Source organism: Tachyglossus aculeatus, chromosome 24 (genome assembly GCF_015852505.1).
Source record: "Tachyglossus aculeatus isolate mTacAcu1 chromosome 24, mTacAcu1.pri, whole genome shotgun sequence".
NCBI classification, from domain to species: domain Eukaryota; kingdom Metazoa; phylum Chordata; class Mammalia; order Monotremata; family Tachyglossidae; genus Tachyglossus; species Tachyglossus aculeatus.
In genome coordinates this window covers 855093-999271 of record NC_052089.1, presented here as the reverse complement: position 1 = coordinate 999271, position 144179 = coordinate 855093, and the positions used below count along the sequence as shown (strand labels likewise).

The 144179-nt window shown below is 43.2% G+C and overlaps 2 protein-coding genes and 4 pseudogenes across 2 annotated transcripts; 4 read left to right on the top strand and 2 right to left on the bottom strand.

Moving 5' to 3' along the window:
• The first annotated feature begins 40213 nt into the window (after positions 1 to 40213).
• Positions 40214 to 44782, top strand: LOC119945045 (annotated as a pseudogene).
• A 1220-nt stretch (positions 44783 to 46002) lies between these two features.
• On the top strand, positions 46003 to 47211 carry LOC119945283 (olfactory receptor 5M10-like). The gene is made up of 2 exons (XM_038766394.1): positions 46003 to 46687; positions 46967 to 47211. Exons 1-2 carry the CDS (start codon positions 46003 to 46005, stop codon positions 47209 to 47211), a joined length of 930 nt encoding a protein of 309 aa, XP_038622322.1.
• A 32225-nt stretch (positions 47212 to 79436) lies between these two features.
• Positions 79437 to 81472, bottom strand: LOC119945207 (DNA repair protein REV1-like; the record flags this gene model as incomplete). Its single annotated transcript, XM_038766276.1, has 1 exon — positions 79437 to 81472. A coding segment is annotated over one exon (2016 nt), but the record flags the coding sequence as incomplete, so codon positions are not given.
• Positions 81473 to 87967: 6495 nt separating this feature from the next.
• LOC119945063 lies at positions 87968 to 90703 on the top strand (annotated as a pseudogene).
• Positions 90704 to 103718: 13015 nt separating this feature from the next.
• LOC119945064 lies at positions 103719 to 105934 on the top strand (annotated as a pseudogene).
• Positions 105935 to 131264: 25330 nt separating this feature from the next.
• Positions 131265 to 132191, bottom strand: LOC119945060 (annotated as a pseudogene).
• Between the last annotated feature and the right edge of the window lie 11988 nt (positions 132192 to 144179).

The window sequence follows — 144179 nt, the reverse complement described above, 5'->3', positions numbered from 1 at the left end:
TTATCTACCCCAGTGCTTACAGCAGTACTTGGCAATCAATCAATCAATCAGTCGTACTTATTGAGCCCTTACTGTGTGCAGAGCACTGTACTAAGCGCTTGGGAAGTACAGGTTGGCAACATATAGAGACAGTCCCTACCCAACAGTGGGCTCACAGTCTAGAACAGGGAAACAGAGAACAAAACAAAACATATTAACAAAATAAAATAAATAGGATATGTACAAGTAAAATAAATAGAGTAATAAATACGTACAAATATATATATATATATATACAGGTGCTGTGGGGAAGGGAAGGAGGTAAGGTGGGGGATGGAGAGAGGGAGGAGGGGGAGAGGAAGGAGGGGGCTCAGTCTGGGAAGGCCTCCTGGAGGAGGTGAGCTCTCAGTAGGGCCTTGAAGGGAGGAAGAGAGCTAGCTTGGCGGATGTGGGGAGGGAGGGCATTCCAGGCCAGGGGATTGACGTGGGCCAGGGGTCAATGGCGGGACAGGAGAGAACAAGGCATGGTGAGGAGATTAGTGGCAGAGGAGTGGAGGGTGCAGGCAGGGCTGTAGAAGGAGAGAAGGGAGGTGAGGTAGGAGGGGGCGAGGTGATGGAGAGCCTTGAAGCTGAGTGTGAGGAGTTTCTGCCTGATTGAGGAGTTTCTGCCTGGCACATAGTAGGCACTTGATAAATACCGTAAGAAAAGAAGAAAACAGATAAGATGAGAAGACTCCTGAGACATTTCTGAAGCTTGACCTCAGCATCAGCTATTCTCTCCCATCATCTGCCCAGAGGAGGATCTCCAGGAAAGGTCTTCAGACAGGATCGGGCCTTTTGAAAGACACGAATTAAATTCCCATTACCAAAAGGGCTTTTCAAGTACATATTAAATACTATTATCATTGTTATTATTATTATTATCATCACTCACAACACAGGTGTACCTATTATACTCTCCCAAGTGCATAGTTTCAGTCTAGAGGAGGGGGTCCTGCGGCATCACAAGCACATACAGTAAGTGCTCAATAAATACTGTGGATTGATTGATGTATTGATTGATTGACTCATAGCCTAGTGGAAAGAGCATGGGCATGAAAGGAAGAGGACCTGGGTTCTCATCCTGACTCCATCACTTGTCTGCTGGGTGACCTTGGGCAAGTCACTTCACTTCTCTGGGCCTCCATTCCTTCGTCTGTAAAATGGGGATTGAGATTGGGAGCCCCACCTGGGACAGGGACTGTGTCCAACTCGATTTGCTTGTATCCACTCCAGCACTTACTACGGTGCCGTACACATAGAAAGCACTTAACAAATGCCATCACTATTATTATTGTTATTATTATTGTTACTATACCTGCTGTGTGACCTTGAGTAAGGCACTTCACTTCTCTGTGCCTCAGTTCCCTCATCTGCACAGTGGGGATTCAATCCCTGTTCTCACTCCAACTCGGGCAGGGAGTTCCCCATGGGACCTGATGTTCGCGTATCTATCCCCAGAGCTTAGTTCAGTGGACAGTACAGTAAAAGTAACAAATAGAGAAGCAGCATGGCTCAGTGGAAAGAGCGCGGGCTTGAGAGTCAGAGGTCATGGGTTCCAATCCCGGCTCCTTCACCCTGTGTCCAACACCATACCTTTGTGCATAAAACTGTTTTTTCCAACACTGCATTGCGCTGGTTTCTGTCAGACACACATTGTCAGAAGATTGTTACCAAATTCTCCTGTCATATTCTAGCTAAAATGCGGAGTGAAAACATGTGTCAGGGAAGAACATGCAGACTGTGTCGTATCCTATGTGAATGCATCTAGGGTGGATTCATTTTCTAATTATGGCAGCTGAATCTCTATGGCAGTGATGAAACTCTTTGGTTGTATGTGAAGCTTCCTGGGTGAAGGTTAAGGCTGCAGAGTTAATGGACCTTAATCCCCACACCCAACCTATATTCCGAAACTATTCAATCAATCAATCAATTGTATTTACTGTCTTAAGCACTTGGGATAGCACAGTGTAACAGTATAACAGAGTTGGTAGACACGTTGGTCGACAGAGAGGCTGCATGGTGTAGGGGGCAGAGCACAGACCTGGGACTCAGAAGGTCATGGGTTCTAATCCCAGCTCCACCACTTCTCTGCTGTGTGACCTTTGGCAAGTCACTTCACTTCTATATGCCTCAGTTACCTCATCTATGAAGATTGAGACTGTGAGCCCCACATTAGACAGGGACTGTGACAAACTCGATTTGCTTGTATCCACCTCAGCGCTTAGTACAGTGCTTAGCACATAGTAAGTGCTTAACAAATACCACTATTATTATTATTATTATTACGTTCCCTGACTGCAAAGAGCTTGCAACCATACCCAAGTATGTATAAAAATAAAAATTCCACTTTCCTGACTGTATCTGATGCAGCAAGGACCAGAACACATTAGGAATTCACTAAGTTGGTTTGGATCAAATTGCTTATGTTGAAGCTTGGAATTTTCACCACAAATCTTGCCCAAGTAATTACTTTCTACCTGAATATGTTATGCCAACTAAGTAAACCATAAGATATATTGATTGACTCATCATTTCACCACCACCTTCTTCTCTTCCTAACCTCCCACCCTTTCCCTGAGTGAACGGACTTCTTCCCATTAGAATAAAAATCTTTCTTTTCTTACTACTACTACTACTACTACTAATAATAATAATGATGGTATTTGTTAAGCGTTTACTATGTGCCAAACACTGTTCTAAGTGCTGGTGTAGATACAAACTAATCAGGTTATCCCACTTGGGGCTCACAGTCTTAATCCACGTTTTACAGATGAGGTAACTGAGGCACAGAGAAGTTAAGTGACTTGCCCAAAGTCACACAGCTGACAAGTGGTAGAGCTGGGATTAGAACCCACAACGTCTGACTCCCAAGCCCATGATCTCTCTGTTAAGCCACACTGCTTAGTGGTCAGGGAGCATTTGCTGGTTAGAACTAGGTTGTGGAACTATGTCTGATATGATTATATTATACCTAACCCAATCCGTGGTTCATGTAATAAATACCATCATTATCATTGTCGTTATTATGATTACCCCATTAGACAAGAGAATATTTCTAAGTCCCTGGCACTGAAGAAAATTATCTGACCTCTGAGAGACCTTCTGAATAAAGGACACCTTGCAGAGTTCACTTAGTAACATTTTAATTTCCATTTTACCTTTCTTAATTTGTTGATTAATGATTTCTTTTTTACTTTCTGTAATTGGTTGATTATTATTATTAATAACAATAAAAACAATGATAATTATGGTATTTATTACATGAACCAAGCATTGGCGTAGATATAAAATAATTGTATCAGGCAGGGGAGTCATTGCCTAAGAAAGAGGGACAATAGGTATCATAACCCCCTTTAAATGTTGGAGAAACTCAGGCACAGATAAATTAATTGATTTGCCCAAGGTGATAAAGCAGGCAAGTGGTTGCATTGAGATTTAAACCTGATTTTCCTAACTCCCTGTCCCATGCTCTCTCCAATGCCTCCTCTACTGAGCCACCCTGCCTCCCAATAGGAACTGTAGCTATAGATGGGATCCCCTTTAATGAATGAACAGATTTTTGATAACTTCTGTTCTTCTACATTAGTTTGTGTGGTAGTAGTAGCAGCAGTAGTATTCATTTCAATCAATCAAATTTGTTGAGCGCTAACTGTGTACAGAGCACTATAATAACTGCTTGGGAGAGTGCAGTAAAACACTATAACAGATACATTCTCTGTCCACAATGAACTTACAGTCTAAAGGGGTTGACAAACATTAATATAAATAAATGAATTATGGGCATGTACATAAGTACTGTGGGGCTGGGAGGGGGGAGGAATAAAGGGAGCAGTTCAGGGTGATGCTGAAGATGGTGGAAGAAAAGGAAATGAAGACCTAGTCGGGGAAGGCTTCTTGGAGGAGATGTGCCTTCAATAAGGCTTTGAAGCTGGGGAGAGTAATTGTCTGTCAGATGTGAAGAGGGAGGGAGGTCCAGACCAGAGGTAGGATGTGGACGAGAGGTCGGTATTGGGATAACCAAAACTGAGGTACAGTAAGTAGGTCAGCATTAGAGGGGAGAAGTGTGTGGGCTGTGTTGTGCTAGGAGAACAGAGAGGTGACATATGTGGGGGCAAAGTGACTGAGTGCTTTAAAATTGATTTATTAAACACTTACCATGTGCAGACCACTCTCCTAAGCACTGGGATAGGATACACAGGTTATTTTAAGTATGAATACTGTAAAGTACAGCAGAAAATTAATCTGTATTCAATAAGTGCTCAAATGTGCAGAGTCCTAATACTAGGCACGATTTTATTTAATCATATTAGAGGATCTACTTGTAATGGCATATCAATCAGTACTATTAATTGAGTGCCTATTGTGTGCACAAAAAAGTTGATAGTCACATTTCCAGCCCAGAAAGAGCTTACAGTATAGAGTGTATATGATTTAGTGTGAGGCCAGTTGCTAATATTTCTCTGGGAGATCTTTCCTGAGATCAGTCTATTGCCCCGTCTAGTGGTCAAAGAGAGTACAACTTTATTTGCCTGTGTGACTGGCTTTCAAGGTTTCCTTAGAGCTAATAATAATTGTAATCGTGCTATTTATTAAGCCCTTACTCTGTTCCAAGCATTGTACTAAGCTCTAGGGCATACAGGATCACCAGAATGAACACCTTACCTGTCCTACATGGAACTCACAACAATAATAATAATAATATTAATAATGATGGCATTTATTAAGAGCTTACTATGTGCAAACACTGTTCTAAGTGCTGGGGAGGTTACAAGATGATCATGTTGTCCTGGCTGGCTCACAGTCTTAATTCTCATTTTACAGATGGGGTAACTGAGGCACAGAGAAGTTGTGACTTGCCCAAAATTACACAGCTGACAATTGTCGGAGTGGGGATTTGAATGCATGATTTCTGACTCCAAAGCCCGTGCTCTTTCACTGAGTCATGCTGGTTCTCAATCAATGGCGGAGGGAGAGAAGATATTTAATCCCCATTTTACACTTGAGGAAACTGAAAATCAGAGAAGTTAAGTGAGTTAAGTCATACTGCAGGCAAGTGGAGGTGTCAGGATAGAACCCACTTTTCAAGACTCCCAGACCTGTTTTTTCTTCTTTAACTAGCTGTAGAAGCCAAGGGTAGAGTAATGATTCAATTATTTCAGATCAGAAACCATGGTTCAATGAAAAAAGTGTTATTTTGGGTCTGCATTATCCGGATTGCCTCTCTAATGGCATTGATGAAAATTATCAGTTGCTGCTCAACTCTCTGTCAACGTTTCCAGTGTAGGGGCAGCTTGAGAGTCTCATAACTCCTCGCTCATCTGCCAATTGCATCCTGCGGCATTTTGAAGCAATTCTTTCCAATTTATGACAGACAGTGCATCAGAAAAAGATGGCAAAAATACATAAAACACCATAGTTTGTTACTACTCTTTTTACCAGGTTTGAGGAAATAGAAATCATGGATAGGCCTTAGTTATCATAAACTTACACCATACTGTTTTTATTCTCATAATCTAGAGTGAACCAAGAAGTTGCAAATAACTGGAACTTCCAGTATTAAGTTCTATCGAATACATGTTTCAGTTCAAATGAAATTTGTTTCCATGAAACAATATTTCAAGCATTAGGTTGGAAAGGCTTAGAGTAATTTACCATAATGATTCCTAAGAGAATAAGGAAGTATTTACTCATAATGAATGTGTGTCTTTATGGGATTTTCTCACTTGTTTGAATGTGAACTTGTATCATTTTAATCTTCAGAGGAAATTGAATCCTCCAGGTGCCTCAGCCTCAAGAGATAAAACCAAACACAAATATGTTCTCTGCAAAGTCAGCATCGACATGCATGACAGTAACTGAATACACTGTCTCCCCAGGCAGTGTACATTACAGATGCCTGATTTTACTAGCAATAGCAAGGGATAGTTCATCATTTGACAATTCTATAATTACCCAGAAGTCCAGTGTCAAAAGAAGAAAAAAGTGGCTTTCATTAGAGATGGCTGGGGAGGATTAGAGAGTGAATGTTAGGGTAATCAATCAATCAATCAATCAATCAATCGTATTTATTGAGCGCTTACTGTGTGCAGAGCACTGTACTAAGCGCTTGGGAAGTACAAGTTGGCAACATATAGAGACAGTCCCTACCCAACAGTGGTCTCACAGTCTAAAAGGGGGAGACAGAGAACAAAACCAAACATACTAACAAAATAAAATAAATAGAATAGATATGTACAAGTAAAATGAATAAATAGAGTAATAAATATGTACAAACATATATACATATATACAGGTACTGTGGGGAAGGGAAGGAGGTAAGATGGGGGGATGGAAAGGGGGACGAGGGGGAGAGGAAGGAAGGGGCTCAGTCTGGGAAGGCCTCCTGGAGGAGGTGAGCTCTCAGTAGGGCCTTGAAGAGAGGAAGAGAGCTAGCTTGGCGGTTGGGCAGAGGGAGGGCATTCCAGGCCCGGGGGATGACGTGGGCCGGGGGTCGATGGCGGGACAGGTGAGAACGAGGCACGGTGAGGAGATTAGCGGCAGAGGAGCGGAGGGTGCGGGGTGGGCTGTAGAAGGAGAGAAGGGAGGTGAGGTAGGAGGGGGCAAGGTGATGGAGAGCCTTGAAGCTGAGTGTGAGGAGTTTCTACCTGATGTGCAGATTGATTGGTAGCCACTGGAGAGTTTTGAGGAGGGGAAGATTTTTGAGGAAGAGAACATTGGAGAGTTGAGTGGCATTGTATGCACCACTCATATTGTTAATAGTAAAAATAATGATAATAATAAATTCATAAGCACTTATTAGGTGCCATGCACTGTATTAAGAACCAGGATAGATAGAAATATTCAGTATGACACAGTCTCTGTTCCAAGGGTCTCAAACAGTAAATAAAAAGGAATAGGATTTAATCCCTATTTTACAGATGAGGAAACTAAGGCACAGTTTAAGTGACATTTAAATGACTTATTCATGGTATATTATTCATTTATATATTCATTTTTTTATTATTATGGTATTTGTTAAGTGCTTACTATGTGCCAAACACTGTTCTGAGTATTGGAATAGATACAGTTAATCAGTTTGAACAGAGTCCTAGTCCCACATGGGGCTCGCAGTCTAAGTAGAAAGGAGAACAGCTAGTAAATCCCTAATTCACACCTGAGGAGACTGAGACACAGAGAAGCTGTCATTGCCTAAGATGACACTTCATACAACTGACAGAGCCAGAATTAAAACCCAGGGCCTTTAACTTTCAGGCTCCTGCTCTTTCTACTAGGCCACCCTCTTTCCTCTATAATTCCTTTGCACGGCTTAGTCCTGATATCTCAAAACTGAGACTTATCTGTCATTCTCAACAGGAGATTCCATCACCATTCTTCTGCACGAAATGGAGCTAGACTGCTAATTAAATCATTCTTCTAGCCTTCTGGATGAAAATCATCCATTTTCCTCAATGTATTAGCAAAAATCTTCCAAAGTATACTTTTCCATACTTCAAAATAAGAGACCTCATTTCGAACCCATTTCCCCTTCAGGAAAAACTATTGTTCTTCTCCACAACCTCCTAATGGCATCTTTGACCTCCACATTAGTAAAATTGTAGAGTAAGGGGTTTAACAGGGGTGTTAAAATGGTGTATAGTACCACCACCATTTTTTTGGATAAGGTGGCCGGTGGCCATGTGTATATGAAAATACAGGGGACAAAGAAGAAGATGACAACAGTGATATGGGCACCACAGGTGGAGAGAGCTTTGCGACTCCCTTCAGAGCTGTGAGACTTCAGGGAGCATAAGGTGACACCATAGGAGATGATCAGTACTGAAAGGTTCACGATACAAATCATCCTGCCATTGGCAATGACCAAAAGCCTTGGGATGCATGTCTCAGTGCAGGCAAGCTTCAACAGGGTATCCAAGTCACACATGAAATGGTCGATTACATTGGGGCTGCAGAAGGGTAACCGGAACATGAAGAGGAACTGAATCACCGAATGCAGAAAACCCCCGGCCCAGGCCAGCCGCAACAACTGGCCACAGGTCTGCTGGCTCATGATGGTCACATAGTGCGGGGGCTTACAGATGGCCATGTAGCAGTTGTAAGCCGTCACAGTGAGCACAAACACCTCCACCCCGGCAAAGAAATGTTCAGCAAAGAGCTGGGTCATTCAGCCTTTATAAGAGAGGGTTTTCCTCTCCTAGAGGGAGTCTAAGATCATTTATCGTATTCAAAATGACATGGGGTAATGGATGGCTGTATAGACATTAAGATGAAAGAAGGGAATTTTATAGTCTGATAAACAGTTAGAATTCAGGTTTCCACTGGGCCCATGAAAAAAAAAATAGTCATAAGGATCTGGGTTCTAAGATCAGTTCTGCTAATTTTCTGCAGTGTGAATTTGGGCAAGTCACTTTCAGTTCTCTGTGCTTCAGTTATATCTGTGAAATGGGGTTCAAGAATGTTATGCTCCACTGGAACATTGGACTCTGGAAAATTTGAATAGCTTGCATGTGATTAGTATGGTGCCTTACACTTAACAAATGCCATTTAAGAATGACTGATAAAGGGAACTGAATAAACAGTTGATCTCTAGGTGTTTCTATTTAAATGGACTGATTTTTTTTCTTTTGGAATGAGATGAGTACCCACTTTGAGCTTTGTTGAGTGCTGAAAATTTTTAGATGTCACTTCGCATATGACTTTACTTCAAAAATCAGACATGGTAATTGGATTTTAAGGCATGCCAGCATCTGTTTAAATGCAAATGAAGGTAGGGGGTGCTAGTAGCAGGAGTGGATCAAGAATCAGAGGAACTGGTCTGATGGATAAAGAATCAACCCAATATTCAGATCCCAGGAACTCCTAAAGCATACTTTTCTGATCCTTTCTCCATACTTTTTAAATAAATCAATAGAACATTTGAGTAATTAATTTTAATTAGTAGTCATTTATGTAATTTTTAAATGCTACAAAATTTTGGCCTCATGTTCTTTACACCTTAGCCCTCAATAAATGCCATTAATTGATTGAGAAAATGACCAATTTTACAGGTGTTCTGGTTTTTTCATCTCTTGCTTCTACCTTCTGATTTTGTACAGGCGTTGGCCATCTTAACTCTGAGAACTGATTTACTCTTACATGGTCTTTCAAGCCTTCAGCAAATAATAAAGATGATAATAGGCTAGGTAACAGTAAATAAGCAAAGCCACTGACTTTTTGATATCAACAAAAAAGTCACCTTTCAAAATCAGAGCTTCCCAGATCTTGGGAAAATATCTTTTTTACCCAGAATTCTCTTTAGGGCACCTTTCACCTCTTAATTCTTAAGACTGTCGATCAGGGGATTTAGCAGGGGAGTGAAGACTCTATAGGAGAGAGAAAGCAGCTTCTTGCTCTCAGGAGAGTAGGAATATTTGACTTGGAAATAGGTCAAAATTGCAGCCCTGAAGAGCAGTGAGACCACATTGAGGTGGGACAAGCAGGTGGATAAGGCTTTGCGACAGCCTTAGCAGAGGACATCTTAAGGATGGTGATGAGGATGCAGATGTAAGATACAATGGTGACTCCAAATGGGAGCATCAGGGCGATAACAGTCCCAGTTACACCAGAAACCTCAAATGTGAAGGTGTCTGTGCACAACAGCTCTAAGAGAGGAGGGCCATCACAGAAGAAATGGTTAATTACATTAGGCCCACAGAAGGGCAATATAAACATCACTGTAGTCTGTACTGTTACCACAGGAATCCCTGATAGCCAGGAAACCAGGGCCATCTCCAGACAGAGCCTCCAGTTCATAATGAGAGACTAGCAGGGAGGGTCACAGCTGGCTGCATTTCTGTCTGTCATCCAATATTCCGAGGCCCTAGAAAAGAAGAAGAAATATGTCTGAGCTGCACAGCCACCAAAGGAAATACTTTGATTCTTGGACAGGAAATTGGTGAGCATTTTGGGGATGTTGACAGTAGTGCAGCCTATATCCATTAGGGACAGACTCCTGAGGAAAAAGTACATGAGGGTTTGAAGGGCAGGATCAACCGAGGAGACCAGCACTGAGGGAGTTTCCTATCGAGGATATTAGTTATATCTCAAGGAAAATCATAAACAGGTAGACCTGAAATTCATGGAGATTTGAGAAACCCAAAAGTATAAATTCAGTCACATGTGACTGATTGCCTTCCTTCATTCATGTTGGGTTTTTTTAACAGTGTAAATACAGAAACACCTGGGCCCAAATTGCATCTTCTCTTTCAGGAAAAAAAAAAATCAATTGAAATGTTTTCAGAGTCCATGTCTTTCCTACAAGCATTTGGCATCATGAGGTTGGGTAGCTTGTTTAGTCCTGGATCAAAGACTTGACTGTGGAATATGTGGTGGTCTAAATTCTCTTTGGGTAGAAGTAAGTTCAGGAGAGTGAGTAAGTGGTGAGTAAGTGGTGAAGTTCACAAACTCTGCAAAGGAATAATAAGAAAGTGTTTCATTTTATCATCACTTGCTAAGAATGTTTATCATTATTGAACTCTCATTCTTCCCACCACACTATGTCCTATCAACTCCATAGGACAGGACAAAGCCTGGTAGGAGATTAAATATCACAGCTTGCCTGCAAGGAACAAAGCACCACAATACACAACTAACTTTCTTCAAATCCCCATCACACAACAGTACACATAAACCCACCTATACACAAACACACTTACACATATGCGTACAGGCTGGGTGCTCATGTACCTAACAATGACAGGGTGAAAGTTTCACAAGAAAAGCAAACAAAACAAAACAATGTGCTTCGTAGTAGCATAGAAGATCCCCAAATTGGTTCCTTGTTTCCTGGCTCCTCCTCTTCCCCCAGCCTCCTTTTGAGGACACAATAGACCATAAAGTAGATTTACTGACCATAAAATAGATTTGGGAGTAATATTTCCACATATTTACCCCTTTTTCATCATTCCTTTGTCCCAGAAAGAGCCCTTATCACCCAGCAACTATGTCATTTTAATAACTTTAACCTTGGTTCCCTATTGTCTTTCTGTCCCTAATCCAATGACACATTACAAAAAGCAGGAACACATTTATCTTCAACACATTGGATGGTGACACTCCATTTCTTGGAAGTCTGTAGGGACACATTACCATTAATATCAAATGAAATCTTTTGTGTATGGATATCACAGCTCTCTGCCTTCCTTCTAATTCATTCTCTCCCCTCAACGCAAGAAAGCTTGCTCACTGTCCCAACACTTTCCACTTTATTTGTCCATGAGCAACACTTTTTCCCCAAACCAGATTTCTGGCACTTCTTCAAGCTCTACAGATTCCAACCCCTGCATGATCTCTTCCCACAATACCCCTTCCAACACTGTTCACTCAACTATCTTCATATTTGGTTGCCTTCTTTCTGTGCAATTGTTAGTTTCATATGTTATTTTAAACACCTGTCTCGATCCTGCTGTTGGGTAGGGACTGTCTCTATGTGTTGCAGACTTGTACTTCCCAAGTGCTTAGTACAGTGCTCTGCACACAGTAAGCGTTCAATAAATACGATTGATTGATTGATCTTATCTTGCATTATAAGATGTTCATGCTTTTGTTCTGTACCCATCTTTCTCACAAGTTTAAAAGCTCCTGGAAGGCAAGAGCCACATTTTACCCTTCTTTCATTATACCACATAAAGTGCCTACAACAGTGCATTGAGCAAAGATGGTATTCACTAAGCACTACTGCTAATCAATCAATCGTATTGCAATAAGCACCTGTGGGAGTACAATGTAACAGATTTGGTAGGCATGTCATCTGCGCACAAGGCGCTTACAGTCTAGATGAACTTACTAGTATTGCCCCATCCATCTTCCCAACATCACTGTGAGATTCAAAAGAGCTTAAGTAGAATCATGTCCCTATTTTAAATGGGAGAGAGGAAAAAGGGGAAGTGAGAGATCTAGGATTAGAAGCCAAATCTGCCATTTCCTAGATGGTTGTCCCTTCTACACTATGTACTAACACGAGGTGACTGCTTTATTGAGAAATTTACCTGCCTTTTGAAGGAGAATTGTTCTTCCCTGGTTGCTTAGATAGGCTAATGTTCTGAAAGATAAGGCCTCTTTGAAGTATTGGGGTGACCCCTGAGAGATGGTCCCCAGGCCTTTGCTTACAATAAAGGAAGCAAAGCTTAACTTCTCTGGGCCTCAGTTCCCTCATCTGTAAAATGGGGATTTAAACTGTGAACCCCCTGTGGGACAACCTGATCACCTTGTGACCTCCCCAGCGCTTAGAACAGTGCTTTGCACATAGAAAGCACTTAAACAAATGCCATCATTATTATTATTATTATTATAAAAGCATAATATGCAAATCTCCTTTAGGATAAGTCATGCCCATGAGGTGCTTGTATATTTTACACCTAAAAGGAATTGTGAAATCATTGAGTTTTTAATCGTGCACATTGGGGATAAATAGTAAAATGTGTTTGCCTGAACTTTTAGGGATTTTGATTTTTCAAAAGCCTTGCCTCTAGAGTCTTTTTATCTGTAAGGAAAACGTCATTAAATTTTTGCCTGAATTTAAGCCATGTATATCACTGTTGGAATTCTTCATTGCATTCACGTTAGAAATACTATAGAGAATATAATTCTGAATCCTTGGTGGGATTTTAAAAAATGCTATTTATTCATTTTCTCTTCAAATATTTGGTGACTGGGTGAAAAAAACCCTGCTGAGAATTTGTTTGGGATGATTGTCCCGAGGTGACCCTCGGGTACCGGCCATCTCAAGGTCCAAAGCTATCTCGTGACCACCTGAGCCAGCAGGCGGAACTCGGAAGTGAGGGTGGGATACCGCCCCCACGACCAAATCTGCTAGATTGACAGCCCAAGCTGGGAATACAGAAGGTGTCCCTCGCCCCCGTGCCAATCAAATTAGGTATGGAGGAGGGTGGAGGGCAGAGATTGGATAGACTGAGGCCGGAAGGTGAAATGGCCTAGGGGCACAGGCAATAAATACCTGTCGCCTCTGACCTTTGGGGTCAGAACACCAGGACACGCAGCAGCAGGAGCAGCCGCTGCAGCAGCAGCAGCAGCAGCCCGAGTGTCTCTCCCTGTCCAGAAGGCCAGATGCCCGCTCTACAACCAGAACCAACACACTGAGGCAAGGGTCGCGGGATGGGTGAGTGTCTCGTGGATGGGACCCAGGTATCCCGCTGCTGATGGGAATTATGAGTGGATTCCTCCCATGTAGGGAGAGCACATTGTGAGAGCTAGCCGCCCACCACGTGTGCGGGTAATGTAATGAATTCTTCCCATGTGGGAAAGTAAGTGGATTCTTCCCGAGTGGGAAGTGCACATGGGTGAGAGTTAGGCAACTCACCCACGCGCGATTAATGGATGATTCTGTTCCTCGCGTGTAGGGAAGCTCTAATATTGCCAATTGATTATATTCCTCCCAAAAGGGAAGCTCAATCCATTGCGCCTAAACAAATACATAAATTCAATTCACCTCGCGGAATAAATTTCATATAAAACTTAGGCTTTCCGTCCCCGGCCTCTCGCTCTCTCTCGCCTCGCCGATCACTGAACGAACCCATCCCCGGACGACGGGTGACAATGATGGAAGATTTATTTATGATTGTTATATTTAATATTAGCTCTTTGTTCAGTACTGAATTTTTCTTTGGTTGATTAAGGACAGACTGACTTTCCTGTAGATTTTAAGATCCTTGTGGGATGTAATCGTGTCTCCCAATTCTGATGAATTATACTTTCCCAAATGTTTAGTACAGTGCTCTGCACACAATACAGGCTCAATAAAAACCACTGATTGATTTTTGATATTCAAATTTTTACAGAAAAAACGTAGAAATCAACGGTAATACTCAGATTACAATGGCTGCAGGAGTGAGCTCTATAGCTCAACATTTAGCATCAAAAAATTTTCAGTGTGCTCTCCTAATGTACAGTTGGTTCTCTAGGCATGAAAATGTATTCCTATCACTAGACAAAAGGTAAACAATGCTCCACACCAGCCCTGAAATCAACGTTCTTTGTTCACCTGAAATAAAGAAAACTCTCCCCTCTATGCCAGTGAGAGTAACTCTTAACTTATTCTGTTTTAGGGTATCACATATCCCTCCCATCAGATTAAATTCTGAAAGATGAAGACGTTAGTATATCTAAATATGGAATACTGTGATGATAATTACATTAACTAGTTATAATCCTTAATTCCAACGTCAATCAATGGTGTCTAACAAAATTGAACAGACCCTTACACGGATTGTACTTCTCCCATAATACTTTCAGGTTTTATTAAAGAAGTAAAGATTGGTCTACTTTCATTCATTCATTCCATTGTATTTATTGAGCGCTTACTGCGTGCAGAGCACTATACTAAGCGCTTGGGAAGTACAAGTTGGCAACATATAGAGACAGTCCCTACCCAACAGCAGGCTCACAGTCTAGAAGGGGGAGCTCACAGTCTATAAGGGGGAGACTGTAGACTACACAGTTTACTTTAGATTGAGTAGTGGCACAGGTACTTCAAAATAATTGACAATGTAAATCTGAAGGGAGGCAGCCCAGTAATAGAGAATGGAGAGTTCCTGCTTCAGATTTCTGAGGTTGCAACATGGGATTAAAGTTGAAGGAAATGTACATGTTGCAGTTCATTTGAAAACCTGCTACACCCATTCCACTTTGAATAATTGAACATTCACTAGATATTTTGTCCCTTATTAAAATTATTTGGTTATAAAGGTACTTTATGATTTTTTCATGTTATTGGTTAAGCCCTTCCTGTGTTTGAGGTACTGTACAAAGTGCTGGAGAAAATATATGATAAGTTCAACACAGTCCAAGATTGATTTCCTACCAATGTCACTTATTTTCCAAAATTTTTTTTTACCTGGTCACCAGCAAAGTCTGATTTCAGTCTCCAGAACAAGTAGTTTCTGGCTTCTTTCTTAAATTTATAATCGCTTTGATCTCTAGTCTCATTTTGGTGCCCTTCTCTTTAATCCAACTTCTTAATATTTCGCTAAACTGACCAGTTGTCAGTGTTAGGTTCTATTATACGTAAGTTGCTTTGGGATGTTTCACTTTTTTAATAATTAGTTTTAATTTGAGTGGATGTTAAATATCCATTAAAATCTTTTCAGCCTGGAATACCAGGCTTTAGGGCTACCTCGTAACTCATGGATTTTCTTAATAAATCTTTAATAACTCCTCCTTAGAGAAATCTCAAAACAGCATGGATCACCTAACATCGCCAGGGACAAAGACCAGCCCAATGATGATGAGATCTCTCCACTTGGAGGCCACAAACCAGTATGGACCATTGAACATCACTCAGGACTGATGCCTCCCTGAGCACATTGAGATTTCTCCACCAGGAGGCCACAAACTGGAGTGGACCATTGACCATTGTTTGGGACAGAGATCTGCCCGAGAATACTGAGATCTCTCTGCCCAGTGGCTACATACCTGTGCAGACAATCATTCATAGCCCAGGAAAGAGACCTGCCTGTGGGCACTGAGGGCTCTCTGTCGAGTAGCCACATTTCAATTTACCATTTGATAACCCTACTCAAAACATGATAGGAACGACCTGGTCTAATAAACTGAGTTGAGGAACAATTTAACCTAGTGGATAGCCCATGAGCCTGGAAGTCAGACGGACGTGTGTTCTATTCCCAACTCTGCCAATGGTCTGCTTTGTGTCCTTGGGCAAGGCACCTCACTTCTCTGTGCCTCTGTTTCCTCATCTGTGAAATCGTGATTAAGACTGTTAGCTCCATGTGGAATATGGACTATGCAACTTGATTAGGCTGGGTGACTTAGGGCAAGTCACTTCACTTCTCTGTGCCTCAATTACCTCATCTGTAAAATGGGATTTGAGAATTTGAACCCCACGTGGAAAATGGACCATGTCTGACCTGGTTACCTTGTATCGACCCCAGTGCTTAGAACAGTTCATGGCACATAGTAAGCACTTAACAAAACCATTTGAATGAAACAAAGACTGGTGACAGAGTTTTAATCTGATGGAAGGAGTGTGAAATTGGGCCAGATATTTCACTTTGTTGCTACATCAGGCACCCAACAAGAGTCCAGGCTCCTATATTGTTATTATCTAGTAAATTTATGTAATTATTTATAATGCATCATTTGTCTTTATAATAATAGTGGCGTTTATCAAACGCTTACTATGTGCTAAGCACTTTTTGTACCTATTGCAAAATTCTTCTTTGCCAGACTGGAATATCGTGAGTATACAGAAGCAGCGTGGCTCAGTGGAAATAGCATGGGCTTTGGAGTCAGAGGGCATGGGTTCAAATCCCGGCTCTGTCAATTGTCAGATGTGTGACTTTGGGCAAGTCACTTAAGTTCTCTGGGCCTCAGTTCCCTCATCTGTACAATGGGGATTAAGACTGTGAGCCCCCCGTGGGACAACCGGATCACCTTGTAACCTCCCCACTGCTTAGAACAGTGTTTTGCACGTAGTAATCACTTAATAAATGCCATCATTATTATTATTACTATTCCCGGTGACCATAGTGGCTATTGTATTTTCACATCCTGATTAGTTTTTCCCAAGCGATTATCATGCCTCTGAATCCCAAGACTTTTCTTTTTCCTGTATCATTATCGAAGCTTGGGAGACTGGGTTCATGGGCTACAGGAGCATCTTGAAGGAAAGACCATTAAATATGAACAAATTTGTATGAATGTAACATAAAAGGATCTTTTCCTGAGAAATAAATCATCAAGACTTACTGACTACTGTAGGCATAGCAATCATTCCATGGTATTTATTGAGCACTTACAGTGTACAGAGCATTTCACCATGTTCTTGGAAGAGTTCAGTACAGTAGAGTTGGTAGACCTGATACCTGCCCACAAGGAGCTTACAATCTATTGGGGAAACAGACATTAAAATAAATCATAGATAGGGGAAGTAACAGAGTTGTAAGGATTTGTATGTATGTAAGTGTGGTGGGTCTGGAGTGATTACCAAAGTGCTCAAAGAGCACAGACCCAAGAGCGTGGGTGATGGAGAAAGGGAAGGGAAGGAAATTAAGGTTGGAACCTGAGAGGTTAGTCATAGAAGGCTTCTTGGAGAAGATATGATTTTAGTAGGGCTTTGAAGATGAGGAGAATGGTTGCCTCAGGTATGAAGAGGGAGGGAGAACATGAGCAAGGGGTCGATGGAAAGAGAGACAAAATTGAAGTACAACAAGAAATTTGGTGTTAGAGGAGTGAGATGCAAAGGCTAGGTTTATACTGGAAGCTGACTGAGAACCTTAAAGGCAATGGTGAAGAATCTCTGTTTGATGAGGAGATGGATGGACAACCATTGGAGAGGAGAAGGGAGGAGTGCACAGAACACTTTTTTAGAAAAAATGATCCAGGTAGCAAAATGGAATTTGGATCGGGAGTTGGGAGAGTCTAGCTGACGTAGTAGTCAAGTCAGAATCAGACAAGAGGACTGTATTAAGCACCTGAGAAGCACAGTGGAATTTGTAAGCATGGCCCCTATCCTCAAGGATCTTACATCTAGCAGGAGAGACAAACAATAAAGTAATTTACAGGTAGGAAGTAAGAGAGAGGAGAGATTTGGCCTGAGTTACTACTTAGAAATAAGGAATGTAAAATATATGAAGGGAGATGGAGTTCCAGACAGATAGGGGAGGGTGTGAGCAACGATAATAATAATAATAACAGTGGTACTTGTTAAGCGCTTACTACATGCCAAGCGCTGCTCTAAGTGCTGGGGTAGATACAAGATAAACATGTTGCCCCACATGGGGCTCACAGTCTTAAGGTAACTGAGGTACAGAGAAGTTAAGTGACTTGGCCAAAGTCACATAGCAGACAGGTGGCAGAGCTGGGATTAGAACCCATGACTTCTGACTCCCAAGCCCGGGCTCTTTCCACTATGCCACACTACTTTCAAGAGGTCAAGAATGAGGCACAGTTAGTAGATTGGGTTGGGTGGAACGAAGAGTGCAAGGGTGGGTTATAGTAGGAGAAGTGAATTAATAAATTGGAAGGATGGGTTGGCTGAACGCATTGAGTACTTAACAGCAGGTCAGATGGATCTGGGGTCTAATTTTGGCTCTGCTACTTGTCTGCTGTATGGGCAAGTCACTTAACATCTGTGTGCCTCAGTTATCTCATCTATAAAATGGGGATGAAAACTGTGAGCCCCATATGGGACAGGGACTGTGTCTTACCTGATTGGCTTGTAGCTTATATCCATCTATGTCCTTAATACAGTGTCTGGCACATAGGAAATTCTCATCAAATATCATGAAAAAAATGAAATATTTTATCCCCTTTTTATAGATGAGGAAACTGAGGTGAAGAGAAATTAAATGAATTGATCAAGGTGACATAGTAGGGTGTAAGGGGGAAAGAGAAACAGAAGGGAGGGAGGGAAATTGGTGGAGAGCAATTGGAGACGATATCAGGAGACACTGTATTGGAAAAAGACTCCATACTGGTTATCCACCTTTAATCAGGGACCAATCACTAAATTCCATTAACCAGCCTGTTAATAATAGTAATTGGGCACTTACTATGAGCCAGGCACTGTACTAAGTGATGGGATGAATACAAAAAATTGGGTTGGACACAGTTCACAGTTCTTCTCAACATGCTATCTGACCTTGGCTTCACAGACTCCGTCCTCTCCTGGTTCTCCTCTTATCTCTCCGGTCGTTCTTTCTCAGTCTCTTTTGCAGGCTCCTCCTCCCCCTCCCATCCTCTTACTGTGGGGGTTCCCCAAGGTTCAGTGCTTGGTCCACTTCTGTTCTCAATCTACACTCACTCCCTTGGTGACCTCATTCGCTCCCACGGCTTCAACTATCATCTCTACGCTGATGACACCCAGATCTACATCTCTGCCCCTGCTCTCTCCCCCTCCCTCCGGGCTCGCATCTCCTCCTGCCTTCAGGACATCTCCATCTGGATGTCTGCCCGCCACCTAAAGCTCAACATGTCGAAGACTGAGCTCCTTGTCTTCCCTCCCAAACCTTGTCCTCTCCCTGACTTTCCCATCTCTGTTGACGGCACTACCATCCTTCCCGTCTCACAAGCCCGCAACCTTGGTGTCATCCTCGACTCCACTCTCTCATTCACCCCTCACATCCAAGCCGTCACCAAAACCTGCCGGTCTCAGCTCCGCAACATTGCCAAGATCCGCCCTTTCCTCTCCATCCAAACTGCTACCCTGCTCATTCAAGCTCTCATCCTATCCCATCTGGACTACTGCATCAGCCTTCTCTCTGATCTCCCATCCTCGTGTCTCTCTCCACTTCAATCCATACTTCATGCTGCTGCCCAGATTATCTTTGTCCAGAAACGCTCTGGGCATATTACTCCCCTCCTCAAAAATCTCCAGTGGCTACCAATCAATCTGCGCATCAGGCAGAAACTCCTCACCCTGGGCTTCAAGGCTCTCCATCACCTCGCCCCCTCCTACCTCACCTCCCTTCTCTCCTTCTACTGCCCAGCCCGCAACCTCCGCTCCTCCACCGCTAATCTCCTCACTGTACTTCGTTCTCGCCTGTCCCGCCATCGACCCCCGGCCCACGTCATCCCCCGGGCCTGGAATGCCCTCCCTCTGCCCCTCCGCCAAGCTAGCTCTCTTCCTCCCTTCAAGGCCCTACTGAGAGCTCACCTCCTCCAGGAGGCCTTCCCAGACTGAGCCCCTTCTTTCCTCTCCCCCTCGTCCCCCTCTCCATCCCCCCATCTTACCTCCTTCCCTTCCCCACAGCACCTGTATATATGTATATATGGTTGTACATATTTATTACTCTATTCATTTATTTATTTATTTATTTTACTTGTACATTTCTATCCTATTTATTTTATTTTGTTGGTATGTTTGGTTCTGTTCTCTGTCTCCCCCTTTTAGACTGTGAGCCCACTGTTGGGTAGGGACTGCCTCTATGTGTTGCCAATTTGTACTTCCCAAGCGCTTAGTACAGTGCTCTGCACATAGTAAGCGCTCAATAAATACGATTGATTGATTGATTGATTGATTCACAGTCTCAAATCATCATTTTACAGATGAGGTAACTGAGGTACAAAAAAGCAAAGTAACTTGCCCAAAGTAACATAGAAGACAAATGGTGGAGCCAGAATTAGAACCCATGACCTTTCAACTCCCAGTCCCGTGCTCTATCCACTAGGCTATGCTGCTTTTGATGTGGCAGATTAATCTTTCAAACCCAAATACAAATTTAATTGAATCCAACCTCACATTCTCAGAAGCAATATGCAGTTCACCTTGACTGGGACCCTGACATCCATCATGGAAAATCAATAAGGCCACTGCAGTTCTCATTTCAGTAACAAAAAGCACATTTTAAAAAATTTGGAAACCAATTTTCAATACCCCCAGCCAATGGAAACTTTAGATGGGTGTTACTTTGGTCGAGGGAGCATCTGCTTGTGATCCCTGTGACCAGATGCTCAGTTACTCCTCTCACTCGTCACTAGTGTCAGCCACGCACCCTCCAAATAAAAAAAACAGAAAATACACACACACACACACACACACACAGGTCATGTCAATCAGAGACTGGTTGGCCATCTCACGTGAGGAAAAAAAAGTACCTCCCTGTAAGACAGTTTTAGTAGTCATAAATTTCCTAGTTTACTGCAAACATTGAGCAAGGGGAAGCTGGTAGGTTCCCAGTGAGGGTAAGTCTTTGAAATCTTTCCAGGCACACTGTCAACAGTACTGCCCTCGTTTTCTGAGTACTGTGACAGCTGTTACATCATGGATTGCAAAGACAAATAATGGGAGAATTTCACTAGGCTTCATCATGTCTTTCTACTTTCCAATCAGTAACATTGTCATGAAGGAGAACACTAAGATTTTAATTAAGATAAATGGCATGGACTCTGGAAACTCCACTAGCTTTTGTCAGGTGGTGTGGAAGCCTGTTATATACACCACATTTGTTAAATCCTCTCTATATGCCAGTCTCTGTACTAAGCAATGGGGTAGATACAAGATTATCAGGTTGGACACAGTCCCTGTCCCACATAGGGCTCAGAATCTTGATCCCCAGAGAAGTGTGATCTAGAGGATAGAGCAGAGGCTTGGGAGTCAGAAGGACCAGGGTTCTCATCCCAGGTCTGCCACTTGTCTGCTGGTGACCTTGAGTAAGTCACTTCACTTCTCTGTTCCTCAGTTACCTCATCTGTAAACTGGGGATTAAGACTGTGAGTCCCGTGTGGGACATAGATTGTGTCTAACGTGATCAGCTTGTTTCTACCCCAGCACTTAATACAGTGTCTGGCACATGGTACGAACTTCACAAATATTTTTTAAAAAAGTTATAGATGAAGTGACAGAGTTACAGAGAAGTGAAGTGACTTGCCCAAGGTCACACAGAAAGACGAGTAATTGAGGTTTGGTCTTTCAGCTTAGTACCTAATGCCCTGCCATAGATGTTCATTCACTTATTAAATCATATTTATTTACTTATTTATTTTATGGCATTTATTAAGTGCTTACTATGTGCAAAGCACTGTTCTAAGATCTGGGAATGTTACAGGGTGATCAGGTTGTCACACGGGGGGCTCACAGTCTTCATCCCCATTTTACAGATGAGATATCTGAGGCACAGAGAAGTTAAGTGACTTGCCCGAAGTCACACAGCTGACAATTGGCAGAGCCAGGATTTGAACCCATGACATCTGACTCCATATCCTGTGCTCTTTCCACTGAGCCATGCTGCTTCTCTACTATGTGCAAAGCACTCTACTAAGTGTTTGGAAACCGCAATTTTTACACAGATAGAGACAATCCCTATCCAACAATGGGCTCATAGTCTAGAAGGGGGAGACAGACAACAAAACAATCAATCAATCAATCAATCATATTTATTGAGCGCTTACTATGTGCAGAGCACTGTACTAAGCGCTTGGGAAGTACAAATTGGCAACATATAGAGACAGTCCCTACCCAACATTGGGCTCACAGTCTAAAAGGGGGAGACAGAGAACAAAACCAAACATACTAACAAAATAAAATAAATAGAATAGATATGTACAAGTACAATAAATAAATAAATAAATAAATAGAGTAATAAATATGTACAAACATATATACATATATACAGGTGCTGTGAGGAAGGGAAAGAGGTAAGATGGGGGGATGGAGAGGGGGACGAGGGGGAGAGGAAGGAAGGGGCTCAGTCTGGGAAGGCCTCCTGGAGGAGGTGAGCTCTCAGCAGGGCCTTGAAGGGAGGAAGAGAGCTAGCTTGGCGGAGGGGCAGAGGGAGGGCATTCCAGGCCCGGGGGATGACGTGGGCCGGGGGTCGATGGCGGGACAGGCGAGAACGAGGTATGGTGAGGAGATTAGCGGTGGAGGAGCAGAGGGTGCGGGCTGGGCTGTAGAAGGAGAGAAGGGAGGTGAGGTAGGAGGGGGCGAGATGATGGAGAGCCTGGAAGCCCAAGGTGAGGAGTTTCTGCCTGATGAGCAGACTGATTGGTAGCCACTGGAGATTTTTGAGGAGGGGAGTAATATGCCCAGAGCGTTTCTGGACAAAGATAATCCGGGCAGCAGCATGAAGTATGGATTGAAGTGGAGAGAGACACGAGGATGGGAGATCAGAGAGAAGGCTGATGCAGTAGTCCAGATGGGATAGGATGAGAGCTTGAATGAGCAGGGTAGCGGTATGGATGGAGAGGAAAGGGCGGATCTCGGCAATGTTGTGGAGCTGAGACCGGCAGGTTTTGGTGATGGCTTGGATGTGAGGGGTGAATGAGAGAGCGGAGTCGAGGATGACACCAAGGTTGCGGGCTTTTGAGACGGGAAGGACGGTAGTGCCGTCAACAGAGATGGGAAAGTCAGGGAGAGGGCAAGGTTTGGGAGGGAAGACAAGGAGCTCAGTCTTCGACATGTTGAGCTTTAGGTGGCGGGCAGACATCCAGATGGAGATGTCCTGAAGGCAGGAGGAGATGCGAGTCTGGAGGGAGGGGGAGAGAGCAGGGGCAGAGATGTAGATCTGGGTGTCATCAGCGTAGAGATGATAGTTGAAGCCGTGGGAGCGAATGAGGTCACCAAGGGAGTGAGTGTAGATTGAGAACAGAAGGGGACCAAGTGCTGAACCTTGGGGAACCCCCACAGTAAGAGGATGGGAGGGGGAGGAGGAGCCTGCAAAAGAGACTGAGAAAGAGCGATCAGAGAGATGAGGAGAACCAGGAGAGGACGGAGTCTGTGAAGCCAAGGTCAGATAGCGTGTTGAGGAGAAGGAGATGGTCCACAGTGTCGAAGGCAGCTGTGAAGTCGAGGAGGATTAGGACAAGTAGATAGACATCAATAATATCAGAATAGACAAATAGAATTATAGATTATAGACATTGCTCTTTCTCTGCTCTAGGGTTTCATTTTCATTCTTATGCCTTTCCACATCTCTTGCTTGACCATATAATAATAATAATAATAATAATAATAATAATAGAGAAGTGGTGGAGCTGGGATTAGAACGCACGTCTTTCTCACTCCCAGGCCTGTGCTCTACCTACTATGCCATGGTGCTTCTCTATCTCAGCTGAATAAGTTGAGTCCCAGTAATGTCTGTTACTTCCTTAAACCATCACTGTGACAATTTCCCAAAACTCTAATAGTTTAATTTCCCTAGTACAAATATTCTGGACTGAGTAGGATCACTTGGTGACTTAATCTGCTCATTTTTTCCCGGATTTATTCCGATGTTGAAAGGATGTAAAGAAAAAAAAATAAGTTCCTATCATGAACAAAATTTTACAATTGAGAACATTGACAGAGGGATGGTCACCCTCGAAGGAACTGGATATCTACAATTTTTCTCCTCTTCAGTCTTATGCAAAGCTGACCCCATACTGTTAGTTCCAGATTTTTCATCCTCTAGTACTGGGTGGCTAAAATGTCATTCTTTTATGGTTTCCTAAGGTACCAGAAAATGAAATGGGCAAAAAGGCAATCACGAAATAATAAATTTTAGAAAAACCCATCACCCAAATGGGCAAGGTGATTAGAGTTTCATAGCACTCACAGGTTGATGGGTGCACATTTGCATCAATCAATCAATCAATCAATCGTATTTATTGAGCGCTTACTGTGTGCAGAGCACTATACTAAGCCCCTGGGAAGTACAAGTTGCAACATATAGAGACGGTCCCTACCCAACAGTGGGCTCACAGTCCAGAAGGGGGAGACAGAGAATGAAACAAAGCATATTAACAAAATAAAATAAATAGAATAGATATGTACAAGTAGAATAAATAAATAGAGTAATAAATACAAACAAACATATATACATATATACAGGAGCTGTGGGGAAGGGAAGAAGGTAAGGCAGAGGGGGAGGAGGGGGAGAGGAAGGAGGGGGCTCAGTCTGGGAAGACCTCCTGGAGGGGGTGAGCTCTCAGTAGGGCCTTGAAGGGGGGCTAGCTTGGCAGATGTGCGGAGGGAGGGCATTCCAGGCCAGGGGGATGACGTGGGCCAGGGGTTGACGGCGGGACAGGTGAGAACGAGGCACAGTGAGGAGATTAGCGGCAGAGGAGCCGAGAGTGCGGGCTGGGCTGTAGAAGGAGAGTAGGGAGGTGAGGTAGGAGGGGGCGAGGTGATGGAGCGCCTTGAAGCCGAGGGTGAGGAGTTTCTGCCTGATGGGCAGATTGATTGGTAGCCACTGGAGATTTTTGAGGAAGGGAGTAACATGCCCAGAGTGTTTCTGGACAAAAACAATCCGTGCAGCAGCATGAAGTATGGATTGAAGTGGGGAGAGACAAGAGGATGGGAGATCAGAGAGAAGGCTGATGCAGTAGTCCAGACGGGATAGGATGAGAGCATTGACGAGCAGGGAAGCAGTTTGGATGGAGAGGAAAGGGCGGATCTTGGCATTGTTGCGGAGCTGAGACCGGCATGTTTGGGTGACAGCTTGGATGTGAGGGGTGAACGAGAGAGCGGAGTCGAGGATGACACCAAGGTTGCGGGCTTGTGAGATGGGAAGAATGGTAGTGCCGTTAACAGTGATGGGAAATTCAGGGAGAGGGCAGGGTTTGGGAGGGAAGACAAGGAGTTCAGTCTTGGACATGTTGGGTTTTAGGTGGCGGGTAGACATCCAGATGGAGATGTCCTGAAGGCAGGAGGAGATGCGAGCCTGGAGGGAGGGAGAGAGAGCAGGGGCGGAGTTGTAGATTTAGGTGTCATCAGCATAGAGATGATAGTTGAAGCTGTGGGAGCGAATGAGGTCACCAAGGGAGTGAGGGTAGTTTGAGAACAGAAGGGGACCAAGAACTGAACCTTGAAGAACCCCCACAGTAAGGGGATGGGAGGGGGAGGAGGAGCCTGCAAAAGAGACTGAGAATGAATGACCGGAGGGATAAGAGGAGAACCAGGAGAGGACGGAATCAGTGGAGCCAAGGTTGGATAGCGTGTTGAGGAGAAGGAGGTGGTCCACAGTGTCGAAGGCAGCTGAGAGGTCGAGGAAGATTAGGATAGAGTATGAGCCGTTGGATTTGTCAAGCAGGAGGTCATTGGTGACCTTTGAGAGGGCAGTTTCCGTGGAATGTAAGCAGACGGAAGCTAGATTGGAGGGGGTCGAGGAGAGAGTTGGTGTTGAGGAATTCGGGCAGCTCATGTAGACGACTCGTTTAAGGAGTTTGGAAACGAATGGTAGGACGGATATGGGGAGATAACTAGAAGGTGATATGGGGTCAAGAGAGGGTTTTTTAGGATTGGATAGACATGGGCATGTTTGAAGGCAGAGGGGAAAGAACCAGTGGAGAGTGAGCGGTTGAAGATGGAAGTTAAGGAGGGGAGAAGGGACGGAGCGAGAGATTTCATGAGATGAGGGGGAATGGGGTCAGAAGCGCAGGTGGCCGGAGTAGCACTTGAGAGGAGGGAGGAGAGCTCCTCTGAGGATACTACTGGGAAAGATGGGAGAGTAGCGGGGAGTGTTGAGAGCCGGGGGGTTGGAGAAGGGGGGGGGGAGTGACTTTGGGGAGGTCAGACCTGATGGATTTAATTTTATTAATGAAGTAGGAGGCCATATTGTTAGGGGTGACGGAAGGAGGAGGGGGAGGAACAGGGGGCCTGAGAAGAGAGTTGAATGTACGGAAGAGCTGACGGGGATGATGGGCATGGGTGTCAATAAGGGAGGAGAAATAGTTTTGTCTGGCAGAGGAGAGCGCTGAGTTAAGGCAGGAAAGGATAAACGTGATGTGAACTAAGTTGGCATGGTGTTTAGACTTTCTCCAGCAGCGTTCAGCAGCTCGAGCATAAGAGCAAAGGAGTCGGACAATGGCGGTGACCCAGGGCTGTGGGTTAGTGTTACAAGAGTGGTGAAGGGAAAGGGGAGTGAGTGAGTCTAGCTTGTATCCTCGGCCTCTCAGCTGCCTTCGACACTATGGACCACCCCCTTCTCCTCATCACGCTGTCCAACCTTGGCTTCCAGACTCCATCCTCTCCTGCTTCTCCTCTTATCTCTCTGGCCTTTCATTCTCAGTCTCCTTTGTGGGCTTCTCCTCCCCCTCTCATCCCCTTACTGTAGGGGTTCCTCAAGGGTCAGTTCTTGGTCCCATTCTGTTCTCTACACTCACTCCCTTGGTGACCTCATTCGCTCCCACGGCTTTAACTATCATCTCTACGCTAATGACACCCAAATCCACATCTCTGCTCCTGCTCTCTCTTCCAGAGCGAGGTGATGGAGAGCCTTCACGCTGATGCCGGGATCATCTTTGTGCAGAAACGCTATGGGCATGTTACTCCCCTCCTCAAAAATCTCCAGTGGCTGCCAGTCAGCCTGTGCAACAAGCAAACACTCCTCACTCTCGTCTTCAAGGCTCTCCATCACCTTGCCCCCTCCTATATCATCTCCCTTCTCTCATTCTACAGCCCAGCCCGCACCCTCCGCTCCTCTGCCGCTAACCTCCTCAATGTGCCTCGTTCTCACCTGTCCCACCGCTGACCCCTGGCCCACGTCCTCCCCCTGACCTGGAATGTTCTCCCTCCACACATCTGTCAAGGAAGATCTCTTCCTCCCTTCAAAGCCCTACTGCGAGCTCACCTCCTTCAGAAGGCCTTTCCAGACTGAGCCCCCTTTTTCCTCTCCTGCTCCCCATCTCCGCCGCCCTACCTCCTTCCCCTCCACACAGCACCTGTATATACGTCTGTAGAGACTTATTACACTATTTTACTCGTACGTATTTACTATTCTATTTATTTTGTTAATAATGTGCATCTAGCTTTATTTCTATTTATTCTGATGACGACACCTGTCCACATGTTTTGTTTTGTTGTCTGTCCCTTCTAGATTGTGAGCCCGTTTTTGGGTAGGGAATGTCTCTATATGTTGCGAACTTGTACTTCCCAAGCGCTTAGTTCAGTGCTCTGCACATAGTAAGAGCTCAATAAATACGATTGAATGAATGAATGAATTTATGTGTCTGGTTGAAGGAAATCCCGAGAACATGTGAAAGGACACACTAAGAACTAATTAGCATGAATTATAGACCTGGGACAGTGTCCCTAAGGATCTAAAAAATTTAGCCATTGTAAATGCTCCACAATGGTTTGGGAGTTTCAGTGGGCTTTACATCTATCAGGTACAAAAGTCCTGATGCATTGGAGCCTGGTGACTTTTTTTACCTATAAAATACCAGGCAGACACATGACTCGGAGAACAGGAAATATCTACACTATTTTTCTATTGTTTTGATTGTATTTTTATTGGTATCTTTTCTTTTGTATATTGCATTTGAAGATCTTCATTTTAGTTTGTTTGCAGCTTTGGAGGGCTTGCATCCTATATGCAGACCTGGAAAGGTCAGGTAAACCATCGGCTTATTTGCATGCATCTAAATTAAGACCCAAACTGTCCAGCTACTTCTTTTCAGTAAAATGGATGTTCCTATACCTTTGTTGCCCATTTTAGTTACGGTGGAATTGCTTTGGTGTTAACTTGTTCATTTCCAGTATTTTCCATGCTTTGAAGTGTTCTGGTCCACCAAAGCCCCAGACATTCCTCAGAGTTTATATTTCCTTTTGGGTCAGTGCTACATCCCAGAAGAGTCAATTAGGGACAAGGGGGTACATGACTCAGCTTTACCGATGGAATAAGTCACGATATTCAGTATTCCAGTAAGGAAACATTTATTAGTGAACAGAAAACATCCTGCTTGTAGTAAGGTCTCAGCCCAGGTACAATGAGATCTCTGACACCATTAAGCCCTCAAACCAGGGAAGTTAAGAATTTCCTACCATGGATGATCACTGCCAAATCAGTATTCAGTCCAAGCATGGGCTTAAAACCAACACGAGGATCCCCATTTAAATGGTCTCTTTCTGCTTGGGCTGTCTGAGTCATCCTGTCGGATGAGAGTGAGCAGTCAAGTACAGACTGAGACCAGAGTGGGCATCCTTGTTTCAAAGGGATAGCCAGGGCTTTCTTGGTCATCCTTTCAGATAACAGTGAACAGCAGAGCTTGTTGACCATTACATTGATATTCTTCTGCATAATAGCTCTAATTTACCTGTTACAGTTCCAGTGTCTTCTGCTCTTAGAAGACATCTCTCCGGGACACCCTGAGGGGGTGTGTCACCCGTCGTCCGGGGACGGGTTCGTTCAGTGATCGGCGAGGCGAGAGAGAGAGAGAGGTCGGGGACGGAAAGCCTAAGTTTTATATAAAATTTATTCCGCGAGGTGAATTGAATTTATGTAATTGTTTAGACGCAATGGATTGAGCTTCCCTTTTGGGAGGAATATAATCAATTAGCAATATTAGAGCTTCCCTACACGGGAGGAACACAATCATCCGTTAATCGCACGTGGGTGAGTTGGTTAACTCTCATCCATGCGCACTTCCCACTCGGGAAGAATCCACTTACTTTTCCACATGGGAAGAATTCATTACATTACCCGCGCATGTGGTGGGCGGCTAGCTCTCACAATGTGCTCTCCCTACATGGGAGGAATCCACTCATAATTCCCATCAGCAGCGGGATACCTGGGTCCCATCCACGAGACACTCACCCATCCCGCGACCCTTGCCTCAGTGTGTTGGTTCTGGTTGTAGAGCGGGCATCTGGCCTTCTGGGCAGGGAGAGACACGTGGGCTGCTGCTGCTGCTGCTGCTGCAGCGGCTGCTGCTGCGTGTCCTGGTGTTCTGACCCGGAAGGTCAGAGGCGACAGGTATTTATTGCCTGTGCCCCTAGGCCATTCCAGCTTCCGGCCTCAGTCTATCCAATCGCTGCCCTCCCTGCCTCCTCCATACCTAATTTGATTGGCACGGGGGTGAGGGACACCTTCTGTATTCCCAGCTTGGGCTGTCAATCTAGCAGATTTGGTCGTGGGGGCGGTATCCCACCCTCACTTCCGAGTTCCGCCTGCTGGCTCAGGTGGTCACGAGATAGCTTTTGACCTTGAGATGGCCGGTACCCGAGGGTCACCTCGGGACATACCACCCCTTGGCCCTCACCATCTGTGCCCACCTGACCGCACCTCTTCCTGCATCCCCTCCAGGTCGCATAGTGGTGGGGTTGCACTGGAAGCCGTGCCTTCTGGCGCTGTCCCTCCCCTGACCGCATGGGCTGATAACCTCCCTGGCTTGCCACGGGAACCAGAAAAGCAGATCCATGGGTTGGGGCAGAGGACGTTTCCTATCCCATGGTCAGGGGTAACAGAAGGCGGCGCCCTGCCCTCAAGGCGTGCGAGTAGGAGGTATGGAGGTATGGAAGGTGGTCGGTGGCCCACCATGGTTTTGAGGCACTGCACTGAGGAAAGGGGCCAGGGATGGTTGAAGTGGCTGCTATCCACAGATAGAGCAGTGTAACACTGGGACAGATAACAACCCCTTCCCTTGCTAGCACAACGGTCTTAAGATAGCGCACAGAGGCAAGAGCTGGGGGCTACTGTGTGTTTGTTGCACCTGTGTGAAAAGGGCCAAGCAACAGCAACTTAGTAACCAACATCCTCCCACTAAGCCCACCGCCAGGAGCAAAGTAGCAGCAACCCCTGGAATAGTGAGTTTCCCTCCTCAAGTCTAAAGAGTCCATAGAACCAGTACAAAACTCCTCTGGTGGTGGGGACTCTTCATTAGCTGCATGGTACAAACTCCTCTGGTGGTGGGGACTCTTCATTAGCTGCATGGTACACTGCCAGAGATCATCGTTTCCAATTGTTCAGAGTCACTGGAGTGAGGGGGCGAGAAGCACCGGTCATGTTGAAACAGGAACAGGTCGCCTGGTAGAAATAGGTTCCCTTCCCTGATGATGTCACACCATGGCTAAGACTGAAGACAGGCTCTCTGGGAGGCAGTTCAGTGATGATTCCTTTGCTGGGCCTGTCTGGAAGTCAGGCAATCCTGACCATAGAATTGTGAGGCAGAGAAGTACCCAGGAGCATCATATAGCCAGATATGATTGATAAAGTTTGAAATAATAGCTTTTTCCTAATAACATTAAACAATTATTCTTAGCTCATTCTTAAAAACTACTAACAATTTTAACAAATTTTCCAATTATTCTTCTGTTGCTTTCCAAGTCCTTGGGATATGATGACTAAACCTTTTCAGTCCCTTAAAAGGAAACAATCACAAAGACAAAGCAGACATCCAGATCTGTACATATGTATGATACCGAATAACATACAGCTGCTTTTTGCCCATTAGCTAGGCTATAGCAGAGACAGCATGCAGAACTTGCATTGTCAACCCTGAAAAATGGAAATTTTATATTAAAGACCATCTGAACCAATTAAACAAGCAAAGACGAAGAAACCCCAGTTCTAATACATATAATTTGTAATATGCAGCAATTAAATCTGGACTTTGCGTGTTCTAATATTTAACACGTTAAGTGCCGAGCAGGCCAAGCAGTTTCACAGGGTGAGGTGTCATCATTCCCCCTCTCCCAGGCGTGATGTCTGCAAAAGAGAAGGGTCTAGGTCTTGGAGGATCTCCAAGCCTCTACCAAAGTTAGTGGGCAGCCCTCATTAGGATTAGCTGCACAGGTTTGCCCAGTCAGATTCATTTATCATTTCAAATATATCAAGATGACTTTTGTATTTGATCTGCTTTTACCGTTTACTAAGTTAGAGAAATTTAAGGCAATGACCTTTCAGATATGATTAAATCACCACCCCTCCAGTTGTTCCTAGGCTGGGAGAACGATGGCAAGTTCACTCCCAATTCATTCGTAATGACCGCCATTGTAGTTTCAATGGGGAAGTGCCTTAGGCTGAAAAAGGCAGCCATTCACTAGGAGGGAGGCAACCCTTTGCTAGAGGGAGGTGCCTTCCCTCAAAGGAATTCCCTTTTGATCTCCCATCTGATAGCTCTCGCTCTGAAGGCAAAGTGGTTATGTTCCCTACCCCCATGCTTTAGCTTGCAAATTTCTTGTAATTGATGGTTGGCCTCCTTGCCAAGCATCCTTCCTTATCATAGATACCCGGGCCCTGGTGTCTACCGGTAAGACTTTCCGACGATCATTTACTGGGACGGTCATATGACGGGGGGGGGGGGGGTCACCCGGGTTGCGAGAGGGCCGCGGCCGCCGCCCAACGGCCGGGCCCGCCGGATCCCCCTTCTAATTTCCCCGCTCCGTGGTGGTTGGGGCCGTTGGTCTACCTTCCTGAGTGAGCAGCTTCAGGATATGTGTGGGCAGCCCATCCAGCTCGTCCATAGGAAATCCCCGCTCTCTTAACTCCCTCCATATGATCACCTGTTCTCCTGGGCCCAACCTTCCTGAGCCGACCCGCTGTGGGGGTCGGTGGGTATCCCTTTTACTATTCGTTGGAACCGGCTTTGCCCTCCTGAACCCCAGGCCTTTCCTAATCATGGCTGCTACACGCCGGGTAATCGGCATTTTAGGGGACTGGAATAGGGACCAGTCACTGTTGACCACGTTGGCCAAAGTGCTCCAAGTTTGTACCTCAGTGGCCCTATCCCTCAAACCGTGGGCCAGCCCGCGCTCCGGCCCTGGGGGTGCACCCATTACTATTGCACGAAGTAGGCCCTCTTGGGCGGGGAGGGACCAGGGGCTTGGTTCCTGAGTTTTCTCCTTCTCATCCAGGAGTTGTTCAATTCCAAGCACCAGGAGATGCTGGTTTAATGTAGCTGGGTCGGTCCAGCGGAAGGTGCCGGCCCTTCCCTGTCCACTCCGGGGGACTGTCCGAGCCCAGTGTACCACGAGGGTCCAGAGGGTACGACCTTGAGTGTGAGTGTGGGTCACATCCACCCTTGGGCCCAAATCGAGGCGGCTGCTTTCATTTGGACTAAGGTCCAGCTGGGCTGCCGCTCCCTTCCATACCCTGGCCAACCAGCCTATCACCGGCTCCCCGGGGTCCCGGGAAAACTCCTTAGAGAGCTGCCTGAGTTCAGTGGCTGTGAAGTGAGTAGTTTGGGTGGTGACCTTTCCCTCAGGATTCCGCTTTTCCTTGATAATAGGATAGAGGGGCTTGGGCTGCCCCTCAGGGTTCTGCGGGGGCAGCTCCCAATCCCACGGGGAAGGGGGCGGTTCCAGTTTTGGTAAGGGATCGGGATCCCGCTTCTCTTCCCCAGAGGGATTCTTCCCACCCAGCTCCGAGTATATGACCAGCTTGATCTCCTGCTCAGTTACGGGAAGTTTCCTCTGTGCTTCTAACTCCTTAGCCACCCGGGGTGCCAATTTCTGCTCTAAAAGTATCGCCTGCTGCATTTTTACCTCGGCCGCTATCTGCAGTAAGAGGCATTTCGTCTCACTTTCCTTTACTTTTGCCTCTAGGGCGGCCCGCTCCTGCCGCCACCGCCGGCGGTCCTGGGCGGCGGCCTGCAGCGCCGTTGCTAGGAGACCGAGGAGGGCGGTCTTTCCTTTCTTTTTCCTGATTTGGGTAGCCTCCCGCCAATCACAAAATTCCCTCACCAGATTGGCCGGGTCCTCCCAATGATTCTCCACCCAGCGGCTGTCCCATCTTGGGGTTTTCCATCCCTGATCCGCGAGAAATTCAGAAAGCCCTCTCGGCTCTCTGTCGCCTATCGCCGATCCCATCCTCGTCGCCATTTATGTCACCCGTCGTCCGGGGACGGGTTCGTTCAGTGATCAGCGAGGCGAGAGAGAGAGAGAGGCCGGGGACGGAAAGCCTAAGTTTTATATAAAATTTATTCCGCGAGGTGAATTGAATTTATGTAATTGTTTAGACGCAATGGATTGAACTTCCCTTTCGGGAGGAATATAATCAATTAGCAATATTAGATCTTCCCTACACGGGAGGAACACAATCATCCGTTAATCGCACGTGGGTGAGTTGATTAACTCTCATCCATGCGCACTTCCCACTCGGGAAGAATCCACTTACTTTCCCACATGGGAAGAATTCATTACATTACCCGTGCACGTGGTGGGCGGCTAGCTCTCACAATGTGCTCTCCCTACATGGGAGGAATCCACTCATAATTCCCATCAGCAGCGGGATACCTGGGTCCCACCCACGAGACACTCACCCATCCCGCGACCCTTGCCTCAGTGTGTTGGTTCTGGTTGTAGAGCGGGCATCTGGCCTTCTGGGCAGGGAGAGACACGTGGGCTGCTGCTGCTGCTGCTGCTGCAGCGGCTGCTGCTGCGTGTCCTGGTGTTCTGACCCGGAAGGTCAGAGGCGACAGGTATTTATTGCCTGTGCCCCTAGGCCATTCCAGCTTTCGGCCTCAGTCTATCCAATCGCTGCCCTCCCCGCCTCCTCCATACCTAATTTGATTGGCACGGGGGTGAGGGACACCTTCTGTATTCCCAGCTTGGGCTGTCAATCTAGCAGATTTGGTCGTGGGGGCGGTATCCCACCCTCACTTCCGAGTTCCGCCTGCTGGCTCAGGTGGTCACGGGATAGCTTTTGACCTTGAGATGGCCGGTACCCGAGGGTCACCTCGGGACATGGTGTCAACATTTAGGTCTTCACTTGGAGCCTAGGCTTCTGGCTCACCTGTGATCACAGGAAGCAATGTGATGAAGGATATTAAGTTCAACACGTTCTTTACACAAGGTGCAAACTGCACACTTTAGTAAGTTTGATGCTATAATAATCAGGCTCCTGGTCAAATCCAATAGAAGCAGGGCTATTCTAATACGCTATAACTAGCTTTACCTCAGCTCACCATAAAATAATAATAATAATAATACTTGTGGGATTTATTAAGCATTTATTTTGTGCTTCCTATGTGCTGAGGTAAATACAAGACAATTGGGTTGGACACAGTCCCTGTCCACAGAGGGCTCACATTCTTAATTCTCATTTTACAGATGAGTGAAATGAGGCATAGAGAAGTTAAGTGACTTGCCCAAGGTCACACAGCAGACAAGTGGTAGAGCTGGGGCTGGAGCAAAGGTCCTTCTGACACCCAGGCCCATGCTCTATCCAATGGACCATGCTGCTTCTCCACTCAAGATCATTTCTCTCCAAATTGAAATATTGACACATACCCCATGACTCAGGCCACTTTTTTCTCTATTCTCAGCCTCTCAATGACATCTCTGTCTCTCATGTTATCTGAATATGTGTTCTGGATCCTAATCCCAAAATTCTGATTGTCTTCTCAATTTCTAGTGTCTCCAAAATAAATACATTCATTTACATGGCTCAATATTATGAACTACTGCAAGTACAAGATGGAGTGCTATAATAACTTACTTTTACGATTTTTTGTGGTATTTGCTAAGTGCTTACAATGTGCCAGGCACTGAGCTAAACACTGAGCTAGATAACAGTCAAGTTGTATCAAGCTAGTCAGGTTGGGGCACAGTCCATATCCCACATGGAACTCACAGTTTTAATCCCCATTTTACAGATGAGGTAACTGAGGCAGAGAGAAGTTAAGTGATTTGCCCAAGGTCACACAGCAGACAAGTGGTGGAACCAGGTTTAGAACCCAGATCTTTCTGTCTCCAAGTTCCATGTTCTATCCATTAGACCAAACAGCTTCTCACTTTTTTTACCACTAAGAATCCAGAACTGGCCAGAATCTATATCTTTGCACTTTCCTATGCTGAGTACATTGTAAGTGGGGAATAAATGTCATTAATAAACAAATGATTGTATCTACAGCTGAAGGAATAAAATGAGACATTCATCAATCAACTGGTTGCTGCCAGATTATTTTTTGCAAATGAGATAACAGTTATTGATTGGTGGAATGATTTTATCAATGGTACATTAAAAAAATCTGAAGCGAATTAAATACACAAGAATTTTTTGTGTAAAACCTAAGAGTTCATTGTGCTAAAAAAGTTAAGAAACTTAATCATTTCTGAAACGTGGAAATGTTTAAGATGACAGTACTCACATATTTTTGTGAAAAAATTGGGGTATTTGTTAAGCACATTCTATGTGCCAGGCACTGAACTAAGCACTGGGGTAAATACAAAATAATTGGGTTGGATACAGTCCCAGTCCCACACAGGGCTCACAATATTAATTCCCATTTTACATATGAGGTAATCGAAGGCAGAGAGAAGTGAAGTGACTTGCCCCAGATCACACAGCAGACAAGTGGTGGAGCTGAGATTAGAATCCAGGTCCTTTGACTACCAGGCCCATGCTCTTTCCACTAGACCACACTGCTTCTCATAATTTCTCAGAATTTCACTTTGAGAACAAGTAAGAAAGACATTTGCTGATGTAGCCTTCCAAGACATATAGAGTCCTATCAGTTGAAAGACCTCTGCAGAGGGGTAAAATCACATCTAACTCACTATGGCAAAATATGGCCCTTTCAATATTTGTGGATATTGAAGTGGATTGCTGAAGCAGCATGGTCTAGTAGATAGAACATGGGCCTGGGAGTCAGAAGGATCTAAGCTCTAAGCCCGCCTCTGCCACTTTTTTGCTTTGTGACCTTGGGCAAATCACTTAACTTCTTTGTGCCTCAGTTACCTCATCTTTGAAATGGGGATTAAGACTGTGATCCCCATGATTGACATGGATTATGTCTAATCTGATTAGTTTGTATCTATTCCAGTGCTTAGTACAGTACCTGGCACGTACTAAGAGCTTAACAAATGCCACAATAACACGAACAAGGAGCATCTTGAGGTTAGTGATTGTTTCTACCAAATCTACTGTATTGTATTCTCGAAAACACCAAGTATAATGCTCTGCCCACAGTAAGCACTCAATAAATACCATTGATTGATTGACATTGCTATGCCACCGCACAAAATAGTATTGATCAGAAATGGACTGAATGCCTCACAGGACTAGATCTAGCCTAAATGTCTTTTGGGTTATTTCAAGTCACTGGTTGCTTCCATTAACCCCTCATGATAGAAATGGAGATGTCAGCTGAGGTCAGTAACACAAGATAAAAAATGAATAATCAACACAGTCTTTCTCTTTTTCCCATGAGTTTAAGGGAGAAGATGTCCAGAAATGCCAAATTAGAGTACCTGATAATTAACAAAAACACCAGGGAAAATAGAATTATTGGCACAACAGAGAGAGTTGCCTTCTACCATCCTAAGTGGATCCATAATCCCGACTCTTCTGGAGATGCTATAAACAACTTGTGAATTATTTAGGACAATTCTAGGTACCAAACTCTATCCCCTTAATGTGAAAGGTTGAAGTTGAAAGGGAATGAAATTTTCTTCCTTTTTTGTCATGTATATCATTATTAGAATTCACTCTTTAGTTAAACTTCTTAAATAGTCATTTAATGATCTCCTTTAACATATGCAATTTTTAAGTTCTAATGGCATATCGGTCACATTCTACAGTCTAAATGAAACAGGCTAAAATAACTATCAAAAGGATGTTCAGAGACTCCTTTTGTAAGAGATTCAAAAAGGTTATAGAGATCTCTCATGTTTGGACATTTCATTTTGATTTGTATTTTCTCCCAATTGAATGTGGACTCTAGACACCAATTCCTTGTTATATAGGAACAGCATTTGTAAAAGGAGAAATAGGTCATCAGCCTATGAAGTACATAAAACATGAACGCAATTCCATCAGGAAACATAAACTCAATCCTATCAGGACTTCCCTTGAGAACCTTCTTGAGATTTTAGTGTGGCAGATGTAACTGAGTTCTGTAGTTTGTATAAAATAGCTTATTTTAGAAATTGAGAAACATTATGTTAGTGTCACATATTTTGAAAATTTAGATTTAAAGTGTTTCAAGTGTTAAGGTTGTTTCATGCATTATTCAAGCTTTTCTTCCTCTGTTTCTAAGTGTGGGAATCCCTCAAGGCTCAGTTCTGAGTCCCTTTCTATTTTCCATCTACTCACTCCCTTGGAGAACTCATCCACTCGTGTAACTTCAATTATCACCTCTTCCTGGATGATTTCCAAATATATATCTCCATCCCTGATCTCTCCTCTTCTCTGCAGCCTCACATTTCCTCTTGGTTTCAGGACACCTGGACTTGTATGTCCTGCCAACATCCCAAACTTAGCTTGTCCAAAACTGAACTCTTCTTCCCACCTAACCCCTGTCTTCCCCTGAATTTTCTGTCACTATAGACAGTACCACTTTCCTTTCTGTCTCATAGGGCCATTACCTTCGATATTGTCCTCAATTCATCTGCCTACATATTTTACCCATCACCAAATCCTGTCGATTCAACCTTCACAATACTATTAAAAATCCACCCTTCCCTCTCCAACCAAACTGCTGTTACGTTGATCCAAGCACTTATTCTATCCCACCTTGACTATTGCAATACTCTTTCTACTTCTGTCCTTACTTCACTATGCTGCTTGGATAATTTTTCTAAAGTAATTTCATGACTTCCCACTACCCAAAAACTTCCAATCCAACTCCGCAACAATTGTTTGTTTTAAAGCACTCGATCAGCTTGCCCCCTCCTATCTTACCTAAATCAAATCAGTGATATTTACTGAGCTCTCACTGTGGGCAAAACACTGTACTAATAGCCTGGGAAAGTACACTATGACAGAATTAGTAGACATGTTGTTCCCTGCCCACAAGGAGCTAATGTCTAGAGGGGGAGACGGACATTAATATAGATAAGTTACGAATATGTACAGAAGTGCTTGGGGCTGAGGGTGGGATGAATGTCAAGGGGTTAAAGGATGCAGATAAAAGTGCATAGGCCCATTGCCTTACTGATTTTCTACTACAACCCAGCCTGCGTGTTTCACTCTTCCAATACCAACCCATTCACTGTACCTCGAACTCTATCTTGCTGCCAATCACTTACCCATAACCTCCCTCTGGCCTGGAAATCCTTCCCCTTCCTATATGACTGACCACCACTTTCCCCACCTTCAAAGCCTTATTCAAATCATATCTTCTGCAGAGGTCTTTCCTGACTAAGCCCTCCATTTCCCTACTTCCTCTCCTTTCTGTGTCACTCATGTACTTGAATCGTATCCTTTAAGGACTTGATACTCTGCTCTCTGCCCCATGGTACTTACAGATGTATACATAAATTGTTTTAATGTATTTCTCCCAGGCAAGACTTTAAACTCCTTTTGGGAAAGGAGCGTGTCTACCAATCCTGTAGTATTGTACTCTACCAAGTGTTCAGTACAGTGCTCTGCACACAGTAAGCACCCAATAAATGTCATTGATCAATCTTGGCAACCTGTGAAAGAGCCTTCTCAAACTAGTTTGTAGGTTGTAGCTCCTCATGCAAAGTGAGCTGGAAAGTGAGATGATTATCTACCTATTTCAGAATGAAATGCTTTTTTTGTGTTGGATTACTTAACTAAATTCACTGTATAATTTATTCATGTACTGCTTCAATTTTCAGATGTTGTTACATTTACAGTGGGAGTGGTGTACATTTCAAAGACACATAATCCACAACTTCATAGGTTATGTGGTTATGGTTGAGATTTCTCTCTGACATGAGGGCTCAAAAGTTAAAAGTTACAGAGAACCAGAGGGATATTTTTTGTCCTTTCATGCCATTCCGTCAACCATTTAAACTCTCATGTGGATACTAATCTGTTGAGTCATCATTCAGTGATGCATTTTAATTGCTTCATTTTTTATTATGTTTCCTCATACTATTTTATTTGTTATATATTTGGCAATTAATTTCCCATTGTTTTCCCCATTGTATTTCAAGTTATTTGACTATGTCTCTTGCCTCAATGGCATATTCCCAAAATTTTATTATAGGGCTCTGCCCACAGAATGTGTTCAATAAATGCAGTTGACAATGATGATGTCAAGATAGTCATAATAATAATGAAAGTATTGGACTGAAGCTTCTGGACCACTGCTGGTGTGAATCTGTTGAGGATCCTGGACAGACAAGAATTTAGAGCTGTCAAGAACCCTCAGTGGATTTCATTCCCATTAATTCCATCAGCCTTCAGCTCTTCTCTACAATTCCCAAACCTGGTTCCTGTGGCATAGGATGTATCCAAAGTAGCTGCTGTTATGCTTTGAACTGGGCTGACAGAATGCTGAATCAGAATGCTGAATAAGCGCTTAGTCACAGTGCTCTGCACACAGTAAGCGCTCAATAAATATGATTGATGAATCAGGAAACAACCGCTTCTCTAGTTATAGGAAAAGTGGTTATAATAATGCTATTTATTGAGTTTCCATTACATGCCATGTACTGAATTAAGCATGCTTACTGTCCTGAGTGACCTCATACTCTCATGGGGGGAAACAGATATAAAGGTGTTTGTTAATAGGTTAACCCTAAATTAAATTTTTTTTTTCCTCTTCATACATGAGTTTGGGAAGAGAAGAACCACCTCTTCTAATAGGAACCCATGTATTTGCACAGATATATCTGCTGGTTATAGTATTCTTCCTTACAATATGCTTGATGCTGCATGTTCTATGTATTCAATCATGTTTGATGTTCTGTTCTTGACAGGAAAGCACTTCCCCTAAAATGGAGAAAACAAAAATAGCCCCCCCCCCTTTTTTTTTTTTTACCAAACAACCATCTTTGTTATTTGGGAGTTAGACCATAACCTTTCTGATCTTCATTTTTTGCTACACACTAATGTGTTAGTTGTTGCATTTCCATTACAGTTAATTGAAATTCAATATTTTTCCCCCAAAGAAACTACACGGCAAAATGGTGAAGGAAAACTTAACATACATTACTGAATTTATTTTTCTGGGACTCTCTGTCCAGCCAAGGGTCCAGGTTATGCTTTTCATCATTTTCTTGTTCTTCTACCCGCTAACATTGGCTGGAAATGTTGTCATAATTACTGTGATCTGCCTGGAACCCTGACCTCAAACCCCAATTTACTTCTTCCTTCACAATTTCTCCTTCCTGGACATCTGTTACACTTCCACCAATGTTCCTCAAATGCTTTCCAACCTGCTGGGGGAGAGAAAGACCATCTCATTCACTGAATGTGCCACCCAAATACATTTTTCTCTCTCCTTTGGGATGATCGAATGTGTTCTTCTTGGGGCTATGGCTTACGATTGATATGTGGCCAAATGTCATCCATTGCATTACACTGTTATCATGAACAGAGCGATATAGGTCCAGCTGGGAATGACCTCGTGGATCAGCAGCTTTCTGAGCTCCCTGGTGATCAATGTCCTCACCTCGAGCTTGCCCTACTGCGGGCCCACTGCATTAAACCATTTCTTCTGTGAAGTGCTGACAGTCTTGAGGCTGGCATGTACAGACATTCCCTTCCGGAGTTAGTGGTGTTTGTCTTCAGCATCATCATAGTCTTCATTCCTTTTCTCATCATCGTGGTCTCCTATGTCTGTATCCTCATGTCCATCCTTGGGAGACAAACAGTCCACCGTGGGGAGGCACAGGACCTTTTGGACATGTGTTTCTCACCTGACCATGGTGGCTCTCTTCTATGGGATGGCCATCTTTGTGTACATGCAGCCTCAGTCTGGTGCCTTTCAGACTGGTGGAAAGGTCATTGCATTAGTCTACATAGTAATTACACCCATGCTCAACCTCCTGCTCTACAGCCTGAGAAACCAGGACGTAAAAAGAGCTCTGAGGAAAGTCATCGACAGACAGAAGACACCAGACCGTTAGGATCATCAGTCAACGAGTGGTATTTAGTGAGCAGTTACTGTGGGTAATGTTCTTTCTATTCTGAGTTTCATAGCATGCAGAGGTGATACAGTGAGTCTCAGTGAATGGAGTATATAGCTGCTCTTCTCATTCAAAGGAGAGGCCACTGACAGTGAAATTCACCTATGAGTAGTTGAGTGGCTGAAAAGACAATGCAGCAGGCACAGTCAAGACCATGATATGTCCACTCAAAAAAAATTCTTCATTTTGCAGTGGAAAAAATGAACGGGCTGTTAATGGTTAGCCAAGCTCAGTCACAAAGTTTTTGGTCAACCCATGGCAAGTCCCTTCATCTTCCTGGGTTTACATTTAATTATTCCAAAGGAACTCATCCCAAGGATGCTAGTTGTTTCTAGAAAGTCATGCAGTGAGAATCTTGGCAGTAGCCACCACTCCCTCACTTGACGTCTGCCTGGGCCATTTCAAAGCATCAGGAAGATTGCTTTGAAGAGGCAACAGTTAGGGGAAATGACTGGTTTTGGAACTCTAATCCATCTCTTAAAAATGGCAACCTGTCTAAAGGGGAAATAATTTCCTGACATTCAGTCAGAGTAACTATGCAGGGAAATGTGCACCAACTCTGTTGTATTGTACACTCCCAGGCTCTTAATAGAGTACTCTGCACACAGTTAGCACTCAAAAAATACCACTGAAAACTATATATTTATATTAATGGACGCCTCCCCCTCTAGACTGTAAGCTCATTGTGGGCAGAGAACGTATCTGCCAGCTTTGTTGTACTTTCCAAAGCCCTGAGCACAGTGGTCTGCACATAATAAGTGCTCATTAAATACCATTGATGATGAGGCTTGGTGACTGATTGTTAGAGAGAGAGTCTTTAGTGGTTTAGAATAAATTTCTAGGAATAAATAAACCCAACAACCAAAAAAGGATTTACTGGGAAATACAAATTTTGCATTTTCAAGTTGTCTAAAAGTAAATTAAAATCTGATCTTTAGTAAGCTTCTATTTTAGATTTTTATTAGTCTTTTACTTTTAAGGTGATATGGCACTTCCATCAAATCTTAGGAATTAAATTTATTAAGCATCTTCATATCCTTTGCTCTGGTTATAAGCAATATAAAGAATAATTGATTTTAGACACAGGCCTAATCAATACTAAGTAGCTATTTGAACCTGATATTTGGTAAAATAAAAGGTAGTGGGGCAATGCCAACCCTCCCACACAGGGACATTTTATTGGGCAACCCATTAGAGACACTGTGAACATCTGGGTGCTTTTGGGGGGTACACAATATGTCAGTGATTTGCTGAGCTATGAGCTGCACAAAAATGCTAGGCTTCAGGTGACCTTTTTTGTTTGGTTTCTCTGACCAATATCGGGTGGGATGACTAGCTGCAGCTGTGGTGAGCGATGGGTGGAGGTGAGAGGAAGGTCCCATGGTACCCGATTCCCTCATTTATTCAGTCAATCATATTTATTGAGCGCTTGCTATGTGCAGAGCACAGTACCAAGCGGTTGAAAAGTACAATTCCCTCACCTTCTTTCTTAGATGTGCTGAAGTTGAATTTAATTATATTTGGGAAAGTGCATAATCACCTAGATAGGCTGACCTGAATGTGATCAATTTTTGAGGAATTTGTTGAATAGGAGGGTCACTATCCAAACGTTGCCTTGACATAACAGCACCATTGTGCACTTGCTCTGAGACTGTGCCATCTACAGGGAGCCTCCTTTAGAACCAAGGCCCCTGGGATGGCCCCCAGCCTCCCCAGCTCTACAGCAAATAAGTGAAATAATTGGGATAGATATAAGCTTTGCTCATCTAACCTAGTTCCCAGACTGCCCCTCCCTGTGACTAACACTATGGAGAAACCCAAACTGGATCCCGGATTTGACCTCTATTGGTTCCTGATGGACTAGGGCTGTTACAGAGCCTTGAGAACAATGGGTGGCTCTGGGATTCAGGAATACTGGTTGTCCAGCACCGTGAATAATCTGGGCCCACTCTCTAGTTTATTAATTCTCAGACAATAATCGAGTGCTACCATGTCTTCCCTTGGTTCGAGGGGACGATAAGCCAAAGCTTGGATGTACCAGTTTCCAAATGTAGAAAAACTCGATTTCATTGGCTTAAGTTCCATACAGATTTGCTTAATCATCTTCATTCTTCCCACCTAGGGAAACTACATCCATGAGTAGTTAGCACTGTTGAGAAGTAGCATGGTGTAGTGATGGACCACGGGCCTGGAAATTAGAAGGTCATGGGTTCTAATCCCCACTCTGCCACTTGTCTGCTGTGTGACCTTGGGCAAGTCACTTCACTTCTATGTGCCTCAATTACCTCATTTATAAAATGGGGATTCAGACTGTGAGTCCCATGTGAGACAGAGACTGTGTCCAACCCAATTTGTGGTAGAAGCAGCGTGGCCTAGTGGAAAGCACACGATCCTGGAAGTCAGGGGCATGGGTTCTAATCCCAGCTCCACCACATGTCTGCTGTGTGTCTTTGGGCAAGTCACTTCACTTCTCTGTGCCTCAACTGGAAAATGAGATTAAGACTGTGAGCCCCATGAGGGACAGGGACTTGTCTCATCTTGTTACCTTGTATCTACTCCAGCACTTAGAACATTGTTTGGCACATAGTAAATACTTAACAAATACCACAGTTACGATAATAATAATAACTATTATTATTATCATAAATGTGTGGAGGAGTAAATGCATTCCGCAGAGAAAATCAATCAATCAATTTATTGAGTGCTTATTATGTGCAGAACACTGTATTAAGCACTTGGGTGCTTCTACCACTAATCTGGTTGGACCCAGTCTCTGTTCCACATGGGGCTTAAGTTTCAATCCCCATTTTACAGATGAGGTAACTGAGGCAGAGAAGTGAAGTGATTTGCCCAAGGTCACACAGCAGACAATACAACATGATTAGCCAGCATGTTCCCTGACCATAAAAGCTTACAGTCTAGAAAAATATTTGACTTATAGTTCCAAGAGTCCCGCTTCATATTCCATGCTCAAGGGCAAATGGATCCCTCAGAATAATTGTAATCTGGTGAGAAGTGGGATTAGAAGTCTAATCAACGTCAATGAGAAGAAAAAAAAACTGTCTGTGACCTTGAAAGGGTAATGAACATCCATCTGGTGCTGGCTTAATGCAAGTAAGGGAGTATGGGGCAGAAATCTGACTTAATTATTTTTTCCCAGGGGCATTACACGTCAAAGATGCTCTCAGAAGAGTAGCATTTTAATTGCTTCTTCTGGGTGTGTCTGAGAAATACTGTAGGGAAAACATTCTAGAGGAAAAGATATATATAAATTACCTTCCTTTCTGACACTGTGGTGTTATTAGTAACACCACTCTACTGTCAGAGGTAGGTAATTTACTATATTTGCTGCTTAAATCTCCATTTTCTACTAAATCCATTCTTTCTAAATTGTCAATGTTGAGATTCCTAAGGCTTGGTTGTGAGGTTTTCTTTGTTATCATCATCCTTTGCTCTTTGGGCCTTTTAATGCCAGGAAGAAAGAGGCTGGAATAGAGCTTTCTGCTGTGAGGTAAACCCAAGCCACTCTAGGGCAATTCTGCTATTTCCAGTCAAAACGATGTACAAATATACAAGGGATGTTGCTATTAAATCTAGGTTGCTGAAACATTAAGCAACTGGAAACATGATGCCAGAAGAGAAATCCAGTTTTTAATCTCATTGCTTCCATTTGTAGAGTCCTTGAAACAGTCCTATGGAGGACTTTATGAATTATCTGGGAGCATTTAAGACTATCCATTTGTTGAGGAAGAGTTAGCAACTGGCCCATCTGGAAACAGCTCAACGTGTTTAGAGGATTTCTTTAAGTCACAGTCAGTACTGTGATTCAGAGGACCTTGGATGGCCATTTTGGTGTATTTGGTTGGAAAATAAGTACACCTAAGATATTTCAACCCCTCTCAGGGTCTCACTTGGAGAGTTTCCGGTACTCTTATCAGACTTGGCTATGAGAGGGAGAGTCAAGCAGAGGCCAACAATTTGATTCCTACCTTAGGCAGTGGCTAGCGATTGGAAGGCAATCTGCTATAAGTAAAAACTCACCCTTGCTGGGCAGCAGTGACATGGGAGACAGTCAATGGTGGAGATCTGAGTTTACTGCATAGAAGGTAGCAATGGTAAATCACTTCCATAGTTTTACCAAGAAAACTCTATGGATACACAACCAGAACGATTGAAGATGGAAAGAATAGCGTTCTGGGAGAGATGTGTCCTTGGTATTGCTATGGTTCAGAAATGAATCGACGGCATAATAGAAGGCATTTCAATATATTTTTATCCTGAAAATTAGTTAAAATAGCAGTGTTCATTGGTTTTAGAAAGATATGCAAAATAATCATCTCCAGGTGTACCTTGAATAAAAGGTAGAACTCTCTAGTCAGCTTTTTCTTAATAATTTGAAACCATGTCTCAGTTCTGATAATCCTAGCAGAGAGGAAAGCATTATTTAATAATCAAACCCATTTATTAGTATGTAAGGCGCAAAGTCTGCATATTCAAATGGGTTGGGCTCAAATTATCTCTAAATTCTGGTTTTCCAAGATGACATTTGATCCCTATGATCTTATGGACATCAAATGAAATCCCTGTGATGCTCATTTATCTTCCAACCTGCATTTAAATGTTATTTAGTAAATAAGGATCTGAGCCAGTCGTCATATTTTATCTTGAATTCTATCAAGTTTTGAGAATTGGCTTTCAAATCATGGCTTCAGAATGAAATGAAGAAATAGAATTTTCTTATTGAATCACTGTACAAGTGAAAGGATTAAAAATAGTATGAGTTGATGTGAATATTCATGCCTGCATGTGTGTACCAGAGAGAGACAGACCATACTACATGTACATATTAGCAGTCAAGTGGGAGAAAACGATTTAAACCTGAACAATATCCTTCTCATCTTCTGTTGTAATCTCTCTATATCTCAGCTAGCAATGCAGATGATGAGGAAATGCTTCCTAAAAATGACACTACTGGTTTGGAATTTGTTCTCTTGGGACTGACATCACAGCCAGAGCTGCAGGTCATCCTCTTCATGGTCTTCCTAGTGATTTACCTCATCACTCTGGTAGGGAACCTGGGGCTGATCCTTCTAATAAAGACTGACTCCCTACTACACACTCCTATATACTTTTTCCTCAGCCACCTCTCCTTCGTGGATCTGTGCTATTCTTCCAATCTCTCCCTTCAGATGCTGGTGCATTTCTTATCAGAGAAGACAATTTCTTCTGCTGGATGCTTTATGCAGTGTATTTTTTTCATTGGCTTTGTGATTACAGAGATTTATATCTTTGCTGCAATGGCTATTGATCGTTTTGTGGCTATCTCTTACCCTCTACAATATGGCAGCAAGATGTGCAAGAATGCCTGCCTTTGCCTGGTCGCTGTTCCCTACACCTTTGGCCTCCTGAAAGGCCTTTTCCAGACAGTACTGACGTTCTGCCTATCTTTCTGTAGCTCCAAGACAATCAATCATTTCTACTGTGTTGATACAACCTTTATCATGTTGTCCTGCTCCAATACCTATATCAAAGAAATGGCAATGCTTATAGTTGCCGGCTTCACTCTATCTAGCTCCTTCCTAATAATTCTCATACCATACATTTTTATTCTTGCTGCAATCTTGCATATCCGTTCTGCCGAATAATAATAATAATAATAGGGGCATTTATTAAGTGCTTACTATGTGCAAAGCACTGTTCTAAGCGCTGGGGAAGTTACAAGGTGATCAGGTTGTCCCATGAGGGGCTCACAGTCTTAATCCCCATTTTACAGATGAGGTAACTGAGGCCTAGAGAAGTTAAGTTACTTGCACAAAGTCACACAGCTGACAATTGGCAGAGCTGGGATTTGAACCCATGACGTCTGACTCCAAAGCTCGGGCTCTTTCCACTGAGCCACACTGCTTCTCCACACTGCTGAAGGAAAGTGCCGAGACTTCTCCACCTTTGGCTCCCTCATGACAGCTCTCATCATATTTTATGGGACCCTTTTCTGCATGTGTCTAAGGCAGCCTTCGAAGCAGTCTCTAGAGGAGTCAAAAATCACTGCTGTCTTTTATTCCTTTGTGAGTCCCATGTTGAACCCCTTGATCTACAGTCTGAGGAACAAGGATGTGATCGATTCCCTAAAAAAAAGTAATCAGGAGAAAACTACTTAATCAGATGGCAGGCTCCATGTTTGCCATTTTCTAATAATCCAGGAATGCAAGAGCAAAAAAATAAAGCTTGTTTACCCTTTCCAGCCTGACCTTTCCCTTGTCTCATTTTCTCTTATAAATTACAGGGAATGGTCCTTTTTTGACATCTCAGTGTCCCTCTTCTGAATGCTGTGTTCCTGGGGATGGGGGAAAGGAAATGGTGTTATCCATAGATCATAAATAATCTTACCCATAGACCATATCAAATTCTTTCATCCAGTTTTAAATGTCATTCTAATTTATATAAATCATGTGATTGATCAAGGTGTATTTTCATTGTTCCAGGCCAGCAAAAGTTTTCTAACAGTCAAATAACTTTCCCAGGCAAGTCCTAACTTCAAGAAACTTCTTTTTAAGGGGGCCAGAGACATGACCCCCTGCCTTGCCGATGTATTTTATATAGTTGTTGAAGGAAAATGGGCCAAGCAAGAGATTCCCGGCATGGGCGTGGCCCCTGATCCACTTCTTTAGACTAACTCTTGGTAACATAGCATGATCCCCTAGACCCACATCTTGAGACTAATTCATTTTAACATTAACTCGACTCCTAGTCTACTTCCTAAACTAACTCTTTTTACAAACATGACCGCCAGCCTTCTGCTTATCACATCCTGCCAAGGTGGAAGATCTCCAGCTTAGCAATTAGAGAAGAAAGGAAAACCGAAAAGAAAGGAAAATTCACTGTCATCCCAAATTCCAAAATGGGGCAAACTATTTGGTTAGTAATAGAGTCGGGCATACCTGGAAGAAGCTGATATCACAGTCAATAAGAATAGTATAAGAGGAATGGAAAATGAGACCCCTGTTGCTGCTCGCTGTCATCTGAAGGGGAGGCAGGGACAACCCAAACCCAAGGGACTTAAGCCAGAGAGCCCATGCCGGTCTGCCTCGTTATGGGCCGGAGCAACCAACGAGACTGATCATCTCGTGGTAGGAGAACTCTATGCCTGGTTTGGGTGAGGACAGTTTGTTGCTCTATAGCTGAGTCTGTGATTTCCTGTTGATTGTATGTTGTATATTAAAATACCTAGTTTTTAACTAAGTTATGGTGATCATTCCCTCAGCAGCCCCAACACAAGAACCCTCTAATGTTATCCTGGGTACCAAGTTGGCCACTGGCAACCTGACAATAATATTGGCTGATTTTATGATGCTCCCATTGAACTAGGCCTGTGAGTGCTTTTTCAGCGCGGCATTTTGACATAGCAGAAACCTTTGCTTGCAGAATCCACTCACTAACACAAGCAATTTTCAGACCTAGATAGCCTGGCCATTTAAGAGGAAGACCTCTCTAGAAGAATAATGCTATGGAATAGTACTAATTGAAGTATTAAGGGCTTGCTATGTGTCAAGCATTAAGCACTGAGGTAGATACAACATAATCAGATCAGGCACAGTGTCTGTCTCACATGGGGATCACAGTCTAAATAGGAGGGAGAACAGCTATTTTATCCCCATTTTGCAGATAATGAAACTGAGGCTCAGAGAACTTAAGTAACTTGCCCAAGTTCACACGACACGCAAATGGAAAGAGTCGGGAGTACAATTTAGCTCATCTGACTCCCCAGGCCCATTCTCTTTCCAGTAGGCTACTAGGAAATGTTAGTGACCAGATACTTCTGGAGCACCCCCAGGAACCAAGAAACTGTATTGGTTGCTTGAGAAAGGTGACTAGATTGATAGGGGGCCAAGATTGGGTGGCTGCATAGGGTTGGCTTCCAGGAAGTGGAGACAGAACAAGAGTCAATCAGTCAGTCAGTTGTATCTATTGAGCATTTACTGTATGCAGAACATTGTACTAAGCACTTGGGAGAGTACTATACAACAATATAAGAGACACATTCCCTGCCCACAGTAAGCTTACAGTATAGAAGGGAGCTTACAGAGGGAGTTGGGAAATGGAGAGGAAAAAAAGGGGAGAGGTCCAGCTGGAAGGGCAAAGGAAAGAGGAAAGAAAAGATGGAGGGACAGACTCTTCTGCTCAACTACCATTACTGCCCTCTGCTGTGGGCCAGCATCTGCCCGGACTGGCCACCACAGCCTAAGCTGCTGCTTTACAACAATCAAATATCCAATGCTTCTTCATCTGGCTAGACATATTTCCTTACAAGAATGATACAGACCACAATAATGGATGGGTAGTTATTCTGTAGGAAAGTGGCCATAGATTATTTCTTTTGAACTGATTGGCTTTTATTGATTTATGTCAGAGTCTTCAATAAGCAAATTGTACTTCTTAGACCTTCTGGCAGTAATCCATTGAGCTTCACTGTCATTCCCACCTACTACATGCTCATTTTTTCTGCCATCCTCAGTGTCCGTTCTGCTGAGGGGCAACAAGAAGCCTTCCCTACCTGTGGTTTCCATTTGACCCTGTGTTACCAAGTTTCCAGGGATCCTTTTCTGAATCTCTGTTAGAGCTGATAAATCTTTTTCGGTTCTATATGGCTGGGATTGTGAATCCCACTTTGGCTTTTTCAACCTTTATGCACTCATAGTTGAACCCTGTCCATAGTGTCTTCAAATACAATTTATTGATCTTCGTCAAATACAAAGGATAAATATATAGAGTTGGAGTTAAAGAGTCTGATTAAGGGAAACATTTTTGCAATTTTCTGTGACTTTCTGTGTCTCAAATATGATTAACTGATCATCCTGAATTTCTCAGCATGGAAGGCATCAAGGGTTCTGTGAAAGAGTAAGGGCCTTGGACATCTCTGAGATCTTGAGCTAGTCACAACCACTCCGTATCTCAGTTCCAACATCTGTAAAATGGGACTAGGATGCTTGGTTTCCCAAGCTTTTAGACTTTGAGCCATCCATAGGAAAGGGACTATGTTCATTCTGGTGATCTTCTACCTACTTTAGTACTAAACATGCCACTTTAACACATACTAAGTGCTTGAAAAAACATTATTATGTCTCTTCTCTCTGTGTCCCTTTCTCATTCATACACACACACAGACTCACATTAACATATACTGCAAGTTTTAACAAGTGTTGACATGAGTCATAATGAAATTCTGCAATTAGTTGCAGCGGCTTCTCTTTTTAAATCGAGAGGAGACTTAATTTTTCATGGGAAACTGGGAAATGAAGAGAAAGCACGGGGCTTATGTGAACACCTGTCTTGGAAAAATAAACTATGAATCACATCATTACTATTGCATCTCCAGAGCTGAATCAAAAAGTAGCACTTTAATTGCTTCCTCTGAGCCAAGTCAAGAAAAGCCTTAAGGATTTGAGTCCCCAAAGCACAGAACTGTCTCTTCCAACCCCTGTTATTAGGACAGCTCTGAGACACTTTTCTTCTTCCACAGGTAGGTCTAGCAATCTTAAACGCTTGTACATCTAGATACATTTTTCCATTTTCTTTTTTGATGCTGATTTGGAATAAGGCAGAAATGGTACAATTGGTGATCTGACAAAACTGTCAATTGGGTGTGGATGGAAACATGCTTTCACCTACTTAATCAGCTTCCCAAGGAAGTGACTGAAGTTAGCTTAAAGCAAATCTATTTGTTTTAGCTATTTGTAAGCTCTTTACAAAGAAGCATGGATTACATTTAGAGGAATCTTCTGTTCATAGCAATCCCAAAGAAATTCTGGTAAATGGAATGATTTCAGGTGGGGAAACATCTAAATATTGCTATTAATCAATAAGTATTTCCATATAACCCTGTAGCTCTGTTTGGCATTTCCAGAACATGAATATGCTTCAGAACGTGTTTACCAATTCTGTTGTATTGTATTCTCCCAAGCTTTTAGTACAGTGCTCTGCACACAATGGTCATACTCTATAATTGTGTTTCTGCAGGATCTGAAGTGAGTCACTTAATCTCAGCTACTTGTCACAATTATACCTCCATCATATGCCTCCAGCCATACCCACAATACCTTCAAAATTGAGCTGACCACAAAATTGTCAACCTAACTGGGATACGGGTCCTGGCTGTGTTTCTGACTCTGCAATGAGAGAGCAGTGGGGGTGAGGAGAAAGACAACTTCAGTTAACAGAATCACTTATGGGGAAACAAGATTACATATAAGCATCAGGTGCTCTGTACAGTGCCCTGTACACAGTAAGTCCTCTATAAATACCACTGATTGATTGAGGATGCTTGGTGCTTGTTTTTGACATTTCCCAGAAGCATTTGCTGTGGGAAGAAATGCAAACCACCGACTAGAACCTTAGATGTACCATGTGGAGAGCATGGATTTTGTAGAGTTTCCCTGGTAATTCTCCCCCAGATATTCCACACATCATAATTTGTAAAACAGCATCCTTCTACTCCACATAGATTGGGGAATGTATTCTCCCTTTTCATATTCTGGTCTGTGGACTTGCTTCTCAATAGAATTAGGTCATTCTTTCTCCTCTTAAACAGGGATGAAACTAGGTCTCACTATGCCTATTTGAAATCAATTCATCTGTATGTGACATTGCTGTACACCTTATGGACCTGTTTCCAAAATGTATATTGTACAGTGGTGAAGGACTGCTTTGAGGTTAGACTGCTATTGCATGTATTTACTCCTTTGTGATTCCATTGTCCCTTAGATTTCCCAAGTCACTGGGAAATATAATCCACCACAGCTTTTAAGATGATCATCATCTTGCTTTCCTGCCAGGATTTTATTTTATTTCCGTTGATTCATACTCCTGGAAATACCAGCAGTTGCTATCCTGAGTCATCTTCGAATTGAGGTCGGTGCCATGCCACCTCCAAGAGGCCTTCCCCAACTAACCCAATCAATCAATCAATCAATTGTATTTATTGAGCACTTTCTGTATTCAAAGCACACTTTGTGCAAGCCCCTCATTTTTACATCTTAGCCCTCCTTTCTGTATCACTTATGCACTTGGGTCTATTCCCCTTGAACACTTTGATATTCATCTCTCTCCCAGCCGCAAACTAGTTAGGTACATCCCCATCTGTAATACTTTTTAATGTCTATCTCTCCCTCTCGTCGGTGAGCTCTTTGTGGGCAGGATTGTACTGTGTATTTTATATTGTACTCTCCCAAGCATTTAGTAAAGTGATTGGCACACAGTAACTGCACCTTAAATACTATTGATTGACTGAGAGAACTCCAAGAAGTGAGATACAGGAGAAGGAAAGAAAGACTGCACTCACGTCTACTAATAGCCTTTTTTTTTGTATTTTAGTTGAATAAATTTAAATGAGCAAAATGCCTAATAGGAATCATACAGAAGTGATTGAATTTATTCTCCTGGGGCTGAATGTTCAAGCAGAGCTGCACCCTATCCTCTTTGTGATGTTTCTTGCCATCTACCTCATCACCATGGTGGGGAATGTCAGCATGATTGTTCTCATTCGAATCACTCCCAGACTGCACAATCCCATGTACTTTTTCCTCAGCAACCTCTCCTTCGTGGATCTATGCTATGCCACCAATATCTCCCCTCAGATGCTGGTGCATTTCTTACCAGAGAAGAAGACTATTTCCTTTATTGGTTGTTTCATTCAATTTACTACTTTGTCTGACTGGCCATCACCGAATACTATCTGCTAACAGTCATGGCTTACAACTGCTACTTGGCAATTTTCAGCCTACTGCTTTATGGCAGCAAAATGTCTAGGGGAGTCTGCATTGGTCTGGTGATGGCTCCCTATGTCCATGGCTTCCTTAATGGCTTGATCCAGATGGTGCTGATGCTCCATTTGTCATTTTGCAGTTCTAATGAAGTCAATCACTTCTACTTACCGATCCTCCTCTCTTACTCCTGTCTTGCTCTGACACCTTCGTCAAAGAAATTGCCATGTTTGTGGTTGCTGGTTTCAACCTCATCTGCTCTCTCTTGATCATTCTCATCTCCTATGACTTCATCTTTGCTGCCATTCTGAGGATCCGTTCAGTCTCAACTGACTGCTGTCACCATATTTTATGGGACTCTTTTCTGCATTCATATAACACCTCTCACTGAGCACTCAGTTGAACAGGGGAAAATCATTGCTCTCTTTTATACCTTGTTTGCCCCATGTTGAACCCTTTCATACACATCATGAGGAATAATGATGTGAAGGGTGCTATGAACAGATTTCTCAAATTTCAGTTGTTGACCAAATAAAATTTATCTTTCCTTTCCCTCCCACTTTCTCGAATCTGCTATCTGGCACAAGAATTTGAGTTGAATTCTGTTTCACATTAATAACATTTTTTAGTATTCCAAATCAGTATTGATGATGTTCGTGGCATTTGTTAAGCACTCACTATGTGCCAAGCACTATGGTAGATACAGTTCAATTAGATCAGACTTGGTCCCCCCGCCACTTGGGGCTCACAGTTGTAGAGAGAGTGAAAAAGGGGCATTTAATCCTCATTTTACAGGTAAGAAAACTGAGGAACAGAGAACCTAAGTGACTTGCCCAAGGTCACACTGCAGATAAATGACAGAGCTGAAATTAAAACTCAAGTCTCCTGATTCCCAGTCCTGTGTTGTATGACTTTCCTCAGTACCTCTAGAGGACTTAATGGTACTGAGGAGCCTCTTGAGGCGCTGGACCTGTGCCTCTCAGCATCTGTAGCCCCTTTGGGTAGCCCCATGCTCTTCTGAACCCATGATACAGCCAGACAGTCTACCGATACTCCCCCATCCTGACTTGGTGTGTACTAACTCTCTTGCTCCACAGGTGCCCTCCCTGCCATCCGTCTTGTTGCATATATTGGTCTTCATTACCAATACATTCTTCCCAGAACAGAGTTGGATGCCACGGTTCACCTGGGCAAACTCAAGTAAAGATGTGCTCCCTGGTGCAGTTGAATCAACTGAAGTAATATATCTTCCTCTGCCCATCATCCTGCAGTACTTCATAATCAAACCCAGACATTTATTTCATCTCTCTGATTCCTTTACTTTCCTTCTTTACTCTGTTACATATTGGTTTTAAATCTCTCAAATCCATTTCTTAGATCCTTTAACCTCCCCCTTCTATGCAGAAAAACCTGGGTATATCCATCTAGAATGTAAGCTCATTGTGGGCATGGAATGTGTCTGTTTATTGTTGTATTGTAGTCTCCCAAGAGCGCAATAAGTGTTCAATAAGTGTTCAATAAATAACCATCTAGAATGTAATCTCACTGTGGGCATGGCATGCATCTGTTTATTGTTGTAATATAGCCTCCCAAGAGCACAATAAGTGTTCAATAAATATGACTATAACCTGACCAAGTTGCTTCTTTCAACAACTTCAAAATATTCCTCAGAAACCTTAGTCCTGAAATTATTTTTTTGATACTATCATAAACTGTATGATAAAAAAAGGTATCATGAACTTTCCAGGTCCCACAGTGGGTTACTCTTGGGGTAATATCCAGCCGACCAAAGATCTGGTCTTCACAGAGAAGGCTTCAAATCAAAGACCCTTGGACCCTCTGCACTGGAGGAAATACACCCTTCGTTTGTTCATTCCCTTGCCTCTAGGTGAGTCTTTGTTAAATAAATGGTTTGAGATAGTTAAAGAAGCAACCACTGCAAAACTGCTAGTGATGACACAGACACTGTGACATGGGCATGCAGGTCAAAGTGCAAAAGAGTCAAATTAATTTAAGTAAACAAGCATGCTGCATTTCATTTTAATTTCCTTTGTGTCTATTGCAATTCCAATGAGGCTGTTCAGGGAAACAGCTGACAGCCTGATCAGGCAGTTGGTCCTGGAAAGGTGATTAACTGTTTGTACAGTTCCTGGGTTATTGTAGTCTTCAATCAATTAACAAATTATATTAATTGACCTCCTAGTGGGTGCAGAATCCTGAGCACTTGGGAGAGTACAGTGTAACAGAGCTTGTTGACAAGTTCCCTACCCACAATTAGCTTACACTCTAGAGGAGGAGACAGACATTAATACAAGAAACTACATTATGCCTATGTAAATAAGTGCTGTAGGGCTGAGGGAGATGTGAATAAAGGGATCAAACTGAGAAGCAGAATAATCTTGTGGATATAACATGGGCTTGGGAGTCAGAAAGACCTGGGTTCTAGTCCTGGCTCCACCATTTGTCTGCTATGTGACCTTGGGCAAATCACATAACTTCTCTGTGCCTCATTTCCATGATCTAAAACATGTGAATTGAGACTATGAGCTCCATGTGGGACATAGACTGTGTGCAAACTGATTAACCTGTATCTACCCCACTGCTTAATACAGTGTCTGGCATGTAGTGAACACTCCCAAATACCATGAAAAAACCAAATGCAATCAAAGACTTCAGTAGTATTTGAGAGGTAGTCTTTTCTATGAATATTGTGACTACTTTCCCTCCCCCTACCTAAACACTGAGTTGATTAGAGTAGGAACTACATTAGTTAATCAATTTTATTATATGTCTCACCCTGTAGACTCTTAGCCCCTTGTGACCAGAGATTGTGTTTAACCAGGTTTATTTTATTGTACTTTCCCAAGCCTTTAATACAGTGTTCTGCTCACATAAGTGCTTAATAAATACCATCTTCATCCTACTTTACCCAGTGCCTAGCACAGTGCTTAATGCATTGTAACAACAATAATAATAATAATAATAATAATAATTATAATAATAATTATAATAATAATGGGCCAAGCACCAGGGTAGATACAAAATAATCAGGTCAGGCTCTGTCCCTATCACACACGAGGCTCAGAGTCTAGTGGGATTAATAAATAACTGAGGTAGTTGATCGATCATTCCATACAAGCTCAAAGACTTTTTCTATCTGGAGGAAAGACTCTATGAGATCTGCCTTGTCTGAGACCACAGCTGTTAATTTACAGGATTCCTTCATCTATGAGAGAAAAAAAAGTCTTGTCTAATTTAAATATCCAGAGTGTTACAAGAAAAGGATATCACTCTTTCCTTTCTAGTGAAGGACCTCTGGATCTCACAGTAATAGAAAAATAGCCAAAAAAAGATGAGGGATATATTACAAAAAGTAAAAATCCAAACAAATTAATTGTTTCCTTTCACTTCAAACCTACAGGGACATCAATCAATCAATCAATCAATCATGCAACATTATTTATTAAATGCTTACAAGGATAGTTAATTACACATTGCAGAATGATCTGCTGTAATTCTACATTAACATCAATCGTATTTATTGAGCACTTACTATGTGCAGAGCACTGTACTAAGCGCTTGCCTCTTCAAGGTTCATTGCAAAGAGACTGAGCAGGGTGAAGGGTACCTTCCCCCAGTATTCAGTCACTGGGCTCCAATCATATAAAAGCACTGCCACATTTTAAACCTATACCACCCACCCTCTTCTCAAATTCTGTGCACTCAAATGCTACTTAAATTCCTAAAATGAAAATGAAGGACTTACTGCTGATTCCTCAGAATTTCGGAACATCCTTGTTCATGTGAACCTGTCTCCATATGAGAGCCTGGCTTTCAATTCCATGGGCTGGGAATCTGGTTCATTCTGGATTCTCCTCCTTCAGACCCTGCTAGGCTTATCCCTTCCCAGAGATCCTAATACAATTTCAGTCTTCTCAAGCCCTTTTGGTTCCCTTTATTCATCCCCATCCTCAGCCCCACAGCACTTATGGATGTGTTCTTAATTTATTTATTTATGCCTGTATTCCCCTCTAAACTGTAAGCTCGTTGTGGGCAGGGAATGTGTCTATTATGTTGTTAAATTGTACTATCCCACATGCTTAGTACAGTGCTCTGCACACAATAAATGCTCAATAAATGTTATTGATTGATTCCCCCATATTATTTTTTGCTTGTTGTTTCTGATATCACTGGAGAAGTAACATGGCCTAGTGAATAGAGCACAGGCCTGGGAGTCAGAGGACCTGGGTTTTAATCCTGGTTCAGCCACTTCTCTGCTATGTGACCTTGGGCAAGTCACTTCACTTCTCTTTGCTTCCATTACTTTCACCGTAAAATGGGAATTAAGACTGAGCCTCATGTGGGACATGGACTGTGACCAACCTGATCAACTTATTTATACCCCAGCGCTTAGTACAGTGATTGGCACGTAGTAAGTTTGTAACTAATATGATTTTAAAAGTATCAAAGTGTCCACTAGGCTTTCTCTCCCTTTTAGGGATGGAAATTGTACTGTTGCCAAATTGTACTTTCCAATCACTTAGTACAGTGCTCTGCACACAGTAAGTGCTCAATAAATACAATTGAATGAAATAGAAGTTAGCACCTCTTTTCACTCATGAGTCATAATTTTGCTCATTCAGATTTCACACTAGGGACTTTTCATAATCAGCATTGTTAATTTCCACTCTTTCTTCATTAAGAGCAAACTCCAGGAATCAGTTCAGAAACAGATCTAAAATACTTCTGTACTGTTCTAACTGGGAAGCCATTGTGACAATGCCTTCTTTTACAAGAATGTTCTGAAATTCTTAGGAGTTGGCAGTAAGTCCTTCATTTCCAGATTACCTAATTTAGAAATTTATGTAGTATTTGAGTGTATGGAGTTTGAAGAGATGGTGGGTGGTATAGGTCTAAAATGTGGCAGTGCTTTTATATAACTGGAATCTGGAATTAAAAAAAATGACTGGCTGTCAATTATCAGTTATTTATCAACCTGGAATGTGAATCAAGATTTAGAATATCAACAATTCCAGAATCACACCTAAAATCTCCTATTAACATTTCAATTCACAAAGGATGCACCCTACCTACTAGGCTAAGTGTTCAGTTTAGAGACAAGAAGTATACATGAATTCTGCTAAAGCATATGATGATTTCATATGAAATTATCTTTTAATATTAGTGAAGATATTTCTTATGGCAATTGATGATAACTGTCAAGTTTAGGTATAATATATAGTTATAAGAAGGAAATCTTAGCTATATTGACAGCCTAGTTGCACCTTCTGAAAAATTCAAAGGATTCTTGTATGTTTCCCCTTCCTTGTCTTCTTCTGTCTCTCTGATTTATTAATGATATTTGAGCAGTTACTATGCACCAGGCAGTGTACTAAGCACTGGAGTAGATACAAGAAAATCATTTTTGATGCAGTCCCTAACTCACATGGGCCTCAAAGTCTAACTCCCCATTTTACAAATGAGGTAACTGAGGCACAGAGAAGTTAAGTGACCTGCCCAAGATCATATAGCAGACAGGTGGCTGAGCCAGGATTAGAACTCAGTTTCTTCTGATTCCCAGACACAAGCTCAGTGTGAAAGGGAATACTGCTTCTCCTGCTTGTCTCTTTTCTTGACCCCATAATTATATGGTATTTCTTCGATCTCTCTTTTAGTTCTCCCTTTTTTATTCCCATGTCTTGATTACTTTCCTGTCCTACTTCTTTCATCATTCTCCATTTTCTTCCATCTTTCCTCCATTTTACACTGCTCCCTCCATTTTTCTTATTAGCCCTGACAACCCCTCAGACATTCAGAAGATAGCAACATCTGCTCCTCATACTCCCATGCCAGGCTCCCCCCCCCCCCACACCACACACAGCATTCTCATACTCACAATCCCTCCAACTTCCCCTTTGATGGGTCTTTTGAAGGCAGAGGTGAAATGGCATTTTGGTTTGAGCATCTGAAGCAAAATTAGCAACATGGGGCATGGCTAACAAACTATAACCAGGCTAATGAGACTTCAAAACATCCCACTTTCCCATCCTCCCTTGACCTGGCCTGCTGGAGGAACCAGCCTAGGCAGTTGCACTGCTATCCTTCTCATCCCTCCTAACTTGGAATTTCCATGGCTCCCTGCTGCCTCCTTCATTAAGCTCCCTCACCAGAAGCCCCGGATTCTTATTCTGACCTCCTCCTTACCTGCTGTTTCAGACTTTAAAAAATCACCCCCATCCCCTGCACACTTAGTTGCTGTGGGCCAGAACCTAGACTTCTAGTAAATCTAGAAAACATGGAACCAAGCGGTGCATGTTCTAAGTCATGGCATGATCCATAAAGTAGAAACAGTGGGTTAGGCAAACATCCACATGGATATCCCTGGTGACTCCTCTGCCACCCACCTTCTATCTCTCCTTGACGCTGCCAACCTCCTGCTCCACCCCACCTCGCCCACTCACCAACTTGGTCACACCCTCGACATCATCGCCTACCGCTGCACTATCTCCACCCTCACCAACTCTGAAATCCCTCTCTCTGATCATAACCTTCTTACCTGCCTCCTCACTCACACTCTTCTCCCCTGTAAATCTATATTACTTCCTCACAGAGACCTCCATTCTCTCGACCCCATCCATCTTTCTGAGTGCTTCACACACCACCTCGCCTCCCTTTCCTCTCTACCCAATCTTGATGATTAGATTACTGCTCTCAACTCTACCCTCTCTACTCAGCTCGACTCCCTCGCTCCCCTTGCCCTTCGCTGCTCTCGTACCACTAATCCACAGCCCTGGATCACTGCCACTGTCCGCCTCCTTCGCTCTTATGCTCGAGCTGCTGAACGCTGCTGACGAAAGTCTAAACACCATGCCAACCTCGTTCACTTCAAGTTTATCCTTTCCTGCCTTAACACTGCCCTTTCCTCTGCCAGACAAAGCTATTTTTCCTTCCTTATTGACACCCATGCCCATCATCCCCATCAGCTCTTCCATACATTTAACTCCCTTCTCAGGCCCCTGTTCCTCCCCCTCCTCCTTCCCTCCTTACTTCATTAATAAAATTAAATCCATCAGGTCTGAGCTACCCAAAGTCACTCCCCGCCCCCTTCTCCAACCTCCCGGCTCTCAACTCTCTCTGCTACTCTCCCATCCATCTCCCCCTGACATGGAATGCCCTCCCTCCACACATCTGCCAAGCTAGCTCTCTTCCTCCCTTCAAAGCCCTACTGAGAGCTCATCTCCTCCAAGAGACCCTCCCAGACTTAGCCCCCTCCTTCCTCTCCCCTCCTTCCCCTCCCCATCCCCCTTTACCTCCTTCCCCTCCCCGCAGCACCTGTACATATGTTTGTACAGATTTATTACACTGTTTATTTTTAGTCCGGAGCGGGGGGCAAGGGCCGGGGCCGGGAGGGGCGTCTGCCGCGGTTCAAGCCCCGCGTCTCCGCTAATTCCTTCCCCCCCCCCGATCGATCGGTGCTCTTTATCGAGCGTTGCCGGCACGCGGGGCACCGTGCTGAGCGCTCGGAGCAGGTCCGCGGAGGCACGGTCGCTGCCCCGAGGAGCCGACGGGCTAGAGGTGATGGAGTCGTATTTATCGAGCACGTCCTGTGTGCGGGGCACCGTACTAAGCGATTAGGGGAAGCAGCGTGGCTCAGTGGAAAGAGCCCGGGCTTCGGAGTCAGAGGCCATGGGTTCAAATCCCGGCTCTGCCAATTGTCAGCTGGGTGACTTTGGGCAAGTCACTTCACTTCTCTGTGCCTCAGTTCCCTCATCTGTAAAACGGGGATTAAGACTGTGAGCCCCCCGTGGGACAACCTGATCACCTTGTAACCTGCCCAGCGCTTAGAACAGTGCTTTGCACATAGCAAGCGCTTAATAAATGCCATTGTTATTATTATTATTACTTGTACATATTTACTATTGTATTTATTTTATTTTGTTAATATGTTTTCTTTTGTTGTCTGTCTCCCCCTTCTAGACTGTGAGCCCGCTGTTGGGTAGGGACTGTCTCTATATGTTGCCAACTTGCTTCCCAAGCGCTTAGTACAGTGCTCTGAACACAGTAAGTGCTCAATAAATACGATTGAATGAATGAATGAATGAATCCTTCCCTGCAGTATCCTCAGATGAGATCTCCACCCTCCTCTCAAGTGCTACTCAGGCCACCTGTGCTTCTGACCCCATTCCCTCTCATCTTATGAAATCTCTTGCTCTGTCCCTTCTCCCCTCCATAACTTCCATCTTCAACTGCTCACTCTCCACTGGTTCCTTCCCCTCTGCCTTCAAACATGCCCATGTCTCTCCCATCCTAAAAAAACCCTCTCTTGACCCCACCTCACCTTCTATTTATCACCCTGTCTTCCTTCTACCATTCCTTTCCAACTCCTTGAACGAGTCGTCTACACACACTGCCTCGAATTCCTCAACCCCAACTCTCTCCTCGACCCCCTCCAATCTGGCTTCCATCCCCTATGTTCCACGGAAAGTGTCCTCTCAAAGGTAACCAATGACCTCCTGCTTGCCAAATTCAATGGCTCCTACTCTATCCTAATCCTCCTCGACCTCTCAGCTGTCTTTGACACTGTGGACCACCCCCTTCTCCTCAACACACTATCCATACTTGGATTCACAGACTCTGTCCTCCCCTGGTTCACCTCTTATATCTCCGGCCATTCATTCTCAGTGTCTTCTGTGGGCTACTCCTCCCCCTTCCATCCCCTTACTGTAGAGATTTCTCAAGGGTCAGTTCTTGGTCCCCTTCTGTTCTCTATCTACACTCACTCCTTTGGTGAGCTCATTCGCTCCCACGGCTTCAACTATCATCTCTACGCTGATGACACCCAAATCTACATCTCTGCCCCTGCTCTCTCACCCTCCCTCCAGGCTCGCATCTCCTCCTGCCTTCAAGACATTTCCATCTGGATGTCTGCCTGCCATCTAAAACTCAATATGTCCAAGACTGAACTCCTTATCTTCCCTCCCAAACTCTGCCCTCTCCCTGACTTTCCCATCACTGTTGATGGCACTACCATCCTTCCCATTTCACAAACCCACAAACTTGGAGTGATCCTCAACTCCACTCTCTCGTTCACCCCTCACATCCAATCCGTCACCAAGACCTGTCAGTCTCACCTCCGCAACATCTAAGATCCGCCCTTTCCTCTCCATCCAAACTGCTACCCTACTCGTTCAATCTCTCATCCTATCCCGACTGGATTACTGCATCAGACTCCTCTCCGATCTCTCATCCTCCTGTCTCTCCACACTTCAATCCATACTTTACGCCGCTGTCCAGATCGTCGTTGTGCAGAAATGCTCTGGGCATGTTACTCCCTTCCTCAAAAATCTTCAGTGGCTACCAATCAACCTACGCATCAGACAAAAACTCCTCAATCTCGGCTTCAAGGCTCTCCATCACCTCGCCCCCTCCTGCCTCACCTCCCTTCTCTCCTTCTACAGCCCAGCCTGCACCCTCCACGCCTCTCCTGCTAATCTCCTCACTGTGCCTCGTTCTAGCCTGTCCCACTGTTGACCCCCTGGCCACGTCATCCCCCTGGCCTGGAATGCCCTCCCTGCTAACATCTGCCAAGCTAGCTCTCTTCCTCCCTTCAATGCCCTACTGAGAGCTCACCTCCTCCAGGAGGCCTTCCCATACTGAGCCCCCTCCTTCCTCTCCCCCTTCTCCCCCCTCCCCATCCCCCCGCGTTACCTCCTTCCCCTCCCCACAGCACCTGTATATATGTATATATGTTTGTATGTATTTATTACTCTATTTATTCATTTATTTTACTTGTACATATTTATCCTATTTATTTTATTTGGTTTATACTTTTTGTTTTGTTGTCTGTCTCCCCCTTCTAGACTGTGAGCCCACTGTTGGGTGGGAACTGTCTCTATATGTTACCAACTTGTACTTTCCAAGCACTTAATACAGTTCTGTGCACACAGTAAGTGCTCAATAAATACGAATGAATGAATCTGCAACCCTCTGCCCTATACTGTTATCATTTATAGGGCAATCTGCCTTAAAATGATCATTGGTGCATGTGTAGCAGTGTTCTTGAATTCAGTGATTCCTACATGTTACATAAGTAGCCTGTCTTTCTGTGACTCTAATGTCATCCTACATTTTTCTGTGACAGTCCTACACTCCTGAAACTCTCCTGCTCACCTATGTGAATTAAAATATCATTTTCACTTGTGCAAGATTAAATATGTTAAGCACGTTATTGATCATTCTTAGTTCTTATACATGTATCCTCTCCTCCATCTTGTGCATGCAGTCTGCTGAGGGCAAGCACAAAGCCTTCACTACCTGTGTTTCCCACGTGATGGCCATCACTATATTCTATGGGATGGTAATCTTTACATATCTACAACCCAGTTCCAGCTACTCACTAAATGAAGATTGTGTGGTGTCAGTCTTCTACATGGTGGTGATCCCCATGTTAAACCCCCTAATCTACAGCTTGAGAAACAAGGAGGTCAAGGAAGCTCCAAAGGAACTGATTTTGTAAAACAGAATACCTGTGATTATTAAAGTGGTTTGGGTAATTTAGTAAGGAAGGATAGTGAGCTGAGTTTAGGATCATAGGCTTGACCTCAGCCTTATGAAATAAATGATAACTTCTAAGCCAGAAAATAGAGAGAACTGGCCTTAGGTGAGTGAATTACTATGGTCTTTTGCAATTCTTTTTCATTATTATCATTATTATAATAATGTTGATACATAACGTCTCCGGGCCTCAGTTACCTCACCTGTAAAATGGGGAATAAGACTGTGATCTTCATGTGGGACAGGGGCTGGGTCCAACCTGATTAGCTTGTATCTACTCCAGTGCTTAGTACAATGCCTGGCACATAGTAAGTGCTTAACAAATGCTATTAAGAAAACAAATGAAAAAAACAACAACCAAACAACACAATGGGTATTTTACTGTTTACCAGGGAGGGATAGAAACCAGACAGAATCCTCCTAGACTGACTGTTGAAGAATATAGTAAAACATGTAGTTCCCAAATCACCATGTAGCTTCAGAATCAAATGTAGAAAAGCAGGTGGCAAGATCAGTTGAACGGGTAACACGAGCACACAAGCAACACAACCTTGGTGTCATCCTCGACTCCGCTCTCTCGTTCACCCCTCACATCCGATCTGTCACCAAGACCTGGAATGTCTCACCTCCGCAACATCGCCAAGATCCACCCTTTCCTCTCCATCCAAACTGCTACCTTGCTGGTTCAATCTCTCGTACTATCTCGAATGGATTACTGCATCAGCCTCCTCTCTGATCTCCCAATTTCCTGTCTCTCTTGACTTCAGTCTATACTTCACTCTGCTGTCCGGAAACAGAGAAACGCTCTGGGCATGTTACCATCCCCCTCCTCAAAAAATCTCCAGTGGCTGCCTGTCAATTTATGAATCAAGCAAAAACTCCTCACTATCGGCTTCAAGGCTCTCCACCACCTCCCTTCAAGGCTCTCCACATCCCCTCCTACCTCACCTCCCTTCTCTCCTTCTACAGCCCAGCCCGTACCCTCTGCTCCTCCGCTAAACTCCGCACTGTGCCTCGTTCTCGCCTGTCCCACCGTCGATCCCTGGCCCACATCCTTCCCTGGCCTTGAATGCCCTCCCTCTACACATCCACCAAGCTAGCTCTCTTCCTCCCTTCAGAGCCCTACTGAGAGCTCACCTCCTCCAGACTGAGCCCCCTTTTTACTCTCCTCCCCCCATCCCACCCGCCCTACCTCCTTCCCCTCCCCACAACACTTGTATATATTTGTACATATTTACTATTCTATTTATTTTGTTACTGATGTGCATATAGCTTTAATTCTATTTGTTCTGACGATTTTGACACCTGTCTACATGTTTTGTTTTGTTGGTCTGTCTCCCCCTTCTAGACTGTGAGCCCGTTGTTGGGTAGGGACTCTCCATCATCTCGCCCCCTCCTACCTCACCTCCCTTCTTTCCTTCTACAGCCCAGCCCGCACCCTCCGCTCCTCTGCTGCTAACCTCCTCACTGTGCCTCGTTCTCACCTGTCCCGCCATTGACCCCCGGCCCACGTCCTCCCCCTAGCCTGGAATGCCCTCCCTCCACACATCTGCCAAGCTAACTCTCTTCCTCCCTTTCAAGCCATGCTGAGAGCTCACCTCCTCCAGGAGGCCTTCGCAGACGGAGCCCCCTCCCTCCGCCTTGCCTCCTTCCCCTCCCCACTGCACCTGTATATATTTTGTACATATTTATTACTCTATTTATTTTACTTGTGCATATTTACTATTCTATTTATTTTATTTTGTTAATATGTTTTGTTTTGTTGTCTGTCTCCCCCTTCTAGACTGTGAGCCCGCTGCTAGGTAGGTACTGTCTCTATATGTTGCCAACTTGTACTTCCCAAGCGGTTAGTACAGTGCACTGCACACAGTAAGAGCTCAATAAATAAAATTGAATGAATGAATGAATGAATGAATGAACACCAAAACATCCATGTTGTGGATATAAACTTTACAAAACTAGTTGATACCATGAACACACTTGTGTTCTGACCATTGTAGTACTAATTAATTTAGATGGACAGCGGAAGTTCATCAAGATGCAAGCTCTGCTCCTCAGCAGTGTGATTAGTACAGTAGGATTTTGAAGTACCCTTTATGATCCTTTCCTAATCATCAGAGGGAGTAAAGCAATCTGTTTCATTCTGCTGGGCTTGAGGATGAGAGAAGAACTGAAAGTTTTTCAGATAGTCTTCTGATCCACTGGGAAACCTCCAACTCAGCAGACTTTAAACATGGTCAAAATCATTTGAGATAATCCTCCAGGAACTGCTAAAACTTGAGGAAAGTGTGGAAGAAGATATGCAGGTGATCACGGAGATAGCATGGAACTATGGACTGTCATTAAGTCTGAGGGACCATGAAACAGTGCTAAAACTGGCAAACACCACTGCACTGCAGAGGACAACTTTACATCTGCACCATTTGGAATGGAATATTTTCACTCACCTTTTTAGCCCACATCCATATATATGCTTGGACGGTTATATAAAGGTAATCCGTATCCCTACATTCCATTAACATGGGACTCTTTCCAGACAATAATAATTTCATGAGGACCACATGCCTGCAGTAAGGAGACAAGGAAAATTTTAACTATCCAGGGCAAATTTCTTTGCTGGAAGGATCTTTAGTTGTACATTATATCATGAATAAAAACAATATATCTATTATTATCATATTAAATATTTGAAAGGTATGTGTTAAAATGTCAAGAAACCTAAATCCTAGTCCCAATAATTTGACCGGTAACAATAATTATGATAATAATGATAATTGGGTTCTTTGTTAAACACTCTGTGCCAAGCACTGTATTAAGCGCTGGGGTAGGTACAATATAATCAGTTTGTACATGGGGCTCAAAGTCTGAGTGGGAGGGAGAAAAGGCACTGAATTCCTGTTTTGCAGATAAGGGAACTGAGACACAGAGAAGTGAAGTGACTTTTCCAAGATCACACAGCAGGTACATGACAGAATTGGGATTATTCATGCATTCATTCATTCAATCAATCATATTTATTGAGCGCTTACTGTGTGCAGAGCACTGTACTAAGCGCTTGGGAAGTACAAGTTGGCAACATATAGAGACAGTCCCTACCCAACAGTGAGCTCAGAGTCTAGAAGAGGGAGACAGACAACAAAACAAAATATATTAACAAAGTAAAATAAATAGAATAGTAAATATGTACAAGTAAAATAGAGTAATAAATCTGTACAAGCATATATACATGTATACAGGTGCTGTGGGGAGGGGAAGGAGGGAAGGCGGGGGGGGATGGGGAGGGGGAGGAGGGGGAGAGGAAGGAGGGGGCTCAGTCTGGGAAAGCCTCCTGGAGGAGGTGAGCTCTCAGTAGTGATTTGAAGGGAGGAAGAGAGCTAGCTTGGCAGATGTGCAGAGGGAGGGCATTCCAGGCAGGGGGAGGAAGTGGGCTGGGGGTCGATGGCGGGACAGGGGAGAACGAGGCACAGTGAGGAGGTTAGCGGCAGAGGAGAGGAGGGTGCGGGCTGGGCTGTAGAAGGTAAAAAGGGAGGTGAGGTTGGAGGGGGCGAGGGGATGGAGAACCTTGAAGCCGAGAGTGAGGAGTTTTTGCCTGATGGTAAAATTGACTGGTAGCCCCTGGAGATTTTTGAGGAGGAGAGTAACATGCCCAGGGCGTTTCTGCACAAAGATGATCCGGGCAGCAGCGTGAAGTATAGATTGAAGTGGGGAGAGACAGGAGGATGGGAGATTAGAGAGAAGGCTGATGCAGTAATCCAGTCTGGATAAGATGAGAAATTGAACCAACAGGGTAGCAGTTTGGATGGAGAGGAAAGGGCGGATCTTAGATGTTGCGGAGGTGAGACTGACAGGTCTTGGTGACGGATTGGATGTGAGGGGTGAACGAGAGAGTGGAGTCGAGGATCACACCAAGTTTGCGGGCTTGTGTAACGGGAAGGATGGTAGTGCCGTCAACAGTGATGGGAAAGTCAGGGAGAGGGCAGAGTTTGGGAGGGAAGATAAGTAGTTCAATCTTGGACATATTGAGTTTTAGATGGCAGGCAGACATCCAGATGGAAATGTCTTGAAGGCAGGAGGAGATGCGAGCCTGGAGGGAGGGAGAGAGAGCAGGGGCAGAGATGTAGATTTGGGTGTCATCAGCGTAGAGATGATAGTTGAAGCCGTGGGAGCGAATGAGTTCACCAAAGGAGTGAGTGTAGATAGAGAACAGAAGGGGACCAAGAACTGACCCTTGAGGAACCCCTACAGTAAGGAGATGGGAGGGGGAGGAGGACTCCACAAAAGAGACTGAGAATGAACAGCCGGAAAGATAAGAGGAGGACCAGGAGAGGACAGAGTCTGTGAAACCAAGGTTAGAAACCAGATCCTCTGACTCTAGACTGTAAACCCACTGCAAGGGATTGTCTCTCTTTATTTCTCTATTGTACTTTCCAAGCATTTACTACAGTGATCTGCACACAGTAAGCGCTCAATAAATACAATTGAATGAATTAATGAATGAATGAGTGACTCCCATCCCTGTATTCTTTCCACTAGGAAACACTTCTTCCCTACCTGGTCTCTATGTGAGACCTTTGGCAATCAATAAACCTCTCTGTGATTTAGTTTCATCATATGTACATTGATATCTACCCTCTGTATTTAGATTGTGAGCCTAGAATAGCCAGAAGCAGTTCTTCCTGTTTATCTTATGTCTGCCGAGGTACTTTGGCATACAGTAATCATTTAATAAATGACATTATTGTTATGACAATTATTATATAACTAGCTAAGAACTAAACTGGGAGAAGAATCACACAACTGAATGGTTGAGAAGCAACATGGCTTAGTGGAAAGTGCACGGGCTTGGTAGTCAGAGGTTGTGGGTTCTAATACCTGCTCTGCCACTTGTCAGCTGTGTGACTTTGGGCAAGTCACTTCACTTCTCTGTCCCTCAGTTACCTAATTTGTAAAATGGGAATTAAAACTGTGAACCCCATGTGGGACAAACTGATTACTTTGTGTCTACCCCAGCACTTAGAATAGTGCTTGGCACATAGTAAGTTCTTAACAATACCATCTTTATTATTATTATTTAGTTACTCAATGCCAGGGGTCAGTAGGATAATCATCAATGGTATTTATTGAGTATTTAATGTGGGCAGAGCACTACATTAAGTGCTTGAGAGAGTACAATACAACAGAAGTGGTAGACACATGTCCATAACATATCACTTGAGCAGGTTCTATATTGTCACCGTAGTGGGAAACCTTGGGTTGGTGGTGCTACTTAGGATTACTCCTCTGCTTCATTTCTCCATGTATTTCTTCCTTGGTAATTTGTCATGCACAGATCTTTGATGTTCCATCAAGATCCCTGTAGAGATGCTGAAGAATTCCAAAGCCACTTAAATTAATGCCAGTTTACTTGTTTTGAGTCTATATACCTATAATTCTATTTATTTATATTGATGCTACTGATTCCTGCTCACATTTGTTGATGTCTACCTACACCCTTCTAGACTGTAAGCCCGTTGTGGGCAGGGATTGTTTCTCTTTATTACTGAATTATACTTTCCAAGCGCTTGGTACAGAGCTCTGCACACAGTGAGTGCACAATAAATACGATTGAATGAATGAAAGAATGAATGAATGAAAAACACTTTCGTGCTCGGTTTTGTGCCTGTAGAAGTCGTCCTGCTGGCCAAAATACGGTTTGATTGCTCCCAGCCATCTGCAAGCCCATAGCCTGTAGCATAGTGAGGTCCTCAGATTTTCAGCCAGTGCCTTTGCTGTGACCATAGTGTGACCACCTTCCAAGTGAGAAGGCTATTCATTTTGCTGCTTCATTTGAGAAACAGCATGGTGTAGTGGATAGAGCACGGGCCTGGGAGTCACAAGGTTGTGGGTTCTAATCCTAGCTCTGCCACTTGTCTGCTGTGTGACCTTGGGCAAGTCACTTCACTTCTCTGTGCCTGAGGGACGTTATCTATAAAATAGGGATTGAGATTGTGAGCCCCATGTGGGACAGAGACAATGTTCAACCTGATTGGCTTGCATCCACCCCAGTGCTTAGTCCAGTGTCCGGCATACAGTAAGCACTTAAAGAATACGACAGTTATTATTTATTTCACGACCAGACTAAGGCCCAGAAGTCGATGCTTTGGGGATCTTTCTTTTAATGATGAAAGTTTCTCATCTATTGTTCCTGCTTTTCAGAGACACTACTTTCCCTCTTTCATTCCTCCCCTTCCCCTATTTAATCCCTTGTCCCTATTCTACGTTGTCTATCATTTTGTTACTGTTTTTAATGGTATTTTTTAAGCACTTGTAATGTGTCAGACACTGTATTAAGCGCTGGGTTAAATACAAGATAATGTGATTGGTCACTGTCCCTGTCACACATAGGGCTTAATCCTAATCCCCATTTTACAGATGAAGTAACTGAGGCCCAAAGAAGTTAAATGACTTGTCCAAGGTCACTCAGCAGACACGTTGCATATGTGGTTCTCAAACCCTATCATTTAAAAAATATTATTGTTGTTGTCGATGCTTATGAACGTTTATGTTTATCTGTCGATGTCTTTGCATCTACACTGTATCATTTTTGTTTTCTGTGATTAGACTATATGCTCTTGATAGGCAGGATTCATGTTATTTTTGACTAAATTTTGTTTAACACTTAGATAAGATGTTCAAAAAATGACAGTTCTGAGCCAGGTACAGTAATATGTAAAGTTACTGAAGTAATTATCCAGATACTTGGAGAAAGAAAATACATTTTCTTCAGCTTGAGAATTTCTTGTGAGATAATTTTTTGTTTTTCCTGAATTATCAGAATCATCACCTCCTGTCACAATTTAATGTATCTAGTTATCTAGTATCGATTGGGAATTTGATTCAGAGACTATGCTTGGTGTTTTCATTTAGGCAGTGTTTGCTTATTTTGTCACGTCAGTAAACTTTTTGAATGCTTTGAACATTCCCAAGTGATTCCCTTGTGATTTCACCTAATAGTGTGAAGTAGATTGTAAAACAAAGTGGGGCCCTAATCCATAAACCCCATTTGCAAAGACCAGTACCTTGTTTTCCTGCTTCCATCAACCACCAACTGACCTCTGCTGCAGTGACCGGGCAGCTGAAAGAACAGTCCAACACTGCTTCTTCGCCTCAGCCTGACAAAGCTGAGTAGTAGTCAGGCAGGCATGTCCTAGTGAGCAACACTAGTGTTCTCTTCTACTTCTAAACAAGTCTGTCCTTTTGAAGCCCACTTTGTAGATCAGACCTGACAGTCACAGAGACATTATTTTTTTCCTTTTTTCTTGCCCAAGTCCCCTCCACTCCCACCTCAGCAACTTGTCTTGTCCTATTCCATCTAGATCCTGTTTCTTAAAATTATTTTAGTCAAGTTTTCCAAACCCAGAAAATGACTGTTGATGGTACCAGGGAAAACTTCCAATCAAACTGTCCCTCATTACAGAGCCTCAGCTACACTGATTTCCCACCCTCCCCACTCTGCCTACCCAGGGAGTAGGGAGGAAAATTGCTAGGTACCAGAGCCTAACTCTGGTGGTGGGTGTCAAGGGAAACTCAGAAAAACAGCAGTGTGGCTTAGAAGAAAGTGCTTAGGCCTGGTAGCCTGAGGACCTGGGTGCCAATTCCAGCTCTGCCATGTGCCTGCTGTGTAACCTTGAGCAAGCCACTTAACTTCTCTGTGGCTCACTTTTTTCAATGGTAAAATGGGGATTAAATCCTACCCCTTCTTACTTAGACTGTGAGCTCTCTGTGGGACAGGAACTGTGTCCAACCTGATAAAACTTGAATCTACCCCAGCACTTAGAACAGGGCTTGACACATAGTAAGGACTAAACAAATACCATAAAAACAATAACAAAAAACCCAGGATGAATTTTATGGTGTTTGTGATGGGAATTTACTTGAGGGTCCCAATAATTGGCTTCAGTGCTCTCAGCCAAATTGCTTCACCTTATATATTCGCTGTCTTCATTTGCTACTCCCCAGCCCTCTCTCCTCATTCCTCCATTGCTAATCTTCTAACTGTACAATGGTTTCAATTCTCCCACCTCTCCCCTTACGCACACACCATTTTCCTGTCCTAGGACTTCCCACTTCCCCAAATCTGACAAACTAATAATTTCCCCCTATTTCTAACCTTCCTGAAAGGTCTGCCTCTTCCAACATACTTTCCCCAATTAATTCCCAGCATCCCAAGCCATGTAAACCTTCCAGCCACCTCTAGCACTTCAGTACTAATTTACGTCATTCTCAGTACTTCTGTACAAGCATTTATTCATTCCCCTTACTGTGGGGGTTCCTCAAGTTTCAGTTCCTGGTCCCCTTCTGTTCTCGATCTACACTCACTCCCTTGGTGACCTCATTCGCTCCGACGCCTTCAACTATCATATCTACGCTGATGACACCCAAATCTACATCTCTGCCCCTGCTCTCTCCCCCTCCCTCCAGGCTCGCATCTCCTCCTGCCTTCAGGACATCTCCATCTGGATGTCTGCCTGCCACCTAAAAATCAACATGTCCAAGACTGAACTCCTTGTCTTCCCTCCCAAACCCTGCCCTCTCCCTGACTTTCCTATCACTGTTGACAGCACTACCATCCTTCCCGTCTCACAAGCCTGCAAACTTGGTGTCATCCTCGACTCCGCTCTCTCGTTCACCCCTCACATCCAAGCCGTCACCCAAACCGGCCGGTCTCAGCTCCGCAGCAATGCCAAGATCCGCCCTTTCCTCTCCATCCAAACCGCTACCCTGCTCGTTCTAGCTCTCATCCTATCCCGTCTGGACTACTGTATCAGCCTCCTCTCCTATCTCCCATCCTCTTGTCTCTCCCCACTTCAATCCATACTTCACACTGCTGCCCGGATTGTCTTTGTCCAGAAACGCTCTGGGCATGTTACTCCCCTCCTCAAAAATCTCCACTGGCTACCAATCAACCTACGCATCGGGCAGAAACTCCTCCCCCTCGGCTTCAAGGCTCTCCATCACCTCGCCCCCTCCTACCTCACCTCCCTTCTCTCCTTCTGCAACCCACCCCACACCCTCCGCTCCTCTGCTGCTAATCTCCTCACCATGCCTCGTTCTCACCTGTCACGCCATCGACCCCCAGCCCACCTTATCCCCCTGGCCTGGAATGCCCTCCCTCCCCACGTCTGCCAGACTAGCTCTCTTCCCCCCTTCAAGGCCTTACTGAGAGCTCACCTCCTCCAGGAGGCCTTCCCAGACTGAGCCCCCTCCTTCTTCTCCCCCTCCTCCCCCTCTGCCTTACCTCCTTCCCTTCCCCACAGCACCTGTATATATGTACATATGTTTGTTCGTATTTATTACTCTATTTATTTATTTTGCTTGTACATATCTATTCTATTTATTTTATTTTGTTAATATGTTTTGTTTTGTTCTCTGTCTCCCCCTTCTAGACTGTAAGCCCACTGTCGGGTAGGGACCGTCTCTATATGTTGCCAACTTGTACTTCCCAAGCGCTTAGTACAGTGCTCTGCACACAGTAAGCGCTCAATAAATGCAATTGATTGATTGATTGATTCAATTGTTAATTTGGATATGCCATTTCTAAGTACTCATGTCAATCTACTCCACTAGAAAGTGTAAACTCCTTATTGGTTCAGGCAATTGCATTTATCAAACACTTACTGTGTGCAAAGCACTGTGCCAAGCACTTGGGAGAGTTCAATGTTACAACAGACACATTCCCTACCCATGATGAGCTTACAGTCTTTATGGGGAGGCAATGTGTCTGTTGTTTCTTACTTCCCAAGTGCTTAATACAATGCAGGGCATGCAGTGATTTGCTATTACCAATATCAATCATTGGTATTTATCGCAAACTTACCATGTGCAGAACACTCTACTAAGGACTTGGGAGAATACAATATAATAGAGTTGGTAAACACATTCACCATCCACAATGAGATAACAGTCTAGAGGTCAAAATTAAAGTCTGGGGAAGAGGACATTTTTTCCAGCTCTTCCAGATGAAACAACCACCCACTACCTCCAGCTGATCTCCCTTTATCTTGATTACAATGAGCTATTTAGGGGCACCTGGCTGCTTTCTTTTGTTTTAATAGCACTACTACACTTGTTACACTTACCACAGCACTTAATTACTACTACTACTACTACTACTACTACTACTGCTGCTGCTGCTGCTGCTGCTGCTGCTAGTATTTCTTGAAGGAAAATAATCTAAGATGATAGACAAAGATATTACCTGCATGCTGAAATGAAAAATGATATTTCCCCTCAGACTTTCTTTCCCAAACTCCTGCTCCAGTGCTTTCTGTTAGACCCACTTTAATCACTGTCCAAAGGGAAACCTTAGTGGGAAAAGGGTCATTCAACCCCCATACAGCTCTGAACTGACTGAGTTGCTTTCTAATAATAATAATGGTATTTGTTAAGCGCTTACTATGTGCCAAGCACTGTTCTAAGTGCTGGGGTAGATACAAGGTATTCAGGTTGTTCGATGTGGGGCTCAGAGTCTTAATCCCCAGTTTACAGATGAGGTAAGCACAGAAAAGTGAAGTGACTTGCCTAAAGTCACACAGAAGACAAGTAGTGGGGCCAGGATTAGAACCCACGACCTCTGGCTCCCAAGCCTGTACTCTTTCCACCAAGCCACCCTGCTCCAACGCATAAATTTCAACGCATAAATAAGAAATCAGCCATTATTCAGTAGGATTAATTACAACTCCTCTGCTCTCCTGAGGATGAAATGCTTCAGAGATGAGGTCCCATATGCCATCAAACACAAGATAAAAACCTCTTCATGCTTCACAATAGCAGCTTCGGAAACTAAGGAAGAGATGTCCCCCTCCAGCTGTATGTAAGTACTATGATTTAAGATGTCGAGAGGAGAATCACTGAACATAGTCAAAATGCACTTGGGAAGAGTGTGGCTGGTAGTTTTTTTTCTTCTTCAATACCTTAGCAGACTCAAGAACTAAGAACAATTAAATTGAATCCCCAAGGCTATGACTAGTTATGATATGCTTGTCTTCTGTTGTTTTTCACGGCATATATGATTGTAATTTTAATTATGATGCATTCCTTGTTTATAAATAACTGGTGATACTAGACTGGAAGCTCTCTCTGAAATCAAACTGGTTTACAATGGCTGAAGGGCTGTTTTTATTAGGGGTCCAAAATCTTTGCTACCTCAAAGGACTAGAGAGCTTTTTCTATGAATCCTCTCTCCTATACATACATATATTTAATGAACCAGAGACTGACCCCCTTAATAAAAAGGAGGAGGGTCACAGACATTCTCTTCTGGCTCCAAATGCCACATGGAGTTTGGGCCATTTTCTACCCTTTGGAAATTGGTTATGCTGGAGAGGTTTAAGAAATGCGACTTAAAAACAATGCTTCATATGTTTTAAGTTATCTGTACCTTTGTCTTTAACAGCAAGGTGACATATATGATTGGGTGAAATAGTGAATAACATGCTTTTCGGCCATGAGCAAGAGCGATTTTTCTGTAAAAATGTAATTATATTTCTGTTTCATCAAAAGTAATCTCTATTTTAAATCATTTGGGATGGATTAATTTGTATCTACCCCAGCACTTAGAACCTGCTTGACAGTAAGTGCTGAACAAACGTAATGATGATGATAATAATAATTTAGATGAGTCCATGCTAACTGACATTGTTATATACCCCAAACCATCAATTAGCCCAATATATTTTGAGCTCTTTCATGTTGCTCTAGGGGTCTATAAGCCAGTCACTTGGTAGTGACAACGGAAGTCAGTTGTTAGACCTGACCATGCTTTGTAGCCACAGAGCTGGTTTGGCTCCTGAGTTAGGTGGGGCACATTTCTTGGGCTAATTTCATTGTTTACAGGACAAGAACCAATGAATTGGCCAATAGATCAGTTAGAGTTCTCTCCCTTCAGTGAATCAATAAAATAATTCCAAATAGTTTTCCCCTGAGATATATTGAAATCTAGACTGTCTGCATCCATTATGAACTAGTTTGTTTCCATGCAAGAAACAAACGGAGCTTTGATTCTGAGCTGATCCTCACAATTTTGGGAAAACTAAGTTTTCCTTTGGAAATAGAGGTTTTTGGAACCCAGATTTGCATTATTAGCTGTTGTACAGGGCGAAGTGGAATTATGAGATTGGAATTATAAGATTAGAGAGCTCTTGAGAGATCACACACTCTCCATTTCCCTTCCCAGCACTGTACAGTATGTGCTCAGCCTCTTGTACTTCACAAACAAGCCCACGGGGGTAGCTTCACTGTTCAGACATGGAATGAGTGGTCATAAACAATGATATTTACTTAGCATTTATTGTATACACAGCACTATACTAAGCAGTTGAGAGAGTACTTTACAATCAAGTTGATAGATATGATCCCTGCCCAAAGGAGTTTGCAATCTAGTTCAATGGTAAATTCTGAATGGTTCAAGATTCAATCCATTCCAAAATAATAATAATAATAATTGTGGTATTTGTTAAGTGCTTACTATGTGCCATTGTACTAAGCACTGGGGTGGATACAAGCACATGGGGTTCACAGTCTTAATCCCCATTTTATAGATAACGTAACTGAGGCACAGAGAAGTGAAGTGATTTGACCAAGAGGTCACACAGCAGACAAGTGGAGGAGCCAGGATTAGAATGCAGGCCCTTCTGACTACCAGGCCCATGTATAATAATAATAATAATAATAATAATAATAATAATAATAATAATAATAATAATAATAATAATGGTAAGAGCTTAACTAAGTGCCCACCCTGCACTAAGCACTGGGGTGGATACAAGCAGATCAGGTTGGACACTATCCCTGTGCCTTGTGGGTCTCACAATCTCAATCCCCATTTTACAGAGGAGGTAACCGAGGCACAGATAATTGAAGTGACTTGCCCAAGGTCACACAGCGGACAAGTGTCAGAGCCAGAATTAGAACCCATCACCTTCTGAGTCCCAGGCCTGTGTTCTATCCATTATGCCATGTTGCTTCTCATTATCTACTAGGCCACAGATTTTTCTGTCAGAACTCACTCTTCTGATGGGAAATTTTGGTACAGAGCAGTATCTCACTGAGTGTTTTTCATCTTAGTGGAGACATAACAGAATTTATCCCCTTAAAGTTTTGGATTGTGGGAGGGGGCGGGGGGAAGAGTTTATATACTCCCCAAGTGAATTCTTCTCTTCTAGAGAAAATTAGCCCCTTGGTAAGTGCTTTCTATGTGCCAAGCACTGTTCAAAGTGCCGGGGTAGATATAAGGTAATCAGATTGTCCCATGTGCGGCTCACAATTTTAATCCCCATTTTACAGATGAGGTAATGGAGGTATAGAGAAGTTAAGTGACTTTTCCAAAGTTACATAGCTGATAAGTGGCGGAACCAAACCACAACTCTGACTCCCAAGTCTGTGCTCCTGCTACTATACCACGCTGCTTCTTGTATCTACCTCGGTGCTTAGTACAGTGCCTGGCACATGGTAAGTGCTTAAAGAATAGCATGAAAAAAGTGCTTGGGAGAGTACAAGAGAAATAGGAACAAGTCCTGTCCTCAAAGAGTTTGCAATTTACTACTGTGTGCAAAGCACTGAATTAAGCATTTTGGAGAATACTGGTGGCATTGGTAGACATGATTTCTGCCCTCAAGGATATTATAGTTTAGTGGGGGATGAAGAGGATGTCATAGGGTGCCTAAATAGCTCAGTCCAGCCCTGTGCCTCAAGGGCTGCCCAGCCTCAAATAGAGATTATCTAGCTGGAAGCTTTCATGATTAAATCCTCTCACCTAGCCCTTGAGCTCCTAAATTCCTCAGGAAAGAAGAAAATATATGCCTTGGTCGAGGTAATATGCCCAGAAATGAGAATTCCCAAGTTCCCCGTGTATAACTAGGAAGAAAGATAGTTAATGACCTCTGGTAATAATAATAGTATTTTATTTAGTAGTAAAAGTTTTTAGTGCTTGCTATGTGCAAAGCTTGTTACTCAGCACAGGGAAAGAAATCCATAGATGAATTTTACACATGGTTCCTGATCCCCAGAGGGCTCACAATCTAAGAAGCATGGGGTAGGGAGTGGGGGGAGGGAGGGGAGAATGGTATTGGCAACAGACATAGAAGAGCAAAAAAAATTACAAAAGACCAAAATAGCAACAAACATACTTATTGTGGGCAGGGAATGTGCCTGCTAAGTCTGTTGTGTTGTATACTCCCAAGCACTTAGTACAGTGTTATACACATAGTAAGCACTCAATTAATACAGTTAACTGATAAAAGGAGAACCAGGATTTCAGACTCATCCACATAGAATTCTCAGATGTCACAGGTGCAGCCATGCCAGTGTCCTTCTCAAGCGTCTAAAAGTCCAGAAAGTCATATGCATGGTGGTCGAGTCCTTGCCTGGGTGGAACAGTTGGCATCACAACAAATCATTCATTTAGGAGGGTATTAACTGGTGCATATGTATACGAACTTTAGCTTCTCAATACAAGGACCTGTTATTCCTTACAAGATGCTGGCTTCAAATCATGCTGCTGTGGTGTTTTGAGAGGTTTCCAAACAAAACCTCTTGAGATGGCTAAGGACGATCACAGAAGGTGAAATTTCCCTCCTCTACTCTGAAGTGGGTTAACAAACAGAGTAACATAGAGGAACATTTCCTACATAAACAAAGATGTATGTGTTTTTATTGGTCTGTGAATTATTTTTCCATATATCCTTTAGAATGGTGATGCACTGCAAGAAATTCGGATTCTCCAACACCTGCTTTCATTGATCCTTCAGGGCTCCTAGTTCCCCAACCTGGAATCTTCTAACAATATCCTCCCTGAAAAAGAAATAATAACGGCAACTGGCATTTATTGAAGTTTCAAGGATTTTGTAACACCACCCATTCCCACGAGGAAGGTAACTCCCACAGTCCAACAACAGCTGGACCCTAGTGTAAAGGACATCCAAATCAAGATGATGGCTGAGAGAAATTTTACCTTGCTGAGTTCTATTTTGTAGGATTCACAGATTTTCGACCTCCCAGACTTACCCTTTTTCTGGTGTTTCTTGGGGTTTATGTATTAACTTTGGTGGGGAATATTAGAATAATGATTTTGGTCAAAACCAACTCAAGCCTACAAACCCCCATGTACTATTTTCTCAGTAATTTGTCTTTCCTGGACATCAGTTATTCAAAAGCCATTGCTCCCAAAATGCTGGTGAACCTCTTAGCAGCCAAGAGAAGCATTTCTTTGTATGGCCATGCATTACAGATGTATTTCTTTGGTTGCTTTGCAGATGCTGAATGCCTTATTCTGGCAGCAATGGCATACGATCGCTATGTGGCTATCAGCAACCCATTGCTTTACTCAACACTCGTGTCTCGGAGGGTCTGTGTTGGTTTTATATTTGGGGCGTATGTAAGTGGAAGCATCACCTCAATTGTGCACGTTTACCTCATGTTCAGGTTGCCATTCTGCGGCTCTAATCTGATAAATCTTTTTTTGTAATATTCCCCCATTGTTATCATTGTCCTGTGCTGACACCCATTTAAATGAGCTCTTGCTTTTTCTTTTATGTGGCCCTATCCAAAAAAAGCACTTTTATGATCATTTCTTATCATATGTATCTGTTCTAATCACTGTCTTCAATATCAAGTCTTCGGAAGCAAGAAGCAAAACCTTGTCCACCTGTGTTTCCCACCTGGTAGCCGTCACTTTATTCTATGGGATCATCATCATCATCATCATCAATCGTATTTATTGAGCGCTATGTGCAGAGCACTGTACTAAGCGCTTGGGAAGTACAAATTGGCAACATATAGAGACAGTCCCTACCCAACAGTGGGCTCACAGTCTAAAAGGGGGAGACAGAGAACAAAACCAAACATACTAACAAAATAAAATAAATAGAATAGATATGTACAAATAAAATAAATAAATAAATAAATAGAGTAAAAAATATGTACAAACATATATACATATATACAGGTGCTGTGGGGAAGGGAAGGAGGTAAGATGGGGGGGATGGAGAGGGGGGCGAGGGGGAGAGGAAGGAAGAGGCTCAGTCTCCCCACCCCACCCCAGCTCCTTTCTCCAGGCTTAGATAACTTTTAATGTGCTTCCGTAAGTTTGTTGTAAAACCACCTGAACGTTGTCAAGAATGAAGTCAAATGCCATAGTCCAGACAGATTCCACTGACTGCTGCATCAACCTTTTCATGTATTTTATGACCAGATCTAATTTTTCCAGGTCTTTTTCTTCTATTAGATCAGTACAGTACTTCACGACCTGCAGGATGTCTTCCTCCATGGGATCTGAGATGGTGGTGATCCACTCTTTGAGCAAGGTCTTCACGTCGTTGAATTCCACAGCTCCGGCCAGACTGGGGGCTGGCGGTCTAGGCTTCAAGGCGGTGGGGCTTGGAACAGTTGAAGTCGAGGCAACCGGCTCCATCTGTGGTTTACTTGCCGTTGTGCCGTCCTGTTTTAAGAAGCCATCTATTAACTTCTGGGGATTCCCACAGGGGATCGCTGCGGACTTAGCCGGGCTCCTGAGTGGCCTGTTCTTCAGAGGACTCTGGGCCACTTTCACAGGGCTGACTGCACTGCTGGCTTTTCGGTTTCTTTTCTTGTTTTTCACTGACGCTTGCTTCAACTGGAGTAAAGGATTTTTTAACCCCGACGTGCTGGCTGGCTGCTGATTGGGCGGGTTTTCCAACTGCCTCTGCCTCTGATCATAGGCCGCTTTCAGCTCTTCCTGAAGCTCGAGGGGAAGCGCGGCGAACACCTCAGGGTCCACCTGCGGGAGGGCTGGCAGGGCTATTACGCTGACTCCCGCATCGCTGCTTGATTCTTGAAGTTCGGGGATTTGTAAAAGAACCGTCCCCACTGGCTGGGGCAAAATCCCGGCGTGACAACCGTTCAGCGGCTCTTTCTTTTTCTCCACGGGCGCCTCTCCCTGCTGCATGGCGTTCATTTGTTCTATCTGTTCTCGGAGATCAGCGGGGAGGGCTTCGAAAACAGACTGGTCTAGCTGGGAAGGGGACGGAACCTCAATACTGAAATTCAGTCTCGATTTCACACTGACTGGGGAATGCAAGCCATTCCATTTCACTGCAGGCTCCGTTTTGCTCAGAACCGGACTGAGACTGGACGTCAGATGCGTAGTGAAAGATGGCAGGAAAGTTCTTGATGCGGATGATATTTCAAGGTCCATGGCAGCAACAAAAACTTCTTTGTGTTCCTCTTCTGCGGGTTTCTTGGCCTTCTGAACTTGGAAGAGATCAAGGATGGAATGGGCTCCACCAGGAAAACGGACAGATTGTGCTGCTGGGTGAGTGGCTTCACCTGGAGAGCTTTTACTGATCGGAACCAACTGATTCACCAGAATCCCAACCCCCCGCATATCAGATATATTCAATTTCATTGTGTGAAACATGTTTAGGGTTGCTTTACCAATTATTTTGGCACTATCTGTTGCTTGATCAAGAATTACAGTCCTGGCAATGTTGTCGCAGATCCTGTGACCTCCGTATTTCGCGGGTTCCACGGGGGCGCCCGCCTTTCGGACCATGATTTTCAACATCAGTCGTCTACCCTTCATTCCGGCAGCTTCCAGCCTTCGTTGAATCTCTTCTGAAAGGCTCAGCAGAAAAGCTTCCGCTTCCTTAGGCTGGGTAAATCTTATTCCATAGTTGATCTCAGCTGAAACAGATTTTCTTTCCTTTTCTGTTCGAACAGGCCTATCATCCAAGCCGCGGCAGAATCTATAGAGCATCTGTCCTGTCTTGGGGCCAAATTCTTTCTGGAGCTTGGACATGGTCATATATTGAAGGTCTCCATAGGTTTTAATTCCCAGAGACGTCAACTTGGATTCCACTGACCGACCAACTCCTAATAGGTTGGTAACTAGCTGACCTCTGATAAAATCATCCACCTCCTCTGGTTTTAAGTGATACTGTCCATCTGGTTTTGCTTTCCGACTTGCCATTCTAGCCAGCAGAATATTGGAACCCATGCCAACAGAGGCTGCACATTTAGTTTGGTCTTTGATTTCAGTTCGGAGAGCCTCTGCAAATTCGTCGGGAGTGAGTCTGGTTTCTGCAAGGATTTCAGTGATATGATCCTTCTGTTCATGTACTTACGCCCTATTGTTACCTATTCCCTGGACACAAAGTTGTTGCTCTGTTTTGTGCTGTAGTCTTTCCCATGTTTAACCCGATTACCTACAGCCTGAGGAATAGAGATGTAAAAAGTGCTGTCAAGAAACTGTTACAGAGAAAATGTCTTTCCAAATGACTATAGTTTTCTTCTTATTCAAAAACCTTTAGAAAGGGAGTTTCAGGACAGCAAATCACAGTGCCATGCATTCTATTCTGATGAGTGACTTGTGATGAAGGATTTATTTAAAGAGGTGAAATAAAAAGTTGAGCAACCATCAAATTTGATCCAAGGTGATTCAAGGGTCCAGATCATTTTTTTCTTCAAGATTAGTTTGTTTGATTTAATTATCTGGGTAACTGCCATAACACATCCCTTCACTTGGTGAGGAACACACTGCCTGAGAGCAAGAATGTGTTCCTTAAAATGAATTGAATTTCACTGAAACGTTGATACACACTGACTTTGATGTTTCAGGATGGAACAAGTATTCTAGCCAGACATACCAACTAATTTCCAATCTTGTTACTATTATTATTACTTTTTAAACGGTATTTGTTAAGCAATTACTATGTGCTAGGCACTATACTAATCACTGGGATGAGTACAATAATCAGGTTGGACACAGTCCTTGTTCCACATAGAACTCACAATCTTCTTCCCCATCTTACAGATGAGATAACTGAGGCACAGAAAATTTAAATGACTTGTCCAAGGTCACAGAGCAGATGAGTGGCAGAAAAGGGATTAGAATCCAGAAACCTCTGACTCTCAGGCCCGGGCTCCATATAAATAAAATATTCCATATCACATTTTGCTTTAATAGCAAATTGAGTAGCTGTATTAATTCCTTCCATTTAAGGCTACTCTGTACTATTACTGCCATCTTCGCCATCAGAGCCTTTCTCTTATCCCAGCTGTCACCCACCCACTCTCATACAGAGACCCATTCATATATCTAGAGACCACTTGCATCTCTGATCACATACATATACACAAATGTGAAGCAGCGTGGCATAGTAAAGAGCCCAGGCTTAGAAGTCAGAGGATGTGTGTTCTAATCCCAGCTGTGTGACCTTGGGCAAATCACTTCACTTCTCTGGGCCTTAGTTACCTCATCTGTAAAATGGGGATTAAGACTGTGAGCCCCAAGTGGGACAACCCTATTACCTTGTAACTACCCCAGCGCTTAGAACAGTGATTGGTACATAGAAGGCACTTAACAAATATCATAATTATTATTATTATTACACAAATGCAGCCATGCACACAGACAAAACATGAAAATAAATGAACCGACAGTCAGCTACGACCTTAGAGACCAGCACACTCTAAATTATACAACTTGGGATGGGAAGGTAGGACCAAGTCTGTTTCCCAGTGTTGAATCCTGATTTATTCTTGCACTGTCTAAATTAGAACGGATTTTATGATCTGCTAAACTGAATTCATCCCTCAGGAGGGTACAGAAGATGATATAATTCAATTTGACTACTTGAGAATCTGTGATGCTCTTTTCCTCCTTAGCTTCAAAAGAGAATTTTTTTCCTCCAAAAACTGAGTCTTAGTGTTTCAGGATTTTTGAACAGTTTGCATGACAGCATCACGCATTAGTGTTGATAACAGAGTTTATTGTAAATGGGTAACACTCATGTATATCATGTCTCATGTCTATCTCTCCTTTTATATTGTAAACTCATTGTAGGCAGGGTACATGTCTACCAACTCTGTTATATTGTACTCCCTCAGATGTGTAGTATAGTGCATTGAACATAGTAAACAGTCAATAAATTTCAGTGATGATGATGATCAGTTGACCTACTTAAATTCACCCTTCTCTTGCCCAAAAGAAAATCTTCAAATATGGCATTCTGCATTTATCTCCACTGTTTAAACCTCTAGTAATTACCCACTCCTCTCTGCAGCACCCAGAGACTCCTAAATCATTGGTTTTATGCTGCTAAATTAATTATCTTCTTCCTACTTATCCACTCTCTTCTCCTACTAGAGCAAAGCTCGCACTCTTCACTCCTCTCAAGCTAAACAACTCACATCCAGCCAAGCTGCCAGTATTCCGTGGCACAAGAGGAAGTATACACAGTGGCTTATACCTACTATATTACCGGGTTGACCTTCCTGATTTTCAGGCTGAGGAACAAGGATGGTCTTGTCTCTCATACTGCCAGTGTTTTCCCCATTCCCTTCCCTCTGCCTGGAACTCCCTCCCACTTCATGTCGGAATGAACATCTTCCTCATCCTTCCCACGTTCAAAACCCTTGTATAATCACATCTCATCTAAAGAGACCTTCTCTGTTTATTGCTATTCTCCTCAGGCTAAATCAACACATCTGCCATCTCAGCAGTTCGGCACTTCATGAACACTCCTGAATTCACAATGTCCAGGAGCACTTATGTACAGATCTTTGAGTGAAGCACTCTATTTCCTAAGTCATGTACAAACTCTACTGATCACATTAAAGAAGTATGATATTTGTTAAATGCTTACTATGTGTCAAGCACTGTACTAATCCCTGGGGTTGAATCAAGATAATTGGGTTGCACACAGTCCCTGTCTCCCATAAGGCTCACAGTTTCAATCCCCATTTTACATATGAGGTAACTGAGGAACAGGGAAGTTAAGTAACTTGCCCAAGGCCACACAACAGATGAGTGGCAGATCCAGGGTTAGAATCCAGATCTTCTGACTCTTAGGTCTGTGCTTTTTCTATGAAACCACATTGCTTCTTTACAGGCCACATTGCTTCTTTTCTCCTTCTCTGAAAAAGTGTTTCAATCTTTATCCAGAGAACTGTCTACTATCCTATATTAGTAATTATACATTAATTTTAATACAAACGAAGACATACAGACATGTAGCATTACCATTGCTCTTCCATAAACGTTGGGGTTGGACAGTCTCAAAGTTGAAAAGAAGAGTAATCTCTACTAGTTCCATAACAGAAGTCTGAACCCAGGGGACCCAAAAGGCAAGTTAATGGTCCAATCTGTGGGTTGCCTGAGTTTTCAGACTGTGCTATGAGCCAAGGAGTTTGTGCCCAAGTGATCCTCAGTTCAATATAAAAGCATCTTCATTATCCATATAAACTCCTTTAAGGCTGAATCCTTCCAGAAACAGGAGTTTAATCATTCTGGACTTCACATGATCAATGATAGCGAGTATTTCATTGCCATTCTAACACCCTCTTTTGATACAGGAAGTCTATCACCATGAGGGAAGAATATTCTGCTCTCCACTTACTGGCTAGGTTCTCTGCAGGCAAGTGAAGTGGAGAGTGAATCTGATTAGAATTGATAGGTAAAACTTCTCTATTATGAAAGTGGCTATATTGATTTATTTTTTACTTGTAGAGTAGAATTGGAAGACAAAAATCAAAGCTACTAAACAGGTGATGACATTTTGAGTGAAATTAGTATGTGGTTATGTTAACATATATCTGGCTATTTGGACTTTCAAATTAAAGGTTATACCATCTAAAAAGTTAGGGCAATGTACATTTTCAGGTAGTTTCTCAGTGAATAAGGGAGATCTATGTCATAACCTTCCTAGCTTGGATCACAGTGAAAAAGAGGCTTTTCTAAATTTTCTCCCTTTTCTTACAACACTTTCCTGGCTGAATCTCAGCAGCGAAAGCCCAGTTAGTGAGCGGGTGTTCCCAGGACACAGTTCTCTACCTGGATTCTGCAGCTCCTTGGAGCCATTCTGAACATCACCAGTTCCACAATGCACGGAAGCATGGTCTAACACATCTGATGGTTTTTAAATGGAGGAAGATGGAAGAGTCTGATTTAGAAGTAAAAGTAGTTGAGATCACAGCCAATTATTCAAGAATAAAGTAAGTCATTTTACCAGCCAGTTAACAGGTCATATTAATAATAATAACAATTAGAGGTATTAGGTGCTTACTGTGCATCAGGCACTGTACTAAGTGTTGGGCAGTCTATCAGTCCATTCCCACATGGGGCTCACAGTCTTAATTCCCATTTTACAAATGAGGAAACTGAGGAGGTGAAGTGACTTGTTCAAGGGCACACAGCAGACAAGTGGCACAGCAGGTATTAGAAGTCAGGTCCTTTTGACTCCCAGGCCCATGCTCAATCCCCTAGGCCATGCTGCTTCCCTATATACTGAACACTCCCTCAGTGGAAAGTGCTGTGCTTGCTCTGCCATCCCAGGGGGAAGAACTCCAAATTCTTCAACTGCAATTTATTCATTTTAGTCTACTCATATTGCTAAATTTTCTTCTCAAGGCTTTATATTGCAACTCAGCTTCTTGTGGGTCCCTTACAACTAAAGTGGTAAAACTCTGGTTCCTTTTGCTTTCTGTCATGGATACACAGCTCTCTATATTAATGAGGCCTGAAGCTGATTTAACGAAAATAGTAACAATAAAAATGATAATAATGATGACAGTAATAATTTCTGCCCTCTGTACGTGAGATGACTGGGCTGACTCATAGGGATGTCATAAGGACTTAATTAGAGAAAGGAGAATTATTATTCATCCCTCTTATGTTCAGCAGAAGAAATCGAGGGGTGGGCCTGGGAGTCAGGAGACTTGGGTTCTAATCCTAGCTCTGCCCCTTACCTGCTGTGTGATATTGGGAAAGTCACTTATCTTCTCTGTGCCTTAGTTCCATGGGGATTCAACATCTGTTCTCCCTCTTTCAGCCCCATGTTGTATCCGATTGTCTTGCATCCACTGCAGCACTTAGAACAGTGTTTGTCACATAGTGAGTGCAAATATATTATTATACTTGTGTACACAGTCAAGGGACACCATTTGAAACCATGGCTGGCCTGTGTTTGAGCCAGGAGGGCAGACACACACTCCTGGAGATTCTCCAGAATGCTGATTCCTATTGCTCTGTTCCCCAGTTGATCTTTCTTCTGTGTACCAGAGAGAGCCACGATGTCAAAGAGCAGAGTAGGCAGCAGGACAGGTGGCTTCTTCCCTTGGAATGGCCACCTCTTACTAATCGAGAATTTATTGGGAAGAGATTGGACATAAGAGTGGCTTCTTTCTCCTCCATAGTTCCTAAACCACTCCGCAATGGAGAGTAGGACTCAGTTATACCAGAAAAATAGGATTGGTTTTCATGGCCACAAAATAACTTTGGTTTCTGATTCAGATTTCTTTCAAACTCCACATCCTGAGGTTGCATAGCTGAATTGGGTATGGTTATTAGTCGTCTCAATGGTTTTACCTTTGGTTTCCAAACTAGGAAAGAGGTGTTTTGAGTAAACCTGCGACTCACTATTGTTTATCACAAAAACACAGTAGTAGCAGTTAGAAACAAATCAAGACAAAACAAAACAAATTACATCTGGAAGGAATTTAGGCAAGTTCTTTGGGATCAGTGTATCAGTGGAGGCTTGGGGCTAAGCATTCTCTCATTGAATATCTTCCTCTCTTTCACTGGGTTGTAATTGAATAAAGGCATTAGGTCACAAAGAGGATGATTGATATCTTTTATTAATTCAGCCTTTCAGATGGCAAAGAAGGATTAATTTGGATATGGAAGTGAATACACTTATATACCTTGCCATTTCCCTAATCCAAAATTTACTCTAATGTCTGTCTCCCCATATAGATTGTAAGCTCTTTGTGGGCATGATTAATAATAATAATAATAATAATAATAATAATAATAATAATAATAACGGCATCTGTTAAGCACTTACTATGTGCCAGGCACTGTACTAAGTGCTGGGGTGGATATACACAAATTGGGTTGGACACAGTCCCTTTATGGGGCTCACAGTCTTCAACCCCATTTTACAGTTAAGGTAACTGAGGCACAGAGAAGCGAAGTGCCTTACCCAAGGCCACACAGCAGAGAAGGGGAGGAGGCAGGATTAGCATCCATGACCTTCAGACTCCCAGGCCAATGCTCTATCCATTAACCTGTACTTCTCCTCTATCATGTCTACCAACTATTCCACAGGTACAACTGTACAGTGTTTACCACTGATTAATTGATTCACTGATGGACCAGGAAAGTGTCTTTTGCTACTATCGTACTCTCTAAAGTGCCTAGTTCAGCATATGGCAGTCAGGAGACACTCGATAAATGCCATTAATACTACAATCCCTATCACTGGAGCACAGGAGACCTGGGTTTTAAACTCAGCTCTGTTACCTTTGATGTGACCTAGTCACTTATCATCTCTGGGCCTCAGTTTTCTCATATGTAAAATGGAAATTAGGCTGAATCCCAGTTGGGGCAGCCTCTATGTCCCATCTTATTATTTAGTGTCTACCTTGGCACATACACAGAGCTTAGCACATAATACGTGTTTCACAAATACCCCAATTATTGCTCTCTTTCATAGTTTAATAAATATGTTTAATGAATGATATGATCAATTATTGTTGATATCATTTTGCTCTCTATTTTAAAGGAAAATCCACTTGAAAATCTGAATACATGGCTGAAAGCAACCACACGTCAGTGATTGAGTTCCTGCTTGTGAGTCTGACAGATCATCCAGATTGCAGATGCCTCTCTTTGTCCTGTTCTTGATCATTTCTTTGGTCACTATGGTAGGAAATGTGTGTATTATCCTATTAATCCAGATCGATGACACCTTTCACACCCCCATGTACTTCTTTCTGTGTAACCTCGCACTCTGTGATATCTGCTACTCGACTGACCTGGCCCCTAAAATGCTGATAAATTTCCTTTTGGGATGTAAGTCCAGCTCATTCATTGGTTGTGTCTTTCTGAGTTAATTTTTTGCCATTTATATTACTACTGAGGACTTCCTCCTGGCTGTCATGCCATATGACCACTACACAGTGATTGTCAACCCTCTATTGTACACAACTATCATGACCCCAAAGATCTGCCTTCAGCTAGTAAGCACTTGTGTCCTATCTGAGAGGTCTTGCCAATTCTCTGACACACACAGTTGGATTATTGAGATTGAATTTTTGCGGATCTAATATCGTCAATCATTTCTTCTTTGATATCCCCCTCTCCTGAAATTCTCCTGTTCTGACTGCCACACCAAGGAGCTGCTGCTTTGGACCTTCTCTGGAATGATTGTAACAATCACCTTAATTATCATCATAATCTCTTACATCCGAATTGTTACTGCCATTCTCAGGTTCGGCACTGTCATGGGGAGAAACGAAACTTTCTCCACTTGTGCCTCCCACCTGACAGCTGTGATCTTCTTCTATGGCTCACTGTCATTCAGCTACATTCAGCCCAGTTCCCAGTATTCCCAGGAGAAAGGGAAAGTATCCACAGTGGTTTGCACCCTAGTCATCCCTATGAAATCTCTCACCCCTTCCCTCCTCCCCTCCTTAACTCCTCAACCGCTCACTCTTCACTGATTCTTTCCCCTCTGCCTCCAAACATGCCCAGGTCTCCCCCATCCTAAAAAAAACCCCTTCTCTTGACCCCACCTCCCCTTCCAGCTATTGCGCTATCTCCCTCCTACCCTTCCTTTCAAAACTCCTAGAACGAGTCATCTACACTCGCTGCCTTGAATTCCTCAACGCCAAATCTCTCCTTGACCCCCTCCAATCTGGCTTCCGTCCCCTACACTCCACCGAAACTGCCCTCTCAAAGGTCACCAATGACATCCTTCTTGCCAAATCCAACGGCTCCTCCTCTATCTTTCTATCCTAATCCTCCTTGACCTCTCAGCTGCCTTCAACACGGTGGATCACCCCCTTCTTCTCAACACGATGTCCAACCTTGCCTTCACAGACTCCGTCCTCTCCTGGTTCTCCTCTTATCTCTCTTGCCGATCATTTTCAATCTCCTTTGCGGGCTCCTCCTCCCCCTCCCATCCCCTTACTGTAGGGGTTCCTCAAGGGTCAGTTCTTGGCCCCCTTCTGTTCTCTATCTACATTAGCTCCCTTGGTGAACTCATTTGCTCCCACAGCTTCAACTATCATCTCTATGCTGATGACACCCAAATCTAAATCTCTGCCCCTGCTTTCTCTCCCTCCCTCCAGACTCGTATCTCCTCCTGCCTTAGGACATCTCCATCTGGATGTCTGCCCGCCATCTAAAGCTCAATATGTCCAAGACTGAACTCCTTACCTTCCCTCCCAAACCCTGCCCTCTACCTTACTTTCCCATCACTGTAAATGGCACTGCCATCTTCCTGTCTCACAAGCCCACAACCTTGGTGTCATCTTCGACTCCGCTCTCTCGTTCACCCCTCACATCCAATCTGTCACCAAAACCTGCCGGTCTCAATTCCACAACATCGCCAAGATCCACCCTTTCCTCTCCATACAAACCGCTACTTTGCTGGTTCAATCTCTCATACTATCTCGACTGGATTACTGCATCAGCCTCCTCTCTGATCTCCCATCCTCCTGTCTCTCTCGACTTCAGTCTATACTTCACTCTGCTGTCCAGACTATCTTTGTGCAGAAACGCTCTGAGCATGTTACACCCCCCTCCTCAAAAAATCTCCAGTGGCTGTCTGTCAACCTACGAATCAAGCAAAAGCTCCTCATTATCGGCTTCAAGGCTCTGCACCACCTCATCCCCTCCTACCTCACCTCCCTTCTCTCCTTCTACAGTCCAGTCCGTACCCTCTGCTCCTCCGCTAAACTCCTCACTGTGCCTCGTTCTCGCCTGTCCCACCGTTGACCCCTGGCCCACGTCCTTCCCTGGCCTTGAATGCCCTCCCTCCACTCATCCGCCAAGCTAGCTCTCTTCCTCCCTTCAAAGCCCTACTGAGAGCTCACCTCCTCCAGACTGAGCCCCCTTTTTACTCTCCTCCCCCATCCCACCCGCCCTATCTCCTTCCCCTCCCCACAACACTTGTATATATTTGTGCAGATTTATTACTCTATTTTACTTGTACATATTTACTATTCTATTTATTTTGTTAATGATGTGTGTATAGCTTTAATTCTATTTGTTCTGACGAATTTGACACCTGTCTACATGTTTTGTTTTGTTGGTCCGTCTCCCCCCTCTGGACTGTGAGCCCGTTGTTGGGTAGGGACTGTCTCTATATGTTGCCGACTTGTACTTCCCAAGCGCTTAGTAGAATGCTCTGCACACAGTAAACACTCAATAAATACGATTGAATGAATGAATGCTAAACCCCCGGATTTGCAGCCTGGGGAATAAGGATGTGAAGGAGACTTGAAAAGGTCATTAGAGGGGAAAAATTGTCACTACTAATTTATTCAAAACCTCCTTTAAGCAACACCAATAATCCCTATCCCACCCAGAACTCACAATCTAAATAGGAGGGAGAACAGCTATTGGATCGCCATTATATAGATGAGGAAAGTGAGGCATAGATAAGTTCAGTGTCTTTCCCCAATTTACACAGCAGGCAAGTGGTAGAGCTGGGATTAGACCTTTGTCCTCTGACTCCCTTTCCTGTGTTCTTTTTACTAGAGCACACTGATTCTCTTGTGAACAATAAATGGACGGCAGTGAACAATAAATGACTAAGAATAGAAACACAGATGTTCACCATACGATTGAATGAATGAATGAATGAATCGTAAGAAGACAAAAATAAATCATAGAAGAGCTATACGGTTAATTTTTTTCTGTGAGAATAAGGCTACATAAACTACAAATTAATGGGTGAGCATCTCCAAGATATTAAATCCAACGTTTTTCATTCATTCATTCAATCGTATTTGTTGAGTGCTTACTGTGTGCAGAGCACTGTACTAAGCGCTTGGGAAGTACAAGTTGGTAATACACAGAGACGGTCCCTTCCCAACAGCGGGCTCACAGTCTAGAAGGGGGAGACAGACAACAAAACAAAGCATATTAACAAAATAAAATAAATAGAATAAATATATACAAGTAAAATAGAGTAATAAATATGTACAAACATATATACATATGTACAGGTGCTGTGGGGAAGGGAAGGCGGGGGAGATGGGGAGATGGAAGAGGGGGAGAGGAAGGAGGGGGCTCAGTCTGGGAAGGCCTAGATTTTTAGATAATTTCCTGTGAAAACTCTAAACTGTAAAGTCCTCCTCCAGATTGTAAACTCCTTGTTTGCAGGAAATATGTCTACTAACTCTGTTGCACTGTACTTTTCCAAGCACTTCATAGAATGCTGTGCACACACTAAGTGCTCAATACGTAGCACTGATTGATTGATTGATCTCCATAACAATATATTCTCACAACGTTTTTGCTTTATGATTTCTTTGCTCTCTATTACATATTTGGGATTTTGGAGTAGGGTTAGTGCTCTAGAACCAAAGCCCTGCAATTTCCTGTTAGTTATGCCTCTTTCTGTCACTGTATCTTGAATTGTGCTGAGAACACTTGTCCAGCTCTGTACCAAAAAGGGATTCGGTGGCCACCCTCTACATGGTATATCCCTAACTATCCAAAGTATCTTACTGTATTAAAGGAAGAATTTATATAAGTCCTGATGGCTCTTCTCAGAGAATGCCAGAGGAATTTGCACTTTGCAAGGCCACTGATGGAGCTCAGGGGTTGGAGGGCTTTATGATGGATGAATCTGTTGGGAAGTGGTGTGGCTCCAAACTGCCAATGAACATATTTAAACCTTACACCAAATGAAATGTTTGGTGTAACTTTCATAACTTCCCTCTCCACTACTTTGTCCTTCCCACCCTTTTTCCCTCATTCCCTTCCCTTCACTTCTCTGTCTCTCCATTTATCTTTCCTTCCTATTCATTCTTTCAGCTCTGTTCCTCCTTCTTGCTCCAGGTCTGCTTGGAACCTGGTGTAGCCGGCTCTGGGAGAATAATAATCATATTGATGGCATTTATTAAGTGTTTACTATGTGCAAAGCACTGTTCTAAGCGCTAGAGAGGTTACAAGTTGATCAGGTTGTCCCACGGGGCTCATAGTCTAAATCCCCATTTTACAAATGAGGTCACTGAGGCCCAGAGAAGTTAAGTGACTTGCCCAAAGTCACACAGCTGACAAGTGGCAGAGCCGGGATTTGAACCCATGACCTTTGACTCCAAAGTCCAGGCTCTTTTCCACTGAGCCACGCTGCTTCTCTCGCTTCTCAAGATGCTTCAGGTTTCTTGAAATTATAGGCCAGAAGTAATGGCAGAAAGTGATAGGCAAGGTACAGAATCATACAGGTGTGAGAAAACATCTTCCTTAGACTGGAAGTTGACAGAGAGCAGAGATAATGTGTTTAATTTCCTTTGTGTAGTTGAATGCTTAATAAATTCCTTTTGATACTTTTCAAACTGATGCCAGACTTCATTTGCACTCCTGTTTTAGGAAATAGAATGGACTGTAGGTTTAGGCTGTTTGAATTCATTTTTGAAATGGCAGGAACACAAAGGGTAGAGAGATCTCTATTGGGGTCCAACACCTTTGGAGCTGAAAGTCCCAGGCCTGGGAGTCAGGGAACCTGAGTTCTAACCCTGACTCCTCACTTACCTGCTGTGCAATGTTAGACAAGTCACTTACCTTCTCTGGAACTCAGTTTCCTCATCTATAAAATTGAGATTAATTATCTGTTTCTTCTCCTACTTAAACTGTATGCCCTAGGAGACAAAGGAATTTAGATCTGATTGTATCAAATTCACTCCAGAGCTTAGTACAGTGCATTACACAGAGTAAATACTTAGCAAATGCCCCAATTATTAGTATTATTATTACTATTATTATTTTTCATAGAGAAAGTTATCCAGGGTGGTGGTGCAGGTAGGGGGTCGGATGGAGAGGATGAGTTTGGGATGATGAGGGGGCATCCAGATAGCCCCAAACCCCAGATCTCTGAGTGTAGTTACACACTTCCAAGTGAGCCGGGCTAACATGCCATAGCTTAACAGGAAAGTGGCCACATATGTAAATTTAAAGGGTCCTAGAGCAGCTAGATTTGCTCTTTTGGGAGATAACACTCAAACTCTGATTCACCCCAAGACTTGATCCGTGGTGAGCTCTTTGTTAAACTCTGGATCCCAGCAGAGGCCCCTGTGACCCAAGGCTCCGTGTGACTCCATGTAGACTTAGTCTCTATGCAGCACACAAACACATAGGAGAAACCAAAGTGAGATTCAGAGAAGGAATTCTATTCAGACTGATATGGGTGATTCTGGAGGTGGAACCGTCCCGAAGTCTTTTGCCACACTCAAAAAGGAACCAAAACCAATTTAAAAAATTTTTGTCAAGGATATGATTGAAGAGGGAAAGAAAGGGCCACAATCATTGAGGTAAAGGCAATCAAGTAATAGTATTTATTGACAGCCCGCTGTGTGTTGAGTGCTATATTAAGCATGTGGAATAGAACAGAGGAGTTTGAAGACAAGATCCCTACCCTCAGGGTGCATAGAGTCTAATGAGGGAGCACATTCATAGAAGGAAGGGCATGGTCAGAGCAGGGAAAGAAGGGAGGAAAGAAGTTTGTTCCGGGCACGGAATAGGCAGGCTTCTCTTCCTTCTCGTCCCACCCACTGCTTCCACACTATCCCCACCCCTCGGAGAGTGAATTAGAAGGCAGAAGCGGAGCAGGAATAGGAGTAAGAGTGGAGCAGGGAGACAAACAAATTCATTCATTCATTCAGTCGTATTTATTGAGCGCTTACTGTGTGCAGACCATTATAATAAGCTCTTGGAAAGTACAATTCATCAGCAAATAGAAACAATCCCTAACCAACAATGGGCTCACAGTCTAGAAGCGGGGAGACAGACATCAAAACAAGTAAACAGGCAGCAATAGCATAAATAGAAATAAATAAAATTATAGATATATACACATCATTAATAAAATAAATAGAATAATGAATATGTACGTTAATTCATTCAATCATATTTATTGAGCGCTTACTGTGTGCAGAGCACTGTACTGTTTGGGAAGTACAAGTTGGCAACATATAGAGAGGGTCCCTACCCAGCAACAGGCTCACAGTCTAGAAGAGGGAGACAGACAACAAAACAAAACATATGGACAGGTGACAAGTCATCAGAATAAATAGAAGTAAAGCTAGATGCACATCATTAACAAAATAAGTAGAATAGTAAATAGGTACAAGTAAAATAAGTAGAGTAATAAATCTATACAAACATATATGCAGGTGGTGTGGGGAGGGAAAGGAGGTAGGATGGGGTGAATGGGGAGGAGGAGAGGAAAAAAGGGGCTCAGTCTGGGAAGGCCTCCTGGAGGAGATGCGCTCTCAATTGGGCTCTGAAGGGAGGAAGAGAGCTAGTTTGGTGGATGTGCAGAAGGAGGGCATTCCAGGCCAGGTGGACGATGTGGGCCGGGGGCCGACAGCAGGACAGGCGAGAACGTGGTACACTGAGGAGGTTAGCGGCAGAGGAGCAGAGGGTGCTGGCTGGGCTGTAGAAGGAGAGAAGGGAGGTGAGGTAGGCGAGGTGATCGAGAGCCTTGAAGCCGAGAGTGAGGAGTTTTTTGCTTGATGTGTAGGTTGACTGGTAGCCACTGGAGATTTTTGAGGAGGGGAGTAGCATGCCCAGAACGTTTCTGCACAAAGATGATCCAGGCAGCAGAGTGAAGTATAGACTGAAGTGGGGAGAGAAAGGAGGATGGGAGATCAGAGAGGAGAATGATGCAGTAATCCAATCGGGATAGGATGAGAGATTGAACCAGCAAGGTAACGGTTTGGATGGAGAGGAAAAGGTGGCTCTTGGCGATGTTGCGGAGGTGATGCCAGCAGGTTTTTGTGATGGATTGGATGTGATGGGGGAACGAGAGAGCGGAGTCGAGGATGACACCAAGGTTGCAGGCTCGTGAGATGGGAAGAATGGTAGAAAGATGGTAGTAAATTCATTCATTCAATCAATCGTATTTATTGAGCGCTTTCTGTGGGCAGAGCAGTGTACTAAGCGCTTGGGAAGTACAAGTTGTCAACTGTGCTGGGAAGGGAAGTGGGGTAGAGTAAAGGGAGGGAGTCGTGATGGTGGGGAGGGGAGGAGGAGCAGAGGAAAAGGGACTTAGTCTGGGAAGGCCTCCTGGAGGAGGTAGGCTTTCAGTAAGGCTTTGAAGAGGGAAATTGTGCTACTTTGATGGATTTGAGAAGGGAGGTTATTCCGGGCCAGAGGTAGGATATGGGCCAGGGATCAACAGCGGGACAGGCAAGAAGGAGGCACATTTAGAAGGTTAGCACCAGTGGAGTGGAGTGTTTGGGCTGGTCTGTAGAAGGAGAGAAGGGAGGTGAGGAAGGAAGGGGCAAGGTGAACCTCAAAGGTACAGAAACCCACTTCCTGACCCAACCAGGGACAACGGAGCAGCACGGCATAGTGGATAGAACACAGGCCTGGGAGTCAGAAGGTCATGGGTTCTAATCCTAGTTTTGCCACTTGTCTGCTATGTGTCTTTGGGTAAGTCACTTCACTTCTCTGGGTCTTAGTTACCTCAACTGTAAAATGGGAATTGAGACAATGAGCCCCATATGGGATAAGGACAATGTCCAAACCAATTTGCTTTGTATACCACCCCAGCACTTAGTATGGTCCCTGGCACATAGTAATCGTTTAACAAATGCCATTATCATTATCATTGGATCATAAGGTCATGTGCGACTTCCCACAAAGGTACCATGGCAAACTTCCAGGGGAGTCTCCTGAAGCTTTCCAAGGATGACTCGGGGTGGTTCAGGCAGGTTTGGGTGACACGCAGATGTCCTGAAGCACAGGGCCAAATGGATCAGACAGGGTTCATTAATTAATTCATTCAGTCAATCATATTTACTGAGTGCTTACCGTATGCAGAGCTCTGTACTAAGAACTTGAAAAATACAATACAGCAATGAAAAGAAACAACCCCTGTCCATAACAGGCAGGAAAAGCTGAGCATTTTATTGTAATAATTATTAAAAAGAATATCATCTTGTATTTGCATAGTTCTTTCATTTTTCCAAAGTGCTTTCACAACAAGCATTTCATTTTGTCTATGTAAGATCTCCGAGGTAGGGAAAGGAAGTTATTATTATCATTAACAACATTTTAGAGATGAAGAAACTGAGGCATAGAGAGGTAGTGATTTTCCCAAGGTCACCCAACAGGCTAGTGGCAGAGGTGGGACTAATTCATGTGTGTTCTGGCTCCCAGCATCATGTTCTTGCCACTCTTTGAAAACTTCCTGTGGTGGTCCATTCATTTCCTTATCAAACAGACTCTCCATAGCACTCAATCAGCTCTACCCCTCCCTTTCTAACCTGACTCAATTACTGCTGCAACCCAACTCGGACACTCCACTCCTCTAATGTCAACCTAGTTGCTGTTCCTGATCTAATCTCTTTCACCACCGACACCTTGCCCTTCTCCTCCCACTGGCTTGGAACTCCCTTCCTCTTGCTATTTGACAGATCACCACTCTCCCCATATTCAAAACCCTCCTATAATCTTATCTCCTCCAAGAAGCCTCCCCTGACTAACCCCTCATTTCCCCATCCTTGTCACCCAAACATCTTACCTGGCTGTGCACTTGGGTCTGTACACCTTAAACATTTTTATATGCACCCTATCTTCAGCCCCACAACACTCACGTCCATATCCTTGTATTCTGCTACTGCACCTTTCTATAATTCATTTTAATGTCTGCTTCTACCCCTATATTGTAAGCTCCTTGAGGGCAGGAATCATGTCTACCATCTCTATCATATTCTACTCCCCCAAGAGCTCAATAAATGCCATTGATTGATGGACAGAGTACAATCAGGGTTGTTAACAGAATTAACTTTAGCTTTCAGCTCCGTTTGAGATAAAATCCATTTTAATTGGCTGAGATTTATGTCAGAGTTTGTCATTGATGAAATAGGTCTCTTGAAGGTGCACTAGACTAGGACTGATGAAAAAGCTTTTTCTGGAATAGGAAATGAATCACTAAAATAATAAAGGAAAATAACAAACCGCCAGAGCATTTCCACACTTCAGAGAGGACCCATGCCATCGGAAGTCCCACAGGATATTTTAACGAACCAGATTAGAACCAGATTCAGAGCTCCGAAGGGATTTAGGGACTGTGTCCCCAAATGCCACTACATCCAATACTAACTGAACCCACATAGTCAACACATGGCAGAACTGTCTGTCCCATGAAAGGTTTATCCACACAAGGCTCAGAATATAAGGATTTATGCATTTTGGAAATTACTGTTTACTTTTGGTGTTATTCATACAATTTCATATTTACCACCATATTTGGGCTATTTAAGTATGAAATGAACTGTTTGGAATTTAATTTTCCAACTTTTCTCCAGCCTAAATAACAGACTAAAGTGCAATGAAAGAAGTTGTAATGCTCACTGGCTATAACACTCAACACAGGTATGGGTACCCAAAGACCATCTTACAGATGTGCCCTAAAGTTACTTTATATAACAGAGTGATTTTATAGAATGAGTTATTCTAATATTCAGGCACTTATGCAACTTTTAAGAAAATGAGTTATTCAGACAAATTTGCTGTTATTCTACAAGTTACTGAAATTTGTGCTATTATTGATATTCAGCAATTTTTAGCAGCAAGTGTCTGAGACAATGTAAGAAACAACTATATGTTAAATGAGTTTATATATTTGTAGGTTCTTTTGAAAAAATTAGGACCACAGAACAAGAAAAATATTTAGCCCTATGCATACAAAAGAACCATTTACATTTTTCATATTCATTATTGCTTTTCTGTAGTTGCCACAGGACAATAACTACTAATTGAAGATAGCTCAACTGAGAGATTTCTGATTTTATCTTGCCAGTTGTTACATCAAAAGATGACATTTTTCAAAAATTATTTTACTATTTTAATGGCTATTAAAATACAAATATTTCAGTGTTTTGGAAAAAAACATCGTTCTATGCCAAAACTTCACTTACTTTGGGCCTTTATGAGAGCTCTGTGATTTGCTATGCCAACACTCATCATTTTGGGGGGCTTTCAATTTTCCTTCAATCCAAACAGCTTTATGCTAAGGGGGAACGAAAGGTTTTAGAGGTTGCTTTAAAATCAATTGCCTTCATTTTTCTAGAAGTACAGTCTTATTTATTGAACAGAAATTTTCTTATAGGCCTACAGGTCATAGTTTTTAAGCTCTTGATATCCACCTCATCCTCAGACCCTTATCACATGTTCATATTGATTTAATATTCATAATGCATTTTAATGTCCATCTCTCCCTCTAGACTGTAAGCTTCCTGTGGCCAGTGTGTCTACCAACTCTTGTATTGTGCTTAGTACAGTACTTTGCACATAGTAAATGCTTAATAAATACTGTTGACTGAGAGATTCTGGACATCCATAGTTCCACCAAGTTTTAAAGCTTTGAAGACCTCTGTCAATTTATCAACAATACTCTTTCACTTTCCTGTGAAACTGCTAAAAAAATTATATTTCATTTAAGCTTTAGAGTGCTCAGATCAGAAACTTGAGAGATGGTGTACATCTGATTCTAAAGGGAGAAGGAAGAAACACAAACAATTTTAGAAATAAAATTTATTTTATAATTTATGGATGGAGATCTGAATTGGATCAGAAATCAGCAATCATTAGGGCTTAGCATTTTAGAACAAAGGTGCAAGAAAGAAATGTGTAAAGGTCACAATTAATCAGAGCCATTTGCTTATGATGCTCCAAAATGGAATAACCCAACGCTTGACACTCTTGAGTCAATGTTGAGAAATGCATCCTAACCTCTAAGGCTTTTAGATTGTCAGGATACACCTCCGAAGCAGGCAAACCCAGAAAATTATGTATTTCTCATCCCCGGATATCTTTAGATAATGAAAAGATCATCTGATCTGGATGGTTAATTCATTCATCTTTTTGGAGGCCTTCACCCCCAGCTAATTGCTAAGCACCCTTTTATACTTCCCTGTCACGTCAGTCTTTCTGCCATCCAGGTCTCTAAGGACTCATCAGAGTAGTTATGAACCATATTTCATGTATGTGGCTTAGTGGAAAGAACATGGCCTTGGGAGATAGAGGTAATGGGTTATAATCCTGTCTCCCCCACTTGTCAACTGTGTGATTTTAGACAAATCACTTCACTTCTCTGTGCCTCAGTTATCCCATCTGTAAAATGAGGATTAAGACTGTGAGCCCCACGTGGGTCAACCTGATTATGTTGTGTATCTACCCCAATACTTAAAACATTGTTTGGCACATAGTAAGTGCTTAACAAATACCACCATTATTATTACTATTACTCAGTCCTACCTGAACTTAATTTTGGTGGATGTCTCTCCTTAGACTGTGGGCCCCACTTGGGATAGATACTGTACCAACTTGATTACTTAGTATAATGCTTGTGACAGACAAATTCCTTAACAGTACTATTATTATTATGAAAACCATGGATATTTAAAGGTAAATTCCAGTTCTAGTTCTCTGTTCTTACTAAGACACATCTATTTTATATCTATAAAGTCAGGTGAATATTTTTAAAACTATTTTGAAATATTTGTTTTCTAGTAAGGTGAATGTGTGCCCGGTATTGGTTACAACAGAGGTAGAACTTCCATCTTTTCAGACATCTGAAGTGGGGAAAGGGTCACGGACTCAGGTTTCTTTCTAAGCAAAGGTTTTTGGGAAATTTCCTCAAGAACAGATTTCTAATTTTTCTCAGAACAATGCTTGTTGCCAATTTTGTTTTAAGCCTAGTCATATTTTCTTACTTAAAAGCAGCCTTAAATAAGCTTCAGAAATAAACTTATTACAATGATTCAGTGGACAAGACAAATCACAAGAGTCCTGATCATTATGGGTCAGTGGACAAGACAAATCACAAGAGTCCTGATCATTATCACCTTACATTTACATTTGTTGATGTAGTCAAACTCATTTAAGTTTTTTTTAATCCTCTACTCATATGATCCAATTTTGTCCACTGTATTTTTTTGGCTTTACTAGGACACTTTAAATTCTTCTTTAAGATTTTGAACAAACTTTTATTTTAAGTGGTTGAGTCCCCCATATTTTGTTAGAAAGATGTATAAGTTTCAAAATTGGGGTAGTCTGAGACAAACCTATCAAAACCTAGAATCTGTGCCACAGAACTTCATTTGCTTTTCAACTCTCCTTCACATTTGGGAGTCAAGTTTAATTTGATATTTATTTCTTTTAATACATTTAGTCCCTGAAAAATAAACTGCTTTCATCTTTACCTTTCTGACCAGTTTATAGATTCCTTTTTTGTCTTTCAGGATTAAAAAGGAAATCATGGGCTCTCAGGAGTTTCTGTTAGCCCATATGCCCTTGGAAAATTAACCCACCTGATATTTAGACTTACAGATGTACATTATGGTGTCATGCTTCCAGTTTCAAGAACAGCCATATGAGGGACAAAGGTGGATAATCTGAACTTCAATCCTGAATAATAATAATAATAATGATAATAATAATAATAATAATAATGATAATAATAATAATAATAATAATAATAATAATGGCATTTTTTACACGCTATGTGCAAAGCACTCTTCTAAGTGCCAGAAGAATGAAGTAGTAGACTTCTCCAAATTGGTGGATAAGAATAGTTAAAATATAGCATAACTGCTTTAAAGAAGAACAGTGAGATCAATCAATCAATCAATCAATCGTATTTATTGAGTGCTTACTATGTGCAGAGCACTGTACTAAGCGCTTGGGAAGTACAAATTGGCAACACATAGAGACAGTCCCTACCCAACAGTGGGCTCACAGTCTAAAAGGGGGAGACAGAGAACAGAACCAAACATACCAACAAAATAAAATAAGATAGAAATGCACAAGTAAAATAAATAAATAAATAGAGTAATAAATATGTAAAACCATATATACATATATACAGGTGCTGTGGGGAAGGGAAGGAGGTAAGACGGGGGGATGGAGAGGGGTACGAGGGGGAGAGGAAAGAAGGGGCTCAGTCTGGGAAGGCCTCCTGGAGGAGGTGAGCTCTCAGCAGGGCCTTGAAGGGAGGAAGAGAGCTAGCTTGGCGGAGGGGCAGAGGGAGGGCATTCCAGGCCCGGGGGATGACGTGGGCCGGGGGTCGACCGCGGGACAGGCGAGAACGAGGTACAGGGAGGAGATTAGCGGTGGAGGAGCGGAGGTTGGGGGCTGGGCAGTAGAAGGAGAGAAGGGAGGTGAGGTAGGAGGGGGCGAGGTGATGGAGAGCCTTGAAGCCCAGGGTGAGGAGTTTCTGCCTGATGCGCGGATTGATTGGTAGCCACTGGAGATTTTTGAGGAGGGGAGTAATATGCCCAGAGCGTTTCTGGACAAAGATAATCCGGGCAGCAGCATGAAGTATGGATTGAAGTGGAGAGAGACACGAGGATGGGAGATCAGAGAGAAGGCTGGTGCGGTAGTCCAGACGGGATAGGATGAGAGCTTGAATGAGCAGGGTAGCAGTTTGGATGGAGAGGAAAGGGCGGATCTTGGCAATGTTGCGGAGCTGAGACCGGCAGGTTTTGGTGACGGCTTGGATGTGAGGGGTGAATGAGAGAGCGGAGTCGAGGATGACACCAAGGTTGCGGGCTTGTGAGACGGGAAGGATGGTAGTGCCGTCAACAGAGATGGGAAAGTCAGGGAGAGGACAAGGTTTGGGAGGGAAGACAAGGAGCTCAGTCTTCGACAGGTTGAGCTTTAGGTGGCGGGCGGACATCCAGATGGAGATGTCCTGAAGGCAGGAGGAGATGCGAGCCTGGAGGGAGGGGGAGAGAGCAGGGGCAGAGATGTAGATCTGGGTGTCATCAGCGTAGAGATGATAGTTGAAGCCGTGGGAGCGAATGAGGTCACCAAGGGAGTGAGTGTAGATTGAGAAAAGAAGGGGACCAAGCACTGAACCTTGGGGAACCCCCACAGTAAGGGGATGGGAGGGGGAGGAGGAGCCTGCAAAAGAGACTGAGAAAGAACGACCGGAGAGATAAGAGGAGAACCAGGAGAGGACGGAGTCTGTGAAGCCAAGGTCAGATAGCGTGTTGAGGAGAAGGGGGTGGTCCACAGTGTCAAAGGCAGCTGAGAGGTCGAGGAGGATTAGGACAGAATATGAGCCGTTGGATTTGGCAAGCAGGAGGTCATTGGTGACCTTTGAGAGGGCAGTTTCCGTGGAATGAAGGGGACGGAAGCCAGACTGGAGGGGGTCGAGGAGAGAGTTGTCGTTGAGGAATTCTAGGCAGCGCGTGTAGACAACTCGTTCAAGGCGTTTGGAAAGGAATGGTAGGAGGGATATGGGACGATAACTAGAAGGTGAGGTGGGGTCAAGAGAGGGTTTTTTTAGGATGGGAGAGACATGGGCATGTTTGAAGGCAGAGGGGAAGGAACCAGTGGAGAGTGAGCAGTTGAAGATGGAAGTTAAGGAGGGGAGAAGGGATGGAGCAAGAGATTTCATAAGATGAGAGGGAATGGGGTCAGAAGCACAGGTGGCTGGAGTAGCACTTGAGAGGAGGGAGGAGAGTTCCTCTGAGGATACCGCTGGGAAGGATGGGAGAGTAGCAGAGAGTGTTGAGAGCCGGGGGGATGGAGAAAGGGCAGAAGAGACTTTGGGAAGGTCGGACCTGATGGATTTAATTTTGTTAATGAAGTAGGAGGCCAGATCGTTGGGGGTGAGGGAAGGAGGAGGGGGAGGAACCGGGGGCCTGAGAAGGGAGTTGAATGTACGGAAGAGCTGGCGGGGGTGATGGGCATGGGTGTCAATAAGGGAGGAGAAATAGTTTTGTCTGGCAGAAGAGAGGGCTGAGTTAAGACAGATCTAATGAATAAAGATCAAGAGATCGATGAAAAGAAAACAAAACCAAGGACTTTTTAATGTGAATATCTTTAAAGGACTCCCTCAATAATAATAATAATAATAATAATAATAATAATGGCATTTATTAAGCGCTTACTACGTGCAAAGCACTGTTCTAAGCATTGGGGATGTTACAAGGTGATCAGGTTGTCCCAAAGGGGGCTCACAGTCTTCATCCTCATTTTACACATGAGGTAACTGAGGCACAGAGAAGTTAAGTGACTTGCCCAAAGTCACACAGATGACAGTTGGCAGAGCAGGGATTTGAACCCATGACCTCTGACTCCAAAGCCCGGGCTCTTTCCACTGAGCCATGCTGCTTCTCAATGGTATGCATATGTATACATTATATATATATAAATATATATAATACATATATATATATATATATAGTATATGTATATATATATATATGTATTTCACAAGCAATTTATTTTTCACTGTCTATAAATGTTTATGATGCATCTATTGTATGGACTCGATAAGGGATTTTCTAATTGATTAATTCATTAAATGGTTGTAGGAAATCACACTACAGTTACTGAATCCATTATTGTGGGACTGACAGATCGTCCAGAGCTTCAGGTCCTTCTTTTTGTGCTTTGTCTAGCAATCTATTTTGTTACTTTGGTAGGGAATATTGGACTGATTATTTTCATCCAGGTTTTCTGACTTCAAACCACTATGTACTTTTTCCTCAGTAACCTGTCCTTCTTAGATTTGTTATGCCTCAGTCTTTGCTCCAAAAATGTTGGCAAACTACTTGTCAGAGACTAAAGCCATTTCTTTTACTGGATGTGTTAGTGCTTCTTCTTCATCATGTATGTATCCTCTGAAGGCATCCTCCTGGCTGTCATGGCGTTTGATCAATACGTGGCGATCTGCAACCTACTGCTTTACAACATCACTGTGACCAAGAAGCTCTGTGTCAAACTTGAGGTTGGGTCCTATCTCGGAGGAATTATAAACTCACTGTCACACACAGAGAGCTTGCTGAGCTTGCCTTTCTGTGTCTCCAATGTTGTGAACCATTACTTTTGTGATGTTCCTCTGGGACTGAAGTTCCCATGTACTGATACCCGTATTAATGAGATCCTCCTTTACACCCTCTCTGGGATTCTAGCTATCATCATCTTCCTGTTCATCAGGCCCTACTGAGAGCTCACCTCCTCCAGGAGGCCTTCCCAGACTGAACCCCCTCCTTTGTCTCCCCCTCCTTCCCCTCCCCATCCCCTCACCTTACCTCCTTCCCCTCCCCACAGCACCTGTACATCTATGTTGTTAATATATTTTGTTTTGCTGTCCATCTCCCCCTTCTAGACTGTGAGCTCGCTGGTGGGTAGGGACCGTCTCTATCTGTTGCCGACTTGGACTTCCCAAGCGCTTAGTACAGTGCTCTGCACGCAGTAAGCGCTCAATAAATGCGATTGAATGAATGAATGAATGACAGGCTAATGATTGAGCTTCAGGTTTTGTACAGATTTATTACTCCATTTATTTTACTTGTACAGATTTACTATTCTATTTCGTTAATATATTTTGTTTTGCTGTCCGTCTCCCCCTTCTAGACTGTGAGCCCGCTGGTGGGTAGGAACTGTCTCTATCTGTTGCCGACTTGGACCTCCCAAGCGTGTAGTACAGTGCTCTGCACGCAGTAAGCGCTCAATAAATACGATTGAATGAATGAATGAATGACAGGCTAATGATTGAGCTTCAGGTTTTGTACAGATTAGTCCAGTGCTCTGCAGACAGTAAGTGCTCAATAAATACGATTGAATGAATGAATGAATTAATTTATTACTCTAATTTTAATTGTACAGATTTACTATTCTATTTTGTTAATATATTTTGTTTTGCTGTCTGTCTCCCCCTTCTAGACTGTGAGCCTGGTGTTGTGTAGGGACTGTCTCTATCTGTTGCCGACTTGGACTTCCCAAGCGCTTAGTACAGTGCTTTGCACGCAGTAAGCGCTCAATAAATATGGTTGAATGAATGAATTTATTACTCTATTTAATTTTACTTGTACAGATTTACTATTCTATTTTCTTGATATATTTTGTTTTGCTGTCCATCTCCCCCTTCTAGACTGCGAGCCTGCTGGTGGGTATGGACCGTCTCTATATGTTGCCGACTTGGACTTCCCAAGCGCTTAGTACAGTGCTCTGCACGCAGTAATCGCTCAATAAATACGATTGATGGAATGAATGAATGAATGTATATATGTTTGTACGACGTATTTATTACTCTATTTTATTTGTATATATTTATTCTATTTATTTTATTTTGTTAATATGTTTTGTTTTGTTCTCTGTCTCCCCCTTCTAGACTATGAGCTCACTGTTGGGTAGGTACCATCTCTATTGTTGTCAACTTGTACTTCCCAAGCGCTTAGTACAGTGCTCTGCACACAGGAAGTGCTCAATAAATATGATTGAATGAATGAATGAATCTTCATCTCCGACATCTTCATCGTGGCTACCATATTGAGGGTCCCCTCTACAGAGGGGAGACAGAAAGCTTTTTCCACTTGTGCCTCCCATCTGACAGCCGTGACCTAGTTTTATAGCTCAGTTAGCTTTGGCTACGTCCAGCCAGCATCTCTGCATTCTCTGGATCAGGAGAAAGTAGTGTCCATCTTTTACACCTTGGAAATTCCCATGTTGAATCCGCTGATATACAGCTTGAGGAACAAGTATGTGAAGGAGGCCTTGAAGACAGCCATGACATAAGAAATTTATTTCCATGGGTGATTTTGACAAGTGAGAGGGAGAAAATAACTTCTTATCATAGGACTAAAAATAAAACATGGCACAACGGTGTGATGCTTGGCAAAGTGCTTTCTTTAAAATTTGTATAGGTTTCTGAGTAGTAATGCTCACACCCAGCGCTTAAATGGGGTGAAAATGGGCAGCAAAAAGAATATGCATATATGGTATAGGTATATATAAATATACATTTTACAGTTATTAGATATTCAATATATTGCTGTGCAAATGAATAATTGGTGACTAATGACCAATATAAAAACATGAGACATGAGTTCTTTATCATGGGACGCTATATAAAATAATAATAATAAATAATAATCGATAATTATTGTATTTATTAAGCACTTACTATGTGCCAATCACTGTTCTAAGTGCTGGGATAGATACAGTTTTAACAGGTTGTCCCATGAGGGGCTCACAATTTTAATCCCCATTTTACAGATGAGATAACTGTGGCACATAGAAGTTAAGTGACTTGCCAAGGGTCATACAGCATACACGTAGCAGAGCTGGTATTAGAATCCATGTCCTCTGACTCCCAAGTACATGCTCTTTCCACTAAGCCAATCCAGTCTAGACTGTTAGCTCGTTGGGGACAGAGAATGTGTTTGATGCTATATTGTACTCTCCCAAGTGCTTATACAGTGCTTTTCACACCGTAGGTTCTCAATAAATATGATTTATAATAATAATAATGTTCCAAATATTTTAAGGCTTGACAATAAATGAATGAATAAAGATTTTGGGAATTAAAGATTTATTTTATCTCACTGCATTATTAACATATTTGTTAGATGACAAGATTTTTTACTGAGAGGTAAGGAAGAAACAGTTGCCTTTTCAAAGTTTAACTTTCCCCATGTGAGGAGATTGGAAGACAGCAGAATATTGAACTAGCTGGTGAATGCTCTTAATAGAATTAGAATCACAGCTACTGTGTCATCAGTGCTTAGAACGGTGTTTTGCACATAGTAAGCGCTTAATAAATGTCATCATTATTATTATCATCATCATATCATCCACTTGTATTGAGACATCAATGTGTGCAGGGACTATAAATTGAATACGTTATTAAGAAGTTGAAAGAAAACTCATAAAAATGGGCACAAAGGTTCTAATGCTATTATATATTATTACACTAAGTACCTTGTTGCTTTGTATTTGTTAATTGCCAAGGCCATTCACCAAAGTCTTTAAATGTGGGATAATGAAGTCATATTGATCTTCATAGAACAACCTGCCTCCTATTATCCCAAAACATCCTTAACAAAATTCACTAATTCACTTGTATCATTCTTGATTTCTATTATTTAACTACCACCTATGGTGTAGTCATCAATGTATGTTTACTACGTCCCTCTAGGTTTGTAAGCAACTCAAGGAATGGGATTGCATCTTTTATTTTACATTTTCCTCACTTAGATATGAACAAATCAATAAACAATACTTAGGTGCTGAAGTGGTCGATACAATGACTCCAATCCACCAATAGAATTAATTAAGTGCCTTCTGTGTGTAATTCATTTTACTAACAGAAGAAAGCACACATTCCCTATATTCATTCAATCAATCATATTTATCGAGTGCTTACTGTGTGCAGAACACTGTACTAAGCGGTATATTTTAGCAGCTTACACTCTAATGAGGGTAGAAAGATACAAATATCTTTAAAAACATGAGGAAGAAGAAACTGGAAAGATATATTTTGAAAAGCATTTGATTAAATAGACTACCTAAATTAATAGGAACAGACATGCTATGGGTGGTTCTGGATACATAAGTGCTGTGAAATAGTGAAAAAGCACTGAGGGGTGGTAGTTGGGAGAACGTGAAATAACTGAGAAAGCATTAAGTAGTCTTTTGGAGGGACTGCCTTTTTAGGAAGGCGATGGAGAAGGGGAAGGCCATGGTTTGGTGCAGTCTTTTAGAAGCAGTGTTTCAAACAGGAGAAAGTGGCAGGAGCAGTGGGTTGGAGCTGGGAAAGTAGTGGCCAACATGCAGTTATAAGATTTCCTTGGACTATGTAGGTATAAAGCAAGTAAGCTGGAGTGTAGCAAGAGAAAGGAGCAGAAAGCTAAGAAAGAGTCAGATATGTGAGAGCCTTGAAACATTGGATAGAAGATTTTGTTTTTTGCAAGAACAAACAGGTGGTTATGGGAGATTTTTGAGAAGGGAAATTATTTTCCAATTATCATTTTGAAATGATGATACAAAATGCTATTTAGAGTATGGACTGAAAGAAATAACTGCTGGAGGCAGGAAGACCAGTAGGGTGGCTGTTGCAGTAGTTTCTGGGACTACAGTGATCCAAGTATCATGGCATAGAACCAGGGTGGTGATGGTGGTAGTGGTGGTTATAAGGGTGGGGAGAAAGTGATATAGTGTCAGTGGAGTATTAGAAGCCCAAAGAGGGAAAGTGAGAGGAAGTTAGCCTGTGCTTATTGGTGTCAAGTAGGGAAAAAATAATTATTAGCCTTTCTAGCTTTTGAAGGCCAAATGACTTGATATAGATTAGCATATTTTCAACACATAGGAGGACTAATTCTCTGGAGAAGACACTAATGCTAAGAAGAGTCCAGGGAAAATGTGGAAGAGGCAAACCAGCAGCTAGATGGATAGAGACTATGCAGATTATGGCAGAGGACAGGACGTTCTGGAGAAAATATATCCATGGAGTCACTCTGAATTGGAAATGATTCGACAGCCCATGATAATGATAATAATAAAAAATAGTAATAATAAATGTTTTGAAATAATAGAATTCTAAAACGGTTATTTTATGTAAGAAAAATTTTATGAGGGAATGGGGTTGAATTGGAAGTGAGATTTTAGGGGAGCCAGTCTGGGGCTGGAAGGAAGGCAGAGAGTGAATTAGATAAAAATTGGGGATAAGATCAGAAAAAAATATTAGGAGAAAGGGAGGCCCAGAATGGGTAGACTGCAACCTGCCTAAACTGAGTGGGGAAGAGAGTCAAGAGACAGAGTCTCCGTTACTTGTCTGGAAGGTACAGTTCACCTTCCCAGAAACTGGGACTCCTCTTGGTGATGAAATAGTGAAAAAAAATATGATATACGATAAAGACTATCTGACAAGAAATGTAAAAGTTTAATATTTAAATAGGAGGAAAGTAGGGAGATGGGAATAAGGAAAGATCTGTAAAAATTTCCAGATGGTATGTATCCTGGGAAAATATTATAGTATACCTTTGTGAACCAAACCAACATAACCTAATAACAATCTATCCTCAAGAGACCTAGAGAATTTGGAGATTTATTGATCTTCCTATTTAAATTATTGCTAAGTTTTTTGAAGACACTCCTGGGACCCTGTCCCCAAGTGAAACTGAAGAAAATACAAACGCAGCTCTGCTATTCAAAAGCAGAATAGCCTAAGATAAATTAAGATTAAGATTTCTTTTTCAACTCTATGCAGAATGTGTGCTCATTTTAGCCTTTAACTTAAATGGAAAAAAAAGTTGATATATTTTAGTTCACCAAATAGCAAGTATGTCAACATTTATTACCATTTAAAATTAAGACATTCTGATATATTTCTATGAGGGCCTACAGAGGTCTGAAAATGCTCTGCTCTCTACTGGAGGTGGAATTAAGGGCAAGGGAATGTAGGTAACATTCTTGCAAGATCTGTTGCCTTGAAACTGCATTTTCCACATCAGAGGCTTCCATTTCCCAGAATCCTCTTGGAATGAGACCCAATCAGCAAGTCAGGCAGTTATAGAATTTCTGAAAGGGAACTCTTGCTCTCTCAATTCCTGCTTTCTGGGTTATAATCTGGCAGATTGGCCAGGTGACCTACTTCATGCACTGACCTGTAAGTACACACACTGCCTGGATAGCCAAATTTCTTTTCATATTAATGATAGTCTGCATAGATAGTGAATCTTATATAGAGAGTGCAGTGTAAGCATACTGATCTAGTTTAACTTTTCCACTTTTATCTTCCCCTGAGGATTAAACCAAACATCTGTGTTGTGAGGGCTGAGTGATGAATGTACATAGGTACCTAGAATTTTACTCTGGTTGCTTCACCTGTAGCCCTGATACAACAAGTTTCACTGATGCTCAGTGTATGGTATTTGCAGCTTCTTGATTTCTAAACTTGATCTGAGACAATGCAACAAACCCATTTCATAAACAATAATAATAATGATAATGGTATTTTTTAAGTTCTTACTATGTGCCAGGCACTGGTTGGACACAGTCCCGATCCCATGTGAGGCTCACAGTCTCAATCCCCATATTTCAGATGAGATGCCCAAGGCACAGTTAATTTAAGTGACTCACCCAAGGTCACACAGCAGACAAATTGGTATTAGAACACATGTCCTTCTGACTCTCAGACCCATGCTCTATTCACTAGGCCATAATCAATGGTATTTATTTAGTGCTTACTGTTTGCAGAGCATTGTACTAAGCTCTTGGTAGAGAACAATATCACAGAGTTGGTAAGTCATAGTCACTTTGCACAAGGAGCTTATGGTCCACAGAGGGAGACAGACATGAAAATAAATTACAGAAATGGATATGTGCTGTGGGGCTGGGGGTGGGATGAATTTCAAGTGCTCTAAGGGCTCAAATCAAAATGCAAGGGTGATGCAGAAGGGAGAGGGAGTAGGGGAAATGAGGCCTTAGTTAGGGAGGCCTATTAGAGGAGATATGATCTTAATGAGGCTTTGAAGGTGGGGAGAGTGATGGTCTGTCACATTTGAAGCAAAGAGGGAGTTGGGGGGAAGGAGTAGGCAGTTTGTGGGTGAGGGCTCGTCAATGAGTTATAGGAGATGAATGTAAAAGTGGACATGAGTCTCATTGGACCTTGAAATCACATAAATATTGAGATGTGATGAACACTTCATTGTACTAATTTTGTTCTTTAAGGTGATGATGATGGGGTCTTCCATCAGGAATGACAAAGAGCTTCATTCCTCAGAGTTTAGAAAAGAACTGATTATAGTGCTAGTAATTTAGCACCATTCACACTTAAAAGTTGGTACTTCTGAGGACCATCTCGTCCTTTAGAGTAAATGCAGTGTGGCCTACTGGAATGAACACAGGCCTGGGAGTGAGATGGCATCGGTTCTAATATCGGGTCTGCCACTTGTCTGCAGTGACCTTGGCCAAGCCACTAAATTTCTCTGGGCCTCAGTTCCCTCTCCTGCAAAATATGGATTCACTACCTGTTCTCCTTCCTACTTAGACTTCCTGCTAGCTCACTGTGGGCAGGGACCATATACCTACTCTGTTGTATTGTACACTTAGTACAGTGCTCTGTACAAAGTCAGTGTTTAATATATACCACTAATTGAATAGACTGTGATCCCCATGTATGACCTGATGATCATGTGTCTACCCCAGCATTTATAACAGTGCTTGATGCATAATAGGCATAATCATAGGTTTATTGCTGACTTGTACTTCCCAAGCGCTTAGTACAGTGCTCTGCACACAGTAAGCACTCAATAAATACGATTGAATGAATGAATGAATAATAACAAACAAATGCCACAGTTACTATAATAATAATTGATTATAATCAATTGCTAATTGATTAGATTCCTCCCGAAAGGGAAATTCAATCCATTGTACCTAAACAATTGCATAAATTCAATTTGACTCACGGAATAAATTTTATATAAAACTCAGGTTTTCCATCCCCGGCCTCTCTCTCGCCTCGCTGATTACTGAACAAACCTGTCCCCGGAAGACGGGTGACAGCACCTATCCTAGATCTTCCCTTCTTTCCTCCCCAACTAAATTCACCAGTCTTCTCCATCTCTAACCTTGGAATCAGACACTAAATTTTCCTAGGTGCTCCGATTTCTCCCTTCACCCCTGATCAAAACCAGGATAAGGAGAATAGAGTAGCTCCTCAAGGAAAATAATTTGTATTTTCTTGCTGTGGGCAGGTGACATGTCTGCTAATTCTGTGGTATTTATATCTCCTAAATGCTTAGGACAGGTCTGTATATATTAAGTGCTCAGTATATACCATCAATTGAGTTCTCAAGCATCTAATACTGAACATCACACACAGTAGATGCTCACGAAATGCTGTTGATGCTGATAATACAAAGAGCCAAGGAAGTACCTGAGCTGAACAGGGAGGTATAATCAGAGAACTGCCAAGACTATCATAGTAAGGTGAAGAATACCGGAGGGCCTGGAAACAGGAAAGGAAATCACTGCTATGGGGTAATGTGCAGTGATGAAGTTGACCATAGTGAAGAGAGTTGACTGTGCAACAGAGTTTAGTAGAACACAGAATCCAGACATCCAGAAAGACATTTGGCAGATTAATAATATGGGATGACAAGTTAACTGATACCAAACCTAGTTGGAGTCCATGAGGGGTTTTTTGTGGTATATAAACCTGAACATGACTGTGATGTTTGTACTTTTCTAAAAATCATAATTGTTAAACACTTACTATGTGCCAGACACTGTACTAAGCGATGGGGTTAATCGGGTTGGAAACCATCTCTGTCCCACATAGGGCTTACAGTCATAATTCCCATTTTACAGATGAGGTAACTGAGGCCCAGAGAAGTAAAGTGACTTGCCTAAGGTCACACAGCAGACGAATGTGCTGTCTCCTCTGCCAGGCAAAACTACTTCTCCTCCCTTATTGACACCCATGCCCATCATCCCCGTCAGCTCTACCGTACATTTAACTCCCTTCTCAGGCCCCCTGTTCCTCCCCCTTCTCCATCCCTCACCCCCAACGATCTGGCCTCCTACTTCATTAGTAAAATTAACTCCATCAGGTCTGAGCTCCCCAAAGTCTCCCCCTTCTCCAACCCCCCTGTTCTCAACCCTCTCTGCTACTCTCCCATCCTTCCCAGCAGTATCTTCAGATATCGCCTCCTTCCTTTCAAGTGCTACTCCATCCACCTGTGCTTCAGACCCCATTCCCTCTCATATTATCAAATCTCTCGCCGCTCCCTCCTCTCCTCCTTAAATTCCATCTGCAACTGCTCATGCCTCAATGGTTCCTTCCCCTCTGCCTTCAAACATGCCCACATAATAATAATAATAATAATAATAATGGCATTTATTAAGCACTTACTATGTGCAAAGCACTGTTCTAAGAGCTGGGGAGGTTACAAGGTGATCGAGTTGTCCCTCGTGGGGCTCACAGTCTTCAACTAATTTTACAGATGGGGTAACAGAGGCCCAGAGAAGTTAGGTGACTTGCCCAAAGTCACACAGCTGACAAGTGGCAGAGTTGGGATTTGAACCCACTTCTCCCCCATCGTAAAAAAACTCTCTCTTGACCCCATCTCCCTTTCTAGTTATCACCCTCTCTCCCTCCTACTATTCCTTTCCAAACTCCTAGAATGAGTCGTCTACACTCGCTGCCTCTAATTCCTCAACGCCAACTCTCTCCTCGACCCCCTCCACTCTGATCTCCGTCCCCTACACGCCACTGAAACTGCCCTCTGAAAGGTCACCAATGACATCCTTCTTGCCAAATCCAACGGCTACTACTCTATCCTAATCCTCCTCGACCACTCAGCTGTTTTCGACACTGTGGACCACCCCCTTCTCCTCAACATGCTATCCAACCTGGGTTTCACAGACTCCATCCTACCCTGGTTCTCCTCTTATCTCTCTGGCCGTTCATTCTCAGTCTCCTTTGCGGGCCACTCCTCCCCGTCCCATATCCTTACTGTAAAGGTTCCTCAAGGGTAAGTTCTTGGTCCCCTTCTGTTCTTTATCTACACTCACTCCCTTGGTGAACTCATTCACTCCGATGGCTTCAACTATCATCTCTAGGCTTATGACACCCAAATCTGCATCTCTGCCCTTGCTCTCTCTCCCTCCCTTCAGACTCGGGTCTCCTCCTGTCTTCAGGACATCTCCATCTGGATGTGTGCCTGCCATCTAAAACTCAATATGACCAAGACTGAACTCCTTATCTTCTCTCCCATACCCTGCCCTCTCCCTGACTTTCCCGTCACTGTGGATGGCACTACCATCCTTCCCATATCACAAGCGAGCAACCTTGGTGTCATCCTCGACTCCGCTCTCTTGTTCACCCCTCACATCCAATCCGTCAGCAAAACCTGCCGGTCTCACCTCCACAACATCGCCAAGTTCCACTCTTTCGTCTCCAATGAAACCGCTACCTTGCTGGTTCAATCTCTCATCCTATCCCGACTGGATTACTGCATCAGCCTCCTCTCTGATCTCCCATCCTCCTGTCTCTCGCCACTTCAGTCACGCTGCTGAAGCATGAGCACTGAGCACTTCACGCTGCTGCCCGGATCATCTTTGTGCAGAAATGTTCTGGGCATGTTACTCCCCTCCTCAAAAATCTCCAGTAGCTGCCTGTCAACCTACGCATCAAGCAAAACCTCCTCAATCTCGGATTCAGAGCTCTCCATCCCCTCGCCCTCTCCTACCTCCTCTCCCTTCTTTCTTTCTACAGCCCAGCCCGCACCCTCTGCTCCTCTGCCGCTAACCTCCTCACTGTACCTCGTTCTCTCCTGTCCCACCATCGACCCCCGGCCCATGTCCTCCTCCTGGCCTGCTATGACCTCCCTCCACTCCACCAAGTTAGCTCTCTTCCTCCCTTCAAAGCCCTATTGAGAGCCCTACTCACCTCCTCCAAGAGGCCTTCCTAGACTGAGCCCCATTTTTTCTCTCCGCTTCCCCATCACACCCGCACTACCTCCTTCCCCTCCCCACAGCACCTGTATATATGTTTGTACAGATTTATTGCTCTATTTATTTTACTTGTACATATTTACTATTTTATTCATTCTGTTAATGATGTGCATTTAGCTTTAATTCTATTTGTTCTGACGACTTGACAACTGTCCACATTTTTTGTTGTTGTCCGTCTCCCCTTTCTAGACTGTGAGTCCATTTTTTGGTAGGGACCGTCTCTATATATCACCAACTTGTACTTCCCAAGCGCTCAGTACAGTGCTCTGCACACAGTAAGCCCTCAATAAATACAATTGAATGAATGAATGAATGAATGAAATGGCACAGCCAGGATTAGAAATCAAGTGCTTCTGACTCTCATGCTGGTGCTCTACCCACTAGGCCAGGCTGCTATTTATTTTCAAGATCTGCATCCAGCACCTAAAGTCAGTAAAAATCTATGAATCACATTCAATATCAAATGGTAGGAAGAGATTACCAACGATGGGAAACTGAAACTCAGTCAGCATAACAGAATGGTGGTGGTCACAGCAACACAGCTCACTTGGGTAGGAAATCTTTGGCAAACAGTTGAATAATTATGGTTTGGTGAACTGAGAGGGGACACGCACCCAATCCAGAAGGGCAGAATGAACCTTGAAAAGACCTGGTGAAGCACAATCTCTATCAATAGGATATAGTTGTGGAATGTTGGAAGACCACTGAAGAAGTGGCCCATCAGTAAGAGTGGTAGAGGTTGCTGTTCTTTGAGCAAAGTCTTCACAAAATTAAGATTTTCAGAGGTAGGCTTGCCGCATGGAAAGAGTACTATCTTGGAAGTTGGGGTTCTAATCCTGGATCCTTGCCAGATGTGTGACTTTGGGCAAGTCACTTAACTTCTCTGTGCCTCAGTTACCTCATCTGCAAAAATGGGGATTAAAACTATAAGCCCCATCTGGGACAACCTGATAACAGTGTATTTCCCCCAGCACTTAGAACCGTGCTTTGCACATAGTAAGCGCTTAAGAAATACCATCATTATTATTATTATTGTTAAAACACACCTGGTATAGGACAGTTAACAAAGTATGCATCATTCTTTTCAGCTATTCTTGAAAGTAAGAAAAGCATTCATGAGGCACATCTGTTCATACAAATGCATAAATATTTGGATTTTTCAATTTCATTTTTATATCAAATTTCAAATTTAATTAACATTTGCAAACATCCTCATTTTAAAGATTAACTAAGTAGACAGAGCCCTGACTAAGCTCCCTTTTCCTTTTCTTCAACTCCCTTCTCAATCACCCTGACATGCTCCCTTTCTTCATCCTCTCCTTCCAACCATACAGCTCATGTGCATATCTATAATTTATTCATTTATATTAATGTCTGTCTCCCCCTCTAGATTGTGGACTCCTTGTGGACAGTGAATGTGTCTGTTATGTTGTTATACTGTATGCTCCTAAGTGTTTGTACAATGTTCTGCACACAGTAAGCACTCAGTAAATATGGTTGACTGACTAGGAAACAATCATTCCATTTCCAATGCTATTATTTTGCTGCATTTAAATTCAGCACGAATAAACCTTTTCATACTAGTTATTCTTTTCAGGGCCCTCTTGACCTCCTGGTTCCTCAGGCTGTAGATCATGGGTTTCAACATGGGGCTCACCACTGTATAAAATACTGAAATCACTTTTTCCCACCCCAGAGAGGAATGAGATACTGACCACATGTAAGTAAATGTTGATGTCCCATAGAAACGTACCACCGAACACAGGTGGGTGGCACAGGTGGAGAAAGCTTTCTGCCTCCCTTCTGCAGATTGGATTCTCAGGTTGGCACCTAATATGCATATATAAGAGAGCAAGATTTCTGCGGAGATGAATACTCCAAGAAAGATTCTGGACTGTGAGCCTATTGTTGGGTAGGGACCGTCTCTATATGTTGCCACCTTGTACTTCCCACGCGCTTTGTACAGTGCTCTGCACACAGTAAGTGCTCAAGAAATACGATTGAATGAATGAATGAATGGCAAAGACAAATAGCACAAACTCACTGACTTAGGTTGCCAAACAAGACAGAGATAACTGTGGGGGAACATCACAGACAAAATGATTAATGACAATGGAGCCACAGAAGGATAATCTGAAGTTGATAAAGGTCTGCATGGTGGCATTTATAAAGCCAATCAGATAGGAGCCGGCCACTAAGGTTAACAGATTCTCTGGAACATAATGAATGAACAAAGCAGTGGGTTACAGATTGCCACGTAATGATCACAGGCCATTGCAGCCAGGAGATAACATTCGCTGCTGGCTGGAACGATTAAAAAAATACATTTGGACAGCACATCCGTTAAAGGAGATGGTTTCATTCGGTGCTAAGAGATTGTCCAAGATCTTGAAAAGAATGGTGGAGAAATAAAAGTCATCTAAGAAAGCCAAATGACTGATAGTACATGAGGGTGTGTAGTTGAGCATCAGCCTTAATAATTGTGACCAACCCAAAATTTCCAATCAAGGTGACCAAATAAATCATGAAGAATGTTAGGAAGCTGACGACCTTCATATCTGGATTGTAAATCAGACCAACAAGAATAAATTCTGTCACTGTGGTGTTTGCTGCAGTCAGATATCCAAAATATGTGTCCTTCCTCTGATGGGGTATGGCAGACTCTGGTCAAAGAAATGAAAGCAAAAAGTATGAGGTTCTCTGATAATTTGCCCCCTGAAAATCACTCAGTTGAATAGCTGATGTAAACAACGAGCAGATTCCTTTTTACCCTCCTGGAAGAAGATCTATCATTCACTCACTGAGTTTCTCTCGGGTCCTCAAAAATTGATGTTACTAACTGTTTAATGATGCCCTGTATTTGACTCCTCTCTTGGCAATATTTCTAGGTTAACTCAGTATTAAACCTACCAGCACTGAAGGTTTTCCATCAATATCAGATGAGGAAACATAAAGCCTGTGTCTCCCATATTCCCACAGTAGAAGAAGAATTGAGGACTGATTTAGAGCATCAGGAAGTAAACTGCTAATGGATAGTTTTTGCTCTATCTAAACACTAAACACTAAAATCAAAAGAAAATGTTGCCTTTCCTGAGTGTGTAGTGTGACACCAGGGGTCTAGTTCCTTTGGTCCTAAGCTGGTTTACAGGGTGGTCACTCAGCCCTTGTGGGCACTGCAACACAGGTGACACTGTGTGCCATGGGCAATTTACTAGACTGCAAACTCCTTGAAGGCAGGGACCCAGGCAGGGACCCGGTTACCAACACTACTGTACTGTACTTCCCTAAGCGCTTACTACAGTGCTCTACACACAGTGAAAGCTCCATAAATAACATAATTGATTTCTGAACTGCACTTAGCCTTTTCACCCTAAGCTCCCAGTTCTCCAAATCCTGACTCAGCATGGGATATAGGGTTTGAGAATGCTAGTTTTCTTAATTTCCCTTATATCTGGGTGCCTGATGGGCGAAGAGAACTCTGGCATCTGCCCCTCTGCTCCTGTTTAGAGCAAGCTCTAGAGGAGGTGGTGCCAGTCTCCATCCTGCTTATGTTTCCTGCAGAAAGGAAATCAGAGTTTCTAGAATATGGTTAGAGGTTCATTATTGGGGGTCTGCTGGAATCAGAGTGGTCACATCACCATGTCCTCCATGGCCCTACCATCTTCTCTACCTCCATTCTTGGAGCTGGGCTATCCCTCCATTTCTTAATGGTATTTGTTGAGTTCTTACTATATGCTAAGTATTTGTCGAGTTCTTACTATATGCTATTTGTTGAGTTCTTACTATATGCTAAGTACTGATCTAAGCACTAGGGTAGATACAAGTTAATCAGGTCAGATACAGTTTTGTCCCACATGAGTCTCACAGTAAAAGTAAGATGGATAACAGCTACTGAATCCCCATTTGGAGTTGAGGAAAAGAGGCATAGAGGTCCAAGGTCACAGAGCAGACAAATGGCAGAGTCAGGATTAGAACCCCAATCCTCTGAGTTCCAGGTCCATGCTCTTTCCCTTAGGCCGTGCTGCTTCCCACTTCAACACATCCTCACCATTCATTCATTCATTTAGTCATTTTTTGAGCGCTTACTGTGTGTAGAGCACTATAGTAAGTGCCTGGGAAGTACAAGTCGGCAACATATAGAGACGGTCTCTAACCAACAACGGGCTTATAGACTAGAAGGGGGAGACAGACAACAAAACAAAACATGTAGACAGGTGTCAAAATAGTCAGAACAAATAGAATTAAAGCTATATACACCATATAAGCCCTGAAGTACTCTCAACCTCCCATAAAAATGATGTGCTCTTCTTACTTACCCCATTGCTTGCATGGAATGATGCCATTGTGGACCATTATTTAGGGGACAGAGTTGAGTAGATCGTTTTTCTATTCATCTACCATTTTCTTCAACTATCTTTTACTTTAAAGAGAACAGTTCTGTGCTTTACCCAGTAGGCCTCAGTGCTTCCCATGGTGCCCTTGTTCCAGCCCCAGGCTCATTTCACTATCTCAGAGGAGGACAGAGAGGTTCCCTGCTGTTCTCCAGAGTTTCTTAGGATGCAGGAAGTCACCATATATGCTGTTCCCCTAGCTGGAGGAAACTTTGCTTCAGAAGCAGTAACAGTAACATCATGAACCCACGTCAGGAAACATAGTGACAGATAGAGGTGGGACATTCTCAGCTGACCTCTGCTACTCCTGTGTCCTGCAGGCTGCCCAAGGAGAAGGCATTCTGGAAGATTCTTCTGGATTTGTGTGTGTGTGTGTGTGTGTGTGTGTGTGTGTGTGTGTGTGTGTGTGTGTGTGTCTAGAAAAGTAGTTAAAAGTTTATGTGTAATTATGAAAGTATGTGTTCTCTTTGCCTTTGCGCTCTATTTTCTCTTCCTTTTTTTGTCTCTATGTATCTCCCTTCTGCCTGCCATGATGCCTGTGTCCCTCTCCCTTTCTCTGCTTTCTCGTTCCTTTTTCCCAAATCTTAATCTACTGTCTCAGCCCTCATAGAAATCCCTTCTATTACCATTGTACCTAATGTATTAATTATAATTGCTTTACCTGAATAAACCTTAAGAAAAGTCTCTGCAAAATCTTTGGTTTATTTTGATTGTTTTACCTCAATTATTAATGTTTTATCAGTACTGATCCTAAATGGCTCAGGGACAACATTCTATAGTCAGTCAATCAGTCAACATTTATTAAGAGTTTGCTGTGTTTGAAATACTCTACTAAACTCTTGGGAGAGTATACAATACACCAATATAACAGACACATTCCCTACTCACAAGGAAAATACCATTCCTGGGTCCTGGGTCTCTCTATGATGGTCTAAAATTCATTTTCTTTATTAAATTCTCTATAGCCTTATGACTAGAAATCAAATTACCTAGTTCTTTCAAATGACTGAATAAACATTTATACCATTTGCTCTCTGATTATCAGTAATTCCAACTTTGGTGACTGTGTTTATGGTTACTCTGAAGTTTCTTGGATTTCACATTCTCCTCCTAATCCCCCAATTGCCCATGTACAAAGAACAAATAGGCACTCCCTTTGGGAAAGAATGGTAATTTCGGCTCCTCTTAAACCTTTCCCTTCAACAATTGCAATTTTTATGGAATTTCAAACTGACTTTATTTTCAGTCTGGTTTCTTCACGACTTTCCTTCATTCAATTCAATCGTATTTATTGGGCGCTTACCGTGTGCAGAACACTGTACTAAGCTCTTGGGAAGTACAAGTTGGCAACAAATAAAGACGGTCCCTACGCAACAGTGAGCTCACAGTCTAGAAGGGGGAGACAGAGAACAAAACAAAACATACTAACATAATAAAACAAATAGAATAAATAGGTACAAATAAAATAAATAAATGAATAGAGTAATAAATACCTACAAACATATATACATATATACAGGTGCTGTGGGGAGGGGAAGGAGGTAAGGCAGAGGGGATGGTTGCTTTTCAAATACATAGGGAATTTCTATAGTTGACTAAGTCTTCATTTTTCTGAGCCAGAAAACATGTGGATGTGTTTGCTGGGGTACTAATTAACATCAAAACTGGAATATCCCCTTTATTATAACTTTTTAAATGGTATTTGTTCAGTGATTACTCTACGTCAAGCATTGTAGTTCCTGTCCCACACGAGGCTCACAGTTTAAATTGGAGAGAGGAGGATTCAATACCCATGTTACAGAGGAGGTAACTTAGGTGAAGAGAAGAACTGCATGGCCTAATGGAAAGAGCATGGGCCTGGAAGTCTGAGGACTGGGTTCTTATCTTGCCAAATCCAATTGCTCCTACTCTATCCTAATCCTTCTCGACCACTCTGCTGCCTTCGACACTGTGGACCACTCCCTTCTCCTCAACACGCTATCCAACCTTGTCTTCACAGACTCTGTCCTCTCCTGGTTCTCCTCTCATCACTCCGGCAATTCATTCTCAGTCTCCTTTGTGGGCTTCTCCTCCCCGTCTCATCCGCTCACTGTAAGGGTTCTTCAATGGTCTTTCCTTGGTCCCCTTCTGTTCTCTATCTACACGCACTCCCTTGGTGACCTCATTCGCTCCCGCGACTTCAGCTATCATCTCTACGCTGATGACACCCAAATCTACACCTCTGCCCCTGCTCCCTCTCCCTCCCTTCAGGCTCGTGTCTCCTCCTGCCTTCAGTAAATCTCCATCCGGATGTCTGTCCACCATCTAAAACTCAATATGTCCAAGACTGAACCCCTTATCTTCCCTCCCAAACCCTGCCCTCTCCCTGACTTTCCCGTCACTGTAGATGGCACTACCATACTTCCCCTCTCACAAGCCCACAACCTTGGTGTCATCCTCGACTCTTCTCTCTCGTTCACCCCTCACATCCAATCTCTCACCAAAATCTGCCGGTCTTTCCTCCACAACATTGCCAAGATCTGCCCTTTCCTCTCCATCCAAACCGCTACCTTGCTGGTTCAATCTCTCATCCTATCCCGACTGGATTACTGCATCAGCCTCCTCTCTGATCTCCCATCCTCCTGTCTCTCCCCACTTCAGTCTATACTTCATGCTGCTGCCCGGATCATCTTTGTGCAGAAACGTTCTGGGCATGTTATTCCCCTCCTCAAAAATCTCCAGTGGCTACCAGTCAACATACGCATAAAGCAAAAACTCCTCACTCTCGGGTTCAAGGCTCTCCATCACCTCGCCCCCTCCTACCTCACCTTCCTTCTATCTTTCTATAGCCCAGCCCACACCCTCGGCTCCTCTGCCGCTAACCTCCCCACTGCACCTCGTTCTCACCTGTCCCACTATCGACCCCCAGCTCACATTCTCCCCCTGGCCTGGAATGCCCTCCCTCCACACATCTGCCAAGCTAGCTCTCTTCCTCCCTTCAAAGCCCTACTGAGAGCTCACCTCTTCCAAGAGGCCTTCCCAAACTGAGCCCCCTTTTTCCTCTCCTCCTCCCCGTCCCTCCCACCCTACCTCCTTCCCCTCCCCACAGCACCGTATATATGTTTGTACAGATTTATTGCTCTATCAATTTTACTTTTACATATTTACTATTCTATTTATTTTATTAATGATGTGTATATAGCTATTATTATATTTATTCTGATGTTATTGACACCTATCTACTTGGTTTGTTTTGTTGTTTGTCTCCCCCTTCTAGACTGTGAGCCCGTTGTTGGGTAGGGACCATCTCTATATGCTGCCAACTTGTACTTCCAAAGCACTTAGTACAGTAAGCGCCCAAAAAATACTACTGAATGAATGAATGAATCTTGGCTCCACCATGTGCCTGATATATGATTTTGAGCGAGTCACTTGACTTATCTGTGCCTCAGTTACCTCGTCTGTAAAATCAATCATTCAACTTGTATTTATTGAAAGCTGTGTGCCGAAACATAGCAAGTTCTTGGGAGAGTTGAATATAACAGAGGCGGTAGACACATTCCCTGCTAACAAGAAGCTTACAGTCTAGAGGGTATTCAATACCTGTTTTCCATCCTACTTAAACTGTGGAGTCCCTTGTTGAATACAGATTGTGTCCAACCTGATTAACTCGTATCTACCCTGGTGCTCAGAACAGTGCTTGACACATACTAAGCACTTCACAAATGCCACAATTACCATTGCGTTTCTTGTCCAAGGTCATACAGCAGCCAAGTGGCAGAATCAGAATTAGAATCCAGGTCCTCTGACTCCCAGGCCTGGGCTTTTTCCACTAGGCCTCACTGCTTCCTACTTAAAAACTTCCTCACGATATAAGCCCAAAAGTACTCTCACGTGACTCAGTGGAAAGAGCATGGGCTTTAGAGTCAGAGGTCATTGGTTCAAATCCCGGCTCTGCCATTTGTCAGCTTTGTGACTTTGGGCAAGTCACTTAAGTTTTCTGTGCCTCAGTTACCTCATCTGTAAAATGGGGATTAAGACTGTAAGCTCCCGTGGGACAACCTGATCACCTTGTAACCTCCCCAGCGCTTAGAACAGTGTTTTGCCCATAGTAAGCTCTTAATAAATGCCATTATTATCCTTCTAGACTGTGATCCCATTGTTGGGTAAGGACCGTCTCTATATCTTGCCAACTTGTACTTCCCAAGCGCTTAGTACAGTGCTCTGCACACAGAAAGCTCTCAATAAATATGATTGAATGAATGAATGAACTGCCCATAAAATGTATGCACCCATCTAGCTTAACCCATCACTTGCCTGGAATGATACCACTGTGCACCAGCATTTTGAGGACATAGATGAGTGACTCAACTTTCCACTTACTCACCTTTCTTTCAACTCCCTTTCTACCTTATGATTTAGAACGAGCATTTTGTCAACCCGAATGATCTCACTCCTTACCATTAGATTTAAAACAGGACTGTCTCTATCTGTTGCCGTATTGTATTTTCCAAGTGCTTAGTACAGTGTTCTGCACACAGTAAATGCTCAATAAATACGATTGAATGAATCAATCACCTTGTCCCCTCCTATCTCACCTCACTGAATTCCTACTACAACTCTGCATGCTCACCTTGCTCCTTCACTCCCTTAGCTGCTTATTGTACCTCGTTCTCATCTATTTCACCACAAACACTTCACCCACATCCTGCCTCTTGCCTGGAATTCCCTCCCCGTTCATAATTGATAGATCATTATTCTCCCCATCCTCTTAGCCTTATTAAAATCACATCTCCTCCCAGAGGCCTTTCCAGACTAAGCCCTCATTTTCTCCCTTCTCTGAGGTCACTGCAAATGGATTTTTAACCTTTATCCACCCCACCTTCATCCCCATGCCACTAATGTAAATATCTGTATTGTATTTATTCATTTATATTAATGACTCTCTGTCAAACAGGCTTCTATTTCTCTACCTAGGGTCTTCAAGGCCAGAAAAGGAAAAGGAGAAATTTGCTTCATGTAAACAACCTCCAGATTTTGTTTCTTGACCTGAGGTCTTCAAGGCCAGGAAAGAAAATGATTGAGGTGAAAAAGGAGACACCTGCTTCATGCAAACAACCTCCAGCTTTTCCTTCTCTGTCTAAGGTCTTCACGGCTAGAAAAGAGAATAGTTGAGCTGAAAAATGAGATATTTGCTTCTTGCAAAGAGTCTCTAGCTTTGACTTCTCTGTCTCAGATATTCAAGGCCAGGAAAGAGAATGTTTGAGGGGAAACAGGAGAAATGTGCTTCATGCAACCAAGCCCTAGCTTTTATTTCTTTAACTAGGGTCTTCAAGTCCAAAAAGGAGAATATTGGAGGTGAAAAAGGAGGAATTTGCTTCATGCAAACCATCTCCACCTTTCATTTCTCTACTGATGGTCTTCAAGACTGCAAAAGAGAATATTGGAGGTGAAAAAGGAGAATTTTGCTTTATGAAAACCATCTCCAGCTCTTACTTCTCCCGACTAAGGTCTTCAAGGCCAGAAAAGAGAATATTGGAGGTGAAAAAGGTGAACTTTTCTTCATAGAAAAGCTCACCTCATCCTTTTTCTACCTAAGGTCTTCAAGATCTGAGGGGAAAATATAGGAACTGGGAAAAGAGAAATTGGCTTCATGCAGAATCACCTCTCGTGTATGAGGTCACCTCAGGCCTACAGGGCTTCTTAAATGAGAATGAATAGATTAAAATGGTGATGAAATGGAGAAATGTGTTTCATGCTTTCATTTCTCCTACCTAAGGTCTTCAGGGCCTAAACTGAGAGTATTTGAACATTTGAGGGGAGAAAGGAGACGTTTGCGTCCTGCAGAAACATCTCCTGTTGGTTAATCCACTTGAGGAATTCAAAGCCTTGAAATAGAGAATATTGAAGGTGAATAAAGGAGAAATTGGCTTCACGCAATCTTGTCCCTTGATATCTCTACCTAAGGTCTTCAAGGCCTGACAAGAGAACCATTTATGTTGAGAAAGGAGTTTTTTGGATGCAGTCTCCTACTACTATTTCTCTACCTAAGGTCTTCATGGCCAGAAATAGGAGTTGAAAAATTGGAGGTGAAAAGGAGATATTTGCTTCATGCAAACAACCTCCCACTCTTATTTCTCTACCTAAGGTCTTCAAGGCATAAAAGGGAATATATGAGATGAAAAAGGCAAATTCTGCTTCATAGAAAAGGTCACCTCATCGTTTTTCTACCTAAGGCCTTCAAGACCCGAGGGGAAAATACAAGAACAGGAACAGGAGAAATTGGCTTGATGCAGAATCACCTCCTGTGTATGAGGCTTACAAGGCTTCTTAAATGAGACTGAATAGAGTATACTGGGGGTGAGAAGGAGATATGTATTTCATGCCCCCGAATCTGCTTTCATTTCTCCTCCCTAAGGTCTTCAGGACCTGAAAAGGGTATATTTGAGGGGAGGAAGGAGGGGTTTGCTTCCTGCAGAAACATCTCCTGTTCATTACTCCAGTTGAGGAACTCAAGACCTTGTCATAGATAATATTTGAGGTGAAAAAAGGAGAAATTGGCATCATGCAAGCAATCTTCTCCCTTGGCTTCTCTACATAAGGTGTTCTAGGCCTGACAAGAGAACCATTTATGTTGAAAAAGGAGTTTTCTGGATGCAGTTTCCCACTATTGTTTCTCTGCCTAAGGTCTTCAAGACCTGACAAGAGGATATATGGGGTTAACAATGGACACAGTGGCTTCATGGCAAACACTGTGCTGCTCATGTTCTGACTAAGGTCTTCAGGGCCTGCAGAGAAGATGGAGGAGCAGGAGGAGACATTCGCTCGATGGAGAACCACCTCATGTTCTCTTCCCTCTCCTCCTTCCCATTCCCCCCGCCCTACCCCCTTCCCCTCTCCAGAGCACCTGTATATATATTTGTATAGATTTATTACTCTATTCATTTTTCTTGTACATATTTACAATTCTATTTATTTTGTTAATGATGTCCATCTAGATTTATTTCTATTTGTTCTGACGACTTGACACCTGTCCACATGCTTTGTTTCGTTATCTGCCTCCCCCTTCTAGACTGTGAGCCCGTTGTTGGGCAGGGACCATCTCTATATGTTGCCAGCTTGTATTTCCCAAGTGCATAATACAGTGCTCTGCACACAGTAAGCACTCAATACGTATGATTGAATGAATGAATGAATCAGTATTATTCATTGAGCACCTACTCTTACCATGAGAAAATTTCAATCCCTGAACCATTATTCTTGTGAAAGACATGGTTCTTCATCCAATCCCCACTTAATCATTCAATGGTACTTACTGAGAACATACTGTGTGCTAAAAAGCACCGTCACAGGAGAATTGAAAGAAAACGGAACCCAAAACACAGACGCTCTTATGCTCTTTGTAAGGGAACAAAGGCAATAATCAATATTATTCCTTTTAGTAGCGGTAATAGCATTTATTGAGTCCACTGGATGCCTAACAATTTTTTAAGTCCTTGGAAAGTACAAAGTAAGGAACTGATATGTTTCCAGCCCACAAGGGGCTTACACTGTAAAGCAATAGATGATACTTAGAACTGTGAACATCCAGGTCTGAATCTGCTCATGAGACCAAGGGGACGGGAAACTCGGGATTCCCAAGGAGAACATATCCAGCTCCTCAAGCAGTTTAATCAAAATCACGTATACATCACTTTTGTTATCAAGCGGTTCTACTTCATAACAAACAGCCATCCAAGATTACCAAACGCAAGTTCGTGGAACACAGTTGGTGTTTCAGTATTGAAAACATATTTATTGAATTTCAACTTTTCTAAGTAGAATATGAAAGAAGAATGATTGTCAGGAAGATACCTAAGTGGCTGTTTTCTTGGATGCAAAAATAGGGCAACTGCAAGAAGAGGAAACAGAATAACTGTTTTAAACCATAGTGAAGCATAACCTCAGAGGAGTCACTGTGATACTGGACAATCTAGCCAATCCATACAAATTCTATATCCATACAAATTCCATCTTTGAACCCAAAGGACAACTAAATAACATTTCACCACATGGCCTGAACAGCACATCCTTCTAGATACATCAGGAGGTAGATAAAAGTAGGTTCTATTAATTGAGAGAGAAAAAATATTCTATGTTCCCTTAATCTTTCACTTTTTAAGTGAACTTCTGAGTACAACCAAATAACATTCCACCACATGGCATGAACAGCAAATCCTTCTAGATAAACCAGGAGGTAGATAAAAGTTGGTCTATTAATTGAGAGAGAGAAAAATACTCTATGGTTCATCAACCTTTCACTTTTTAAGTCAACTTCTGAGTAGAACCTATTTATAACTTTCTACTCAACTAGACTCCTTTCTACTCAGCTAGACTCACTCGCTCCCCTATCCCTTCGCCGCTCTTGTACCACTAACCCACAGCCCTGGATCACCACCACTGTCCGCCTCCTTCGCTCTTCTGCTCGAGCTGCTGAACGCTGCTGGCGTAAATCTAAACACCATGCCAACTTCGTTCACTTCAAGTTTATCCTTTCCTGCCTTAAATCAAACCTCTCCTCTGCCATACAAAACTATTTCTCCTCCCTTATTGACACCAATGCCCATCATCCCCGACAGCTCTTCCGTACATTCAACTTCCTCCTCAGGCCCCCGGTTCCTCCCCCTCCTCCTTCCCTTATCCCCAACGATCTGGCCTCCTACTTCATTAACAAAATTAAATCCATCAGGTCCGACCTCCCCAAAGTCACTTCCCCACTTTCTCCCACCCCCCAGCTCTCAACACTCTCCGCTACTCTCCCATACTTCCCAGCAGTATCCTCAGAGGAGCTCTCCTCCAACCTCTCAAGTGTCTACTCCGGCCACCTTTGCTTCTGACCCTATTCCCTCTCATCTCATGAAATCTCTCGCTCCAATCAATCAATCAATCAATCAATCGTTTTTATTGAGCACTTACTGTGTGCAGAGCACTGTACTAAGCGCTTGGGAAGTACAAGTCTGCAACACATAGAGACAGTCCCTAGTCAACAGCGGGCTCACAGTCTAGAAGGGGAAGACAGAGAACAAAACCAAATATTCTAACAAAATAAAATAAATAGAATAGATATGTACAAGTAAGATAAATAAATAAATAAATAGAGTAATAAATATGTACAAAAATATATGCATATATACAGGTGCTGTGGGGAAGGGAAGGAGGTAAGATGAGGGGATTGAGAGGGGGACAAAGGGGAGAGGAAGGAAGGGGCTCAGTCTGGAAAGGCCTCCTGGAGGAGGTGAGCTCTCAGTAAGGCCTTGAAGGGAAGAAGAGAGCTAGCTTGGCAGATGGGCAGAGGGAGGGCATTCCAGGCCCGGGGGATGACGTGGGCCGGGGGTCGATGGCGGGACAGGCGAGAAAGAGGTACGGTGAAGAGAATAGCTGCAGAGGAGCGGAGGGTGCGGGGTGGGCTGTAGAAGGAGAGAAGGGAGGTGAGGTAGGAGGGGGCGAGGTGATGGAGAGCCTTGAAGCCCAGGGTGAGGAGTTTCTGCCTGATGCGCAGATTGATTGGTAGCCACTGGAGATTTTTGAGGAGGGGAGTAATATGCCCAGAGCGCTTCTGGACAAAAATAATCCGGGCAGCAGCATGAAGTATGGATTGAAGTGGGGAGAGACAGAAGCATGGGAGATCAGAGAGAAGGCTGATGCAGTAGTCCAGACGGGATAGGATGAGAGCTTGAATGAGCAGGGTAGCGGTATGGATGGAGACGAAAGGCCGGATCTTGGCAATGTTTCGGAGCTGAAACCGGCAGGTTTTGGTGAAGGCTTGGATGTGAGGGGTGAATGAGAGAGCGGAGTCGAGGATGACACCAAGGTTGTGGGCTTGTGAGACGGGAAGGATGGTAGTGCCATCAACAGAGATGGGAAAGTCAGGGAGAGGGCAGGGTTTGGGAGGGAAGACAAGGAGTTCAGTCTTGGACATGTTGAGTTTTAGGTGGCAGGCAGACATCCAGATGGAGATGTCCTGAAGGCAGAAGGAGATGCGAGCCTGGAGAGAGGATGCGCAGATTGGTAGGTAGCTCCATCCCTTCTCCCCTCCTTAACTTCCATTTTCAACCACTCACTCTCCACTCGTTCCTTCCCCTCTGCCTTCAGACATGCCCATGTCTCTCCCATCCTAAAAAAAACCCTCCCTTGACCCCACCTAACCTTCTAGTTATCGCCCCATATCCCTCCTACCATTCCTTTCCAAATTCCTTGAACGAGTTGTCTACACGCGCTGCCTCGAATTCTTCAACACCAACTCTCTCTTCGACCCCCTACAGTCTGGCTTCCGTTTCTGACATTCCCCGGAAACTGCCCTCTCCAAGGTCACCAATGACCTCCTGCTTGCCAAATCCAACGACTCATACTCTATCTTAATCCTCCTCGACCTCTCAGCTGCCTTCGACACTGTGGACCAGCCCCTTCTTCTCAACATGCTATCCGACCTTGGCTTCACAGACTCCATCCTCTCCTGGTTCTCCTCTTATATCTCCGGTCATTCATTCTCAGTCTCTTTTGCAGGCTCCTCCTCCCCCTCCCATCCCCTTACTGTGGGGGTTCCTCAAGGTTCAGTGCTTGGTCCCCTTCTGTTCTCGATCTACACTCACTCCCTTGGTGACCTCTTTCGCTCCCACGGCTTCAACTATCATCTCTACGCTGATGACACCCAGATCTACATCTCTGCCCCTGCTCTCTCCCCCTCTCTCCAGGCTCGCCTCTCCTCCTGCCTTCAGGACATCTCCATCTGGATGTCTGCCCGCCACCTAAAACACAACATGTCCAAGACCGAATTCCTTGTCTTCCCTCCCAAACCCTGCCCTCTCCCTAACTTTCCCATCTCTGTTGACGGCACTACCATCCTTCCCATCTCACAAGCCCGCAACCTTGGTGTCATCCTGGACTCGGCTCTCTCATTCACCCCTCACATCCAAGCCATCTCCAAAACCTGCCGGTCTCAGCTCTACAACATTGCCAATATCCGCCCTTTCCTCTCCATCCAAACCGCTACCTTGCTCGTTCATGCTCTCATCCTATCCCGTCTGTACTACTATATCAGCCTTCTCTCTGATCTCCCATCCTCATGTCTCTCTCCACTTCAATCCATACTTCATGCTGCTGCCCGGATTGTCTTTGTCCAGAAACGCTCTGGGCATGTTACTCCCCTCCTCAAAATTCTCCAGTGGCTAACAATCAATCTGCGCATCAGGCAGAAACTCCTCACCCTCGGCTTCAAGGCTCTCCATCACCTCGCCCCCTCCTACCTCACCTCCCTTCTCTCTTTCTACAGCCCACCCCGCACCCTCCGCTCCTCTGCCGCTAATCTCCTCACCGTGCCTCGTTCTTGCCTGTCCTGCCGTCGACCCCCGGCCCACATCATCCCCTGGGCCTGGAATGTCCTCCCTCTGCCTATCCGCCAGGCTAGCTCTCTTCCTCCCTTCAAGGCCCTACTGAGAGCTCACCTCCTCCAGGAGGCCTTCCCAGACTGAGCCCCTTCCTTCCTCTCCCCCTCCTCCCCCTCCCCATCCCCCATCTTACCTCCTTCCCTTCCCCACAGCATCTTTATATATGTATATATGGTTGTACATATTTATTACTCTATTTATTTATTTATTTATTTATTTATTTTACTTGTACATATCTATTCTATTTATTTTATTTTGTTGGTATGTTTGGTTTTGTTCTCTCTCTCCCCCTTTTAGACTGTGAACCCACTTTTGGGTAGGGACTGTCTCTATGTGTTGCAGACTTGTACTTCCCAAGCGCTTAGTACAGTGCTCTGCACACAGTAAGCTCTCAATAAATACGATTGATTGATTGATTGATAACTGGTTAATAAAACAGGTTTCATTAGGGACATTCAGAAATTTAAAATCACATTGGATATGTCATATGCAGATTCTGACAACAGTGATTTTTGTTTCTCTTCCCTCAAGAAGGGAGGCATAGCCCATTAGGCAGAGAGAGAGAGAGAGAGAGAGAGAGAGAGAGAGAGAGAGAGAGAGAGAGAGAGAGAGAGAGAGTGTAAGGTAGGTATAGAGGTAGGAAGAAACTGATCATACAATTTTAACTATCATGCATTTCGGAGGAGTAAGAAATCATTCCCAAGACATAGCTATATCTCTGGGTTAAAAGAAGAAGTGTCAATATTTATGAAACATTCTAATTCCTATTAGAATCCCTTTTCCTAAAGGGATTCACTCTGAATACCTCTTTTAATCATCAAAAAACCGAGAAAGCATCTTTTTCTCCATTACTTTCCTAAAGGCACTTTTCACTTTATTTCTCAGAGGATTCAGCGTGTGGATAAACACAGTATAAATAGAAAACACCAAGACCAATCCATTCTGAATCAGGGATCATGATGATCAGGGTCCCTTAGAAAATGAAAACAGCAGTCAGTTGGAAAGTACAAGTGGAGAAGGCTTTCCATTTCCCCTCTCTGGAGTGGGTCCTCAGGTTGGCGGCAAGAATGCACACATAAGAGATTAGGATAATCCAGAGTGTGCTCAAGATATTAAAGCTAACACTGATAAACATCACTAGGAAATTGATGCTTGTATCTAAATAACAGAGTTGTAACAGTAGTGGAATTTCACAGAGGAAATGATTGATCACATTGGATTGGCAGAATGACAATCTAAATGTAAGATACATATGAATAAGTGAATTTGCAAACCCACCTAAGTAAGTAATTGAGGCCAGGGCAACACCGACTCTGGGGGTTACCATGACTGTTTAGAGAGAGCAGTGGTGGGGCAGATGACCACATATCGATCATCTGCCATCACAGCCAGAAGGAATATCTAAGTGGTTCCAAATGCCCCAAAGAAATAAGATCGGGATGCACACCCAGTGAAAGTAGTGACTTTGGTTTTTGACAAGAAACCCCCTTCTAGACTGTGAGCCCACTGTTGGGTAGGGACCGTCTCTATATGTTGTCAACTTGTACTTCTCAGGCTCTTAGTACTGTGCTCTGCACACAGTAAGCACTCATTGAATGCGATTGAATGAATGAATGAATGACAAGAAGGTTATTAGCATCCCGGGAGTGACGCATGATGAGTAACAGAAATCGACAAAAGATAAATTGCTGAGGAAAAAGTGTGAAGTTGGGGCTCGGTCTTGATAAGCATCGTCATCCCATGGTTGTCAACCACGGTGGCAATACAGGCCATGAGAAAAAAAACAGAAAGAGGGCCACCTGCAGATACACTCGGTCGCTCAGTTCAGAAAGGATAAACTCATTCCACATGGTGAGATTTCCTTCTGACATCAATGCTGTCTTCGGTATCTAGGGAGGTGGAAAGAACAATGGAATATTAGTTGGATACTTAAGTGAGTGTGGGTGAGAACAGCAGAGTCTTGATGTAATAGATTCTTAATCCAGTTGCTCTCCAAGGATTCACATCCTAAGGCATATTTCAGCTCAAAATAAAAATTTAGAATGAGTGGATTTCTCTCCCCTTTCATGCTTATTTTTAAGGAAGTGCTCTTCTCCCACTATTCTCTGTGCCTAATTCCTAGTGTGTACTGTTTACCAGAGCTTAGTACAGTGTTTTAAACACAGTAAGCACTTAATAAATACTATTACTACTCTCATTACTACTACTACTACTACCACCACTATCACTACTACTTCTATAACTAGTAGTACTATCCTTAAATGAGGCTTAATATATAGGAGGAAAGAAATATTTAAAAAGTGTTATAATATTTTCGAAGTCTTCTTTTCTACTCTCCCATCCTCCTTAATACAGTGCTCTGCCCATATGAAGTTCTCAGTTAATACTACAATTTAATGAATTAATAGGTTTCACTGCTGAGATGCTGACGGCCTGGGTCAGGGAGTTGAATTTGGACACCATCTCCTTCCTCCCTAATGGACATAAACCATTTGCCTATTTCCTGGCCAGACTGAACCTGCTCTTCAAAATCTACAGGAAGACTGAGCCCTAGCTTTAGGATTCGATGAACCCTTACCCTAACCCTAAACCGAGTTCAATGCTCCAGAAGCAATCACTGTTCGAATAAGGACAGAATTATTTCCTGAATACAACTAAGGTGAGGTAGGAAGAGTTCCATACGATCCCCTACTGGTTCCAGAAAGAGGTAATGTGTCCCTCTAAGCCCATGATTGAGGAACTATGGCCAATCAGGGACATTATGTTGGAGGTTTCTTTTTCCTGGTGCAGTGGATAAAATTAAAGGTAATACCTATTATTAGCAAGACTGGTTGTTGAAACGGTGAGGGTGGAATTAACAGACTGAGGGGAAACAGGAAAAGAAACTGGGAACTTCCTCCCTTAGGAAGCTACATTTTTCAGAAAGCTGAAGTCCTGCCATCCCAGAAATCCTGGGGTGGAGACCTTTAAATGTTAACAGAAGAAGACATTTGCTCTTTTTACTTCTGCCACTGAACCCGGGGCCTGGCTGCTTACACTGGGTCATTGTCTTGGGCAAGATTATGTGCTGGGAATACACATCTTCAGAAACCTGTTGATCAGAATTCCCTTGTTTGTTTGCCAAAGGAATTTTAATATGAGAGACACCTGAGTATTTGGACCATTGTAACTGGAATTTGGTTGCGCTTTAGCTTTTCCCTCATTATTCCCTTCTTTCACTTCAAAATCAATAATAATAACAGCCATAATAGTAATAATAATACAACAATGATAATAATAATAGTATTTGTTAAGCTCTGATTAGGTGCCAAGCACTGCACTAACAGTTGGGGCAAAAAAAGGTATTTGTGTCAGACACAACCCCTGCCCAAACCAGGGTTTATAGTCTAAGTATGAGGGAGAAAGGGTATCGAATCCCCATTTTACAGATGAGGAAACTAAATCATCCCACTGGGAGGCTTTCATTTTGACTATTTTGGAAGTTAACACATTTCTTACAGAAGTCTATCCCAATAAATGTGGTAGGTCATCTAATCCTTTGACCTCTCCCTGTGGACAGTGACCATATTAGACTCTTTGACCCATGGCATCCTGTAAATATTATTTTTAAAGACTTGACAAGCCATAACGTTTCACATTCATGGATAAAGAGGACTTCTTGGTCAGATGCTTATCCTTATACCAGTAAAAGAAAAGATGATAATCCAAGAAAACCTTAATTTGAAACCTCTTTAATCTAATCGTGGCATCTCTTGACATTTTACAACCATCATAACCTCCACTCCCTCCTTCCCTATGTTAGGACCGGATGTGACTGATTTCCCCCGACCCCTCCCCAGGTAACAAGGTCCTAGTTCTCACTCTGTTACTTTTTGCAATTAACTGCATTTGCACCTACTCAGCAAACCCATATAATTTGGTTGTTTACTCATCTCCCTAGGCGTTTCCTCTCCCATGTCCCCATAATAGTTTCGCCCTTCTCCAGAACTGCCATCCGCAGGACTCCCTCCTCCATCGCCTCAGAGACACTTCAGCCAAGAGCCCCTGGACACTCCTTGCTGTTAGCCTTTTTTAGTTGATTGACCCATGGACAATTCAACCTTCTTCTCTGGGCATAACCCGCTTATTTTATTGTTACTATTGCATGCTAATTGTTAACTGCTTTCTGTGCTGTCATTTACCTCGCTGACCTCACCGTGACCTATCAATTCCCCTACTTCCATCTGCCTGTCCTCTGTCCTCTGCCTGTCCTCTTCCATCCCCTGTCTTCACATTCTCCTTCCTCACTGCACTAAGAACTGGGATATATAAATGAAAATCAAGTTGAGCACAGTACCTGTCCCCCAATGGCCTACATGCAATAAGTGCTCAGTGAATTCAATTGATTGATTTCTAACCACTCTTTTTCCATGGATTTCTCTGACTATAGTATGGCCCCAATTTTTTGTTTTTATTTTATCCCTAGTTCAGCGTTAAAGAGTTCAGTTCAGTTCCTCTAGATTATAAACTCATTATGGACAGTGAAAATGTCTAGTAATTCTGTTGTATTGTAGTTCAGTTTTCTGCATATGGTAAGTGCTCAGTAAATTATATTGCTCGATTGATTGATTGACTTAAGCAATGCCAATCTCCTAAAGCCTAAACTTCAAGTCTAATCATCTCTCATCACTGGGTGAGTAAGCTTGCAGTAAATGAGGAGAAAGGGTATAGGATCTGGAGAATTTTAATAGGTCTCTGGAGATTCTGTTTAATAACATAAAAAATCTAGCAGATTTGCAAAATGATTACTAAACTGGAACGCTTCTGTACCAGCCCTGGTGATAATGAGGTGCTAAATGGTAGGATTTTGGAAGAAGACTCAAATTCAAAAGCACAGGTTACCTATATCAGATTCAGGGGAGAACAATAAGGGAAGCATTTCTGCTTAACTCTGCCCTAAGGGGACAGCAATGTTCAGCATGATCTCTTCCAGGAAAAATACTCCCCCCCCCCCAACCCTATACAATATTTACATGCATATGAGGTGGAAGAGATCATTATCATTAATATTATTGTTATTATTTGCAAATAATAATAAAGCTGTGATATAATTGTTAGGAATTTACTCTGTGCCAATACTGTGCTAAGTCCTGGGGTAGATACACGATAGGATAATCAGGGATTTTCCATCATATTTCTCTTACCAGGCACACTAATGTACTTTGACAAAAAAAATCAAAGTCAGTAAAACCATCCTTTATTCCAAAAGGTGTGTGTGAGAGAGAGAGAGAGAGAGGGAGAGAGGGTATGTGTTTTTGCACTTAGTAGAGTGCTTTGAAGATAATAAGCACTTAATAAATAGCATCATTGATTGATTGAATATATATATGCATATACCAACCTGTCATGATTTAAGCTAGAGGAGGTCTCTCTTTTTAACTGTTCTCCTTCCCCTGAAATTTCTACTACCCAATAAATAATAGCACCAACAATCTTACTCCCATTAATCTGTTATCACCAGCAGTAGAATGAATGGCAAAATTTCAGGGACAACTTAGCTTTCATCTGAACTAAGATTTAGGTCTCTTGCCTTTGATTTCTATGCCAAGAAAATATGGAGCAATTTTCTTGAAAGATGAGGAAAGAATAAAACACGCGAATAAGCACCACATCTGGAAGTGGCAGTGTATTTGTGACTTCTTACTCTCAGACCTAGCTCTAACTGTTTATATTTAGGAATATGTTTAGTGTAAAATCAAAGGATGAGAAATCACTAAGAATCAAACCCCAGTAGTCCCTAAACCACATATAAATGTGGAGCCAAAATAATAATAATGGTATCTGTTGAACACTTACTTTGTTTCAAGCTCTGTTCTAAGTGCTGGAGTGGTTACAAGGTAATCAGGTTGTCCCGCTTGGGGCTCACAGTCTTAATCCCCATTTTACAGATTAGGTAACTGAGGCACAGAGAACTGAAGTGACTTGCCCAAAGTCACACAGATGACAACTGGAGGAGCTGGAAATAGAACCCACGACCTCTGACTCCCAAGCCGGTGCTCTTTCCACCAAGCCACGCTACTTCTCTATACATAAGGAAGCAAGAATGAAATAGTGGTCAGCAACAGGCAGACACTGTTCATTAGAGGCCCATAAAACCTCAAATGAGGTTCATCTGGGTCTGAACTGCAGAAATATATCAAATTTCTTTCACAATCGCTTGAACATGATCTTTCTGGCAGAATTAGATAGGAAAAAATGCATTTCCTTGAAACTAAATTACAAGATAAAGCAAATGCTTATTCTCCAAAGAGATGCATACTGTTAGCACTGAGTGGATTATTGACATTAATAAAAGTATTTTGGTGCAGCGAGAATAAGGCTGTTCCAAGTGGGAGTCTGATTTTATGTGCAGCACAATTAAGATCCAGTGATTACAGTTTAGTAGGAGACTTTTAATAGAAATGGGAGTGGTGATGTGAAAAAAGACCGCCCTGTCTTGGCTTAGAAATGCCTAGGTACATCTGAAATGAGAACTTCTAGCAAACATATGGGGAACTATTTAAAAAACTTCACTACAGAGGCATTATGACCCTAAAGGCCCGTATACATCTGGTGACTGGATCCTAAAGTGGTTTACTGAGTTTGTGTTTCCGCGGATCTAATCTCCTTAATCATTACTTCTGTGACATACAATTATTGTTCAAATTCTCTTGTTTCAAGGCCTACAGCAGTAAGGTCTTGCGCTTGACTTTCTCTGGGTCCATTACAGTGATCACCTTTCTGATTGGTAATCAGCTCCTATGTGTGTATTCTCTCTACCATCCTAAGGATTCCTTCTGCCAAAGCACAAAGCCCAAGGTCATACAGCAGACAAGTGGAGGAACTGGGATTATTCTGACTCCCAGGTGCATTCTCTATCCACTAGACCATATTGCTTCTCATACGCACATAGTAAGTGCTTAATAATGCCATAATTATTATTATTGGCCTGGCATGGCATGCCTGGAATGCCCTCCCTCCTCACATCTGTCAAACTAGCTCTCTTCCCCCCTTCAAATTTCTACTGAGAGCTCACCTCCTCCAGGAAGCCTTCCCAGACTGACCCCCCCTTTTCCTCTGCTCCTCTTTCCCTCTCCATCGCCCTGATTCCCTCTCTCTGCTCTACCCCATCCCCATCCAACAGCACGTCTGTATATTTGTACATATTTATCATTCTATTTATTTTATAAATGATGTGTATAGATCTATAATTCTATTTATCTATTTTGATGCTATTGATGCCTGTGTACTTATTTTGTTTTGTTGTCTGTCTCCCCCCTTCTAGACCGCAAGCCTGTTGTTGGATAGGGATTGTCTATATCTGTTGCCAAATTGTACTTTCCAAGTGCTTAGTACAGTGCTCTGCACACAGTAAGTGCTCAATAAATATGATTGAAGGAATGAATGAATTACTGAAATTCAGTTATGGTGAATTACCTGAGCCAAATGAAGCAACAGCAAAAACAGCATGTCACTTGCAGCTCCCATGCAATTGTGTGGCTTTACCTCAGCTATGTCAAGGAAAGAGCCAAAGGGACCCTTCAGGTGTGCCATTTTTGCCTCACCTGGAGTTTAAGAGAGCTAGTGCTTGGCTCAGTCTACCAGAAATGTGTAGACTCCATAGTGACACCTCCTTTTTAGTGACAGGTCTTCAAGTCAAGACTTGCTCCCATCCCTTCACTCCCTCTTTTCCAATCTATTCTTGATGTTCCATAATCTTGTTTCCATCCTCTTCACTCCACTGAGACTGTACTCTACAAATTGACCAATGACCTGCTTCAGGCCAAGGTTATTGTAGACTAATCACCTACCTGTTTTGGGCACTGTAGACCACACCTTTCTTCTGTATATATTATACAACCTCGATTTTATTGATTCAAATCTCTCTTGGTCTCCTTTGATCTCTCTGGTCATTCCTTCTCAGTATTTTTAGCTGGCTCTTCTTACTCCTCAAACCCTATAGGTATCTCCTAAGATTCTGATTTGGGGTCCCTTCTCTTCTCACTTTACACTCACTTACTTGGGGATCTCATCCACTCCCATGGTTTCAGATACCGCCCTCATGCAGCTGGCTCCCAAAATCTTGTTAGTACTTATCTCCGTGTATACAATCTCACATTTCTTCCTGTCTCCAAGGCATCTCTAACCACATTGAGTATCACTGGTACCTTAAACTACTTAAATTACTTAGAACAGTGCCTGGCACATAGTAAGTGCTTAACAAATAACATTATTGTTATTATTATTATTATTGCTGACACTGATATTTCCTCACCATCCATCTCTTCTTCCCTTCTGGGTTCCTGGTAACCATCTCCTCCCACATTCTTTTATCCCTACTGACAGTGAACTCTGGGGGAGGGGACTTAGAAAAGAGAAGGAGATAGGTTTTCACAGAATGGAGTTTTCCATGTTTGCTTTTCTTTTAATGAAATATTGTTTTGTACTTTTTTTTGTTCTAAAGTTAAAGTTTTTTTATTGTATCTTAGTAGTTCCACAGAGAGAGTCCACAAGAAGAGGCTTTATATTTAGAAACTATAACACTTCCTTTTGCTTTAAATCATGTGGTGTTCTTCCAGTCCCTGCAGGAAGCAATATTTCCGGAATCTATCCCTTATTTCCCATCCAAACTGCCACCACCTCGGTCCAGACACTTGTCATATCCTTATTTGATTACTTTATCAGTCTCCTCCCAGATGCCCCAGCCTCTAGTCTCTCCCCTTAGAAAGTCCATATTTCATTCTGTTGCCCCGGTCCCTTTATTGAAACATTATTCTGGGCGTATCTCCCCACTCCTTGTAAACCTCCAATGGCTACCAATTCTTCTTATCTTAAAGTCACTCTACTAGCTATCCCACCCCTGCATATCCTTGTTCTTCCACAACAGCCCTGTTTGCATATTTTGCTCTTCTCAGACCAACCTATGCACTGTGCTATCTACTTGTCACTATTGAATCTTCACTTTCATTCATTCATTCATTCAGTCGTATTTATTGAACACGTACTGTGTGCAAAGCACTGTACTAAGCGCTGGGGCAGTACAAGTTGTCAACATATAGAGATGGTCCCTACCCAACAATGGGCTCACAGTATAGAAGGGGGAGACAGACAACAAAACAAAACATGTGGACAGGTGTCAATTCGTCAGAACAAATAGAACTAAAGCTAAATGCACATTAACAAAATAAATAGAATAGTAAATGTGTACAAGTAAAATAAATAGAGTTATTAATCTGTACAAACATATTTGCAGGTGCTGTGGGGAGGGGAAGGAGGTACAGCGGGGGTGATGGAGAGGAGGAGAGGAAAAAGGGGACTCAATCTGGGAAGGCCTCTTGGAGGAGGTGAGCTCTCAGTAGGACATTGAAGGGAGGAAAAGAGCTAGCTTAGCGGATGCGTGGAGGGAGGGCATTCCAGGCCAGGGGAAGGACGTGAGCCGGGGGTCGATGGTGCGACAGGCAAGAACGAAGTACAGTGAGAAGGTTAGCTGCAGAGGAGTGGAGGGTGTGGGCTGGGCAGAAGAAGGAGAGAAGGGAGATGAGGTAGGAGGGAGCGAGGTGATGGAGAGCCTTGAAGCCAAGAGAGAGGGATGTTGACAGGCAGCCACTGGAGATTTTTGAGGAGGTGAATAACATGCACAGAACGTTTCTGCACAAAGATGATCCGGGCAGCAGCGTGAAGTATAGATTCAAGTGGGGAGAGGCAGGAGGATGGGAGATCAGAGAGGAGGCTGATGCAGTAATCCAGTCAGGATAGGATGAGAGATTGAACCAGCAAGGTAGCGGTTTGGATGGAGAGGAAAGGGCGGATCTTGGCGATGTTGTGGAGGCAAGACCGGCTGGTTTTGGTGACGGATTGGATGTGAGGGGTGAACGATAGAGGAGAGTCGAGGATGGCATCAAGGTTGTGGGTTTGTGAGACGGGAAGGATGGTAGTGTCGTCTACAGTGATGGGAAAGTCAGGGAGAGGGCAGGGTTTGGGGAGGGAAGACAAGATGTTCAGTCCTGGATATATTGAGTTTTAGATGGTGGGCAGACATCCAGATGGAGATGTACTGAAGGCAGAAGTAGACCAGAGTATGAAGGGAGAGAGAGAGAGCAGGGGCAGAGATGTAGATTTGGGTTGCATCAGCGTAGAGATGATAGTTGAAGCCATGTGAGCAAATGAGTTCACCAAGGGAGTGAGTGTAGATAGAGAACAGAAGGGGACCAAGAACTGACCCTTGAGGAACCCGTACAGTAAGGGGATGGGAGGGGGAGGAGGAGCCTACAAAGGAGACTGAGAGATAAGAGGAGGACCAGGAGAGGACGAAGTATGTGAAGCCAAGGTTGGATAACATGTTAAGGAGAAGGGGTGGTTCAAAGTGTCGAAGGCATCTGAGAAGTCGAGGAGGATTAGGATGGAATAGGAGCCGTTGGATTTGACAAGAAGGAGGTCATTGGTGACCTTTGATAGGGCAGTTTCCGTGGAATGTAGGGGACGAAAGCCAGATTGGAGGGGTTCGAGGAGAGAGTTGGCATTGAGGAATTCGAGGCAGTGCGTGAAGATGACTCGTTCAAGGAGTTTGGAAAGGAATGGTAGAAGGGAGATAGGGCGATAACTAGGAGGGGAGGTGGGATCAAGAGAGGGCTTTTTTGGGGATGGAGGAGACGTGGGCATGTTTGAAGGCAGAGTAGAAGGAACCAGTGGAGAGTGAGTGGATGAAGATGGACATTAAGGAGGGGAGAAGGGAAGGGGCGAGAGATTTCGTAAGGTGAGAGGAAATGGGGTCAGAAGCACAGGTGGCTGGAGTACCACTTGAGAGGAGGGAGGTGTTCTCATCTGAGGATACTGCTGGGAAGGATGGGAGAGTAGCGGTGAGAGTTGAGAGCAGTGGGGTTGGAGAAGGGGGAGGAGTGACTTTGGGGAACTCAGACCTGATGGAGTTAATTTTACTAATGAAGTAGGAGGCCAGGTCGTTGGGGGTGAGGGAAGGAGGAGGCGGAGAAACAGGGGGCCCAGGAAGGGAGTTAAATGTACAGAAGAGCTGACGGGGATGATGGGCATGGGTGTCAATAAGGGAGTAGAAATGGTTTTTTTCTGGCAGAAGAGAGGGCAGAGCTAAGGCAGGAAAAGACAAACTTGAAGTGAACAAGGTTGGCATGGTGTTTAGACTTTCACCAGCAGCGTTCAACAGCTCGAGCATAAGAGCGAAGGAGGCAGACAGTGGAAGTGATCCAGGGCTGTGAGTTAGTGGTATGAGAGCGGCGAAGGGAAAGGGGAGCGAGCGTGTTGAAGTCTTTTAGACTGTGAGCCCACTGTTGGATAGGGACTGTCTCTATATGTTGCCAACTTGTACTTCCCAAGCGCTTAGTGCAGTGCTCTGCACACAGTAAGCACTCAATAAATACGGTTGATTGACTGATTGATTGAAGTGACTAGCGTTGAGGGCAGTAATCTGGTCATCAAGATTGGGTAGAGAGGAAAGGGAGGCCAGGTGGGGTGTGAGGTGATCAGGAAGGTGGATGGGGTCGAAAGAGCGGAGGTCTCTGTGAGGTAGTAATGTAGATTTACAGGGGAGAGGAGTGTGAGCGAGGAGGCAGGTGAGAAGGTTATGATCAGAGAGAGGGATTTTAGAATTGGTGAGGTTGGACATAATGCAGCGGTAAGAGATGATGAGGTCGAGGGTGTGAATAATTTGGTGAGTGGGCAAGATGGGGTGGATCGGGAGGTTGGCCGCATCAAGGAGAAATAGAAGGCAGGAGGCAGAGTAGTCACCAGGGACATCCATGTGGATGTTGAAGTCTCCGAAGATCAGAGTGGGCATGGAAAAGGAGAGATGGAAGGTGAGAAAGGGGTCAAAATCGTTGAAGAAGTTGGAGGTGGGGCCGGGGGCGGTAGAAGACGGCTACAAGAATCTGGAGGGGGTGGTAGAGGCGAATAATGTGGGCTTCAAAGGAGGGGACGGAAAGCGAAGGGTGAGGAGGGATTAGTCCGAAAGCGACATTGGGGAGCGAGAAGGAAACCAATACCTCCTCCTTTTCCGTTGGGTCTGGGGGAGTGGGAGAAGAAGAGGCCTCCACAGGAGAGAGCAGCATAAGAGACGGTGTCGTCCGGAGACAGCCATGTTTCAGTTATGATGAGGAGGAATTGAGAGCTGGAAAGGAATAGGCCCAGGATGAAAGAAGCTTACCTATAATGGAGCGAGGGTTCCAAAGGCCACACTTGGCAGCAGCTGTGGAAGGAGGGGTTAGGGAGGGGGAAGGGTGCGAGGGGTGGGGAGGGTTTGGATTGGGTTGAGTTGGCGGGGGCCTGGGTGGGGCGAGTGGGAAGAGGGGTGGCGATGAGAAAGGAGAATTGGGATGGGGTGGGGGATGGGAGGAGGGGAAGGATGGGGCTGGGAGGGAGGAGTTGAGGGTTGGCGCTGGTACAGAGAGATCCTGGGTATGGGGTGGGGGTGGGGTTGGGGGGAAGGGAGGGAAAGAGCTGGGTGGGAGAGGGGAAGGGGAAGGTGAGGAATGGGAATGGCAGTTGGGGGCAGGGGAATTGATAGTTCCTGGTGAGGAATAGTTTCTGAAACATGATTCTGGGTATATCTCCCCACTCCTTATAAACCTCCAATGGCTACCCATTCCTCTTGTCTTAAAGTCACTCTACTAGCTCTCCCACCCCTGCTTATCCTTGTTCTCCCACAACAGCCCAGTTTACATATTTTGCTCTCAGACCAGCCTATGCACTGTGCTTCCTACTTGTCATTATTGAATCTTCACTTCTGCCCTCTGCTCAGCCTGAAATTCTCTCCCACCTTCAACATATGACAGATTACTGTTTTAGTCATTTTCCAAAGGCCCCTAAAATCATATCTTCTCCAGAAGATCTTCCCTGATTAATTTTTCATCTCCCTGCCTTATACTCCCCTCAGGGACACACCTGGAGAGTTTTCAGGTAGTACTCTACCAGCCTCCGTTATGGGAGGTAGAATCATGCAGAGACCTATCCATTCCATCCCTATCTTGGGCAGCAGCTAGTGAGTGGAAGGCAATCTTCTACGAGTCAAAACTCACCCATGTTGTGCAGCAGCTGCATGGGAGATAGTCGAGGGTGGAGACTCGATTTTACTGCATGGAAGGCGGCATTAACAAATCACTTGATATTTTTACCAATAAAACTCTATGGATTCACTACCAGAATGATTGCAGATTGAGAGTCGGGCACTCTGGGAGAGATGTGTACATGGTGTCACTGTGGGTCAGAAATGAGTAATAATTATACAATATCAATATAATAGATCATAGTTATGTACATGGTACAATTCTGATTAACTCAGAATCACCATCATAGAGATGATGGAGGAAAAGAAAGAAGAGAAAGCAATTGTTTTGGTGTTTTAAAAACAAAATACACACACCACTTTCTCCTAACCAATCATCAGCATTTGCCAGGGACAGGGTAGGCTTGGGGCCACTTGGATCTTCAAACACCACTAGACATTCTCCAAGGCATGTCAGGGGTTCATGACCAAGGTGCTAGATTTATATGCATATTCCACTCTGAAATCTTAAGCAAGGGTTTGTGATAATAATGATGGCATGTGTTTAGCACTTACTATGTGCAAAACACTGTTCTAATCGCTGGGGAGGATACAAGGTGATCAGGTTGTCCCACGTGGGGCTCACAGTCTTAATCCCCATTTTACAGAGGAGGTAACTGAGGCACAGAGATGTTAAA

Coding starts and splice junctions, on each gene's coding strand:
- LOC119945283 (XM_038766394.1), top strand. CDS start 46,003: ATGCTTCCTAAAAATGACACTACTGGTTTGGAATTTGTTCTCTTGGGA. Junction 46,688..46,966: donor TGCAATCTTGCATATCCGTT/CTGCCGAATAAT, acceptor TGCTTCTCCACA/CTGCTGAAGGAAAGTGCCGA.